Source organism: Macrobrachium rosenbergii, chromosome 39 (assembly GCF_040412425.1).
Source record: "Macrobrachium rosenbergii isolate ZJJX-2024 chromosome 39, ASM4041242v1, whole genome shotgun sequence".
Classification (NCBI taxonomy): Eukaryota; Metazoa; Arthropoda; class Malacostraca; order Decapoda; family Palaemonidae; genus Macrobrachium; species Macrobrachium rosenbergii.
In genome coordinates this window covers 1,609,129-1,753,307 of record NC_089779.1, presented here as the reverse complement: position 1 = coordinate 1,753,307, position 144,179 = coordinate 1,609,129, and the positions used below count along the sequence as shown (strand labels likewise).

The 144,179-nt window shown below is 39.5% G+C and overlaps 8 protein-coding genes across 27 annotated transcripts in view; 4 read left to right on the top strand and 4 right to left on the bottom strand.

Moving 5' to 3' along the window:
• The window catches only part of LOC136825633 (uncharacterized), a 14,370-nt gene extending 4,544 nt beyond the window's left edge, over window positions 1–9,826 (bottom strand). The window contains exons 1-5 of the mRNA XM_067082251.1: window positions 8,690–9,826; window positions 8,223–8,428; window positions 7,093–7,268; window positions 5,937–6,053; window positions 4,903–5,065 (exon numbers count right to left, since the gene is read on the bottom strand). Of these exons, the coding sequence (XP_066938352.1) occupies window positions 4,903–5,065; window positions 5,937–6,053; window positions 7,093–7,268; window positions 8,223–8,428; window positions 8,690–9,032 (1,005 nt within the window). The 5' untranslated portion in view covers window positions 9,033–9,826. The remainder of the gene's footprint in view (window positions 1–4,902; window positions 5,066–5,936; window positions 6,054–7,092; window positions 7,269–8,222; window positions 8,429–8,689) is intronic.
• A 6,288-nt stretch (window positions 9,827–16,114) lies between these two features.
• Window positions 16,115–37,348, bottom strand: LOC136825632 (uncharacterized). 7 transcript variants are annotated; one of them, XM_067082244.1, is made up of 13 exons: window positions 36,959–37,211; window positions 32,610–32,783; window positions 32,067–32,378; window positions 31,604–31,836; window positions 30,679–30,877; window positions 28,698–28,808; window positions 28,021–28,233; window positions 26,329–26,455; window positions 23,506–23,586; window positions 22,336–22,554; window positions 21,796–21,887; window positions 16,802–17,049; window positions 16,115–16,419 (listed from the first exon to the last, which is right to left on the bottom strand). In XM_067082244.1, the coding sequence occupies exons 1-13, from the start codon at window positions 37,043–37,045 to the stop codon at window positions 16,413–16,415; spliced, it is 2,103 nt and encodes a 700-aa protein (XP_066938345.1). In that variant the 5' UTR covers window positions 37,046–37,211; the 3' UTR covers window positions 16,115–16,412. The 7 variants fall into 7 exon arrangements, with proteins under 7 accessions (XP_066938345.1, XP_066938348.1, XP_066938346.1 ...); XM_067082245.1 differs by having other exon boundaries at window positions 16,227–16,419; window positions 16,802–17,025; window positions 36,959–37,188; XM_067082243.1 differs by having other exon boundaries at window positions 16,237–16,419; window positions 16,843–17,106; window positions 36,959–37,188.
• A 6,395-nt stretch (window positions 37,349–43,743) lies between these two features.
• Window positions 43,744–56,675, top strand: LOC136825634 (uncharacterized). Its single transcript, XM_067082252.1, has 10 exons — window positions 43,744–44,086; window positions 44,398–44,571; window positions 44,887–45,198; window positions 45,439–45,839; window positions 46,216–46,357; window positions 46,749–46,961; window positions 49,181–49,307; window positions 49,743–49,961; window positions 52,522–52,613; window positions 54,778–56,675. Exons 1-10 carry the CDS (start codon window positions 43,880–43,882, stop codon window positions 54,973–54,975), a joined length of 2,085 nt encoding a protein of 694 aa, XP_066938353.1. The 5' UTR covers window positions 43,744–43,879; the 3' UTR covers window positions 54,976–56,675.
• Window positions 56,676–61,796: 5,121 nt separating this feature from the next.
• LOC136825592 (uncharacterized) lies at window positions 61,797–65,603 on the bottom strand. The gene is made up of 5 exons (XM_067082176.1): window positions 64,687–65,603; window positions 63,679–63,999; window positions 63,351–63,416; window positions 62,485–62,627; window positions 61,797–61,812 (listed from the first exon to the last, which is right to left on the bottom strand). Exons 1-5 carry the CDS (start codon window positions 65,491–65,493, stop codon window positions 61,797–61,799), a joined length of 1,353 nt encoding a protein of 450 aa, XP_066938277.1. The 5' UTR covers window positions 65,494–65,603.
• A 1,244-nt stretch (window positions 65,604–66,847) lies between these two features.
• LOC136825631 (uncharacterized) lies at window positions 66,848–86,127 on the top strand. The gene is made up of 12 exons (XM_067082242.1): window positions 66,848–67,480; window positions 70,750–70,923; window positions 71,143–71,454; window positions 72,124–72,356; window positions 72,691–72,858; window positions 75,358–75,499; window positions 77,812–78,024; window positions 79,972–80,095; window positions 80,921–81,139; window positions 81,779–81,870; window positions 83,693–83,815; window positions 85,418–86,127. Exons 1-12 carry the CDS (start codon window positions 67,307–67,309, stop codon window positions 85,493–85,495), a joined length of 2,052 nt encoding a protein of 683 aa, XP_066938343.1. The 5' UTR covers window positions 66,848–67,306; the 3' UTR covers window positions 85,496–86,127.
• A 5,196-nt stretch (window positions 86,128–91,323) lies between these two features.
• Window positions 91,324–126,450, top strand: LOC136825630 (leukocyte receptor cluster member 8 homolog). The gene is made up of 11 exons (XM_067082241.1): window positions 91,324–91,496; window positions 93,282–93,517; window positions 96,246–97,562; window positions 97,734–97,851; window positions 101,401–101,588; window positions 101,730–101,945; window positions 102,178–102,631; window positions 102,866–103,033; window positions 106,580–106,745; window positions 108,428–108,635; window positions 123,891–126,450. Exons 3-11 carry the CDS (start codon window positions 97,129–97,131, stop codon window positions 124,057–124,059), a joined length of 2,121 nt encoding a protein of 706 aa, XP_066938342.1. The 5' UTR covers window positions 91,324–91,496; window positions 93,282–93,517; window positions 96,246–97,128; the 3' UTR covers window positions 124,060–126,450.
• LOC136825591 (osteocalcin 2-like) lies at window positions 96,207–96,902 on the top strand. Its single transcript, XM_067082175.1, has one exon. The coding sequence runs from the start codon at window positions 96,207–96,209 to the stop codon at window positions 96,900–96,902; it is 696 nt and encodes a 231-aa protein (XP_066938276.1).
• Window positions 126,451–135,133: 8,683 nt separating the features above from the next.
• The window catches only part of LOC136825629 (uncharacterized), a 690,903-nt gene continuing 681,857 nt past the window's right edge, over window positions 135,134–144,179 (bottom strand). For all 14 annotated transcript variants that reach the window (XM_067082226.1, XM_067082225.1, XM_067082227.1 and 11 more), the window contains 3 exons: window positions 141,520–141,646; window positions 139,866–140,354; window positions 135,134–138,569 (listed from right to left, as the gene is read on the bottom strand). In XM_067082226.1, the coding sequence (XP_066938327.1) occupies window positions 135,525–138,569; window positions 139,866–140,354; window positions 141,520–141,646 (3,661 nt within the window). In that variant the 3' untranslated portion in view covers window positions 135,134–135,524. The remainder of the gene's footprint in view (window positions 138,570–139,865; window positions 140,355–141,519; window positions 141,647–144,179) is intronic.

The following is a 144,179-nucleotide window of genomic DNA, read 5'->3' as shown; positions in this document are numbered from 1 at the left end:
GAGAAGTAGAAATATAGATTTTTTCCCCGTGGAAAATGAGAAGTTTAGGCTACTTGTCACCGTTGCAAGCGGAAAGCTTGCAGTATGTATAACCGAGCCATTCTCTCGGTTCTAGTTGACGCAGGAATTATCCTCATTACTATTATTCGAAGTTTCCAGTGGCGTCATTTCAGATTTTTTCTTGGGGGGAGGAGAGCCAAAGTTTTAGAGCTTGTGGTATGGTTGGAGTGGCGAGTGAAGCGAGCCCTATCAGATGGGGGGTAGGGGGCGCTGTAAGCTCCCGAGAAATTTTTGGAGATTTGTGATCATTCTGGAACATTTTGAAGCCATATAAGAGCTGTATTGAGTTAATTAAGCAGCAAATAGGAGTGCCACAACCACCCAAAGATTATTATTATTATTATTATTATTATTATTATTATTATTATTATTATTATTATTATTATTATTATTATTATTAATTTCAAAGGCTAAGAGGAGAAACCAAATCTTGGAGGGGGCCATCAGTGTCTTGAGGGGCCAAGTGCCCCCACCCTCGCCACCCCCAAATGACGCCCCTGATTTAAGTTTCAAAGAATTATCTTCATCACTATTATTCAAAGTTTCAAAGAATTACCTTCATTGCTGTTATTCAAAGTTTCAAAGAATTACCTTCGTTACTGTTATTCAAAGTTTCAAAGAATTACCTTCGTTACTGTTATTCAAAGTTTCAAAGAATTACCTTCGTTACTGTTATTCAAAGTTTCAAAGAATTACCTTCGTTACTGTTATTCAAAGTTTCAAAGAATTACCTTCATTGCTGTTATTCAAAGTTTCAAAGAATTACCTTCGTTACTGTTATTCAAAGTTTCAAAGAATTACCTTCCTTACTGTTATTCAAAGTTTCAAAGAATTACCTTCCTTACTGTTATTCAAAGTTTCAAAGAAATACCTTCGTTACTGTTATTCAAAGTTTCAAAGAATTACCTTCGTTACTGTTATTCAAAGTTTCAAAGAAATACCTTCGTTACTGTTATTCAAAGTTTCAAAGAATTACCTTCGTTACTGTTATTCAGAGTTTCAAAGAATTACCTTCGTTACTGTTATTCAAAATCTGTGCTCATTTCAGGACCCGAACAAACGAAACAATGTCAAAAGTGCTGCGCAGTGTCCCACGACAAATCCTCAGGTGTCAGAGTATAAAAAAAAAAGGGAAAATGAGAACCTTCGGTGGATCGCAGATGAAAACGACCAAATTAACCAAGGTTAACAGTCAGCAAAAGAAAATGAAAACTCACGCATTTTAAAGCGGATGAGGAATGAGCCAAAAGAACGACTGCGAATAAACATTTCTCTGGAAATGTCACGTTCATTTTCTACTGATCGTTTCGTGCTGTGGACACTTACGGCGTGTTTATTCGGAGAAGCCTGAGACGAGTGACAGAGGTCAAAAGTCGTTCGGCTGGATGTTGAAAGGACTAAAAAAAAAAATGTGAATGAATTAGAATTCCCATCATTATCACTGAAATTGTTTATGGCGCCGTCATCTAAAAAGAGAGCCGTTTTCAGTATCCGAAAAAAAAAAATATTTATCTTCTTATCGTGGTGACCATGAGATAAGAGAAAAGCGTCTAGTGTTGCATAAACTGCTAATGATTTACCACTTCTCGATAGACGACGATGAATAAAAAAGGCCTCGATAAAAAATGTTGGTCGAATGCATAAAAGGTAGGTTTCGACTGGCGCGATAAAGCCGCCAGCGATACGAGAAAGTTTGGGGAACTGAACCTTGCGGCCACAGGATTTTTTTTCAGAATGCTTGAGATAATTTAGGGAGGTGCCTGAGAAGAGTTATTGTTCCATGAACTGCTTGTTTATCTGAAATCGTTAGCTTTATCGGTTGGCATTATCTCTAGACAGCAGCGTAAAGTGAGAGGTTGAAGTTACTTGTTCAGTAAATAGGATTTCGATAAGATCACGTAATTCAGTGCCTGCTTCGCCAAGTGCCGGGGGTGGGGGGGGTGCTTGGATGGAGCCTGAGTCGTCATTCGCCCCAAAGCTTTCTTGCGGGAGTGACAACCGCGCTCTATCCCACATTGTCGTTTAAAACTGAATAAAACCTATTCACGATGACACATACATACTTAATTCCAGTCATGACTGACACACACACACACATCGAAGGTTGTTTTCGTATCTGAGGTTTATCAAACAAAGGATTTTTTTTTTTCCAAGTTTTATCACGGTCTGAATGGCCACTAGTAGCAAGTGATTTTTATCTCCCTATCAGGTTTATAACAAGTAGGTCACCTTTGTACTAATTAGTCCGTGTGCGTTGGCGCGTTTTCGCTGAGGAAGCGAATCTGTCGCTGGCATTCCGAGAACAGTTTTGTAACCTTCATTTGTCTGTTTGCATCCCTTTTTTATATGATAGAAAATAGAGATCGAAATTGAATCTTCACACAAAGATCGTTGATTAAACCAGTTTGACTCTTGAGATAAGTGTTTTTGCTCAGTGAATCCCTGGCATTTTTCTGTCAGGGGAAAAAATATGCGATAGTGTTCTTTCACTCACAAACGAGACAACGTTCAGTATTTTCAAATCACAGCCATAATACTTACCCTGAGAGTCATATTTTTCAAGCAGTTGAACATTGTGTAACGAGTGTTTCAACTTCTAGTTTATCTGTGCTTGAAAAAGGGAAAAGTAGACAGACATTGAATGCTTTAAACCTTGATAATAACTTAAGGAAATCAGAACTGATGAGTCGGCCTGCCCGGCCAAGATCAGATCGACTGGCAGTCGGTGAATCTAACCCAAAGGCCAGGTTCAAATCCTGGCCGGGGCAGAAGCACTTATCAGTTATAATTCCCCTTGGGTGCAAGTTATTCTTAGTGTATATTGAATTCGAGATTCAGTGATATTTTTGGTTTTATGCATATGAGTATAATAAAGTCACTAGCGTATATATATATATATATGTATAAATTTCTAACTCACCACAGGACCGAACCCCGGTCTTTCGAATGGGAGTCCAGGTCATTAGCATTTCGGACACAAAGGTAACAAAAGGAATTGGAACCTGAGTACTAAGCACCTGAGGTTTTTCCAGGGCAGGCGACTGAGGCCTAACGTACCAGCGAATTTTACCAAACTCCCCGACGCACCAGCGCTCGAATTGCTAATATTTCATTCGACTTGACCCTTTCGCTGTGAGATATGACGGGAATGAACACACGGGAACGTGTTTCACAGAAATAAATTCGCTGGTATGTTAGGCCTGAGTCGCCTGCTCAGGAAAAACCTCAGGTGCGTAGTACTTAGGTTCCAACTGCTTTTATGACCTTTGTGTCCGAATTGCTAATGTCCTGGACTCCCACTCGAAAGACCGGGGTTGGGTCCGGTGGTGTCAGAAATTTATTTCTGTGAAGCATGTTTCCATGTGTACAGAACTTTTATGATTACTTTTTATGATTACCCTAGTTGTAAGGGATTGCCAGGTCATCGCGTAAAAGGGTATATTCTTTTGCAAATGTATTTCTGTTCTCGCTCTTGGACTTGAAACCATCGGTAAATTTTGCAATGCATTCATAGGAAGCAGTACGGTTACCTTTCTCTCTCTCTCTCTCTCTCTCTCTCTCTCTCTCTCTCTCTCTCCGAGTCGCGTATCATATTATCAGTAGTTGTGGAGGCTACAGGTGATAACGGGGCACCCGTGAAGTAACTAACATCTTGTCGAAAAATTTGGTAAGAGCGCGTCCGATAAGAGGCGAAGGTATCCGTGTATGTGCCTGTCAACCACTTCAGGTGCCACCTCTCTGTCGCCATCCTTCAGATAGACTGACGACACTGGGTCATTTTCGTCACATACTTGATGTTTTTTTAAAAAAAATTTCGTCATGAAATCTCGGTTTGATATCAGAATTCCCGTCTTTAGAAATTTTTTTCACTTAATGACAAGTTAGACATTTTTTGGATGGTTTTGCGTTCGTTTGTACAGTACTTCACGAACGAACGACCTAAGCCTGAGAAAGCCCACCTGTTGTTGTTCCTTTGTCACATACTTGATTGGGCTTAGCACTGATGAGGGCTGTGTTCCCATCCATTCATTTCATTTATTTGTTTATCCGTTTGATTATTTATTTCTTTTCTTTTTTTGTCGGAAGACTAAAATATCTCGAAATTTAAACTGTGAAGACATTTGTTGGCTCCTCTAGTGCATTTTGGTCCCCCTGATTTATGAATGCTTTTGCATTTTTATCTTTATTTTCATATTAGTAATGAAGGAGTTCGTAAGGTAACCTTTTGACAGGCTGAAGACAAACATCAGTCATAGTGAGAGAAAAGGCCTCCGTTTGAACACTATTCTTCTTCGTATAACGTGCTTTTATCCCATTTTTCATATGGGGTAAGCACGATGCCTTCTTTCGAAGGACTTTGATTTGGCGTTGGGGTAGGCCGTAGCCTCGATCGGCTGCCCTGCCTGACACCGCTTAGACCCCGGTAGCACATGTGTATGTATCGTGCCAAATCTCCAGCTCCCTTTCTCCCAGCAGCGAGGAGACGTGAGCGGTTTAGGCCGACAGTTCGAGACGTGTAAGGTGTCTGTTATGTTTTTAGAAGGTGTTGGAGTGGCTTTGTTTGTGTGTATGTTTATAGTCTGTAACACCCATTTGCTTTCAGCAAACCTATCCGTTGATTACATACATAATCCCGGGTGTCTACACGGATAGCAAAGTGTCCGCCGTCTGACCGGCCGGCTGCGGATTTGAACCCGCGACGCAGACCTCTTATGAAGTCCGAGTCAGCTGCTCTACCGACCGAGCCATCGAGGCTCCCTCCGTTTGAATACTGTAATAGATTATGTAAAGCTAAACACTAAAGGCCATAATTGGCACTAAGATTAATCATCCAGAACTCACCTGTCCTTTGGTCAGCCGGGTTTTATTGTTGGTAAGTTTTAACCTGTCAAAGGCAATCGAAGGAGCTGCCATCCATTGAGCCCCCGTGGATGGAGAATCTGGATGAATGTAAGGTGGATGATCACCCAGTGGCTCACCGGTCCCTGCTACCATCCAGCGGGAGCTGTAATGGGGAAAAGGATTTCAAAAGGATTTCGAAAGGATTTCAAAAGGATTTCGAAAGGGAATTTGAAATGGGGTCCTGTTGACTGAACACTGATTTCAGACAGATTTCAGGTGCCTTTGAATCTTCACAAAATTCATCGACCAAATGAAAAGTGTTCTTGAATCTTAGGACCTAAAAAATATAGGTTTTATTAGACATGCAGTAAAAATATGAGGTAAAGAATTCGACCAGCAATTCAAGTTATGAATGATATGCCGTTCTCTTAGCATAAAATGATACCTTGAAAGTGACAGGTGATAATATTTTACTTTATTCAATGGTGAGGACCTTATATACATTACAATTATGTGTATATATACATACTGTTTATATATAAATCTTGACCGGTTTCATCTTTCTACTCAAGACATCCCTGTCCACATACATGCGTACATACATGCATACATACATATACATACATATATGTATATATATATACACATATACACACACACACGTACATTCACTTTCCCCACATACAAAAATATGTATATGCAGACCTGAGTAAACGACCACAAAGGAAAATTAAGTGCTGAAATATTATTATCGCTTCAGTTTTACTGTAGCAATCCAGAACTTGCTCTTCGTTTGCCTACATTCATGTGCTGTCCGTACGGGAAACCTTCGGAAAGGTTGTAAGAAAATATCATTCACAGCTAAATTGAATTATGCGAGTGTTGGTTCAGCCTCAGAAAATCTGAAGCCTTAATACTTTGGGAGGCAGTTGTTAATTATGTGAGTGTTGGTACAGCCTCAGAAAATCTGAAGCCCTCATACTTTGGGAGGGATTTTGTGAAGACACTACACAATCCGAAAACAAGTCACTAACCTCGGATAAACGTAACGATATCTGCGAGTGTCGACGGCTATCATGTCGAGGTAAACCATGTAAGTTTTGTGAGGGTGGAGATCACGCAACCCCACTTTTACCACTGGAAACATCCTCCTGGAAGGGAAAGCAAAGAAGAATAATTTGAGACTTCATTAATGGACGACGACGAGCTGTTAGAAGGCCCGAGTTTTTTCAAAGACTGAAGAAGTAGACCAAGTTGTAAAGAGTGTAAGTTTGCAGTGACCGAAGTGATGTGATGGAAGGACTTGATTTCGAGGTGACGTCAGAGGGAGAGAAGGAAATGGATTCTGGAGTGCTGGAGTAAATATTTAGTAGTGCGTGAAGGTTTCTAGAGTACGAAGAACCGTAAGGACTGAAATTTTTTAAGAGAAAATAAATAGTGGAAAATGTGATACGGGGAAATAAGTGAGATTGAGCAAAGGAGAGAAAATATATGAAGACTAGATGACCGACTGTGAGGACTGAGGGTTCATTAGAAATACCTGTAAAGAATCATAAACAAAGTTTGTAGATGAGATGGAAGTTTTGATGAAATAGCGGGAACACAGGAGCTTAGTTTAATATTTAGATCAAAGATAAAATTGTCCTCAAATTTTTTCTTATCTTCTTTCACTATTCACAATTTACTCCTCAGAGTGGTATTCACTAATGTTTATTACAAATTGGCCATACGAAAGACTCCACAATCTTTGTTTCATTTTACTCATTAAGGTTAGTCGTGTTTACAAACCCCCACCACCACCACCACCACCACCACCACCACCACCACCACCACCACCACCACCACCACCACACACCCTAACGAGAGACCCGAATCTAATATAAGGGAAACATTCTTTGGGCCCTTTTCATAACAGATGTACGTGACCGTGTTGACCTAAGCAATGACTTATACACTTAGTGGTCAGTCGACTGTGGTGGGTCACAGAACAAAAATTGGTATGGAACTCGCAACACTCATCTAAAAACAGACTTCTTCAGAACTGGAAGGTTAACGCTTGCTGGAGCCACCCCTCCATAGTTAAAAAAAAAGGCGTCATATAATATAAATAATTATATATATATATATATATATAAATTATGATACAAAAATACGTCCTACTATATATTTTTAATAGCTTCATTCACTTACCTTCCGTTTTTCGTTATTATCATTTCGGTTCCGAGATCGTTGAACTTTGACCAGAGGTCAGTTTGCAGGAGTTGGATTGTGATACTGGAGCAACTCAGACCCAGACTGACCTCGTTGTTGACTGAATGGTCGCCGCCGCCCCTATCCACATTCACGGGTGGAGCTTGAGAAAGCCCCTAAAGAAATTGCATGGAAAACATAAATTTATTAAACACTTGGGCAGTCACTTGTCCGCATGAAATATTCGCAACACCTGTTATTTCCCAAAGGGACATATAAGGTAATTAGCTTTGCTTGAATAGCTTACAGGAGAGAGAGAGAGAGAGAGAGAGAGAGAGAGAGAGAGAGAGAGAGAGAGAGAGAGAGAGAGAGAGAGAGAACTGAAAACTGAATATTTCACCGACATGGCAATCGAATGCTGTCCTGAAAATTGCCAACGCTAAAACAATGAAACGTGTACTTAGAAAGAACTCTCCCGACGTACCAAAGGGTGTGTATATAAAATTCCATGGATGTCTTGTGATAACTTCTATGTTGGTCAGGCTGGTAAGATATGCACAGGCGAACAGCGAAATTTGTTTACATGTCAGTGGGACAAAACTGAGATCGTATTCTAAAATATCATTACTTTCTTCATGAAAGAAGGTCAAGGCATGTATAAACTTGACCTTGTAATTTCAAGAGAAATTTGTAAAATGTTTAAATTTTAAGGAAGGCAGTAGGTATGCACGGAAAAAGGATTATTATACTTGCAAACACCTTGACTCCTGTCAGGTGTGAATTCGTAGTCTCAAACGTTTGTGTATATTCGTCCGTACAGTCTCTATTAACTGTATCAGTTCTTCGTCAATGGCTTGGAAAAAGAGCTGAAACCGGTCAGGATCTAAACCCAATCTCTCATTTTTTCACATGTGGTGATGTGTGATAAACGAATATAAATATATACTGTATATATATATATATATATATATATATATATATATATATATATATATATATATATATATTATATGTATATATACATATATTTTGTGGATGTGTATGTATATATACATACATACATACATACGTACATGACAGTCTTCATATTTCCGCTCTGAATTGAACTCCATTGACGGACGACTACTAACCTGCCAATCGTTATTCGCAGAAGTAGTCGTTGGAATACCCCGTGCATAATAAGGAGGTGACAGCGACAGGGCATCACAATCCCCGGAGGAACAGGAAGGGAGATCCCTCGGACTCGGAGCTCCCATGGGCGAGTACGGAGGCGAAGTGATGGCCGGGTGGTTCATAGCCAAGGGGTGCGAAGGTGAACTGCAAACGTCTAAGGGATCTGCCGAACACATGAAATAATGTAATGCTATTATGTTCCTTTTGTTAATAAAATTGCTATGCCTCTCTCTCTCTCTCTCTCTCTCTCTCTCTCTCTCTCTCTCTCTCTCTCTGTCTAACACACACTCACAAAAACGCTTTCAGCTGACGTAATAGTTAACATTTCGCTCGACTGCTCCTAATGTTATCTAACTAGACTGGAATTGCCAGTGTAAAACGATGGCAGTTTCCCATTGCTTGGGCTTATTTCAGACGTACTAACCGGCACAGTTTTCAACATCCAGCAGCTCCTCCTCTCCATCGAGTGCGTCTTTAGCATCGTCGCCAGCGTAGGTCTCGTGGCGGCCAAACGAGCAGGGTCTCAACGGCGACAGCACGGGGTTTCTGTCGTGTACCAGCGGAGGTTCGACGTCCAGGGTCGGTTCCGTAGTCCCTCGATTGTTGTCCTGGAATGCGTTCCCGCCATGATTGTGTTTTACCCTGCCTTGCTTCTTCCGTTTGTTTTTGGCCGAGCGAGCAGTTGACTGCGGAGATTCTCTAGCTCTGTCGGTGGCCGGGTTGAGGAGAGCCTTCACGCTGAAGGCGGCCGCGCGTGAGCTTAGCATCCGAGGTTTTGTCTTTTGGGCTCTGGTGGAATCTGTTGATATCTCAGGATATCACGGTCTCGGGGGTTATCTACCCTTTAACGGACTAATGCGGCGTTATGGTACAATATTCATTCAGGTACTCTTATATGTTGTCAGGAGAAGAATGTTCTTCCTCACATTGTCGTTTCTTGCAGAAGAATTTGGTCTGTTAGAAAATCGGACTGTACACTGTATTCACTAGGAATATCGAGGAATAATAAGCATGAACTTTACTTTTGCGGTATACGGTTTCCTTTCAAATCAGCACGCAGTCTAGCACAGAGGTGATCGAGTAGCTAGGATATAACACTGGAAATCTCAAGTCTGGGATATTTCCACGAGACAGTTGTATCCTGCTCCGTGTTTCCTGCTGGCCTGGTCTCGAAGCGAGAGCAGATGATACTCTGTATAATCTTTAAAGACTACTATCGCTATTTTAGCAGAGGATGTACACCGCCAGATAACAGTTGTCACTAACCTCCCAAGCCTTTCTTAGGCTTATCGTGACCTGGGCACCCTTATTGAGAGCTCCGACGACGAGGATGCTTGTCGGTGATGGAAGCCCCAAAAACTGTCAGCTTTCTAGATTATCCTAACTGCAAGGACAAACATTTCAAGTCCGGCCCGATAGACGGGACGTGATCCCCTCTGATGATTGCTTCGAAGGACAAACGCACGCGCGCGAGTCGGGTGATGGTTACTTCCTCTCGCGTTCGCGAATGAAATTCGATGCCCCGTACCTATCCAGCCGTCAGCATTCCGAACACATAACAACTCTTGTCTGACTTATCTGTCAGGAGTCCTCTCAGAGATAATTGTTGTATATTTGTGAAGTAGCGTGAATGATAACGTGGCCCTTGAGATTTCGAGAACTTTTTTTCTCCTCTTTGATAGCTCTGGCGATTGGGTGGGTTACGTGCAGATCACGCTGCCACTTCGTGGGAGCTTTCATTATTCGTAGTAATGGGAATAGGAACTCTGTGCAGAGCTCCCTCTTTGCCTTTCGCAAGATTGGTGAGTCTGCGGAAAGTCTCTTGTGACATGAAATATGAAAAATATTGAAAGAAATATTACTAAGCTGTGGAGTAGAAAAGAAGAAATCTTTTTGTCTTTATTACTAGAAGTTCTGAGATCAAAATTCTGTAGAGTAAGGCAAACACTGTGGCAAGTATTGGAACAACTGGCTTTGCCACAAAAAAACTAGCTTTTGTTATATATCTGTTAAAAAGGGTTGAAAATTAAATAGAAAATAATGGAAATTATTTAACATTTTTCCCCTTAATATTTTGAAATTGATACGAACATGGGAATCTATTTATGGACTGGCCGTGTATCTTACTCTCTTTGATTATAAATTTGCAAGAAGATTACACAGTTGATTGATGCAGTCCATAATATTCATATCCTCATTTGAAAGTTATTTACTTGCACGATTGAATTCATTAAGGGTTTCTTTTATGGTGAAACTGTGTTTCATCTGAAACAAACTGCCCAAAACACAGGACTTATTCGTTACAGTTATTCCACGTCAGATTAATATCAGTTCCTGAGAATGTGCGAGTGACTTATAACTAAAAACACAAATTTCACGTTTAGATCATTAGTCACCACAACCGTCAAACTTTTTTTAACTTGTTAAATTTTCAGTGGACGATATAAATCCGTTAATATCCTTCATTCGTTCGCAAAATGAGTCGTAGTGACAACCGTCGTAAACCTTGGTTGGAATTTTCCATGACAAGAAAAGATGACTTAAAGGTCTCTACCAAGAACGATTCGAGACTCCTGTGCTGTCTCTGGCATTATGTTACCCCAGAAGGATGGCATATACCCAATGTTCAAAGTTATCAATATAACTAACATACATAGTAAGTACAGATAAAAAAAATTATACAATTACCGTTAGTTATGAAGATGGTGCACTCGAACGGCATAACTAAAAAAAAAAAATTAAGGTTTAAAATAGGCCAGCATCGTAACCTCTGTGACAATAGCACGCGGCATAATAACTCACACCCCCAACTCCCAAAAAAAAAAAAAAAGTTAGAATGAGTGGATTAGCTTCTAACACAAATTCAATAACATTGTTCTAATCTTCATAAGGACCATCAAGCCTGTTGTGGTACTACGCTTCAGATTACGGCAACTAACGATTAATTTGTTACAATGCCGTTGACTCGACAACTTCCCACCAACGTGTCCCATCGAATGCCTCGCTACAATTTTGTATCCAACAAGACACACACACATACCAATTCCAGTTTCTTATACCAATTCCAGTTTCTTATACCAATTCCAGTTTCTGTGGAGGCATGGGACAGGCGTCTCCAGCCTAGCTGCAACAGCATATTACACTAATAAATGTTCATTTATCCATGCCCTTGATTTGCAGATTTGATCACCAATTCCAAAGTGATGTCACTGGAATTCATTAGAGTTTTCTGACTAGAAAAGTGGGGAATAAAAATAAGGCCAGGCCCCTTGAGCGTGACCAAGGGTCGAAGCTAAAGTTCAGAGAAAAAAGATTCGAACAGCGGACAAGGGTTCTTCATGCGCAACCACTAGATGGCCGCATACACAAACAAACAAATAAATAGTTAGATTCCTTCATATTAGAAAATAAAGGCATAACCAGGGCGTATAGGCAGTTTCTTTGAGAGAGATGGATGGATAGAGAAAACCTTGTCAAAACGGCGAGTGTACCAGTTATTTTGTCAATAACAGTAAGGAAAAGAAACCCAAAATTGTTACATTGACGGTGTGTCATATTTCTAGTTTAAAAAGAGGGCCGAAAGTACCATGTAGTATGGGAGTATTTGTAAGATAGAAAAGGAATAGTGCAATTTATTAGAAAGTGGTCTACTTGTTAGCAAGAGTAAGAGTTATATCTAAATTTCATATTTTTTTATTGGTTTGGAGTTTATCAGTAGATGATTATGGACTAGATGACGCCCCAAGCTTTGAGGTATCCGGTGCCTTGAGAAGGGACTGAAATAGCAAGATAGAAAATGCCTCATTATAGTTTCCTAATAATAACAGTTCGAGATATGGGGTTGTGAGGCATCTTGCGTTGATAGGATAAGGCCCCAGCAATGAATTGAGAGCTAGTGCTGTGGGACACCAGCAAGGAATCTGACGCTAATGTCTGAAGTTCTGGTCATAGGATCCAGTAAGCATCTGAAGCAACGGACCCAGCAACACAACGGAAGCAAGGCAAATAGGAATTTAGGGTGATGTGTAAAGCCAGGTGTTAGGGGACCCCATCAAGGCAACTGAGGCTAAGTGTAAAGCCAGGTTTAGGGACCCCCATCAAGGCAACTGAGGCTAAGTGTAAAGCCAGGTTTAGTGACCCCCATCAAGGCAACTGAGGCTAAGTGTAAAGCCAGGTTTAGTGACCCCCATCAAGGCAACTGAGGCTAAGTGTAAAGCCAAGTGTTAGGGACCCCCATCAAGGCAACTGAGGCTAAGTGTAAAGCCAGGTGTTAGGGACCCCCATCATGGCAACTGAGGCTAAGTGTAAAGCCAGGTGTTAGGTAGGGACCCCCATCAAGGCAACTGAGGCTAAGTGTAAAGCCAGGTGTTAGGGGCCCCCATCAAGGCAACTGAGGCTAAGTGTAAAGCCAGGTGTTAGGGGCCCCCATCAAGGCAACTGAGGCTAAGTGTAAAGCCAGGTGTTAGGGACCCCCATCAAGGCAACTGAGGCTAAGTGTAAAGCCAGGTGTTAGGGACCCCCATCAAGGCAACTGAGGCTAAGTGTAAAGCCAGGTTTAGGGACCCCCATCAAGGCAACTGAGGCTAAAGTTACATCCCCCGTAAGGCATCTGACTTCAGTAATCAGCCCTTTGTCTGTATAAGGCAGCAATTACTCTGACCTTCGAGAAATATGATAAAACAAGGTAGTACTCATAAAACCAGTTTTGACACTATCTGGAACCTGCCTAAAAAGGGTGAATGAAGAACAAGAAATAATTAGTATTTATTTGCTAACTTGTTACAGTTGAAAGTAATTATGTACAGTGAAGTAACTTGATTTTCTACATAATGGTCACTGCGATGTAAGTGGCAAGGTTGGTGGGAATTTCTGTCAGTGCACACAAACAAATACTCCTAAATAATTCTTGGGTCGTTCAGCAGTATTCACAAAGAAAGTCAAAGCAGTTGTACTTTCAACAGGTGTTTTACAGAGCATGCTATATTCCAGTGCCACTGTGACAGTTTCACGAATCGTATGGCGAATCCTACAGAAAGTGGATGACATTCAGCTGGTGGATGACAACCTCTCCTAAAAAGATTTCGTGATAGAATGGCAGTCTTGATTGTAAGGGAACCTTTTACAGAAACTCAATATCTGCAGCAATCAGTTTTATTTTCCTGTTCGCGTGAACACTGCTGAACGAGGCTTCTCCGACTGTTTATGCTCATAAATCGTGCTAGTGCAGAACATATAGAATTGTTCGTCCGTTCGTTTGCGGTTTCTGGGCTTCGTGCGGGACTTATTCAAAACTAAATGGGACGAGATTCTGAGATAACTCCTTCATGATGTCACTCATTTACAAAGACAGTGATAACGATATTTATCAAAGGATGGGAAATTATGTTTCCTTCTCGACTTTCTTCGTAAGCAAAGAACTGGCGTAAAATTATCAGTTAGAAAGTAGTTTCCAGGTTCTCCTCATAATAACATTCGGGAAGAATGTTGCAATGTTGCATAAATGTGTATATAATATGTTAAATTTTAAACGTGGCTGTGAATAAACTTATTCATTCTGAACCAGGAATGTCATTCTGCAATTTTATGATGTCTAAATAAGACATTTACCATTCTAAAAGTGTGTAGTCCAAGGACTCATTAAAGGAACAGTGGATTTATGATGCAGTCAGTTATTTGCAGATAGTTTAGAAATGCAGAATGACATTTTATAAAGCAGTCAGAGACCATTTGATTCTTCAATAGAAAACTGGTTTTTAGCATGGTTACTGGGACATCCAGGTGCCTCAAGTAATTAAATAAACAGGAAACATCAGTACATATATATCAAAAGGCTCATTCTCATTTTAGTCTGTAATTTCTTCACGATACAAAACCATTTATTACTTCTTTGATTTTAATTGAGAGAGAGAGAGAGAGAGAGAGAGAGAGAGAGAGAGAGAGAGAGAGAGAGAGAGAGAGAGAGAGAGAGAGAGAGAGAGCAGGAACAAGATAAATGAGTAACTTATAAAAAAAATCCAATGCATATGAAAAGGAATCAGATAAAACGATGTATTATAAAAATACCAAGATTTCGTTCTTCACTCTGACAAGAAGATATTCACCGAAAGAGGTATTCCGAGCGAAATCCCTTCTCGATGTTTTTATTGCATTTACACAAATGATAATGCATGTACACGCAGCAGATATCTGTGTCAAGATAAAAAGACAATTTCCCACAAGACTAGAAAGGAATTATATCATGATAACTTCTCAGCGTGACATCTTGATTTAAAAGGCCAGACGAGTTTGACACTGGCACCAAGTCTGAGTGGCCCTATCTTGCGTTTAAGCACAAAGGTCTGACTGGTGCCAGAAGGTCCTGTCACTCACCCATCATAAAACTTGACAGAAGTGACAGGTGGGAGCTCTCTACAACGTTTTACCATGATATAGTACTTGTCACTGATAAAGTGGGATGAAATTTATGAGATAAGGGAACACAAAGCAAGAGCCAGATATGAAAGAGGTAGCTATTTTCGTAGGACCTGCGGTCAGAGGTGAAGAATAAATTAACCCAAGGAGGGGGGATATATCATATATAACGGGGGAAGCTAAGTACGTTAAGAGAGTTCAACTTCGTTAAGTCTTCAAGGGACTGAATGTAGCCAGTCTCCGCTGTAACCCCAACTTCATCAAGTCAAGACTAAAAAAAAGTAAATGCATAAATGATTAATCAGCTTGTATCGTGTCCAATTGCATTTTCGTTGAAAATTTAGAATTTCGCCATCTGCAGGTTGGGGTTCTTCACGTCGCATTTATTGTGAAGTAAAATTGGTTATCGTTAGTATAATGCTTAGGCTTTTTGTTTGTGAAACATGATTATCTAATTTAATTCTTGGTGCGAATATACAGTACATTTCAGAGGAACATAGTGGGTTACCAAGGGAGAAAAATGCACCTTTCTGCTCTCTCGTAAGTTACAGTCGCCTTCGTTATGATCGAAGAAGCTACATAACCTCCTTTCAGTCCATAACATTTTTAAAAACAAGTTGTTACTACTGACAGAGAATTTGTTCCTACAGAGGAGTGCCCCATTTTTCTTTCTTTTTCCTTCTCTAGATTAATCATTTTACAGTTGTTAAGAATCCATACCACTTGAATGATTCTATGCACTGAATTCCCAGTTAGTTAAGTAGTCAATTAAAATGTGCTGATCATGATAGACTAGAATGCCACAGTGCGCATGTGCTAAGTTAATCTAACCACAGCAGGAGGCATAATTCAAATTCAGCTAAGTGAAGAGCTTACTTCTACTGCCCTCCCTAACAGAACTACGGCACAGGAAGGATAACCTCGAATATTCTTTCTAGTGATGAAAAACCTGTTTGTAACTTATGTACAGAGATGCCATCAGCTATATTACAAGTTGCTCCAGTGGTGAAGAGCCATTGCACACATTAACGCTGCTCCACCGATGAATTCTCGAAATTTAACAAGCGTGGATATCTGAAGCTATTTTAAAGGTACAGACATTTCAGTACTCCAAATGTATGGAAACTGAGACTTTGGGCAGCTTTGGGTACATCAAAAGTAAGGGTATTTTGTACACACGGTTGATGACGAAATGCTGTATAAAGTGAAGTCTACGATTACGTGCTTGTTATGCAAGATATCTATTCATGTATGTATATATATATGTATATTTATATAGATTTGAGAACTAAAAGACATTTTCAACTATACCAAACAAGTAGAGAGGATTCCAAGTTGCTTGTAAACAAAATCAGTCAGATGTTGTCCACAGAACAGAAATTGCTCTATACCTTCTACTCAAGAAACACTTTTGTTCTTCCTTCAATTAGAAAACTAATTTATTTTTTTTTATGCCTTTTCGTAGCAGACAGAGACTTTCCTTCACTCTGTAACCTGAGGTCAAAACTTCCTGCTCGGATATCTACGAAACAGTTTTCTCCTTGCACTAATTTTTTTTTTTTTGTTATTTTCCGGTATTCCAAAGACATACTTTTCGTGTAAACATTCTGAAAACTTCTTCTTCACACAGAAAAAAATAATAATTTTCAAGTGGAATGCGCTTCAGCGGCGGTATTTCATTGCCTCCTTTGTGGTGTGAGCTGCTTATTGTGGATTCTTGAGGGGTTTCAGTCCTCCTAACTCCTGCATGGAAGAAAAAATGGGAAAATGAAATTTTTTCTTGACGTGGTAAAGTGGAGTGAGTGGTCGGGCGGGGAAGGGGTGAGGCGAGGGGGTAGGAATGCTGCTAGTTCCGATGATGGGCGGCCTCCTTCCTAGATCACGTGAGACTTTCTTTTTCGTACCGTTTTAATCGGAAGGGGCAATAAAAGGGCTTCTTTAACTGGTATCAATTGAAAAAAAATCTATGTGTCCTTATTTCCCTGGGTAACATTTAGGTACCTGAATCCTGCATCTCTGGCCTTTACTTTTCCTTTCAAGAAACTACTCTGTAAGACAAAGCGAATACCCCTTTTATTTGTTTGTTTGTTTTGAATTAGGACCTTTCCCGAACAAAGAACCTTACTTGGGCAGGTGTTCCTTGATGGAGTCAATCGCCCTGCGTACCGTGGACTTCTCCTTGTTCTCCCTCTCCTTCTCCTTCTGCGCCTTCCTCTGCTTGCGCCGGGCGTCCGTGTGGGGGTTCTCCGCCATGACGTCGATCTCCTCCTCCTTGTCGGACTCGACCCTGCGCTCGGGCATCTTGCCGTGCTTCCCGATGAGCCAGTAGGTCTCCATTGATCCCTTACCCTGCGACGATACTCTCTGGCTCAGCTGTGAGGAGGAGAGAGTACAGTGGCCGTGTCCGACGATCGAGGATAGATCGGTCCACTGGAAGTCGATTTTAGGGTCATTCGGGCAAACAACAAGGCTATAGAGAAGGTTCTATTGCATTTCATTTGAGGCTAAACGGTTCTTTTCTTTGGAGCTACTTCAGAACTTGATCATTTTTACTTTTAAGATACTAACTCTGTATTGCATTTTTAAGTATAGATATTCTTCAATGGCCCTAAATCCATCTGGTTGCCTGATCAATCCGAGATTTAAACAGGTACACGACAAAGTACTCTCTCGGTTTTATGCGGTGCAGTCATTCTGAAGCTACTGTGAAGGTATCGTCTGATGGGAGCAATCAAAGATATTCAGTTGCAGTGACTGTTGTCATATAGAAGTAAAATAAATAAATTACTGTTTGAATGGTGATGGTGCGTGCGAGAATAGGCTTGGGATGATGTACTACCACAGCGTAGAGGAGGCAGAAATGTAACAGGTCCAGGTATCCAGTACACAGAATTTCTTGTGCGAAGATGCTCCTGAAGCCCCCAAAAGGCTAAGGCCTCTTTTGCTATCAAATATCAAATCATTCTGACCCATTTCTCACTCGTTTCATATTCTTACTCCCTTGCAACTAAGCTACGACATACCTGTTACTCATGTGAGCTACCGAGTTGATTTTGTCGAACCTGAGCTTGGTTAAGTTTAATCACTGTTGTGTGGATAAGGTCAGCTAAATCTCAATCTTCCAGTGTTCACAAATATATTATACGTTTGGCAACTTTGTGACGCAGCTGGAAGAACTGGCATGAAGCTGGAATTCATCTGTATGATTAGGGTAAGTTTTGGCAAGTTCAGACTAATTTGTGGAATTGTACGGTTGGTCGTATGATTAGGGTAAGTTTTGGCAAGTTCAGACTAATTTGTGGAATTGTATGGTTGGTCGTATGATTAGGGTAAGTTTTGGCAAGTTCAGACTAATTTGTGGAATTGTACGGTTGGTCGTATGTAACGAGTTGTAAGTTAACTGACTACAGAATAATGTACATAATTAAAGAAAAAATTCTTCACAACAGGGAAAGCCATCTTGCTGTCCTATTCATGCATCTTAAGTCACCTTAACTGAAACACTTTTTCAAAGATTGAAAAAAAAATGTTAAATATTTATTGGGCGTTTGCCGAGACAATTTTCCTCCCTCTTACCAAAAGATTTTAAGCTATCTTTGTCTTTGACTCTACTTAGGACAGGAGGAATGTGGATTGTGATTGCTATGGAGTCATGCAACGACCCTCAGTTCCAAATAACACTCTGAGTTTTTCCAAGACTGACGCTTCACCCTTCTGCTGCATCACTCGCAATGGTTAGCTTCCCTTGCCTAATAGAGGTATTTCTGACATTACCAGGTTAGCCATACTGCTACCACTTTACCTGTTTTGCCTATGATACATCAGACGACTGTAAATAAATGCTTCAAGATGCTGTCAGGCATTCATTGTATGCCAGTTCTCGCCTCTTATACAGCTTGTTATTCTGCTCTTCTCACATTTTGTTGTATTTTACTTATCTTTCTATTACACTGCATTTTGTAAATAATTGCCGATTCATGTGTACAACTTAATTTTTGTCCTACTCCAATAAATCACTTTTGTCAGTCTTTGAATAAATAAGATATAGAATAATGTGGTACAGTAAAGTAGGATTTCAGAGCAGCCAGCAATGCAGTGTTGGCGGCAGCAGGATATCTAATTTTAATTAGTGGAGCAGTAAATGGAACACCTGGAACTAGAGCACCAACAAAGGGAGGTAGAAAAAGTTAAGTATATCTTAGTTTAACCAGACCACTGAGCTGATTAACAGCTCTCCTAGGGCTGGCCCAAGATTAGACGTATTTTACGTCGCTAAGAACCAATTGGTTACCTAGTGGGGTACCATTATTTGAGCAAGTGGAGAAAGAGAGAGAAGAGTTAAAATGAACGGAGGAAGAGAAATAAAAACAGAACATGAGCGGATGAAGGAAGAAAGAAAGGCACTGTGTCGATGAAAGGATTTTCACAAAGGGAACAGAAGAAGGTGCTGACTCTGCAGAAGTTTTGGACATACTGAGAGGTACAACCTGCAGTCCCATATCAGCGAACGAATAAATGAAATCCCCCTTTATCTAGTGATGGGTAACCAGTGAAGATCTTGTGATGAAAACATGTTTTGATGGAACTTAGCTAGTGGGAGAGGTGTTATGGTATTAATGCATCTTCTGGAAGAGTTGTCACGATATTGCTTAACTAGTACAATTAGAAAATTTCATTCTGCGCGGTACTCTACATACTTCCTAGAATGATGGCGCTCTCTTTTTCTTCTCGAAGTAGCTAGCTTCCTTTGCTATACAGAGCTACATTCGGAGTTCCTCATTCAACAGGGCTGCTGCCGCTTCACCTGTTTTGAGCGTCGATAGGCTCGAACAGTTTCAATACATACAGCAAGACGACAACGTCAGTCGTTTGTCGATAACAGTCTTTGGCTTCAACTTGGTATTATGTAAGTTGGTCACTCTGTACTGATGTTATTTTATTGTGGCTTACCCTCCTTGCTTTTGGTAAATAATTGCTAGTTCGTCTCCAAAACTTGAATTTTTGTACTTCTGCTTCCTAAGTGATTGTTGTAATGGTAAATAACAATATCGTTAGAAAATCATGGATGAGGTAATGATCCATAGTAACAACACAAAGCAGATGCCACTCTAGATGCAGAAGAAGCAACAAATTGTTTCGGCATGAAATATCAGTAGTAGATGACCCATGATGCTAAAAGCTTTTAACTGACCACGACAGAAGATTTGTCCAGTCGAGCACAGAGAAGACAGAACTTATAAATGGCCCCTTGTTAACATCACGTCTTTATTTTATAGAAGTTGATGTGGTTTTTCTCATTGTGTCATAGGGTTCTTCATTAGGTATTCTGAATTCAAAGTCATATTAGTTTCAGCTAGTTGCTTTCGAAGTTGTTAGATTAAGATAGCCATGTGTTGGCACGGACTCTTGTTTGCAGAGCAGCCAGTAGCTATTTCTGCTAGAGTTCACACCCGTCTATAGAATCTATTACTTTCTTAATTTTTTAGTACCATCCACTTCATTAATTTTAAAAAATTACTCTCTCTGAACTTAATCATGAAGGCTACCTTTTATGCTTTCCATTACAAGTACATAAAGTTATTGCAATCTCTGATTTTCAGCTTATTTTCTAAGAAAATAACTAGCGCAATGGTACTGAATTTGATATCTATCCAAATGCAATGAAAACGTTAAAAAAAAAACTGGATATCATCTACTTTCTTATACTCTTTTTCGGAATTACTGTTACGTCATGTCCGACGCTGCTGTGTTTGTCAGTGGCAACTTATTCAAGAAAAACGTTGCATTTCTGCCTCTCTGTATGCTTGGAGATCATTGAGGGGATCTAGCTATTACTGAAATGCTATGGTGCTGCTTTATATATTATTACATGGTCATGCTTAAGCTAGGATCAATGTCGTCTACTCTTTAAGTGCTTTTCATCATTCGTCATATTTTTGCTCATGAGAGACAGACAAATAGATGCAGAAAGTTGAAGAGACCATAAACGGTAGTATGAGATTTAGAGTGATAATGATATGTAGGGGAGAGAGAGAGAGAGAGAGAGAGAGAGAGAGAGAGAGAGAGAGAGAGAGAGAGAGAGAGAGAGAGAGAGAGAGAGAGAAAGAAAATACGATTTTACACGCATGAAAGTCGTGTATAAGAAGGAGAAAGATTATAAACGATTATTTAATCAAGTTGAGTAATGAACATATGTGTAGGATAAATAGATAGATCGATCTATAGTAAGATAGATAGATAAATATAGATAAAATATTAGGCAAGTAGGAGAGAGATCAATAGTTAGAAACATACATGCACCAATGAAATTTTAGACAGGGAGACAGAGAGAGAGAGATTGTGTCCAGATGAGAATGAAATGTGTTAAATGACGTCACTTGAGTGTCAGATGAAACACTACCCTAAGTGCTGTTCATTTGTCTGTTATCAGTTAATGAAATTCATACTTGCAGAAGCCTTGAAAAGTATTTCTCAAGAGAAGATTTTATGAAGAATTTATTTCATCATAATGAGGAAAAAATAACATTGTTACTAGAAGTACTCAAGTTAAAAGGCGGCAGAAATAGTTATTTTGGACTTGATAAACTATGGTAATGAGTTTATGTCAACAATGGGTTCATATGAACAATTGGTTGGATGGTCTATTTCTGAAAAAAAAACATGAATAATTTTCCTTACAAAACAAGAAAATTTGTTAGTAAGATGAGAGGAACTGGAGGGAAAACTTTTCTATATTTAAATATTTCTGCATTGGAAAACTGCTGCTTAGATATTCAATGCCTCCATTTTATATCTCACCAACATATAATCTCTTAATGATTATCCTCAGTAATTACGAAAAAAGGGAAATCATGAGCAGAGCTAATGCTTAGAATTCAGTTTCCAAAATGTTATGACCAGTCACTAAGCGTCAAATCTTTCCCACAGGATTTGTAGTCATTTTTGTCAACCTAACCCAGTTTTCATACAATGCAGAAAACAGTTGCGTAACATTCTAATATCTCCAAAGCCGTCTTTGCTTGTCAGTTCTGCTTAGGCTGCTGATATTTTCCCTTTTCTCTTTCATTGAAAAGTCTTGTGAAAATCAATGAAAATAACAAACAAGGAACCTTAGTTCACCTTGATTTCCATCTCTCCCCTCAGCTTCATGATGAAACCGCCGACTTTGTCCAGTGCTTCCTTGGTGGATGCCGTGATGTGTATCTTGAATGCTGTTTTGAATAGAAAGCACACAGGCAAGTCACACACCGCTCGTTTGTTTTAGAACTGCTTCAAAAGTAATCACACTCTAGCTATTTCAGTTTAGAGTAAATTCACTACTCGTACTCAGCAGAGTATCTGCTGCATGGACGAGTATCAAGTGTGGTGTATGTCAGGTTCTCAGAAAATGTCAGGATTAGATATATTCACGTTGCAGTGAGAGCTTTTGAAACTAAATTCAGAAAGAAAATCAAAACCAGGTGCTGAGCTACAGGAATCAAAATGAAAGAACGCATGAACCGATCAGCTTCAAGTGTTGCTGTAATTTTGGACATCCCAGATTATTCCGAATTCCTCTCCCTGCAATTAAACACCATCATTGCGCAGACTCAGCAAAAAGTTAAATGCACTACTCCTTATTGAGAATAAAACACAGATAATACGTATGCTGATACTCACGAAGGCCCGTAGACTCCATCTTGGAAGCAATGTTGACTGACTCGCCAAAAAGGGTGTAGCGTGGCATCTTGGAGCCCACTACCCCAGCCACCACAGGACCAGTGTGGATGCCAATGCGAATCTGGAGTCTTTCTCCGGGCATATGTGGCACCACAAAGTTCTCCGTGGCATGGAGTAAGTCAAGGGCCATTGATGCAATCTCGGCCGCATGCTCTTTTCCTGGTGAATAGGTAAAGTGAAAAAGAGAAAAGTGATGAAAGAGATAACATCTATTGGATACATACCGGGAGACTGAGGCCTTTAGGCTGATGAGGAATTTTGAGGTGTACTCTAAGCTAAAAGGAAAATGAAGGCGAGACGAATACGCATGCTTACATGAATATAGAGCAGAAACCCGCAGAAAAGTACAGACTAAAGGATATAAAAGTCACAGTCTTATTTGCACAAATAATGATAAAATCTTCTAAAAGCACACATAAAATTACTCTTGTAAAGAACTAATGATCTTCCACAGCAATGAAATGAAAAATTCAACAGAAAATTTTATAGGCGTAATGAATATACCGTAAGACTGCACATACAGGAAATAGATGGAAGCACATCGTGTTAATGAGAAAGAGAAGGGGCTCGGAGGTGTGACCTTTCTAGACTGGTTCAGCTACGTGAGGCTAACAATGCTGTCCTAAAAGTAGGCTAGAGCAAAAGGCAGAGTTCAGCTAAGAAGACAGTGATGCTGCTGACGACAATGCGTTGTCTTGACCATCACCAACATGTAAATTGTTTCTCTACACAAAAGCCAAAAAGTCATTGAAATGATTGAGCGAGCGATCAAGATGCCAAGCGCATTGTCATCGCAATATATAGAAAGATAAGGAAAAGGATAATGCTAATACCAGCAGGACAAGTACTGATAGACTACTACTGTACTTCTGAGTCCTTGACCTGCGTGAGATTTTGGCTCAGCTGCCCTGTTCAGGGAACTGGAAGTCCCCATGTAGTAAACTGACAAAATTCTCTGGTTTCTGACATAGTGAGGTGCAGTGATTCCATAGCTACACAAAATCTTTCAGAACCTTAAAGTATTTGAGGAGTTGTAATAAAATCTGCTTTAACCAAAATTCAACGAAGTTAGGACTCTGACACAGTGGCCACTAAATTGTTAAGTTTTACCTAAACCCGTATGACTCATTATTTTGTAGACAGGGGGCGTGTAAACTAGGCGGTCCAGGTTCGTAGATCTCTTGATTTGATCTAAACAGAGAGAAAGAAACACTCAAGGTAGAGATCTTTCTGGAGCCATTCCACCCATAATTGAAACAGTTCATGATTGTTAGAACTTTTTTGTTTAGCCTAGTAGCTATGATCTTACATCTAGTAGCAGGAAATAGCACATACAAGAGAACGCCAAAAAATATTGTTGATAATGTTAAAACAGTTATTAACTATATCATTAACACTTACAATTGTTAGCTCCTAAACTGAGTCTTCCCTGCGCTTTTAAATGAAATGTGTTAAATGAATTCATACTCTGCTCTCAGCATAGGTTATGTCTAATATTACTTCACAACACTGCAAAGTTTAGGTAAAACCGTCGCTCAATCATTCCAAATTTTTATTGTAAACAGGACTGTCAAAGCTAAAGCTGATGATGATGATGATGACTGAATGACCAGGTAGTTGATGGAAGATGTTTTCAGCAGAAAGAACTGTATTAGTATGAGAATCTGACTATTTCACCACCTCTTTTCAATGAGAGTAAAGCAAGAATCACTGGACCATTCATAAAGAGTGGTATTTTCAGTGTTTAGGACTTCAAACACCAGATGGTTAAATCTATCAGGTTGTCACTGAAAGTTGCCACAGTACTGTCTTCTTAAATACCACTCTCTATGCTGAAATCATTTTACCTTTATGCCAGTTCATCAGTATTATAAAAGAATTCAAAGGAATGATGATAATTGAAAGTTCTGTAATCATGCATTAAAAAGACTGGTGTCTCAAAATCTTAAATCTTAACCTTATAAAAACAGGTTGATGCTCTGCACTTGATATCACAGAGTTGCTAGCTATTAGTGACAGCTAGCATGATCTAGGAATTCTATAATGTAATTTTGGGGATTTCAGAGGAGTCATACTCATTATATTTAGTTTTTAGATACATTTTACCTAGTTGTCTGATGAAAATGTTGCAGTGTTATACAGGGGCAAATCCTTTAAGACTTGTACAGTCTCCGCACAAAGAGAAGGTATGTCTACAAATATTTCTGCATGAAAATTTTGTAATAAAGAATAACAGTCTGAAATGCTTATCGCCAAACACGAGAAAGCAATATCTCACACTGTAAGGTAGCAGAAAGAAAAGTTTTTTAGTGAGTTTCTTAAAAGAAAAAAAAACAGTAATTGGTTATTAATGTTCGGACGGGGCAACTCAACTTGTGGCTATTCATCTTTGATTTTACAGGAAACAGTTTTTCAGGTTCTTAATGTAATAAATATATGTTGGTTAATGGTTAGATAATCTGTTGATATGCCATGTCCTCTTACTTCATCTTTGTGTCTCTGTATAAGAATGATCCATCTCCTCTCCGTACAGTTACTTTACCACAACCTTAGCAAATCTCTCAGACTGGAGTCTTATTTGGCCCAGGTCATAAACATCCTTAGGTATAGTCAGAACCTGCTGCTACACTGAGCTGCTTGTTGCTCCCAAAATCCAGATCATGTTGGGATGTAATAAGTGAGGGTCCTATTTGGCATCGGAATGTGATATTACTCTAGTAGACACGTATAGACATGTTTTGGTGTAGCAGGGTGATATCATCTATAGTAAGGGAATGCTGTACTACATGATTGAAATGTAGTAGTACTACCAGTCGCAATCAAGGTTAGATACGGTACAAAAAAGTTAAGCATATCTTAGTTTAACCAGACCACTGAGCTGATTAACAGCTCTCCTAGGGCTGGCCCGAAGGGTTAGACTTATTTTACGTGGCTAAGAACCAACTGGTTACCTAGCAACGGGACCTACAGCCTATTGTGGAATCCGAGAAATGAATTTCTATCACCAGAAATAAATTCCTCTAATTCTTCATCGGCCGGCCGGAGAGTCGAACTCGGGCCTAGCAGAGTGCTAGTCGAGAACTCTACCAACTCGTCCGACGAGGAATTTAGAAACTGTACAATCCCGCTACCTGATATACATACTACAGCTCTAATACATATCCATTATTTGTTATGGTAAGTTTATACAGATGTTCTGTAGGCTACATTCATGTTCCTGAAAGACAGGACCCAAAAGATTTCTTGTGATATTCCTCTGAGTCGTGCTGCAACACTAGTTCCCTACTGTTAGTTTCAACTGAAATTAGGTTTTTGAGAAGTTAAATAGTTTGGTGAAATGCTGTAGGTATGAATGAGGCTAATTGAAAAATACTCAGAGTAGCATGAGTTTTAAAATGGAGAAACCAGTCCACAGTTATGTAGCTGTACAAATCTATTAGAAAAAGCTGTAGAGTTGTATTTTAAATATGAAAGAAACGGGTACATTAACTGTGAATTTGTTTCTCCAGTGAATTTAATGTTTGAATAAAGTAAATCATTGGTGGTGTTTTTTGCTGATATGCCAACATGTTCGTCTGAGTTGAGTGAATTACCAGACCGTAAAATAACAATATCCTGCACGAGAGCTTTCAAATATGGGAAAGGTTTGGGGTTTAGGTGTATTGTTCAGTCATCAAACATTTTGTTAATGTGTCTATACAAGTAAATTGATTCTATGTTGATACGCATTTTTTAAAAAAGAAATGTAGATCATTCTGACCAGTAAGTAACAATTTCAAGAATTTAGTCACCTTTATTTTTTTTCCAGCAAAGAGCATTATTTATTTGCAACGTGTCTCCGAACAGTAGGACGCTTAGATGTACCCACAATCTTTTTTCCATCCTATTCTACTCAGTTTTTTAGTGGAAGCAAAATTAAAATTTTATTCTTACCTTCTCCTCGCTGAGGTAAACCAGAGGCAACCATATATGCATCTCCAATGGTCTCAATCTTGTATACTTCATACAGTTCAATACGCGAATCAAACATCTTGTACAAAGCATTCAGTAGGGAAATCACCTGTGAGTGAGCAAATATCAGAAACATTAGTTCTAAAGTTTCCCGACAACGACCAGAGTTTTGAAGTTGCCGAATCTATTTAAAAGTTTCAGAAATGACAAGGAATAAGTGGCAATTTCCCCGTCCAAATATCTCCCGTTTTACGTGAAAGTAATATCATAAGTTGTGATTGTGAGCCAGAATTTATAGAAATAAGGGATTCAGCATTTTTTTTAGACACAAGTCTTTTTTTCGCATTTGGACAAGTAATGATGTGTGGGAGATCGGGATACAGATTCTGCTGGGTAAATTTGCCATTTCCAGAGAGGTTAGTCATTGTGGCGCAGGCGAAAGGATGAAACGATTTATATTATTGGTCTCTTCACTTTATTTGGGCAGTCTGACTTTTGGTTTAAAGGTCTGCCTGCAGATGTAAGCCCAAAAACTGCAGTATTGAACTAAAACATCATCTGGAAAAATATGAAAATAAATTGTCTGGGGAAATTGTAATCCTTTTCATTCATGTTAGTTTAATTTTGTATTATATTTATATGTTTAGGCAAGTTTCTGTATGATAGTGTAAAAGGTTTAAACAATCTGTTGTCCCTTTAAATATCATTTCTATTCCCTCAAGAAGATGGTAACAGCCATATATTTTTCGCCTTTAAAAATAAAAATCTTGCAATTCGGTGTTTAGCAGGATCAATCTTCATTTTTGATGTAACTTAACATCAGAGTATTCAATACAGGTAAGCATTCATTAGGCATTTTTCTCTCTCAAGCTCAGAAACTTTACTTTGTGTTTGAGAAAACAGTGAACAATTTGCCTGGCAGTCTTGCTGCTACTGTGAAAGTGTACAGTGTACAGTGTGATGCAAGCTTAACAGACGTTTGTAAAGTCTGGCCTGGGCTACATTTTCTTTTCTCTTCTTTGGCTCCATAAGGAAAACTTATATAATTTATGTCCTTATTCCAAAAGAATATGTTATGACGTGGACTTGATGCAAATTATGGTCAAATCATTGATTAAGATTATAATAACTTAACTCGTCACTAATGCCTGACTTTCTGAATCGTCACATAACAGTGCAATTACATGGTTCTGGGTAGTAGTTACCGCTAATCGGATCGCTGGCAAAAGCCATTGCAGGGTAGAAAGTAGGAAACACTTTTATTTTCTCCTTCTAGGAAGGTGTTAATGGAGAAGCCAAAATTATATATTCCCTCTCTTTAATGGGGATCTTTCTGTCACAGAAAGAATTACAAGCTCAGCTGAGCACACAGTCTGGTACCATTAACTTCGTGCTCTTTCAGTCTCTTATATATTCCCTTTCTTTAATGGGGATCTTTCTGTCACAGAAAGAATTACAAGCTCAGCTGAGCACACAGTCTGGTACCATTGACTTTGTCCTCTCTCAGTCTCGGTTAATCGAGGTTTTACCCAATTCCTGTAGACCCAAGTGTTCCCCACCAAAATCTACTCCCCGGGAGCATGTTTAACAGCACCACATATCCCTCACTCCAGACATCCATTAACCAACCTCTCTGAAGCAGGCCATTGCCTCGTCAGAGCAGTACAGCGTTACCTGCATGGGTGTGCTCTCAGAAGCCAGCTCGGTGAACCCTACTATGTCCGAAAAGTAGATCGTCACTGATTCGTAGGTCTCCGCCGACACTTGCTTTCTCTGCTTCAGTTGTTGGGCGACAGTCGGCGGCAGCATCTGGTAGAGGAGTTTGTCTGACCGTTTCTTCTCATACCTTAACTCGTAAGTCTTGTACTGTAGCGTCTCTGTGAAAGCCTGTTCAATTAAGGAGAGAACAACATTCATACCAGTGCAGTGATGTCGTGTACAGTGTATCTTGCTGGGAATAGAGGGATTCTTTGTTTAAACCAGGGAATTGGAGGATCCTGTTCTGTCAATTTTTATTCTATTCGATGTGAAGGGTTTTTGCAGAAGTGATCAACAGGAGGTCGAGGCACGGAAGCAATTTTCTCCCATAAAACATTTACTTTGCTTGAAGAAAAAATCTTTTTCTTAGATAAATTAGGACCAAAACTCGAATTTCGCAAAGACCCTTACATTTCTGTTGAAATAGTAAAGGTATTCTTGAGTTGAAAAATTTAAGATATCGGTACGCATAGTCACCATCTAAAAGAACTGTTCAGGTATGAAATTTCTAGCATAATGGCAACGTTTATCATATAATTTTATTCTGTTATGTAGAAAAGTATAAAAAGGATTATATTTTGGATTTTTCTTACTTGTAAAGTCCTTGTGACCATCCTGACGAGGACGATAATTACAGGTGAAATGAGAAGGACGACTGCTAAAATGGCTATCCCAACGACCACGTGACTGTTCGATGACGTCACCTGGAAATGGATTACAAATGAAAATAGATTTACCAATTGGAGGCCTGATGATCCAGAATCGGTGTCACTGACCGGTAGAGTAGATTTTTATTTGATCCTAACTGAAGCGACGGTTAGTTCACTGAGCGACAGATGTATTATATTATAATACATCTGTCAGTATTGTAATTTGTAATATAAATTACAATACTGACGGAAGCTCAAGTCATTTCTAAAGATTTTTCCACCTGCAACATGGCGTAACAGTTTTACGCGTTTGCCTAACTAGTTCCACTAGTTTCAATCGAACGCGTCCCTGCCATATAATAGACTAATTAGTTATCTATTGATTTATTGCTTCTTTATGATTCATTCAGAGAATAAATTAGGAGCTGGTTGCTTTCTCATTATATGCAAGAATTGTTATTATTGCGTTATGAATGGAAACGAAAAAATTATGACGGTGATGGGAATGCTTATTAATGATTATTTATATATTTATATATACTATATATATATGTATATATGAAATTTTTTATCACACCGTGATTTATATACAATCATGAAGCTACAAATGTCGCTTAATATCAAATTCACGCTACCTCGGGAGTATCCCGTTAGGGAATTATCACCGAAGGGGAATTTATGTGACAAATGGATTGGTACTGCCGGTCGCGATCCCACGACGCAGAACTTATCCAGCAACTCCAGTCGACGTTCTACCACTGAGCTATCATGATTGTATGTATAATATATATATTATATATATATATATATATATATATATATATATATATATATATATATATATATATATATATATATATATACACACACTGTACAGTATATATATATATAATGTGTGTGTGTGTGATAGCTACAGTGATGTCATAGTTTATTGATTTCCTTCCCCTCCCAAGTAGTGTTTAATGTTACAGGATTTAAATACATGTGAGAAATACCTACCCAGCCCCCACCCAGGGCGGACGAACAAGAAAGATCCGCTCAGATTTTATTATTATAGAAGATTATTGAAAAGTTCCAAAGGAAAGGGAGAAAGGAATCATTGTCTCATCGCACAAAGGGTAGGCTGGCAGAGGCGGCTAAAAAATTATAGATGTATAACATAGCTTAGCATAACATGAAAGATGTAGGGCAGGATTTTCATCGCGAAAGTAATACGGATGACGGAACGATTAACAAGGGAGACTAGTGTTGACTGCACATCACCAAATACAGGTGGAAGAGAATTGATTTGAATTGCCTGTTGAGTGTGTCCATGAAATATTGAGAAACATGGACAGAACATATGGTAAGAGTATTTAACGTCTGGCAAACGGTAAATAATGTCAGTAGGGACCTTATCTCGCTGGCTAGAACAGAACAAAAGATGAAACTGTTTTCCTCTTGACAAGCAGAGAAGAACATTAATAAATGTGCTAAGTGTCTCCGAAAATGCAAGTATCAAGCTGTGGATAAAATACATTATTAATTACCAGTTGTTGTATTTGGTATTTTGAGGCTTCTGGGCAAATGTTAACATTTTGTATGTACTTCATAAATTGTTATTTGGTGATGTTTTCTTCATGAAAAAAATCAGGTTATGCAGCTCTGTACAAAAGAATGATGGTAAATATTATCAGATAGTGTCTGATATAATTTAGACATTATGTTTACTTGGATCCAAATTGCCCTTGACAAATCCAATCAAATGTTTTTCCATTGGTATGCTTTATTCTTACAGCCGCCAAATCATAAATAAGACCATGTGTTGCCCCCTGTCACATGTAATCCCATATCTCTTCTACTTCTTCCCTATGCACGAAAGTCGTCAGTGGCGACGTTTACTCCTGACGAATTCAAACACAATATGCCCTCTGGTGATAATTACCTCTGACAGTATAGTCTGCTCAATCCTGAACCTGATTTCATACTGAATCTTCTGAAGTGCATCCAAGTAGCCCAGCATGGCGTAGAAGTACTCTGTAGCCTTGTCAAAATCTGGCTCAATCTTTACCCTGTTGATAATCTCCTGGCGTCTCCGGGTGATGTTGGAGTACCATGAGTAGGTCTGCTGGAGCTGAAGGTACCTGGAAAGAATTTTTATAATTAGTGCAGCCTATCTTCAAGGCACAACTGTCACAGAAGACGTTTCTTCGTGCTGTCCGTTCGTTCACTCTAGACTCAGCTGCCCTTGTGCCAGCGTGGGCTCTTGCCCAGTGCTACCCCTTAAAGTAGGACAGAAGTCCTGCGTTGCAGTTCAACTGAACTGTTACTGCAGGAAGTGTGGAGGCGTGTGATTAAGGTCTATATACCAGCATTCTTGTTGGAATCTTTCAAGTGTTTTTTTCAATGCATTTTCAACAAATAAAAATTACTTTTCAACAAGGTCTAATACGATGAAATGGGGAAGGAGAAAAGTGGAGAATGTCCGTGATTTAAGAACATGGTTGGAAACAAAAAGCGTCTGAACTGCAACTTGAAGTTTGTTTCTACTTTGCTAGCCGGTATTTTAACTTTGAAATATCTGAAGTGTGAAGTGTCTTGGTAAAAGAATGACAAATATTCCTCCATTTCAAGTACCTTACAGCATTGTGTGGTTTTCTTTTACCTAGACCCAACAACACTTCAACAGAATAGTTCTAAAAACAAACCATCTTAAAGCTGGTACATTCAGTTGTGTCTTTTTTTCAACAGACTCTCACAAGCTGCATGTTAAAAGGTCTTAGCTGATAAAAAGGTCCGTTTCAACAATCAGCCAGGCAACTTAACTTACAAACACTGCGTTTCTCACAGTCTCATTAAAGTATACTCACCTGTCTTTGATCCAGTAAGCAAAGCTCTTGCTAGCATTCAAGAAATCTTGCCCCAGTGCGTCGTTGGTGACAAAGTTCAGGTAGGAGGTGTGGTCCAGATCTCCTCTCCCGAAATATTCTTCTCCGAACACCATCGAGATGCCCAAGTGTTCGATGGCCCGGATGAGGTTTTTGTACGCCAGAAGAGGTCGCCACACACCGGAACTGTCTTTCTCTTTGATCTCTCTCGTTAACTAATGTCAGAGGTACAAAAGGTTAGTAAAGTGGTGCGGAAGTAACATTCAAAAACTATTTGGTACGAAAAAATTCAGTTTTAGAATCAAAGATTTGGGCAATCTGCTTCAAACTACTGTGTAATTGACCTCATTATCGATAGCCTTACTGTAGTTTCTGTGGACATGAAAAAAGTCGATGTTTTCTGTCAGTCTGGAAGGAAAAATTGTCCGTACTGTCTGCCGCGTACCTGATCTAAGAAGATGTAATTCGCCCTGTTGTAGAACTGGATTCCGGCATCGATGGAGGGAGTGTCGAACTTCGTGATTTTGTCGCGGAAGTCGTCGAGACGAATTCGGAAGAGGATCTTGTTCTTGAAGAGGGGATCCTCGATGCGGAACTTGGGCCACTTCAGATTATCGATGAGGGAGTTGGTGTAGGCGAAGTGCTCCGAAAGATTCCGCCGGAAGACCGACCCGTTGGTGAAGAGGTAGAAGGCTATTTCCGCCCTCTCGGACTGCAGAGCCTCCGTCACGTTGCCTAAACCCGTGCTGATTTGGACCTGCCGGACGCCTAATCGTTTTAGGTGGGGTGCATTTATAAACGGCCGTTTCATTTTTTGGTTTCCTCACTGAATTTCACGGATATTTTTACTTTCAATGATTATATTTTGCAGCATTAGTGACTCCCTATACTTCCTCTAGTAACAATCTCTCTCTCTCTCTCTCTCTCTCTCTCTCTCTCTCTCTCTCTCTCTCTCTCTCTCTCTCTCTCTCTCTCTCTCTCTCATTACCTGATCAATGGTCTCTTGCATTTCGTACTGATACTGAAGGACATTGACCATGTTGAGCCCATTTTGTATGATGAGGGCCATGATGGGCACGAAGGGCAGCAACAGCATCTGTGCCAAGTGGATCTGTTTGCCCCTGCCTGTTGTGGGGTCCAGCCCACAGCATCCTGTCTTGACCTGAGGAAGAGACGTTGGAGAAGAGGTGAAAGTGATGGATTATAAACCGCTGGGTCCTGAAAACATTCGTTCATATTCTTTGCCTCAAGTGTGGCACCTTGGCACCTTGGCACCTAGGAGAGGCAATAGCAAGGAGTGGCGCTCTCCTTGCCGAGCGCGTGACCTCTGGCGGCTACGTCGGGACATCTTGTCCAAGCGAGCGGTGCTCTACTGTAGAGACGAAACGCGAGAAAGCACATTGTCTTCGTTTGATTATAATTAGAATATATATGTATTAAAGATGAATTAACCATTACCTTACCTTACATTTTGAAATATTATGGGTATGAAGACAGAAAGAGCTAATTAAGTTAGAATATATATGTATTAAAGATGAATTAACCATTACCTTACCTTACATTTTGAAATATTATGGTTATGACGACAGAAGGAGCTAATAAGTTCATTTCTTTCTATTCTAAGCCTTTGGAACGATACTTAAATCGCGTTATTAATAATAATTAACATAAGAAAAACGTTTTTCTTATTTGAGTCAAATTGTTCTTGAAAGAAGGACAAAATAATAAAAATATCTGCCGAATCAGCCACCGGCCTGACGTTTACTTGGCCAAGATTTTTTCTCTTTATTATTACCATTCTTCAAAGCTATATTTTTCCTTGGCCTCAGGATTCGATAACTTTTACCATAGAAAAATTATTTTCATATATAATCGAGGTTAAGTTTACTTAGAACAGGCATATAGTTGTTGCCTAGGATACCAAACTTCATTTTCTTGCTATCGTTTGATGAAAACATAAATTGAACCAGGATTTGTTACACCTGAGAGTTACTGCCAATTTTACTCTGAATTAAATAATAGGACTACCTTTCCACGATTGATATAGGTCGTCCTGAAATGCTCTCATCAACTGTGACGTTTTGGAATTTCGTTGAGAAATCACTTTGGATAAAATCTGTTATTAAACAACTCTAACGCTGTTCCCGCAGGTCTCAAACTGAAAAGCTGATGGCATAGACCAGTGGTCCTCAACCTTTTCAGGCCCACGCACCCTTTCACCATATATCAGAGTGTTATCCCCATCTCTCCCTTTCCAAAATTGTCTGCTTCAAAAGGTGCACTCCAGATAATATGTAACAAAATACCAACACCAAACACACAAGGTAGCTGAGAGAAAGTCCAGCCTGACCGCTCAGTAGTGGTCCTAGAGCCAGTTTGAGCCTGCCAGTCTGTGGTCACAATTCTCCCCTGGTTGAGAATGGCATAGACGGTATCCTGCAGACCTCCTACTGGAGAGAATTCTTAATGACTGTAAAAATACATCAGGTGCCCTTATGCATCATAGAAACATGTTTAAAAGGCGAGACTTTTTGACGCAATCAGTAATCCATAGGCCTAGAGTATTACTACGCGTTTTTGATAATGAGCAAGATATGTTTTACTTTATATCATGTGGAATAGATAAGATTAACGTTGTTCTGATTTCAGAATTGAAATTGCCACTGCACTTACTTGCCACAATGATAGCCTATGCTGAAAATATACTGCATGTTGACATGTTAACTGCTAATCAGACATAAAATGACTGAATAAAATTCAGTATCCTTTGCTGACCTGTGAAATGTTATTCCACATTTTCTAGAAGAATTCCTGTGCCCATTTCAGCAAGTATAAGCTGTACAATGTACCATTATGAGGATAATGAACGAAAAAGTCGCAGGGCCCACTACTCCATTTCCTCGATTCCCGGGTAATCATAAGGCTACCCGTCTGCAAAGCGGCGACGCTACTGAGAACTGCTCAGTACTGTTAGACCTATTTCATCTCCATTTATTATCAACCCTTCATGCCACGTTACGCACTCGCATGCATTTCCACAGTCATGACTCTCTTTGTGGCAATGAAGGTAGCTTTCCAGCGAATATCATGTGTTATTGCTGCATTTTAGTGAATTCTTGAATTTTTCTTTATTCACTGGGTAGAATTTTTCTTGAGTTAAACACATATCACCTGTCGTTCCACCATGCCACCCTCATCCAGAAATGGCGACTATTGCCCGAGCTAAAAACTTAGAATCGATATAGCATAAGAAAAGAGAAAGCACCATTAGTTTCTCTTTGATACGTGCCAGTCACCTGCCCAAGGTGTCAGCGCCTGAAAGGAAGCAGTGGCCTATATTTGGTATAGTCGATTTTGCATGCTCGCTTGTGGAAGGTACTGGCATATTTTCGAGGCGAGATTATTATAAAAGCCAAATATGGAATTACACAAAATATGAGCAAATGCGAAGCCCCTTAGTCATTTAATACCATTTTTTTTTCTAGGACTAAGGAAACTGCGATTCAGCTACTTTTGTCCGAAGATTTCTTGTTTCAGGGTCTGAGCGCGAAGTTCATTTCACTTAGTTTTCACTGAATTTAGTATGAAATTTATTTTCTTCTAAGACAGGATAATTTAAAAGACTGCCAAGTTGTCGCAGTATCTCTAATCAGTGGGGAAAATGGACAGTTTGACTAAGTCGATCAATTATCTAGGAATCTGTTCGATAACAGGACGAGAAAGCTAGGCTGAGGCAATAAGGCAAGTGAGAATGGCGAAGTGACCGAAAATGTCTCAAGCTGAGACAGTAAATGATAATTAGCATATTATCTTCTTCTTTGGCAGCAGAATGTATCTATATACAATATATGTACACACACACACACACACATACACATATATATATATATATATATATATATATATATATATATATATATATATATATATATATATATATATATACTTATGCAGCTAGGCTGGTATATATAAATATATATATAACTATATCTGTCTATCTATATATATATATATACATATACATATGTAATATGTATGTATATATAGATAGAAGTAAATATAAGCTAAAGGTTCGTTTCACAACTGTCGATGTTCAGAAATTTGTTTATAACGAGCCATTTACAAGAGTATGGAGTTGGCAAAGAATTTTTTCCTCACTAAAATGTTAGGTGGCGTTTTATCCTGCTCTGGAGGGAATTGGTAATGAATCGGTGACTGTTTTTGATGTTACTATAACCTCTCAGTTCTTAAGAAGCACCCGAGGTTTGACTGTCATTGACTCCATACTCAGTGTGAGCTTTCAAGCTCAGAGCTTGTTGGGAATTTCCCTCTCAGAGGTTGTTGGGAATTCCCGCTCAGAGTTTGTTGGAATTTGCCTGATTGCGTCTTCGCTGGCCGCGATAATTGCTCTCTAGAAGACAGCTATAGAATTGTCCCTGCTGTTCATTTATCCACCGTATCTATATTATATAATGTTAGATTTCAGCGCCCGCTTTTTCGCCGTAGAGGGGATGACTCCGGAAGTTGTTTCGTTCCGGTACTCAGCAAGTGTTTTGGGAGGAAGGTGCTGGCCCCAGGTCCTTCTTCCTCATTGTTGCAACTCACCAATTTGGTGTAGCTACCAGGTGCATGATATGTATGTATATATACACATATACATATGTGTATATATATATATATATATATATATATATATATATATATATATATATATATTATCTATCACATGCACTTTATACATTTGATGTCTCTTATGATTTCTTAATGAAATGTCAGATTTCAAAATTTAATCTAGTAATTATCATATTGCTACTAAGGGAAAATTTCGCCTAGAGAAACCAAATTTTGATAAGAACCTGTCTCGCTCTCTGCCTCTTATTGCCAGAGCGTATGGGATGCCTATGGGACACTTTCATTTCGAATAATGAGCTCCATTTCATTTTTAGAATATCTTTTGCGTAATTTGGTAAAAGCAGTTGTTTGAGAGAAGTAAATATGATTCATCGTCAGGTTCAGGAATGACAGCTTTAGTGACATTGTAGTTTGCAGTACGAGGCTCCGAATGATAACTAATGGCATTTTGTTCACATTCAGCATTTGAATCTTCTCGAAACACCATTCCTGGTGGCCACTTGTCAGAGGTGAATAAACTCGATCAGATACCATTAACGTTTCTTCTACGTTCATTCCGGAGAACAACTTTGCAACAGTAATCTTTGATAATAGATAACTGCCTCTTAACTTCATTAAACTTCCAGCTAAAACAACACGCTGGCGACACACACCGCAAGCGGATGAAGTGCACCTAATTAGTACAACGGAAAAGCCAGTTCTCACCTCCACCAATTTATTCTCATCCTCGGAATCGAGAGAGAGGACCGAGGATCGCCTCTCCGAATCGCCCTTCTGCGTGCCTCCGCCCATCTTCCTCAGAGCTTCCTTAGCGTCGTGGCCTATTTTGGGACACCGCTCCTTCGTCAGGCCGCCAGCATCCCCAGCATCCTTCCAAGGGCGGGAAGAGTCGGGCAGGGAGACCGTAGTAAGAGGTAAGGCGCAACGGAGGGAAGCCGATCCAAAGCCTCTGGAAGGGGAAGCGGCAATAACCTCCCTGCACGGACCCGCGCACCCCTGACGTCACTCCCTCCGGTGGCCAATCACGGTCCGGCTTTTGACCCGGTTGATCTGGATGCCAGCCGCTCTCGGGACGGAGGTGCGATTGATATTGGTAATTATAAGGCTTTGGGCTCGATTATAAGCCGTTTTCTCGGATTTCAGCTGCAGTGGAGCTTTCGAAGTTTATGTACAATCAGTCGACGTCGAAGTTGTCACTTCACCTCGTCTAGATTTGAGATGAACGTTTGCCGGAATACTTGTATAAAACTAACTTTTGTAAATTGTCATTTCCTTTAGCCTTTCTTTGAGTTAAGTAGAGTAAAACACATATAGATATCTGTTGTGGGTGTCTACGCAAACCTGATGCATTGTTCGACATCCTTACTTATGGTTCCTTGTGACAGATGTCCTTCGGGTCTTATGTTTATTCTCTACCGAAAATTCTTACTCTTCATCCGATTGACTCTTTTTATTTTCAGATTTTCTCGGGAACGTTTTTGCATTCAAAACCAATAAGATAAAAAGTTCAACGACTTATAAACAGCGCTAGCAGAAAGTTAAGAAAACTGTGAACAGATTTCTTCAACCAAGAGCCTAAACACCAAACTAGTTAAGTTTCAGTTGAGTTGAAAAGTGGAAATAAACTTTTATTGGTGGGCAAAAATAATAGTATTATTCGTATATTTGACAAGAATATTTGATTAGGCGTCCGCCGTAGGTTTGATCGTGTAAGCAGAGGTGAAGTAATGCTCACGGAATGACTGTAAATACTTAGCCATACACACACACACACACACACACACACATATATATATATATATATATATATATATATATATATATATATATATACATATACATATATATATATATATATATATATATATATATATGTGTGTGCATCTAAATCTAAAAACATATACATGTATATATATACACATTTATATATACCTATATATATATATATATATATATATATATATATATATATATATATATATATATATATATATATGTGTGTGTGTGTGTGTGTGTGTGTGTGTGTGTTTATATTATATACATAAATTTGTATATATATTTGGTGGAGTGGCTCCAGGCATTTTACTATCGATTCAAAACATTGTATATATAGGATAAGATTTCTGAAGGTTTCTCTTCCCGTAACCCGGTCCCCTACAGAGAGTTCCGGGCGATGAAAGTTCACCCAGCCCCGAACTGGATGAAAGTTCACCCAGCCCCGAACTGGCAAAACCCAGGTCTCGGTAGCCTCAGACCCACACGCTGGAAAATCTGTCTTGCACCCTAAAGTCTTACTTCCTTCAGCAAGGACACGTGTGACTGATTGTATATTGAGTAGATGTTACATAGTGTAAGAAGTGTATCACATCGTTTTGCAGATTACATAGGGGAAAGTTTGATACCCAATAGCATGTTGGTCGCAATTCTTTTACAAACTAAGCTCAAAATGGAAATGCGAAGGAACATTCCTTCGTATGCAGGAGCTATACTGCTTCAGACTGTACTAACAGGGTTGTAATTAATGTCCTAAACCTGAAACTGTCATTTTATATTGTCCTTTATCTGTCAGATGTCCAGAAGATGACCCACCGACAACTGTAGAGATTTTTTTATGCTTTTAGAGTTAAGGGCTCCCTGGTTAATAACTCTCGCGCGGACCAGGCTATTAGGTTAATGCACTACAGTTTTAACAACAAGATAAATTCGACAAAGCGTAAAATAGAAATATACACTCCTAAAGACAGTGAGTAAAGAAGCGAGAGGAATTTCGGAGGCTGGACATGTCTTCAGATGAACATGAAGGACAGTGCCCACTGGCCGTCCCGGGCCGGATGGCGTTGTCATGGTGTCGGAGATTGGCCCGATATGTCAATAGTGAGGGTTAATCTCCCGGTCCTTCTATAGCAGGTTAAGGGTTATTGAGCTTCCGGTTAATGGCCAAATAGATATGCATTCTTTCTATGGAGAGACCAGTCGGGGCTTCTTCGATTAGGATTCAGGTTTGGGTTTTTTAGGTCACGCTCAGTCGAAGGGGTCAGCGGCCCAGCTGCCTGTAGGGCCCACTTGGTGAAGGGAAGTTTGCTCTTGCGAAGTCGAGCTGTGGTGGAACATTTGGTGGTTTCATTTCGTGTTCCAGACTTTGATGTTACAGGAAACTCTCTCTCTCTCTCTCTCTCTCTCTCTCTCTCTCTCTCTCTCTCTCTCTCTCTCTCTCTCTCTCTCTCTCTCTCTCATATGTATGTGTGTATACGTTCATTTTCCCACCGGAGGGGCTGTCTTCAGAAGGAGCCGTCCTTCCGAATTTCAGCAAGTCTTTTGGGATGAAATGTCCCACGCCGTGCCCACAGCTTCTGACATCTCTTGCTGGTCATCCACCCGTTCTTTCATTCCACTGACCTTTCGACCAGCAGTAGCTCGCAACAAATATTAGAAAAAGGGCTAAAATAAACAAAAAGGGGTTTCAAGGACACACCATAATAAATTCTAATATTGTCCAAAGTACGGCTGAACGCACAACACCATGGGAGATGGTATTCAATTGCTTGGAGTGAAAACAGCTCAGTGCTATATTACATGTTATGTCCATACCGTGTCTTGAAGCTTTATTTCTGTGACACTTCCCTTATCGTTTATCTTTTCAAGAGATGAGATAACGAGCTACGATGAGGAGGGTGCGTGAAAATAAAAATCTCGAGACACAAACGGTAGAATATTTCATACGAGATAAAACTTAAACTAAAGTTGTGGAATCTTTTAGACGAAGAAACATAAAGTCATAGAGCTATATAAATTACCGGATATTAAGGATAAGAAAGAGAGGATTTTTTTTTACTCCTATGTAATCAGTTGCCTTTAATCGCCTCTTGAGAGCAGTGTGTACAATACATTCACTATGGCGAGTAACATAATATTATTTTTATTTTTTTTTTGCGACACTGATCACTATCAATGAAGCGATTTTTCATTTTATCGAGTACGAAAACATCTTTGCTTATCTTTTGCATTCAAACCCTTTCTTAAAGTTTTGTTTAATAAATAACAGCTGGAGCGTTAAGGCATCATGCAGATTACAGGGAATCATTTGGATGAAGTCATTCAAGCAAAAAAATTCTGCACTGATTCAAGAGAATGTCCAAGGGAGATATTGTGTGATTCGTTTTGAATTTTTACCTTAGAAGTAAAATTCAATAGGAAATATACAAGGAACTACATGAACACAGGTGTAGTAATTCCATCACTCTCCGAGGCTGCTCCTTGAAATTGACCTACTATCCGTTTCAGGGACCGCGAGCCATCGTTTTTCTCAAATATCTTTCAAACTAATTATTTGATCGAAATGGTACTTTGACACAGTGTACAAGACACCTCCCGCTAATTTTTGGTAATATAGTGAATTGTCAAATAGTTTTAATTCAGGCGTTTACTCTTGACTTGCATGGTGTTGCCAAGTATCGCCAAACTACGCATTCGAACGTCCTTTATCCCCCTCCTCATCCCTCCCTCTCCCTTCCCCTCCTCATCCCTCCCTCACACCACTTTCCTGGCCTCCCCATCATCCCCCCCCCCCTTTTACTGTCTATGGGTGATAGCGGACGTTCGACTGCGTAGATTAGTCCTGCTGACTCATGCGACTTTGCCTTTGAAAGTCAAGAGTAAACGCCTTAACTAACACCTTTTGACAATGCATCACATTTCCAAAAATTAGCGTGAGGCGTCTCTTACTATGTGCCAAAGTACCATTTCGATCAAATAATTAGTTTGAAAGATATTTAAGAAAAACAATGACTCGCGGTCCCTGAAATGGATAGTAGACTCTAGCCTCCTGTGTCCATGATGAACCTTGGAAACAATAGAGCCTTTGTAACTCCATTTTAGAGTTAACAATATTCTTCTGTGCATCTCGAGGCAATAGCTAGAAGTCAAGGCATGTTCGAACTGAATATTAATCTGTATATGACTCATCTAATTCTAAGATTGTCAGCAGCTAGCCCTGAACTTATCAAATCTGGCTTTTCACCTTTATGTTGCTGAAAATTTTCTAGTGACACTAGTTAGCCTCTACTAATCTCGCTTCAGTCCTTCATCTCTTTTATCGATACAAATTCGGTTAACCTTTAAAAGATCAAAAATAGATTCAACAGTACGTGGTGTTACTTTGAGCTCCAAGTTTTAATTTTCAGTGGCATTTGATGGCTGTAAGAAACCTTCAACAGCCAGTGAAAAGGACATAGCTGTGGACGCGTAAAGTGGGGAGAAAATTTCAATCTCTCTCCGGGCACTAGCTTCAGTATCCTCACTCTACAGCATGATTGTAGCTGCCATGATTTATCTTGCTGCTAAAATGAGTTCTTCCACGTAAAGAGGGGATTGGAGAACCCGTAGCAGCCCCTAGGCTATAGATCTGCCCAGGCGCGTGCGCCAAAGAAAACCCAAGAAGCCCTTTTTAAGTGCGTCTGCTTGCTACACGTTGAGAGCCCTACAATAAGTTCTGTTAAAAATCATTCACTGTTCTCTTAGTTATGACTGGCCCTTGGCATTGGCTCGTCCAGTGTGGGCGCGTGAAACCAAGACACTAATGATAATGATGACAATAACAATGTCGGAATCCCAGAAAAACAGAATAGTGGGCCACGACGATCGAAAGAGATTTTTAAACACAGCGTTTAAAACAAGGAAAAATACTTCTTGTTAATGTACAGTTTTGGGATATTCTTAATCATTCACCTCACGTGTACGGCTTGTACTCGTATATGGATGAGAAGTGGATGTTTTTTCTTTTTAACGCAGTTGACACATGCGCTGCTGATGATATTATTTTGATTGGATTTGATCCATTCTGATGGTATTAATATTCTCTACTTGAGCCATTTACATGCCACTGGAATGTTGTAGCTGAGAAAGTATTAAGAAATATTTTTAGTTTATTTACAGTTGTGGTGTATATCAAATGACAGTATCCTGGTTCCTGTTACCTCTACAACTTATATAGAGCTGAGAAATGAATCGATGTAGTTAGAGGCTTTTAACACAATTGACATGTTTGTTCATGGTATTTTGATCCAACTTAATGTCATCAACTTATGAAGTGATTGAAACTATAGGTTGGAATTTTGAAGAGATTTTGGAGGGTCATAATTCTCTTGTGTTATTGATGATATGCACTATTTTGATATACTTGAATGACAAGGGTATTATACTCTAGTTGACAATTAAACCTTGATAATAGAAATGAGGCTAGTGTTGAATATAAGGCTGTGAGGAAATTTACGTTACAGTATTTGATGCATTTGATACATTTGCCTAAAGTAAGAGTTGAAAATTAATTGAAAATTGAGCTCTATCATTTCAAATACAGGTTTACTGATTATTAATACTATTGTTAACATGGATATACTGTATGCATTCGAGAATAGTACGTTCTACTAATTACAGAATTGGTACATTAGTTTTGTGTAGTTTTCTTTGGCCCCCCCAAAAAAATCTTGGCCCCTCCTGGGCGCCCCCCACTGTAGCGGGCTCGGGTCCACGAGAGGCAGACAACCTAGGAAGCTTGTAAATATAATGATAATAATAATATTTTAATACATCGGCTTTCTTTGGGATTTTGGGAACGTTTTTAAACCTTCCAAAAAAAATACTCGAGAAGGTGTTTTTGATTGGTTTAAAAGATGCGAAAAAATTAGCAATTAATGATAGAAGAGCTTTGAAAATTTTAAAAAATACTGTATGTCCTTAACCATTTTTATAACGTTTCATTTTCGTCGAGAATTCTTCTGCGTGTCGCTTCATATTGTTTTGCGTACGCCTTCAGGTTCCACGGAGTGATCAGAAGAAAACAAGCATATGTGGCAGGTCGTCCGAAATCATTTTATTTCCGATAAGGGACCCTGATGCCGTGATCAATGCCCATTAGCAACGAACATCAATGAGGGCCGATGTGCCGATGTGTCGCCCTGCGCGAGCCTCTCAATCCAAAGGTCGCGCATGCGTACTGAGTCGGTCTGCAGCACCTTCGGAGGCTGTTGTCCTCCGCCGCTCGCTCTGGACGCCACTGAGACATCCTTGTCCGAGTGCCACCATCCGGCCTCTGCCTCTGCACCACCCCCCTCCTGTAGGACCCTCCGACGACGACGCCTTCGAGGGAGTCCGTCAACTTTTTTTGAAAACATTCGCCGCTGACCAAGGGACAGAGGAATGTCTGTCTTGTCGAAGGGAGTATTGCCGACTTAGTTTTTTTTTTTTTATTGTTTATTTTCTCGTAGAACGAGCGCAGAAGCCCGCTCGATGTAGGCTCAAGAAGTGTCGGTTCCCGTCGCGTGTGAAGGACGCCCAGCGAGGAAAACTCGAGAGCAAAACGAGTCTCTCTCATGCGAGGAGTCTCGCGTCACAACTGACCCTCCTGCGTGAGCCTTCGCCCGGTTGGCAGACGCCGTTTCCATCGGGTTAGTGGAAGGGCACGAAAGGCAAGGCTGCCCTTCCATTCTTTCATTTTTCCATTGAAAAATTTCCTTATTATTTTTTCATCGCTGCTTTTTCACACATCCATCGAGTCTCGACGAGTCCCCCACACTGGCCAATACCAAATATCCCTGGTATATTACACCATTTAGCTTCTATGAGCTAAGTATGAAGAGCGTTGGTGAGAGAAAAGTGGCGCCCGAAAATGCAGCGGAAGTTGCTGCAGGAGGAGGAGGTGGTGGTGGAGGAGGAGGAGGAGGAGGCGGAGGAGGAGGGGGAGGCATGAAGAAGGAGAAGGATCTAGATTTACCCCCCATGCCTAAAAGGCCCTCCCTGGTTTCCATCGACAGTGAAGATGAAAATAAAATGGTTGAGGTAAGTTCAGAATTATTCCAATTTCTTCATTTACATGGTTGGAACTAAAAGTCATTATATGATTACGTTATTTAATTGCTTATCATCCGTATGCGGTCGACACGTAAAAATGATAAATTCTTTACCTTCTTGGAAAATTGTCCTCCAGCTCAGCAATCTGTCGATAAAAATATCTGCAAGGTTTTTAATTAGCCTTACTCGCTGGCAACAAAAATTGCTTTAACAAATCAGACCCTTCCAAAGAAAAGCAGCTGTCTAGATTTTATAAATAAAAATAAAAAATAAATAAATAAACTTCGCCTCTATTTCAGGTCAAGACGGGCATTTGTGGTCTGGATCCCACCACGGGCAAAGGGAAGCAGATTCATCTCATCCAGATGCTGCTGTTGCCCTTCGTGCCCATCATGGCCCTCATCATACAGAACTCCATCAACATGGTCAGCATCCTCGAGTACCAGCATGGCATGCAAGAAACCATTGATCAGGTGAGTGTGCAAAAGAAACCGTTGATCAGGTGAGTATGCAAGACGAGTCGTTGGTTTACCATTTTCCCAGAACTGGCGCCGCAGTTAGGAAGACAAGTAGTTTTACATGAAAAGTTACCTTCGAGAGATGTTAAATTGACAAGGAATGCAAAGCACAAGCTATTTGAAAAGTGTATCTTTTGCAATGCTTCACTTATATTATATTCAAGAACGCCATTACAGTAAGTGATAAATTTGCAGTGCTTGAAAGAGTACAGATTATAAAAAACTTACTCCACTGAATTTCCTAGCCAGACCTACATTTGCGTGTTTCAGGTACAAATTAGCACGGGCCTTGGCAACGTGACGGAGGCACTGCAGTCTGAGAGGGCCGAAATAGCGTTTTACCTCTTCACCAACGGCTCTGTCATCCGAAGGAACCTCTCCGAACATTTTGCTTACACGAACTCCCTCATCAACGACCTCAAGTGGCCAAAGTTCAGGATAGACGATGAGCTCTTCCAGAACAAGATCCTCTTCAGGATCCGCCTGGACGATTTCAGGGAAAAGATCACCAACTTTGACACGCCGAGCATCGAGGCGGGAATTGCATTCTACAACAGAGCTAACTATATTTTCTTAGATCAGGTAACAACTGCGAGTTTATTACAGCTGTTGCCTTGTTAGTTTTGTCTATTTGCTGATAATTCATAAGAAATTAAAAAAAAATGTCTCTTAGGTTAATGATCAGTTCATGTTCTCAGTAAGGGTAACAGGATCATGTATGACGAGAGTTATAACTGGAGTCTGTTCATTTTAATAAGAACTAAAATGGGTGACATTTCTGACTGCCTGTACGGTAACTGACCCGTAGTCATCTCCTTTCAGCTGACAAGGGAAATTAAAGAGAAAGACGCCTCGGGGGTTTGGCGACCATTGCTGGCCTACAAGAACATGATCCGCGCCATTGAGCACTTGGGGATCTCGATGGTTTTCGGCGAGCAATATTTCGGTCGCGGGAACCTTGACCAGAGCTCTTACATAGCGTTCATTACCAACGACGCCCTGGGGCAGGACTTCCTCAACGCGTCACAAAACTTCGCCTACTGGATTGGTACGAGGTACAAGGCGCTGCAGAAGGACTACCCCTGGTACTCCAACATCACCAGAAGGCGTCTGGAAATTCTCGGTCGAGAGAAGATCAAGCCAGACTTCGAAAAAGCCACAGAATATTTTTACGCGATGCTGGGTTACTTGGACGCTCTGCAAAAAGTTCAGTATGAAATTAGGTAAGTTTGAACTGTTGTTCCTGGATACTGAAACTACGGCTGCTCAGAAAATACTGAACGAATAAGAGATTCAGATATCAGGTCCATTCAGAATGAAGATAAATCTTTCAAAATATATATCTGGGAAATTAGCATGTCAGTTGTTTGCTCTTTTTTTTTCTCTAATTTGGGTCATTTTGATGTTCTTAGACTCCGATCTCGAGGGTATGAACCCGAGAGTGTGTGTGTGTGTGTGAGAGAGAGAGAGAGAGAAGAGAGAGAGAGAGAGAGAGAGAGCAATATTTATATTTGTTGGCCTAATCAGAGAGCTCCCATAGCATGACGTCAAGCAATTCATCTCCCAGTCTTAGCTGTCCAACTGCTCCTCCGCCTTCAGGACGACCATTGAGCACACCATCATGAGGGAAGTCAAGGCCTCCAACAGCCACGTCGTCATCGGCATCGCGCTCCTGGCCGTCGTCCTCATCATCTCCCCCGTCATCATCATACTCGTCAGGATGATCACAAGGACCCTGCAGGTAGGTTCCCTCCAGGTAAGGTCACACGAAGACAAGGTGGCCTCATGTTCATTGATCAAACCCTTTCCAGTGTTGAGCTCGGCGGAGCCAAAAAAAAAAAAAAAAAAAAAGGCATCTCTCTCAAGGACGATCAGATTTCAGTCTAAGCAAAGAGTAACGAGACCAAAGGTACTCAATGAGCGTTTGCAGAAGAAGAAACATCTGGCTATCCTTGTTCACTCGTATCCTCACTTGCCCCAACAATTATCTCTGTTCTGTTCTGTTTCTTTCCTAAGTGTTCCTCATAATCACCCCACTCAATCCTTCTTCCATTTCAGGCGTTCTAAAATGAGAGCCTTTTGTTTCGCTGGGGCGCGTTCTCATCTTTCCCCTCTCTCTCACTTTCTCCCAGGCCTTCTCGGAGACCTTGCTCCACAAAACCCACGAGCTGAAGTTCGAGAAGAGGAGGTCGGACAAGCTTCTGTACCAGATGCTCCCCACCAGCGTGGCCCAGCAGCTGCGGATCCACAAGGCAGTGCCCGCCGAAACCTACTCCTCCATCACCATCTACTTCAGCGACATCGTCGGCTTCTCAGAGATGGTTTACGAGAGCACGCCCATGCAGGTGACATTGTAGCTAGAGGGGGGGGAAAAGTAATTGCAAGTGCTAAGGTTTTAGACTTTCATCAGCCCCTTCCATTAGGAAACTCTCTTCGGTAATTCTTTAGATCAGGAACCGCAAATTATTTTAGAAAGCAAAATGAATGAAATTTCACGTAATGGTGAAAATATAAAGATTAACTTTTCAAAACTGTAAAGCAGTTTGAACGTAATTTATTAAGTTAATTTAAGAGATCATAGAAGTTCCTGAGATTTTTTCCTACAAAATATTTATAAAAAAATACCTAAGGCAGCAACTGATATAGTAAGACCTCAACCCGTAACTTCGAAAGATACGATAAACACTCAGAATATAGATACATAAACATACGATAACAATGTTGAAGAGTAGAGAGATATACAAGTAAAAGGTAAATGTATTCGCATTTCTATATGGATGTATTACTTTAATCTGACAGCCCTCTGTAGACTGAAAGGACTGTAGGTAAAATAATGACAATAAGCCATATTTTGACTCAGTCTTCTTTGATCATGACTGATTTTCAGCACATAGGATGTATATATATATATATATATATATATATATATATATATATATATATATATATATATATATATATATATATATATATATATATACACAGTATATATGTGTGTGTGTGTGATGAAAATACTCTAACACACTCACTTTGTTTTCACAAAGATAAATTTCTGACTCACATCGAACCCAGGTCCTCAAATGAAAGAGAGAGAGAGAGAGAGAGAGAGAGAGAGAGAGAGAGAGAGAGAGAGAGAGAGAGAAAGAGAGAAGCTAGAAAACGTATTAAATGCGGTACTTGTATACTATACTTTTTCCTCTAAAGTGCTTTTATGGGAATTACTTTAAATTTAGATATATATATAATTATATATATATACATACATATATATGTGTGTATATATATACTGTATATATACATAAATACATATATATATGTATATATATATATATATATATATATATATATATATATATATATATATATATATATATATATATATATATATATATAGTATATAGCAAAAAAATATTCAGTCTGAATGGCTCAAGGAAATTATGTTATTTAACCAGAAATAAATTCGGAAATTTTGAATTACTGATTTTTAAACAATAAGTCATAATTTAAGAGATACAACATGGATAATAAAACCACATTATATAGCATATGAAAGTTATTGCTTCAGAAAACAAAAATGTAATCAAATCCGTCTTTCCTGGTTCTCGCTAGGCTAACACTCGACGTATATTCAGATAAATTCCGAAATATTACTCTTTCCATAATTATTTCTATTTCCTTTATCCGAGCTTTTCAGAATCTTAAGCATAACCGTTACACACACATACACACACGCGCGCGCGCGCGCATTCAAACTCCCCTTAACCCCTCCCCATCCGAAGTCAAAGACGATTCGTTACCTTTGGCTTTTAAGCTAAAGTGATCATGGATTGTAAAATAACCGTCGCTTTTGCCATTTTTTTAACATAATTTTTGCGAGGTAAGAATCGACTTTTACATTCAAAACTACTAATTGTTTTATTGCTACAAAGTGTAATAAAACCAAAAAAATTTAAATACCGAAAAAGAACGGAATAAAAAGATAGATATTGCAGATTACAAAGGATGACTGAACTTCTGTTAAATGTGACCTCTTACATTAGCGGAGCATAGTCATTTCAGGACACTAATTTTGCTGTAATACTATATATTAATTTTGCCTCATTTGCTGAGATACTGCTCGTTGGTATACGACCACATTTCCAGAGGTTCCACAAAAGTTAACACGAAATTTGAGCTCTCATAAAGGAAATGGTGAAAATAATCGCAGAATCAGAAAGAAAGAGAGAGAGAACTCTTCTGGCATTCTCAAAGTCGACATTTCGGTCAACCACTTTACGTACCCCAAGTATTATATTATCAGCCATAGTTTGATTATAAATTTAAAACTACGAACATTGTATGACCTCTGGTACAGAAAAAGTCAATTGCAGATAAAAGAGAGAGAGAGAGAGAGAGAGAGAGAGAGAGAGACTTATTTCTGTACGTAGTTGTGTCAGCTTGTAAAAATTTTACCCGAGAAATCTGACTAAAACTACTCAGGCATCGTAGGAGCGCTGGTCAGTGATGCCAGATCCAGCGCGCGAATGCACCATGTCCTAAGAACTGCTAGACGTATCTCCCGCAGGTCATCTCCCTGATGAACGTGTTGTACAAGATGTTCGACTCCCGCATCGACTGTTACGACGTGTACAAGATCGAGACGATAGGCGACGCTTACATGGTGGCTTCTGGGCTTCACATGAGGGAGGAAGGTAATCGCTTGAATTACTGATTATCAATCAATGATCGTTAATTATTCTGAGACACGAGGCCGGTCATTTCCTGAATTCTTCCGGAATTGATTTAAATGTGAAAGGAAGGTGATTGTTTGAATGACTGATTATTAAGAGTTATTAATCGTAATTAGCTTCAGATTTTATCTTGGTGTTTTTGCAAATTTAGTCTTCATTTGGCCCGGAATAACTGGAAGTCTTTCTGATTTCAAAGTAGGCGGAGGATAATTGCTTGAAATATTTGATTACCAGTCATTACTATCCATCACACATCTTGAGAAACAAGTTTTTTAATGATTAATGTTTGAAATAACAAAGCCATCGGGGTACCACAACGAGAACTCTTACCCCAAAACGAAATGAGAAGTGAAACGCGATAAACAATGACGGGTCTTGTTTCCTGACACACCGCAGGCAAGGACCACTCCGCCGAAATAGCTGCCATGGCCATAGATCTCCTCCATGGCATGGAGAGCTTCGTCATCCCCCACATGCCCGGCGAGAGGCTGAAGATCCGAATTGGCATCCACACGGGGCCGGCTGTCGCCGGGGTTATTGGCACCAAAATGCCGAGGTATTGCCTCTTCGGGGATACGGTGAACTTGGCCGCTAAGATCGAATCTACGGGACTTCGTAAGTAGTGGATGATCTCTCTCTCTCTCTCTCTCTCTCTCTCTCTCTCTCTCTCTCTCTCTCTCTCTCTCTCTCTCAAAATGTCTTATAATTTTGATTTTCTCGCACTAATAATGATAATAATAATAATAATCTACGGGACTTCGTAAGTAGTGGATAATTCTCTCTCTCTCTCTCTCTCTCTCTCTCTCTCTCTCTCTCTCTCTCTCTCAAAATCTCTTATAATTTTTATTTTCTCGCACTAATAATAATAATAATAATAATAATAATTATTATTATTATTATTATTATTATTATTATTATTATTATTATTATTATTATTATTATTATTATTATTCCGAGCGAAGGTTCAACCCTAACTAGAAAAGCAGAGTGCTACTTGCCAGTGTCTCAGTACGGAAAGCAACCCAGATTCAGGAAATTAAATTATGAAGTAATGAATAGATAATGAAAGATCAACAAATAAGATGAATAGCAAATTAAAATCAATAACGTAAATAAACTAAAAAAAAAAAAAGCATTTGCACAAAGATCGAGCTTCTCAGGTTCTAACGATTCAACGACGGGAAGTTCATTCCACTATTGAACCTCACCGAAGAAAAGTCAAGATGGTCAGAATTAACTGCAAACCCGATACTGTAGACGGTACAGTCTGAGAAGGTCTGAATGCAAATGAGTATTGAAAATATAACATACATATCTTGTACATCATACACAGTGGTTTAACGGAACGACAGTTAGAAATTATTATCAAGAGATCTTGGATAAGAGATTAAATAGAACTCAAGTTTTTGTCCAGCAATTTAAGATGAAAGTAACAATATTAACAATGTGGAAGACTGAAAAAATTAAAACATTTCCTTGGGACAGAAAGGTCTCCAAAAAATCTTGAAAGACTCTCAGTATACCGATTTTTGTGCGAATGAACATGTTTCTTAAAAGTGAACTGCAGTCAGTAATGACACCTAGAATTGTATACGAGGTGCATGTAAGTTTTGTGAAGGTCTAACTTCATTCCCAGCAATTGGCACCATGCACTGATTTGAGCTCAATGTCTATCAAGTTTTAGTAAACACAGGTCTATACCCAGGAGATGGAATCGATGCAAAAGAGCAATATCATCTGCATGAGCAATATGCTTGTTTCAACGCCAAACCCCTTATCATACATTTGTAATATAAAAGTAAAGGGTAAAGAACATTACCTTGGGGAACGCCAGAGATTACAGGAAAGTCAGTAGAGTGCCCATCAACAACTAACTCTTCACAATCTGTTGATTGGAAATTGAATGCGACCAAAAGCAGTGCGAAAGTCAAAACTAATCATGAGGACCTCATGGCCTTACAAACTACATCGGAGAGTATGCCAACAGACGTTCATAAAATTCGGATTTTATGAGAGATGCAGAAATTGGGAGTCATCAGCAGGGCTAGAGCTACCCCAGCCACATTTACCCAATAGCGTAGAATTGCCAGTTCTCCAGAGAGTGCAAAAATAGAGAAAAATCTTTTCTTGCTGACTCACGGAAAATAACAGACCACTTATTGTAGGATCTGTCAAGTGCTCTGATTTTCCTTGAAGCAGTTTTATCGCTTTTATTCCTAGTATGCTGTCCTTGAATTTATTTGGAGGTCAGTGTAAGTGAAATCTAAAATGATAATAACAAAAACGTTTATATTACTCATCATTTTTAAGGGAATGCTGTCTGCAGGGGTTATTACGCGAAAATGCAAAGCGAGGTCTGTCATTATTTGTTGGTCAATCGTGAAAACAAATAAACTGAAACTTGAATAATGGACTTGGAGAAATCGCAACAAGCCTACGGTAGTATTCGGCCTATTTTCATGCACCGCTTGCTCAGAGCATATTTCCTGCTCTCCAACAGCCTTGATGGCTTGCGACGAAACTAATCGTTGACTTTTTCCGTCACTCTCGTCATCTTCCAAGATGTTTACCGTCCATAAATAGCGACTGGCTGCTTTAGACCTCTTGCTTTGGGCCTGGCCACAGCGAATATAACCTACGAGGACAGGCACAGACGTTTTATTCCCAAACCCCATCACCCTGGTTCGCTAGTTCTCGTAACGTCAGTTTACAACGCTCAAGTCTCGGAGAACCCAGTCGATCAACACGAGTCTGATTGTCCTGTCAAGGTCTCCAAAAACCTCTTGCGAAACTAAAAATTTGTCAGGACTCAAAGACATTAATTTTGGTAAAGTAGTGTTGCAAGTTTAAAGATAATGCCGCATTACATTCTGACCGGTTCAGTCGGAAATATTCCTTAATAATGATCGGCATCAGTGTAGACTACCGGAAGTAAGCAAGGGGGGGTGATCCTTCTTAAACTTACCGAAATCTTGACAAAAATACCTGTAGAAAGGCGACATAAAAATACTTTCATTGAATTTCGTTTGAGGAAAGCGGCCGTCATAGCCAGAGAATTATTCGCTTAAAATGAATAAACGAACTCGTGAGGAAGCCGAATTAGTAATTCGAAATAGACAGAAATGACTCCTTAAAATCCTCCTTTTAGAACGTTTTTGTCTTCTCTCTTCCCCAGCTTTCAAGATCCATATCTCGCAAGACACCAAGGACTGCCTCGACAGAGTCGGCGGATTCATCGTGAAGCTCCGAGGGGAACTCGAGATCAAGGTGAGGGTATAGGAAGAACTCAGGTCAGGTCCTGCGCTTTTCTCTTCTTGGAATGTTGACAGGTCTTGTTTTAACTCGTGTGTATGTGTGGGTGGGTGTGTGTGCGTCGCATGTTGACAGGTCTTACTTTAACACGTGTGTATGTGTGGGTGGGTGGGGGTGTGTGTGACGGAAGTGGGAGGTGGTTCTTAGGGAGCCTGATTTGCCTTAATTATTCTCTTTTATGTAATTTTAGGTAAGTTTTTAATCTATTAATGTTCCCTTTTACGTTTTTCCTTAATTATTTCTCTTTTTTATATTTTTAAGTAAGTTTTTAATCTTTTAACTTTCCATTTTACGTTTTTCGCTTCATTTGGAAATCTTATTTTGTTGAAGCCAATTTGTCATTACATTTTTCAATGGGAGACGCTTGCATCATTTGAGTATGTGCTCTGAATAATTGATTATAATGATCGTGACCTTTTTCTCTGTAACCATCAACGCTGGGGTTTATACGTTGGTTCTTTATTGTGCGTACACTAAGTGGCTTAATGAACATCGTCATTAACATTATCCTTGAACGTTAAGCATAACCGAGCAAACTCAGCCGTAGCTAAGTTAGAATAGGCATAGCTAGATAATATATTTGTTCAAATCTATTATTTAATTGTCCCAAGGACGGTCATAATCGACCAGTATGGGTTTCCAGTGGAGGATTATAAACGTAAGAATAATCACCATTTTATGAACTGACGCCCCTTTGATGTATCCAAGAAGCTTTATATTGTTCAGTGCAATCACATCCAGAGTTAGTCAGATTTTTAAAATTCTTCAGTGCAATCACATCCAGAGTTAGTCAGATTTTTAAAATTCTTCAGTGCAGTCACATCCAGAGTTAGTCAGATTTTTAAAATGTGAAAAGTTAAATAACAGATTGCTAATTCAGCATTTGCTATGATTTTCATTTTATTTTATTAATTGTAAACTTCATCCATTATTCATAAAGTACACGGTTCCACAAGCTACCATATCATTTCTTGGCAAATGGTGTATATGCTGCAAATTATAAGGAGGCAAAAAATTATCTGATAGGTTGCACATTTCTAAAGACCCCTGATGTTTACCTAAGAAGTACAACACTCCTACAAAGAAAGAGAAGAGAGAGAGAGAGAGAGAGAGAGAGAGAGAGAGAGAGAGAGAGAGAGAGAGAGAGAGAGAGAGGGGGGGATTCTGTTTCTTTTTTATTATAAAAAAAATGTGAGATTCAAAGGCCAAAGGTTAGAGGATTGTGAATTACTTACAGTGTCGGTCAATCTTCGCATGAAGGCACAGGGGACCTGTTTTCGCTTATTGACTCTTAGCAGTCTCTACTAACATTTCATAAAAGTGAGCGTAACTCAAATTCGTCAGTGAAAATAAAACTTTAAATGAAACGTTAGAGGGTTCTTTCGAAAATAGCTTCAGCTTTTACCTAGAAAAGTTCCCGAGGTCTTAAACGGAAGGAAATATTTAAGGTCCTTTGTAGCGCCATTTGCATTTGCCGTTCGTGATAAACGAGATAGGGAATACATGGCAACTGTTCACAAATCTAAAATCTCTCTCTCTCTCTCTCTCTCTCTCTCTCTCTCTCTCTCTCTCTCTCTCTCTCTCTCTCTCGTGATGTAGGGTGTTAATACTTTTATCCGGACTCGGGCCATCTTTCGCAGTCTGTGAGCTATGCTCATTAAACATTCAGTTTATTTAGTCCCCGTCTAATTTTTTTTATTAAGACTTGGTGAGAAATTGTATGAATTTTGTGACGTTTATTTAATGGATTTATTGAAAGACACTAATTCTTACAGAACACCAAAGAACACTGACATAAATACTAGATTGGTTCTCTGGAGTACAGATTCACCTTATTTTATTTCTGTCCTTGAGGAAACCCCAGAATTTAGATTCAAAAACCTTTACCATCACGCCCTAGTGTCTCAGTTTAAAAAAAAGAACTCCTCCCTTTTAGATGAGGTTTGAAAAAAAGGGAGATCTAGTCATTTCTAGAAGAATATGTTAAAGCATCAGAGGAAAGCGGTCAACTTAAATTGATTTCACGCAACGGTTTATGACTCCCGACAAGAAACTGACCACGTCCGTGGAATGAATGTTCACGAAGTCCCGTTTTGTTGACGCTGGTTCGCTTCTGCAGGGCCGTGGCGTTATGGACACCTACTGGCTCACAGGTAAGCATGGCGTGTTACCTGACAGACGCCGGTACTCCGTCAGGGAAGAAGATATGGAATTCATGGCGGACAAGCCGCGCAGCGACATCGCCAGGGACCTGGGCTCCCAGCAGGCTTCCTTCTACAGGAGGGTCATCAACTTCTGCAAGGAGTTCTTGGACTAAGTTGTCAGGTGCAGAGAAGTCGATCGGTGATGATCCAAATCTTGGAAAGAAGCGTTCAGGTTTAAACGTATTTTTAAGAATTTCTCGCCGTAGGTTTCCTAATGTAAGTTTCGGAGAGAGCAAATTGAATCAGATGAAAGTATCTGAACAACATTGACACTGGACAGACGTTTGTTGAGTGCTGACTTGGAAGACAGTTGTCACTGCAAATCCGCGCGAAACATGAAACACTGCTTTACAATAATGTGATTCTTAACGTAACGCTGCACTGGTGTGATACGAAATAACATGCGCAGAGTTCTTTCAGTGTTAATGTCGTACACATTATTGATTTTTTAAAAGCCTGCACCAAACAGGATTCCGTACCGGTTCCAGCGGGAGTAGATAGACTCTGAGATCTCACATTGACAGACAACGAGACCAGAGACAGAGTGCAAATCAGACGGGAGGAAATAGAGAAGTAATCTGCTTTCACAAAAAACGACTCAGTCTCCTTGAGTGTCACAAGGACCATTTGATTTTCTGCCACACTGCAACAACTCCCACTTGCTTATTTTCAGGGTTGGTTCCAATAATCAAGTTTAGGTCAGTCATGAGGAAATTGCGATTCTCATTCATCTCCGTAAGTCGCAACTTTTCTGTAATTCACGTTTCACTAAACACGTGCGCTCGCGTTTCCACTTATCGAAAGTCCAAGTCGGTTCCATACCATCGAAGTGCGTTGGGTTTTGTTTTCTGGAGAAAGAGGCCTATTAGGTGAAGGAAAATAACCTGCATTCTTTTGTCTGTATTGTTTGTAACAACGCGGAGAGAACAGTGTCCAAGAAAACAGTTCCTCCTCTTCTGAAAGGGTAAATAATGTAACGAAAGAATTGCAGAGCAACGCCTTAAAAGGGAGAGAGATAATGAGACGGTATCGTGTTGATAGAAAACCTTAGACTTTACACCAAACAATGCCCTTAATAACGTTTAAGTCACTTCTTGAGATGTAATGATTTTAGTCAGAGGATAAAGTAGGTAGTTGCATCAATAACGCCTTCATATTTGTATACGTAGAGCTTAGATTAATTATGCTGAATTAGATGTAGAATGCTCTTTGATACTGATTGCATTTTTCACTTATGTTTACGTCTTGATGTCTTGAGACGCCACGTATACCAGCAATGGCCTGTAATGAAACGTTTCGTTTTAGCAAAATAACTTCCAATAGTAGGTTGTATTTGCGCAGAATAAAACCATTATGAATGAAGTAATGTGTGGGATGGGGGACAGTGGGCTAAAAATGACTAAACCTCTAATAACACGTCATAAAAATCTGCATACACACAAATACGCTCACCCTTAAGAACTTAGAATATTTTCAGAGAAGTGAGTAACTCCTCTCTGCCTGTGCTTATTTCCCGATTCCACTCTGTACTTACCTGTTCATTATGGTTTCTTTGGAACCCTTGTTAAGAAAAATAACCTGTTTTAAAAGGATTATTTCCAGGCACTGATCTTATTTTCATTTTTACAAAGGTATTTACACTGCGTTATAAAGTTCAGATGTAAGTTCTCAGAATGAATTAGTGATGATTGTATACGGAGCTCTTCTTACAATGTAATATAGGCTTCTTATCAAAATTGGCGCTATTCCAGGTAACTGACATTGCCAAAAGTCTCCTGGGTCCTGGTACTAGCAAAAAAAAAAAAAAAAAAAATTAGGAATCCAGCTTTTACTGAGCATTCTCTAATCCCAGAGTAGCAAACTGAAACTTTACGTAGCGCGTTTCTTTAAGGTGTTGTCAGAGTTAATTACTGAAAGCAATAGGTCTAGGGAAAGGCGCATGTTTCACAGTGTTTCGTTCTCAGTAAGCTCAGATTTTAGGGAATGCTCGTCTACCGATAAAAGCAGATGATGTTCTTCAAAGAAAAATATAATATAGTATCTTTAAAACACAGATTTTCCCAGGAAATAATAAGATAAAAGACAAAGCAAGGAAGTTTTGCGTATTTTTTGAGTAGGTCTACAAGATCTTGAAACTTGGGGACACCATCTTCTTCAGGTAACATTAATCTTCGTTGTGATAAATCAGGCATTTCCAAGAGGAATATATGTTTCTTTTATTCGTCAAAGTGCCATTTTGGGCGCTAAAAAATATTCTTCAGAGAAGTGCTTGCCCTTCACGTAGGATTCTGTCCAGCTTCTCTGGGCTAAAACTGAATGAGAAGGAGAAAACCCCACAAAAATTGCTCCTGAGAAAGAAGAAGAAGATTCTGTACGGATGAATGACAGCTAAATGGGCAAGGAAAGCTTAGTAACTGTGCATTGCAAGGAAAGGCAGAACGAGTACAATACCAAAAGCTTGATTGGTAAGCCTAGTGGCTGTCAAAGGCCAACAGCAAATAGGCAAAAAAAAAAAAAAAAGCTTTGGTCAGCATTTTGTGAAATATCATCTCATTCACAGATTGTTTAGCGTGTGAGTATTACTGATTGTGAAATCAGATAAGTAGTTGGGTATTAAAACAATGAACAAATTTTCATTGAACAACCAAGTTAAACTAGAGATTTGTGATAAGCTTCGTGTGACATGAGGTTGAAATGACGAACACCATTTGCATTGTATTCTCAAGTGAAAATCAAAATCTTTAGGTTTGTCACTCATCCAGCACTGAATTTTACACATAAGTGTACTGCAAGATATTTTTCTTTTGGTGAATCTTACAGCTTCTGTTTGATGTAGAGAATTTGCATTGCTCTTAGGTTGAAGCATTGTAATTAGCCACTAGAGATAGTTATAACGAAAATGTTAACAATAAAGGTAAATCACTCTGTGTCTGCGAATTTGTCAAACCTCACACAGCGTCATGACGGGTTGTACACACAGCATCGAGCTGTTTCAGCTAACAAGGGGTGGCTCAGAAGAAAACTATGACAGTGGTAACTACCAAATTCCTATTTTAACTGCAGAACCGTGAATGACCCTTCACTAGGCGTTCCTCTGCATCCCGAGCCATTGGCATTCATAGAGCAGCAATGCTCAGCTTGTACCACTTCCTTCCATCGCAATAACAATCTTTGTTAAGTGAACTGGCCTGACACTGTGGATGCTGGTGGCCTCAAAACAGGTTGGCTCACCTTCCACTTATTTGTGGGACATTTGCTTCCTAAGGGGTTCACATACTCTCCCCTCCCCAGGCGTTCCTCTCCCATGAGATACAGTACTTTATTTTCCCAAGATGCTGGCACATCCCAGGGCAACAGTGTCCAGGGAGTAGTTTTTCCTGCCACCGTTGTAGAATTCTGTTCAGCATATTACGTCCCGCTGTCCAGTAGTTAACCTGGCCTCACCATTAAGAGATCTGAGATCGATCCTAGGAGGGCTAAGGACCAAAAAGGGCTTCAGCCAGGCCGAAGTCTGGATTGGAATTAGCAGTCTCTTTCTAAAGGACTTACTGAAATACATATACATACATATATATATATATATATGTGTGTATGTATGTATATAATAATATGTATATATATATATATATATATATATATATATATATATATATATATATATATATATATATATATATTATTATATATATACAGTATATTACCCAACTCGGGCGAACTCAGGGCACAAATTTTCATCTCGATGGTTCGAATTGGAATGTACAGTTTATGCCAAAGGCCAAGCTCTGGGGCGTATGAGGTCACTCAGCGCTGGAAATAATGGCGAAACAGTTATTAGGAAAGGGTGGAAAGTAAGATGGAAGAAAGAGGATATGAACGGAGATAGAGTAAAAGGAACGGAAGGGGTTGCAGCTGGGGGCCGAAGGAACGCTATGGAGAACCTCTAGTAACGCCTGCCGTGCAACGCGTGAGGTACACTGACGCCACTACCTGCCACCCCCCCCCCCCTGCAACTACGGGGGTTCTCCTCAGTGGTAAAGGCAGGAATATGCGGGCGTACATAATTAGTCCTTTATTCCAACATTTCGTGATATACGTCATCACAACATCAGGGAAATTCTACAATAAATGAAATACAATGATTTGATATAATAGAATTACAGGTGCTCTCATGATAATGAAAGAAAGAAATACTTTAGAAAATAAGTAAAAAATGCGCTGAAGTTTCTTCGGCGCAATCGAGTTTTCTGTACAGCCGCTACAGCCTATAATCAAGGCCACCGAAAATAGATCTATCTTTCGGTGGTCGCGGTATAACGCTGTATGAGCCGCGACCCATGAAGCTTTAACCACGGCCGGTGGTGGCCTGTCCTATATCGTTGCTAGAAGCACGATTATGGCTAACTTTAACCTGAAATAAAATAAAAACTACTGATGCTAGAGGGCTGCAATTTGGTACGTTTGATGATTGGAGGGTAGATGATCAACACAAGCTCTTCGTTGGGTGAGTCGGTAGAGCTGCGGACTGTCGCTCGATGGGCCGGAGTTCGATTCCCCGACCGGCCAATGAAGAGTTAGAGGAATTTATTTCTGGTGAAAGAAATTCATTTCTCGCTATAATGTGGTTCTGATTCCACAATAAGTGTAGGTCCATTGCTAAGTAACCACTGGTTCTTAGCCACGTAAAATAAGTCTAATCCTTCGGGCAGCCCTAGAGAGCTGTTAAACAGCTCAGTGGTCTAGTAAAAAACTAAGGTATACTTTTTAAAGATGATCAACACGCCAATTTGTAGCCCTCTAGCCTCAGTAGTTTTAAGACCTGAGGGAGGACAGACAAAGCTGGCACAATAGTGTTCTTTTAGAGAAAACTAAAAATGGCGAAATTCACGCATCCGTTACTCATATTCAAATCCGAACACATGAGGAACACAACACAAAATTCGTAACATAAAAGAACCACTGAGAGCTAGACATTACCTAAGGGGAGAGAGATCAAAAAGACAGGTCAGGAATACGTAAACAACTTTATTTATCACAAAGGCTCTCTTATACAATTGGTCTACCATCTAGTTTTCCCACATTAGTAGTAACTTATTTGCCACTGTCAGAACAAAGTTGGGCATACATGTCAACATTATATATACATATAGATATAAATATATATATATATATATATATATATATATATATATACTGTATATATATATCAGCCGTTCGTCAATGGCTTGAAAATAAAGTCGAAACCAGTCAGGACCTACACCCTGTCTCTTATTTTTCACCTGTGGTAATGTGTGATAAATGAATCACATACAAAAGTTATAATAATCATATATATATATATATATATATATATATATATATATATATATATATATATTGTCACCATTACAGTCTTCTGCCAAGTAAAGTCTGATAAATTAATTAAAATTTCGAAAGATGCATCTAAAATTTGCACTAAACATGGCCCAACTTCCCACTTGCTCACCACACTTCAAATCTCACCCCTGATATCCTGTCCGCTAAACGGGTGATACCACCAGATCCTACACGCACGAGTTGAGACAGAGCCAGTTAGCCAGAACCCGAAACACGGTAGCTGATGACTGGAGAGGAAGCAAACTGCAATAAGCTCCGCCCACAGACAAGTTGTTGACCATGAGCCAAACCAGGCCGACATTGGCTGTGCCCAGTTGTGTGATACCTGTGCAAAGATGAATTGTGTTAACACCAACCCAATGGCCAGTCAGCCTGTCTCCAACACCTTCGAGCAGCGGGCTGCTTGTTGTCTCACACAAGGAACCACAGGAGTCAGTCGTACCTGCTGGCCACTCCATTCATCTCTGGCACCAATGGAGGTCGGGTGCCAACTTTCATCTTTTAGCCGTCACGAAGCCTAGCCCATGAGGCCATATCTTGGAACTAAACATGACGTCCAGCCCGTTGGAGTTTCACCTGCTCTTAACTGCTCTTATTACCAAATCAGGTAGGTGTCTGTTTGGAAGTCCCTCATTTTCCCACGAAAACCTATCCTACCGTAAACCGATTCCTTATCCCTATCATCCATCCATCGACCCTCTCAACATCCTATTCATTCCCTTATCCAATCTGCCATATTGGTCAATGTGAGATCACAGTTTTTTCATCTTGATTTATCACAAACACCCTTTCAGTCTAGGCTCAAGTATCCCATCCATTAGCTTAGGGCTAGTGTACATGCTAAAATTTATCATTGATTCTCGCGTCTTTCTCTTACAGGAAGGTGCTAAAATAGGTGCTGTTCCACTTCCCCAAGATGCTCCAATTTCCCTTATTCGTCCTGTGATTTGTTATCTTCTGAAGTGAAAACCCCTGTGGTTAAAGTAATCACATTATCCATAGCTTACTCTTAGTATTGTTAAACAAGATTGGTTAAAGCCATCCTTTACCATTTTCTAATTTTTTCTTGCTGTTGTTAAATAAAGTAGTTTTAATGTAACACTTCCTTGTTACTAGTGACCTTAAACCCATTCTCTTTTCTTTGGATTACTAAATATATTCATATACAAAAAGGGACCAGATATGTTGATCAAACGGTCCCAATTCGTAACAATATATATATATATATATATAATATATATGTATATGTATATGTATATGTATATGTGTGTGAGAGAGATTGTACTCTCAAGAACTGCTGGCACTGACCATGTCCGTGAGGGACAGCTTCATACTGCTTAGATGCCTTAACACAAATCCTGCTGAATTCAGCTCATGAAACTACAACCGTCACTTGATAAGCTTCGGATTAAACATCATCAGATGTACAGAAAGACTGAGCAACCTACAGGGAAACTGTTCTATCGCCTGTTCTACGATTGGGTAGTTGGAGACTCGGTAGTTTCTAGGTCGCCTGCAGACTCCGAACTCCCGAACTGAAGGGCGATGACCAAATATGTGATCAAGGCATTCGCCACCTGGGAAAGAAATGACAATTGAATACAAATGATGCATAAATAATAATATTAGATAGTAAATGAATGAACAGGTGAATAAACAGGCATTCGCTATCGGAAACAGATCATTCACAAGAATCTAAAACTAGGTAACTTAATGTAATAAGTGAAGGAATAGCAAACAGATATATAAAAAAGTGAAAGTTGATTGCCAAATCGGTAATAAAGAGTTAGGATACAAGGGTAGCCATTTTAAAAGGCAAAAATATCAAGACATCAATGTATTGCTTGTATTGATCTTTGTGGAAAGCCTTCGCAACCAGCTCGTCACGGATATCGATTCAGGGGCTTTTAACATCTTTACCCGAGGTCTTGCAGATGAGGAATGTCAGCGGAGATTGTAAACAAAGGGATAACGAAATTAAAAGAAGCATTTACTTGGTAGTCGTTGCATTGAGGAAATGAGTAACATGGATAAAATCAACTTATACAAGGGAATAAACAAAAGCTTGTGTAAAACGTAAGAGCTGAGTGACGACCAAGTAATGGTTAAGTGATGAGGAGTAAAAATTACGTACACGGAACATCCATATGGTCGACTGCAAGGAAGTGAAGTATAAAGCAATGGGCAACAGAATAAATTCTTGAATCTGACTTGACTTTTATGGATGCTTCCCCATGCATAATTGTCACCTTGAATCATCGGGCAGAAGCGAAATAATCAACGACGTTCGCACACTAACCGGTAGGATGATCCCTCTGTTCAGGGTGAAAAGGTGACAGATGTGGAATTCGGGGCTGTTCAGTAACGCTCTCTCGACGTCATTCAAACCGGCCTGGAACAGGTCATTTATGTCACAATGAAAAAATAGTTTTCACGGTCATTTTATACAGTGTGTGGCGTCAGTATTGCCAATGTCTCCTTCAGATAAATTCACAGATTACGGGAACATTTAGATTCATAAAATGACTCGAGGATTCTCCGAGGACATCGCGATTTTGAATCAGACTTCTAGTCAATTCTCCAAAAGTTGTAGCCATGGCCAGTGAGCTTGAAAGTTTCATTTTGTTTCCTCGGTGACCAAACGGAAAGTCCGATTTGGAGACTAATATGCTAATATGAAACGTATAGGAGATAAGGATGGCTTAGGCACGATAATGAAGCCATCAGACTCGATGGTTATAGCAATGAATTACTATACAGTCAGATGCTTGAAAATCTCCAAAATATCTGAGAGACTTTTTTTGGCATTTTAACATTACAATTTCATTCCTTTCTTGGCCTGTAAACAAAACTTTCTGGTGAGGTAGTTCTCATCAGCTGGTTAGTTAGCATCGTCCGTTTCAACTATGATGTCCTCTTAACATTCGGACATTGTTTACACTGAAGAGGTTCTTGATATTTTGCTCATCCTGAATTTGATCTCTAAAGCTATTACCTTCTGTCAGTGGAACAAGGTAGTCAAAAAAAGGGCCTGATTGCGTCAAGTCTCATTCATGAATGGAAATTGAGAAAAGTCCTCTTTAATAAAAACAATGAACTCTCATGTAGCACTTACTTCCTGTGAGCTCGTGAGGTTAGACGCATTAAGCAAGCGACGAACTTGTCGAAGACAGGATTCACGCTGAAATAAGTTGAAATATAAATGAGAGGAAAAGGGAACCTGACTCTGCTGAATGCTAAGAAAAGGTTGTGCTTCAGGTTTGCTGAGTATAGTCAAGAAGACTCTGACCCACGTCAGAAAGTCTGCATTAACAGGAAAGTAGAATAAGGAACGCGAACTTACAGCACATGGTGCAGTTTAAAAATCGCTTCATTAATGCCCAAAATTTTTTCTAGACAGATACTCTAGTAGCCACATGACGTTTGAACGGATATCGTCTTACCTTCCACCACAAAGAATCTGTGATGCAGGAGATGTTGATAACGGACAGGATCTTGAGCGTAATGTAGGCCACATAGTAGGTATTCATGTTGACGATTGCTTGGTACAACATCGTAGTGACGTTAAGGAAGGAGCTGAAAAAGATTAACGCTACCAAGGGCCCCATGTAGTCCATCACCTTCAGGAGAATTTCGTCCAGAACCATGAGGCGACGAGAGACTCCCCTGCAGTAATCTCGGTCGGTCGTGTACACGTTGGACCCTTCTTGTCCTGTGACCGCTGTCTGAATCACTGACGGCTTCCCGTGATGACTTCTGGAACCCTGTTTAAAAAAAAAATATTGTAAGACCAAAGAGTCAAAGAAGAAATAGATAACTTTCAAACCAATGCCTTGATGTAGGAATAACTATACTCTAGGTTCCATTATGCTGGTGATAATGACTGTTCAAATGCAGCTAGAAGAATGGTCAGACTTAAAAGAAGATTCGTCATTGGCATTTTCTTTGAAGAGAAGAAGTGCAACTACGGAGAAGGTTGAATGCGGTTCCCAGTCTACTGTTTATAGACCTATAAACGACAGGTTTTAAGAGAAAGGTGCACATTCCAAATAATTGAATTAATAGAGGTCAAGCCGCGATAATGGATTCTTGTTGATTTGCTTGTTGTTTGGGATTTTTCGTATGTGATGTTTTATTGAAATGGTAAAAGTAGACTTTTGAAGAAGTTTCTTGAGAATCCATCTATTTTTTACACATTAAGGTTTCCCTATCCATATATGTATAGAATTATTACAGTGCAGTCGTGGATTTATTCTGATCATTTAAAATGTATCATGAGAGTCCTTGCATTCCCACATAATCAGTCAATGCACTGAAAAATGTTATAGTGTAGACTAACTGGAAGAATATTTAGAGTAAAATTGGTATTGACAACACTGAGCTTCACATCCTGACCGTCTTGGGAATGCGGTTTTCTGAAAACCTTACAGAAATAACTGCCGAATACTCACAGGGAATATACAGGTGTGTGGCACCGTAGGACTTCCGTTTGGTATCCCCTGACTTATGGTTAAAACGTGACACTCACTGCCCTCCTCCATTTGAGATGCATCTTCCCGTCTGAACTTTTCGCAGAGCGAATCGACAACTTCCAAGGCCTCAAGACTCAAGACTTTTACCAGCGAGTATAGTAAAAGACTTACGGTCATCACTATTGCCTCGTTGATGAAGTCGCACATACTGGACGTCACGTAATAGGCGATTCTCCTCCTCTCTAAGCAAAGCCTTATCGCCGTGTAGTTGATGAATCCCAGCGCGATAACACTTCCCGTTATGTACATGATCTGAGGTTTGTCCTTTCCCGTTAGAATCCTTCTGATGAGGAGGACTCGATTCTCGGTCATCGTGTTGACAGCGTCGGCCAGACAGAAGCTCCGAAGAACGAAACAGGGAAAAAACAACAACATGGTTCCGTAGGTCCCGTAGCTGAGTATGTATCCCGTAACTTCTGCGGTAAGTCCCTCGTTGTCGCTCTTGGGTGCGTGCAGGATACTCGACAGAGAGAATGTCGAAAGTATCACCAGAAGGATGAAAGACCAAACGGTAGTCACTATCGATCTGGTGACTTGGGAAAAGTATCTCTTAGTCTTCCAGCAATAAGGAAATCCACCCAATATTTTCACTAGGAAAAAAAGCACTTTGATGAGTGACCTGTTCTTCCATACCGTTTCCCAGGACATTTTGTTTCGAGCCCCATCGAATTTTCTGCAGGGAGGTGAAATGGATTCCTTTATCTTCCTCAATGCTACTGACAACATTGGTTCTCTATTCCACGGGTGATATGAAGGAATTCACATTCAGTCATTTCTTTTCATCAGATATGAAAAGAGAAAGACTATAAAATTCCCGCTCACTTATAACTGGAACTAGTAACCTCCCGTCCCCAGACACTACTATACTTGAGCCTTTGAAGGAATGAGAGACAAAACCAGGGATAGTGTAAAAGACTGGAGTAGACGCCCTTGAGACAGGTGGTAGCAATTACGTGGTTATTGCCTGAAGAAAGAGTGGCAGGCAATTGACATCAGTAAACACGTTAGCAGATGACTTGACATCGTTATCGCGCCTGGTTGTTCATTTAGCGTGGGAAAGACTACGAGCGGGTGCCATATTCCAGCGCCCAGGGCACACACGATTTCTTTGCGACTGGAAAGAATGACGTTAGAAAAACATTGCTTACGATAAGCGGAGAGCCTGGTTCCTCTTCCTTTCGTTGTGTGACGAGATGGGTAGGAGAATGCAAATTTATGAGAGTTGAGATGAGATTATCCTGTCATTCCAATAAGTATTCTCCTCGGTAATGCCTCACAAGTAATATTGCTTACACGAATATTTTTATTTCTATTTTCACATAAGATCAATTGTTCTGGTATTAGATATGGAGTATATAATGCAAAGGGTGGGAATAAAGAATGACTAGGTGTGGAACATTTCCATCTAAATACAAAATTCTGCAACAACAAAAGTACAGAAATGCTAGACTTAAATGTCCGGAGAAGTTTCACAATGTTAATTTGAAAAGTGATACGGCATACTAAAGAGAACAATATCATAAGCTTCGAGTTGCAATACATTTCAGTGAAAATAAATTGCAACACTGTCACGAATTGATATTAAGGTTTTTCTCGAACTAAAAATACAAAAGTAGCAATGATATAGACTCTCTCTCTCTATCTCTCTCTCTCTCCCCCTCACGCCCCCTCTCCCCCGCCCCTTCTCTCTTTGGCATCACGGCCTGGGGTAGCGGCGGGTCAAAGGCATTATGATAATGAAGCGTTATTGGTAATTAGTGTTACTTTTCGTCCTTTAGATTAACGACCTTTAAGGCGGAGCGGAGACCCGCCCTCTTGCATACTGGAGGTCGCCGTCGTCCCGGAGACTACCAAAGGAGCCATTCCCCCTCATCAGGTATCGATTTCTCGAGCCTAATATCGGAATCGACCCGGAACCCTGAAAGCCCCTGGGACAAAGCGGTACATATTTTCGGCATGTGATCAAAGGGGGGGAGGGGATTTGCCGGAGCTGGGAGGAGGGTCACAGTGGACGGTCGTCCGAGGAAGTCGGGAAGGGGGGGGGAAGGACGAGGATGCGTTGATGTGATTGCGCAAAAATAGGACTCTTCTCTTTGGAAACGCACTGATACCATCCCTGCCCTGCCTGGCTCTCTGCCTCTGCGCCCATGCCGCGTGTCTCCTGCCGCGTCCTTCCCCTTCCGTCGACTCCTTCGAATTTCGCCTAATCGGCGCGACCTCGAGAGAGGGGGAAATCGAATCCGCGGCGGAGCGAAGGCCCCACTGAGTTCTGTCATAATATTACTATGGTGTACGGACCTCGAGGGCAAAGGAAGAGCGTGAGGTACCTGGCGCTGGAGGCCGTCCCCTAGAGGTGGCGTTTTCGTCTTCATGGAGGTGACAGAGGCCAACAGGTGACACCAACAGAGAGAGAAAAAGGGAAAGGAGAAAGAGAGAGAGAACAAAGGCAAAAAAGAAAACTCTGAGGCAGCGATTCACTCGTCATTCATTCAAGTGCAGGGGAGTCCGAGGCTCCGAGGCTCCGAGGGACTCGTTAAGGATGGGCGAAGCGAAGAAGAACAGGGTCAGCCCCGAGACTTCTAACAAGGGCAGCGCCGCAGGAGGGGCGGCTGGTGGGGAACGCCGAGAGACGTCGCCAGATCATCCTCCGCCGACCCTGCGGAGGTCGTCTCTCATCAGCTTCGAGGGTGACGATGAAAACAGCAGGGTCGAGGTGAGTACAGAGTTCGCCTGCAGGCTGACCCTCGTAATCAAGGTATTTAGCTCGCGTGTGCGTCTCTGTCTCGCCTGAATTAGTAACTACCTTCAAATTATTTATTCAAGAAAAAAAATTTGCAACAGAAAGTTTTAGCTGTCAGTTCAACAATGAAGCTTTCTTCAAAGTTTGGCCTAATTGCATTACTTAAAAAGCTTTAATTTCCTGTCAAGCATCCCCTGATTTTCAAAATGAACTGCATTACAATGATATAATTAATTATTACACACACACACATATATATATATATATATATATATATATATATATATATATATATATATATATATTTTATATATATATATATATATGTTTTATATATATGTATATATATGTGTGTGATGTGCAATTCCATACGTATGTATTATATATACTGTATATACATATATGTACATATATATAATGCATGTATATATATAATATATAATATATATATATATAATTAATCCATGACAACTCGGCCTCACTATGACCCATTGCAGCTTGCACTAGACCGCTCGGCATTGTTGCGAGTCTTTATAATTAATACTCTTACCCCAGTCTTGTTCTCACACCGAAAACGGGAAATTTTAAGCCAAGAATATTCTTGGGAAATTTGAACTGTCGACCTCTGTCATCGGAGTCAACTGCTCTACTGTCATATCCATTGGATGAAATATACTGTAGACATACATATATGCATATACATATATGTATATAAATTCATATATATATATGTACATATATATATATATATATATATATATATATATATATATATATATATATATATATATATATATATATATATATATGCTAGTGTGTGCATAATATAATACTTGCATTGATTTCAAAATAGGAGTATGTACAACCCAAGTGCAGTTGTGTTTACTTGAATATTTTAACTGGTTGCGTAACATGAACGTCATTACTTAAACATTTCTACACATTTTGTATAATAGAAAAGGGATGGTGGTATTTGATATCGTAGTTTCCAGAAGCAAGACTTCGCTCCTAGGTGAAGGAGAGTAACTTGTCATGAAATGAAAATATATTATCTAATGATGGAAAAACCAGTGTATAATATGCTAAGAAAAAAAAATCCAGTTCCAACGAACGCTAAATTTGCGTGGAGCAAATATCCAGAGGTGGCAGCAACTTCGTCGGACAATGTTTGTGACGAGAACGGACTTCCACATTTATGCGTTGGAAGGCGTCTATAAGACGAGGACAGAGCCTCTGAAATGCCCCACTCATTTATTTCCTGTGTTTTCACTTCCACGAATCTCCTCTCATTCCCAGCATCCTGCGTCTAAGTTCTCATCCATACACAGTAGTTTCAGGTCTCCCGAGTCTTCTGGTCCCCGCAGGAGCCCCGCTGACGCTACCGAGTACCAGTCAAGACCTCTGGCGTGGGGAGACTGTCGTGCCTAAGCCGTCTCCATTTACTTTTCGTAATTATCTTTTTCTCGCTCTATCCTGACTCCTGATAGTCTTCCTAAAGCTTTATTCTCAAATCGACTCAATCTTTCTTATGCAGTTTCTTTGTAATACTTCCGTTCTTGTTCGTACATCAATAGAGATCGTTATATGCAATTAAGTTCTCTTACTGCCACACGCAATTTCAGTCTTTTTAAAAGATTCCCGAATCCTGTTATGTCTGCCCATTGTTCGATCTGCCTTTTCTTTAGTTTCTCACTAAATTCCAACTCCAGAACCTGTAGTTGATGCCGTTGATCCTGAATGTTTAAAAGACCCAACCTCATTAATACTTTCTCTGATGTTATTTCCTCCCTTTGCGCACGCTCTGCCCTCGTTACTTTTGTTTTTCTTAGATTTATTCTGAGTTCCATCTTTCTAGATATATGATGCATTGTATTAACCAAGTTGGGTAAAGTTTGCGGTGCTTCGTAGGTTAAGGCAACACCACTTGCATGTCGTAAGTGTCAAATTTCTTTAATTACTTCAGTCTAAACCTTCTCTTCTACCTCCAACCCTTTTCTCTTTAATTATCAAATCCTTGAGAGGGGCGAACATCAAAGGTGACATAACAAGACGCCATCAACATTAAGCAAGACCTTCCATAGTATTATCTGCGGAATCGTTAAACGCCTTCTCGTCATTAACAAGAGCCATCACAAGGGGCTTGAAACTCATGCTCTGCTGCACAGAGTTTCCTAACGCATCATTTGATCTGCGCACCGCCTGCCTTTTCCAAAACCAGATTGTTCATCTCTGAGCATTTGATCAAGGTCAGGGAAATAAATCGAGGCACAGACGGTGGTGTTTTAAGATAACAGTATGCATGACAGGAGACTGGAGTCTTTCGGCTTTGACTAAAATCTCCAATACAAAATGAGAGTAGAAAAATGGAAGACGCGAGATATGTAGCAAGCTGTCCCTACCACTGGAAAAAAACTGTCAAGGAAACAAATCGCTGAAAGACAACGAACTGGGAATCTATCACTTGATATTATTTCAACTTTGATGCCTGTCTTGTGTATGAAATGAGGCTGCTCAAGTGAGTTTCCCGCAAATAAAATAAAAGAAACCAAGAAAGCGTTAACCTGACTGGTGAACAGGTGCTGGTAATACTGCAATAACAAGAAATCGCAAGAGCACTTTGACGAAGCCTTGTTTGAGTGTCATTCCGGTACGTTTTTGAATTAGGGTGAGCTTGTATTCGTCAATGTCTGTGTCTCTTGTAAAAAGACATTCTCCTTTGGAGATGTCAATTAATGACTAGAACACACTCGCATCGTTTGTGTGTGTATATATATATATATATATATATATATATATATATATATATATATACATATATATATATATATATATATATATATATATATACATATATACATATATATATATATATATATATATATATATATATATAAGTATGTGTGTATGTGAGTGTATGCTTGTATGATTTATTTTTATGGTAAGAATACATATGGATGGCATTTCATTATTTAAGTGGCTGGCAGAACACCGGCTCACTTCAATGGAAGGCATTTCTGTAAAACAGAAATTCCCTAGATTTTAGTCACCCTTGGAGTGTAAACGATTTAATCAAAGCGGCAAAAACTTCCGACAGTCACATTTGAGTCTCTTTCACTTATTCCCAAATTCAGGAGAACTTGAATTGCCTTTTCAAAATTTCGAGAAACTGACCTTTCAGGCAAAACCAGGGATTCTGTTAGCGTCTTGAATTAAGAGAGGCCCCGTTCTCTCCCCGCCCGCAGGTCAAAACGGGATGCTGCGGTCTGGACCCGACGACAGGAAGAGGGAAACAGATTCATCTGGCTCAAATCCTGTTGCTCCCTTTCATCCCCATCATGGCTCTCATCATTCAGAACTCCATCAACATGGTCACCGTTTTAGAATACCAGTACGACATGCAGGAAACCATAGATCAGGTATGCTGTGCTTTCGTCCCTCGTAGTGAAGTCAGATGGAAAGCATTTCTTCCATTATATGACCAGATGCTCATTCACGTATCGTAGTTATGTTTTAAAATGGAATGGTGTTTGTGTCATTCATTGCTACAGTGGTAGGCTCAAAAGCCACAACAACAGTTCCACTCATTCTCTCTCTCTCTCTCTCTCTCTCTCTCTCTCTCTCTCTCTCTCTCTCAGGTGCAAATCAGCACGGGCTTGGGCAACGTGACGGAGGCTCTGCAGTCCGAAAGAGCCGAGATCGGCTTCTACCTCTTCACCAACGGCTCCGTCATCAGGGGCAACCTAACGGAGCACTTCGCCTACACCAACAAACTCTTGGACGAGCTAACGTGGCCCGTGTTCAGGACGGAGCACAAACTCTTCAACAACAAAATCTTGTTCCGAATTCGTCTAGATGACTTCCGAGACAAGATTACCAAATTTGACACACCCTCCGTCGAGGCCGGCATCGCCTTCTACAACAGAGCAAATTACATATTTCTCGATCAGGTAATTTAGGTCTCTATAGCATCATCTATCTACATATATATATATATATATATATATATATATATATATATATATATATATATATATATGTAGATAGATAGATAGATAGTTAGATATGTTTGTATATGTATATTTATATATACAGTATAAGATATACACACACACACATATATATATATATATATATATATATATATATATATATATATATATATATGTGTGTGTGTGTGTGTGTGTGTGTGTGTTCTTCAGAGAGGTTCCGTAGTATGGTTTCTGTAGTTATCAGTACATATTTATACAATACATGTACATGTATACCGCACTGTGTAAGTATGTATGGATGAAATAAGCGAAATGGGTTTTCGTAAACCCTCTTAGTAATTATATCGCAGTTCTGTCCTAAAATATATTTTGAAAAAACTGCTCATTAAAATGATGTTTCATTTTAATTTTCTAAGGTGTTTGGAAATGAAAATAACAAATGATCAAACCATTTCAATCGTATTCTCCGAGTAGACTGACGTAATTTACGCGTAGAGTAAGTTTTGATGCATGATCTGGTAATTATCTGGTTTCTGACGCCTAACGTTTTGTTAAATATTAAGCATGATCAATCTTCTTCGTCACCTGCCGTCTGCTAATACGCCTACTGCGCCTCTTTCTCGCCAGCTAACGAGTGAGATCAACGAGAAGGACGCGGCTGGTGTATGGCGACCCCTTCTGGCCTACAAGAACATGATTCGCGCCATTGAGCACTTGGGCATTTCGATGGTCTTTGGACTCCAGTACTTCGGTCGAGGTGCCCTCAACCAGAAGAGTTACAACGCCTTTGTGACCAATGACGCCCTGGGCTACGACTTCCTCAACACTAGTCAGAACTTCGAGTTCTGGATTACTGACAGGTGAGAGGGACGTTCCAGTTGTATTGGGAATCGCTCGCATCCACTAAGGTTATGGATTATCCACCAGCATTAGCTTTCCATATACTAATATTATCGCGATTGAGGCGTTTCTGGCGTGGGCTGGTGCCACGACACTGCAATTCAGAGTTTTTATCTAGCAGATGGGGTATTGCTTAAATGCTTAATTTTTTTATGTAGGCTTGTTTTCCGGTAAACTCGACAACTGTTCTTCTTCCCCATGAAGTTAAGTATATCCCTCTTACCCATGACCACAGTGAAAATTATAAAAATACGAAGGTATTCTAAATGCATTTCTCATTTCGGTCCTCGAAAGGTACAAGCGACTTCAAGAGTCCTACGCCTGGTACGCCAACATCACAAGAAGGCGGCTGGAAGTCCTCGGCCGCGCAAAGATTTCTCCCGATTTCGACAAGGCCACCGAATACTTTTATGCAATGCTTGGATACCTGGATGCCTTGCAAAAGATCCAGTATGAAATTCGGTAAGTTAGAATGATTTACGGATTGCTTTTGTAAACTCATTACAGATAGCAGCAATAAGTACGATAAAATCCTGTGTAAAAGATGACCAAAAGTTTTCAGTTTCAGTAGAAAAAAAAATCTTGTATCAGTCATCATAGAATACTTTAAGTCGAGTAAATTGTTATATCTGTTACTAAAAGCCTATATTAATTTTTTTAACTACAGTGACTAAGATAGCCATGTAAGAGATATCTATTCATTGCATTATTATTTTCTGCTCATTCATTCATGTTTTCATCTTTCATCCGTTTCAAAGTAGACCAATATCGACTATTTATCTAGAAGCATGATTTAAGTGTACTTTTTACGTGTTATTTTAGTGACCATTTAACGAGTGCACAATCTCTTTCTAATATCTAATGTAGAGTAGGTGTAGAATCGTCCAACACTGATACTGTAATGCAAATGTCGGTTTCAATAAAGATGCTTACGTGAATAACAGGCTTTTTTCCAGTAGGTGAAATGCGTTCTACTTAAAATACCGACAACCTTTTTCCTAATTTTTCACTAGAGTGCCATTTTTGTGTTACTTACAGAGAGCAAAGGTGCTAAACCTAAATGTATGCTGAATACAAGCACGAATGTAGTTCTTTGTTTGAGATGAACATTTTCTGATTTGCATAGTACCCATAGCTTAATGTACCTCATATATTGCTGTGTAGACTACCGATTACTAAATTGCCATTTCACTTAACTGAAATGGCAGTTTCGTATGGCTACAGCTCAGTATTGCATTCCATTTGTCTGTAACTTACGATCCTGTGATTACCCTCCTTTCCATCCTTGGCAAGTTTAATGTTTTACAAATTCTGTTTCTCAATTCATTTGGTTTCACAGACACACTCCAAATATTCTATCTGAAGTAACAAAAATATCTTACCTTAGGATTTTTGTCTGTGCCGGGCTATCCTTCTAGACCCATGTGCATATGATAGTATGGCCACTCTTGTTCTCCTTTGCTTAATAATACAGCTCTGAAACTGAATTTTACATTACATAATAACCTTACAGGATTAACTTGCTTACCATCTTATGAAGCACAATACTTAGCAATCTGGAAAAGAAGCTTTGAGCCAACCCTAAAGACATCAAGAATTTGCATCCAATTCCTAGAATTAACCTCCGAATCATAGCTCCGATAAGGGCTTGTGTCATGGATGATAAATCACCTGTGGTTAAATTTTACAGCACTAATCCCAACTTGAACCAAATGTTGCAAATAGACAATACAAATCATCAAATGAACATATCGTAAATTCGACACTATGCCAGATACTTGCAAATATCTTACGGAATTGGAAATTTCCAGAGACTGCAGAACATCTTACAATTAAGGCTACACAGTTGATCCTCAAAAAAGAATACTTTTATGAATCTGACAGCAACACAATAATATTGGTCTCAGAACTATGTTACAGAGATTCACTCCAGTTTTGTTTGACTACACTGAACCTTACAACCCATTCATGTTGGTAAATCTGTCGATTAACACGACTGCTGAGGCTGAAAGTAGAACCTCACAGGAAAACCACAGACAGGTGTCCTTAACCCCCAGTCATACTGGGCTTATGACCAGCTTTCGACCACCTGCAACCTCCAAAACCACCGACCAGTGGGGGACCATCGAATATTTTTTTAGGTTGACGACCAATTGTACAGCCAACAGCCAACCAGTTGGCAACCTGTGAGCAACTGATGGGCGCTAGGTCGCCCACCATTGTATGACTAGTCTGCCACTATTCTGTTTTTGGTTTGCCTGGTCAGAGATGTCAGACGACTAAGCACCCACCGGTTGAATACTAGGTGCCCACTAGTCGCATTATGTTGGAGACCATCACCACCATCCCAGTTGTTGGTGGTCTTTGACAGCCGTTGATGGTCTCCACCAATTGGCAAGTTGTGGCCCACCAGTCACCATGTCAGCAACCGCCACCGACCTGATTCAACCCGTCAGCCATCAGTCACAAAGTGATTGGCCACAGGTGGCTGACCAGTAGGTGATCACCCACCGCTCGCCAACTGGTAGCAGACCAGTCACCAACTGGTGGTAGACGTCTTCCAAACCACCAGCAACCTCCTTATGACCAAATCGGTCGCCAATAGGAATTCGGTGCTGCATCCAATTCCTCTTTGCGACCAAATCGGTCGTAAGGAGGTCCGAAACCTTTAACAGTTTGTCATGCGATCAACAGAACCTTCTAACGACCTTTTCCGACCTGTGGTCGTGGATGGTCAGGAGCTGGTCGTAAGCCCAGTGTGACCGGGGCTTCAGTTGACTAACCAAGATGGAGTACAGCCCTTGAACAACAAAGATCTGCTATTGCTCATCACGACAGTCCTTTCAGACCAACTTGAAGCAGACCCACACGACTCAATATTGCACTGAATTTTACAGTTATACTTGACACGAATCCAACATCGCAAACTGAACCTCACAATCCACATGACTTTACCTCCAGTCACGTCATCGAGCGAACACTCTTCAACGAGATGAACGCTTCGAACAGTCACGTGGTTATCGGCATAGCCTTGCTGTGTGTGGTTCTCATCATTTCTCCCGTTATCATTCTTCTCGTCCGGATGATGACACGAACCTTACAGGTATGATCAGAACGTCTTTCTTCATCAGTGTGTTCTCCTTGTATTAACTGTAAGGATCTGCCCGCACATTATTTGTAAGGATCCTTTCTTCACCTTGAGAGAAAGTAGGCACAAGTCTCATTCGATAATCTATCACTCAGAGAGCTTCGGTTTTGTGATTAGTTTTTTAGTATATTCAGGATAGACATGCTGATACGTAGACAGATATCTGTATGCATGCTTCTTTACACAGTGTATGATTCAGTAAACATACATATAATCATATATAAATACAGTACATGAATGTGAATCCACAGATATGTAGTGCATGATGTAATGTAAGCATTTATAAGAGTAGGAGTTATTTTTTATTGCATTTCGGTACGGTTACCTGTATGAAATGGGTACCACATTACAATATAAGATATTTTATATTGGACATGCAACGAGCCGCCAGGAACATCAGCTTAAATAAGGGGTGTAAAATGAATCTTGAATTTTCAGGCAATGCAGAAGACGGTTGAGCTGGGAGCTGGTTTGGGCCAAAAAATGAACCGGTCTAAACGATACTTGAATTGTATACATTAATGACGATTTATCTGCTCGTCTTCGGCGTCATATTTAGCTTAGTGCTTAGATGGAGTTTGATTCGCAATACTCTTAGTGGCTGGTGAAAGGAATAGACTTTATGTGATCACTGAGTTGAATTTTGAAAAGCCATTTGCTTAGCTTTCAAAACAGAACGAAATCGTATGAAATAGTCTGACTTTAATGTTGTTTAGGGGCTCATCCAGCGAGAGGAATGACATGACTTACAAAAATAAGGATAATCTCTGCTTGACTAAATCTTTCCCATAACCTTGAGGAAAACAGTACAGAAAAATAAGTGGTGAATTTGCAAATGACCTTGGCAGATCTGGGATATTCTTTGATCTCGGATAAAATAATAAGTCGCGACGAAGGTTTAAATACGATATTTACAGATGTCTCTTCTTGAACCAGCCTGAAGATTTCCCGAGACAATCAAGTTAACATTCACTTCTTTTCTAATTCCAGTTTCTTCCTTTCATTCGGCTGGATGGTCCTAGGTGGAATGCTAACGTAAATCAAAGCCAGGTCTAACCAGGGATGTCCATAGACGTACAATTTGTTAGCTGATACTCCTATAATAGTCATTCAAATGAAAACTTTGAGGAGATCGCGCTTGCAAGAGCATTTCGGGACTTTTTATAACTCGGATACGAGAGGAAACTTTGTTACCTTTGAGATTCTTTTGCTTTAACCCAGGGTTTGGATATCATCGATTTAGTCAAATCTGAGAAGTCTTCCTCGTTTATTACGCCTTATGGAAAATATACAAATTCTTAGACAACGGTGGCGGATCGAAGACAGCCTCTTTATTTATATAATGTTATTTATTTAGATGAACGGTCTCCGTGCTAATGTTTATAATGAGAGACATTATTAGTTTTCAAAACAGTTAAGAAACCCAGTTGACTCTTTAGACTGAGTTCAACGTCGTAGAAAACAAAGTTTGTTACTGGTCCGAAAAAACCAAGTCGATAGTTTTCTAATCATAATATCATTTTTGATAAGTATGTTGATAAAAATAGTTGAAATACTCGAAAGAACGAACATGAGTGAGGAGGCTAATTCAGCAATGAAAATGTCAAAAGGCTGATTCTCACTTTTCCTCATTTGCCTTTTTATAAAAACGATTATGGCACATGTGCATTTACTGTCGTCATATTTTGTGCTGAAATGTATCTATCTGGAAGTGGGGACAAAACGATTCTCCAGTTAAGTTCTGTGGTTTGGTGTAAGGCTAAGCAAAATGCTTCCTTAACTTGGGCTATAAAACGTTTAAATGGCTAATTTTTTCTTTCAGTCCAGTCATTTCGACCTTCAGCAGCCACTAAATCTCTGTACTTGCCTAAATCTTTGCATGTGATATTGTTTGTTTCCTTGTATTTTCTTTTGGAACAAAAAATATTGTTGGGGCAAGTGAGTCTTTCTTTATTGTTCAAAATAGTTATTTTTTTGCATTTTTTACACTTTTATTGTGAACTTTGGAAGTGTCTGGTTGTCTGTGGCTAGTTATGTAGCCACACATTTAGAACATATACCTCAGTAATTTTATGCTCTTTGATATTTCACTCTTGGTGTTAGTTTAGTGGTGACACAATCACTCGGCTACGGCGTAACGAGCCTGGCTGATCACAGACACATACAAGATTATTAGACTGATGACAGGGCAACGAAACGAGCAGTTTACCTCTCTGCCTTTCAAGGTCTTGGAATATCAACCAGTGACTAATCGTCCCTTCCTACAGGCATTTTCAGACACACTCATCCACAAGACTCACGAGCTGGCCTACGAACAGAAGCGGTCGGACACGCTTCTCTACCAGATGCTCCCGCCCTCCGTCGCCCAACAGCTGAAGCAGCACCGGCAAGTCTCCGCCGAAACTTACGAGTCCGTTACGATATACTTTTCAGATATCGTTGGCTTCACGGAGCTGTCTTCGGAAAGCACGCCCATGCAGGTCAGGGGGTTGCAGGAGGGTGACAAATACAAGCACACACACATATGCATATGCTTACATGCCCCGCACACAGTATGGTATGGAAAGATGACTAATTAGGCCTTGAGGTAAATTGGGAAAACGGTCAGTGTCATTTTTCTCAGGGGTACCTCTGCATATACCCGTCACGTGTTCTGGAGGTTTCATACAATACAACAATATAAAACACTTGAAAATTACAGTTTTTTTTATATGTCAGGCATAATTCTAATGCGTTCAGTAAATATCACATGCATACCGGAGGTTGCATAATTTATTCCACGCGATATCCTCTCACAAATGCTATTCCTGTTGAGATGTACAAATGTCCGTTGGTGTTAAATTACAATTATTCGTCGTAAGCCCAAAATTTTATGTTTCTGTGACTGTTTAGAGAAACCTAGAGCTAAGAATTTACGGCAAATATGGTTAAAAATTTTCCCTAGTACGTATTAGGCCTACTGTATTAAAATCTGATATCCTTCTCCAAATGCACGAAGCTATGGAAAGCAAAATCCAATTTTCTGACCCGAAACTCTCTCCAAAAACTTCTCGATTTAATTAGGCTTAGACATGTGCGCAGCTTAAAATGTCAATTGACTATCTTTATTCTAGAAATCTAAATCGTCGTCACAGCTTAGCTTCAAGGAATTTAGCAAAATTTTGTTTAGCATTTTGTTCCTCACCAGTCTGACACTCGGTGTCAAAAACTAATTCGTTAGGATTAAGAACACTCAGGACTGGTTTGATATTTGGTTGTGTGCGTGACCACAATCAAACGAAGTGTTTCCAGTGGTGGGACAATTAATGAGGATTCTGTTAACTGCCGTTCCTGACTCCAAAAGAGTATTCTACGTCTGTCACAAGAAAACCTGATTGACAATCGCCTCCATTTAATTAAATTGAGATGGTTAATATTTGTCATGTTGGAGTGAATATCAAACTGGCATGCATTAATGAAGTTAATTGTATGAATTGGACCGTGTTAGTGGGAGGAAGGCTGTTTCTAGCTCTGATCGTGATAGAAATGAACTCTTCTAGGAAAGTAACTTAGTCAGAAATGAAAAGTGTGCTGAGTAGGGTAAAATACTGTGTCATATCCATTGTTACATTTTTCTGGGAGAGTGGACGAAGAAAGGTTATTAGTATGACAGCAGTCAGTGTGAGTGGATAACGACACACAGCACTAGCTCTGCTGTGTACTCCGGCCTCGAATTTGCCCAGCACTAATGAAAGTAGGTAGAGAACAGAGATATATTACCAAATAATTCGCTCGAGCTATATATATATATATATATATATATATATATATATATATATATATATATATATATATATATATATGTGTGTGTGTGTGTGTGTGTGTGTGTGTGTGTGTGTGTGAGAGAGAGAGAGAGACATGTGCTATATGTAGGGTATAATATGGCCACGAGGAAAGTGGAATAACGGGAGCGCAAGATCTTTTTGCCTGTTAAGGCATTTACAGGCAAACTGGTGTTTCACTCATCACCTCTTGGGCATATACTATACTGTAGATTTTTATGTTGTGTATATCCTGTCTCAGTAACGTGATATATATATATATATATATATATATATATATATATATATATATATATATATATATATACATTTATCACCAAAAGGTAAGAAAGTGATGATCATACGAACAAAAACATACACTGTATGAGTTTGTGTGTATGCATGAGGAAATTTTCCAAAAAAAAAAAAACAAGGCAATAATCTTTAGCAGTTCAGTAATGACTTTCAGGTAACTGTGAAAGCACTTGTCTACAGTTTGCTAACTGTGCCATAATAACTGGAAGTGGAAAAAAAAAAAAAAACTAAGATGTTGTGCGTAGACAGGCGCAGTCCTCTTTCCTTGTCCATTACCAAATAAATCTCAAAACCAGAGAGGCTTCACCGCAGGTCATTTCTCTCCTGAACGCCCTCTACAAGATGTTCGACTCCCGCATCGAACTCTACGACGTCTACAAGATTGAGACCATTGGCGAAGTGTACATGGTAGCTAGCGGTGTCCCGCAGAGGATAGGTAAGTTGAGGGAAGCTTTCTAAAACACACACACACACATATATATATATATGTATATGTATATATATATAGTATTACCCTTAGTGTATTAACCAACATGCGTTCGAATTTTACCCTGGGAAAGATATTTCTTATATTAATCTTCGCAGGATTTCAAGGCTTTCAGTCGAAAGTTTGTCCGGTATTAGAAAATACGAAAGATATATTGATCTAGTCCCTATAAATAAATAAATGAGTATATATATATATATATATATATATATATATATATATAAAGTGGAAGATTATATATATATATATATATATATATATATATATATATATATATATATATATAAATTATATATATATATATATGTGTGTGTGTGTGTATGCGTACGTATAAACAATACAGATGGGAACAAGAAACACTTATCAGGAAAAAGACACCTTAAAAATAATGCTGTCGAACATATCAGTATAAACTGGTGTTTGTTACCTGAGGTAACTTTAGTGCTATTGCATTATCGCCAATAGGCCGAGCAGCTTATCTTGAAATGCTTTCGATTGTAGGAAATGTAACACTCGTCGGAAGGACTTTGAACTCGAATGTGAGGCTGTTTTTGCCCTGTCTCCTGTTATTTTCCTTTTTCTTGATGACACTCTAAGAAAACTTTGCCTTGTACCCACTCTAGACCGTTTCTCAAAGTCAGAATATTCCTCAAATGGCGTCATTATGCTTCACCGTAAAGTAAACAAAAATATTTTTAAGCAACACAGCGTTACTCTTCTTCTTCTTCTTCTTCTTCAGTTCTTTGCTAAGTCGTCACTTTTATCCTCGTCCAGGCAAAGAGCACGCGGCGGAAATCGCCTCGATGGCGCTGGACCTTCTCCACGGGACGGAAAACTTCATCATCCCTCACATGCCCGGAGAGAAGATTCAGATCCGGATGGGAGTCCACTCCGGCCCGGTGGTGGCCGGGGTGGTGGGCACGAAGATGCCGAGGTACTGCCTCTTTGGAGATTCCGTCAACACTGCCTCCAGGATGGAATCCACGGGCTTGCGTGAGTAGATGGAATACCTCCTCCTTCTAGTTCGGCTTCATTCCGCTCTGCCCTCTTTGTCATTACCGTCGACGCCATCTTCGTAACAAGAACTCCTGAACCTCAGTAGGCTTGCAATTTCATTGATAGACCATCTCCCGGTGATCATTTGTGACAGTGTTATGATTTAATAATGAAGCTATCATTTCTGAGTCCAGTCCCGTGTCAGCCAGTGAAATTCCATTACAGCACGAATTTCTAGGTATAATAATGCTAGAAAATGGTCATTTTTAGACATCTTCAGACCATCTCCCGGTGATCATTTGTGGCAGTGTTATGATTTAATAATGAAGCTATCATTTTTAGACATCTTTTCATCTCTCGGATTCAGGTTTTTTAAACTTATTCTCAACCGAACCCCTATAAAGCTTTTGGATGTTTCAGCCTACTGCATTTTAACTTATTCTTCGTCGAACGGGAGGGCCAAATCAAATTCAAAGTTGTGAATGGGCGCTTGATGCATCACCACGCGTGCTCACTCCTTTCTGTGTATTTCCAAATGACAGTTTATTATTGATGTAAATCAGCTGACAGGAAGCCCCCCCCTTCATGATTCTGAATCTCTTATTTGTGCTCAGCTGCTTTCCTAATTTGTTGCAGCTTTCAAGGTCCACATTTCTTCGGACACGAAGTTAGAACTCGACCGGGTTGGAGGCTTTATTGTCAAGTTGCGAGGAGAGTTAGAGATCAAGGTAAGCACTCAATGATTGTGTAACAAATCTCACCAGCGTCAGTGACATGACAAAGCATATTAATATTAGACGTTGTATTATTTCATTTGATTTCAGTCTTATCAAAGCCTTTATTTCTCACTAAGATGAACTTAGAATTAATATTTGTTGCCGTAGAGCAATAGAGATTTAAATCTTTGAACCGATTTTATTCCTGCCGATAATTATTACCCCTTAAAAGCTGTTTTCATTCGCGTCTCCATCGCTCTAATACATGAAATGACTTTAGAACTGGCAGTGTTTAAAAACTGCCTTGGTCCTAAACTGCCAAGTTTCCCCAGTGTCATGTTTAAAAAATCCCGGACAACGCACAGTACATGATATGCTCATGTGGGCTGAAGAATGTCTACAGTCTCAGTTACGTTTCAAAACGCTGAAACCCCAAACCTCTGTGAAGTGTTAAATTTCATTGCGAACAACTGTTACTCACAGTCTGTATGATCAAGGTTAGAATCTAACTAATGGCCTGTCCACACTAGCGGGCATGCCCGTCGGGCACTTGCAGCTCTTTATGTTTTCTCTCGCTTCTGAAGCAGTGTTGCCAGACAATCGCATCGCTCTGGCTCCATACTCAGTCGGCCAGTATAGTGGAACGGGTTATGGGAACAGTGTTTGCCCGTTGGGCAGTGCCTGCCAGTGTGGACGGGGCTTAACTCAGATGTCTAGATTAGGAAGGTAACCACTTTCTCTCCAGTGGAAATTCGTGGTTTAAGTAATAATTGTCGAAATGTGAGAGCTGTTCAAAACTCAGTTTCACAGTAAGACCGTTATCTATAACTACATCAGATAAATGACATAAATATTAACCTAGAATAAAACTGCAGCGTATTTAGGACAATATTTTACTAGGTTCGACGTAATACATTTTGTTTCGCCAGCTCCCAGATATCTCAAATGAAGCACCAGCATCCTTGGGTTATTTTTCTTTTATCGAAATATTCCAAATTAGACCAAGGATCCAAATATCCGAAATATTTATTTATTCTATTTGTTGTTTTTATGGTAGCGTCAGAGTATGGCATACGGCGGGTGTAGAGTTGCTCAACTTGCTGCAGTCACGCTAAAAAATGCACAATACTCTTCCCTTTCACCTTTCTTATTTGCCCAACTTGGTTTCTTGTGAATGTTACTGTGTGTCGAATACGATCTTAATTTAGTCCTGTTCTGTCCACCGCACTTCTGTCATTCCCAGGAGATCCGGTAAGAATCGTTGTCCTTTTTCTTTTAGAAGTCACGGAATAAGGGTGCGCCATGAACTTGTTTTCCTACGAAATCATTTGGCATATAAAGTTTCTTATTTCCTCATTTCCGGGGTACGGAATTCCTTTGGTTTCTTCGAAATTCCAAGCAGGAATGTCATTGTTATTGTGCTGAATACTAAAGTACTGGAATTCTCTAAGCAGTGCAAAACTAAAAGCGTTTATCTTCAATCAAAAAATCTAAGAATGCTTGGGTCGATGACTACTGCTTTGCATTTCTCTGAAGCCGTCAAATATAGGGGAACTGGTTTTCCTTTCTTGGGAAGCTACAAAATAAACCCGGGCAAGATCGCGTTAGTGGCAGGAGAGGGACCACTCGAAAGAGTGTGCTGGTCAAATCTTGATATACTGTCAGAAGACGTCAGGACAGCTACAAACTGGTGCTGGTTTATAAAAGAGAAAGTCATTTTCCGTGTATTATCAACGGCTGTAACAAGCACGTAAGCCATTAGTATAGTGGCCTTATTGTAGGAATATCCCAAAGAAATTGTATAAATATTTGAGTAAAAGTTTTGTTGCTTCAGGGGAAAGGCCTTATGGAGACGTATTGGCTGATAGGGAAACACGGCGTTCTGGGCGACCGTCAGCACCTTCAGGAGAAGCCTGAAGAAATGGATGTCATGTCTGTTAATCCTCACAGTGAAAAGGTAAGAGAGAGAGAGAGAGAGAGAGAGAGAGAGAGAGAGAGAGAGCTGAAAGTCAAGCGTACAGCTCTGGAGTAGACGTATCCTTGAATGGCCCGTGTATGTCTCGTTTATCCAGAACTTCTTATTTTCCCTGTGAACGTGAAAAAAAAAACTTTTTTCGATACCACTACAGAATCATTCAACCGAAAAGACATCCTCTCCATCATCATTCAGTACCTTAAACGAAACCTAAAGAAGAAGTCTGAATAGAAATCCCTCCAGCAAATTCCCAAAAGTGTCTAATCTCTTTCTGCAACTTGAGCTGAATCTCAGAGTTCTAGGTTAACCGTAATTGGTTGCTACGCTGACAGATTAGGACTTCACATGAAATACCTTGACGGAGCGCTAGTTCCACATCAGATCTGATCTGTGAACTAAGTGCGCGACTGCTGAAATGATTTTTAAGCCAAGGTTTTGGTTTTTCAGTTGCTTCAGATTCGACAGATAGGTAATTGTGTGAACTCCAGTTAATTAGATATGCTTTATTACAAATTTCCTGCTATTTAACAACCCAATCTTCATTGAGTTAGTGGTAAAGAACATATCTTCAAGAAGTGCTGAAGCTAATTACGACGAATCTTTTCATTACGATTTTAAATTCGCGCATTGTAATGACCAGAAGGAGATGCGTTGCATTCCTTTGCTCAAGGAGCTATTGTAGCCCTGCCGTACTAAATATCCTACAATTTATGACGCAAGAATGTGCTGACATGCAAGCCTTGTCGTTTTTTTACTTTGGAACCAGAGTTCCAATAATATACAGCGAAAAACATTTTTTTTTTTAAGAGATATGGTTATTGTGGAAAAGAGTAACATGAATTTATTATTATGTGCTTCCGGTAACCAAGAACTTCACTGTTTTTCTTAGGAATCAAATTGTGCTGTATTTTGTTTTTGATAAAAAGAGAAAGATTTAATAAATTACTTTCTTATATATTTCCTTGTATCAGGTCGTAATTTTTCTCTTTTCATCCAAAGCAGGATAATTTGATTACTAAGAAAAGCAGAGAAGTTAATGGTTACCGGAAGCACATATATTCAAGACCGCAGGCATATCATGAAAGTTAATTTGACCTGAGTATTGACCTGACCACGGTGACGTCAACAATTGACAAACAACGACAAGAGAGAGTCTCGCATCTTAAAGTAGCTGCATTAAGTCTTTATAAAAAAAAAGACATGGCTTTGTATACCGAGACATTCTTGTGTCATAAATTGCAGTGATCTGTTAACTTTTACTTTACTAATCCGTTGCGAATTATAACTTTATTCTTCAGTGAAATTTAAGGATGAAGCAGCAGTGCTTTTCCCCGGCACTGTTGTCATAAACATAACTCTCCCAAGAACATGTTATTGTATCTAAGAAAAATAAATCAATTATATCCTCTCTCTTGGCTTAAGTCTGCCAATTTCTCCTTGTTTACGGGTTTTCATTCTTCTTCTTTTACCAGTGTTGTTTAGCCTCTTAGTATTTTAAATGTACAAGCACCACAGTGCATTAACAGTGATTAATATCATATATTACAGCATAAGTAAACAGACTGAAAACCTGTCTTCCTACAGGCTCGTCTGGCCCAACAAAGTGCCTTCAGCTTCAGTGGTCCATCGAATCTATTTGCCAAGCTCAAGTCACTTCTATAGAAGCTCGGATCCTCTGCCTCTGAGCCTCTGTACAAGACCAGCCCTTTCATCCTTCAGCTTCTCTATAACAGACCGGAATTTTACCTCTCGACTGCTACACGAGCTGTTAATCAGCTCAGTGGTCTGGTTAAACTAGGGTATACTGAACTTTTCTACACGAGCTCTTACCCTTTACCTCTCAACTTCTTGAGAAAACCCGGATCCTTTGTTTCTCAACCTTTTCAGTACTGGAACTGGAGACGAGGACAAGTGTGACGCCTCTCTTTTTACCTCCTGTGGTTCATAACTGATCAGCAGCATTTCCATGACTTTTGTTTTACAGGAGAAAATGCATAAACCAGGTTGGTTTAGGAAGAAACAGTCACTGTAATTATGTCGAGTAAAGAGCAAGGAATGCAAGGATTAGGCCTATAGGTTAGGATGAGGAGAAACTAGACCGAGAATACCCAGGATGAATCATGAACTGTAATGATGGTGAATCTTTCTTACAATAAGTAAAGCACATGAATATCTCCTGAATAATATATTGTATTTATAGGAAGAGAAGGTTTATTGTGATCAATAGCTATGTACAGTAGTCCTACCCTTTTCTAGAAATAATAAAGTTGTGTAGTGTTAGGCACTATCCCCTACTGATGTTTTGATTCATACCATTTCTTATGCTATAGGTCTTACTGGCTGGCGTTTTGTATGAATAATCCTAACTCACTCATCAGTATGTGTAATATAGTATACCATGACAGACTAAATACGTGGTGTAGCATCACAGTAATCACAGCATTCTGCAGAAACTGAAACTGTAAATGTCGGGAAAGATAATGAAGATAATGCTGCCAATTAAGATAAAATTGCATCAAGATAATGTCTCCACAATCGATCCAAGGCGATTTTATATGTGAAACAGCATTAGGTTACAGTTAATTAATCGCGAACACGGGCTTGTTTGAACCGATTTGCTGAATCGATTATTCTGATTTGAAATACTTGATCTGCCCAATTTAGATATTCATCAGTTAGTACTCCGAAATTCCTCAGTCTTCACAATTTGCACCTCCTTACTACATGTTTTTACTGTTTTGAAATCAAATCCTTTTTGAACGATTTTGCCCTCTTGCTATGCAACCTGTTTTTTCCCTCCTGCCCCTTCGATATATTTCAGTTCATCCAACTCTGTATCCTTCATAATGTTTCTTGTTTGGGTCATGAAATCTTCAGTGTCACCTGTAACCAGGTGTCATTTGCAAACTATTTACCCTGCAAGTTTTCATCATCCACGATAATTGAGTAGTGTATTTACCAAACAATGTCTGTCCCAGGACACCGCCTTGTAGGTCTCCTCTCCGATGCCTTTACACAATTTTCCACTTGAACGTGAAAAGTTCCACTGATGGGCGCCTCTTAAATTATTCCAGTGCATTATATTCAAAACCTATCTATTATAAATCTTTTATCATAAACTCATGTGCTGTTGTATCAAACGTTGCATTCAAATCTGTACGAATAGGAAATTCATCACTACAGTCAAGAAAGAAGCAGAATAAATCCAGCAATATTAATGAACCTACAAGTACAGGACCACATATCAGGAGGGAGTATCGACAGAAAAGATGGAGAACTTTATTCCCCACACCCAGCTACCGGTAAGGACCAGGAAGAAGGAGTTATTTTAAAAAGAGGAATTGCTATTTGTGACCCCCTACAAAAGTCTCCAGAGTCCTCAGCCACCCTAATCGAATGTTCTCACTGATTATGAGAAACGGAACTACTGCCGCGCAGAGAGAAGGAAATAAGCAAATGCATTTTTTTTTTATTATTTTACGCGTTTGGTATGGCATTGCGAATCCTTAAAACCCAATCAAATCAGAGACATGAAAGTGTTTAAAGTATTTCAAAGTCTAAGGTGCCACCTTATTGTGCAGAGACACAACTGAAGGCCTTAAGAGGAACAAATTTTACTGGTGGCCGAATTCTTCCACAATTGGCCAAGATTCAACAGTGTCGTGGTGGCTGAGGCTGTCTCAGTTTGCGCACAAAATGTTTACATCTGATTATGTATCAACCTGTATATTTAGATGTAAAGCACTTATAACAATGAAGATAACAACGCAAGGACGATAGGAAATTAACTTTCCAATGGTGCTAAAGAACAACAAAAGGCAGCAAGAAAGGTCTGAGAGCAGTAGAGACCAGACGAATGAAATTACTGACGAGTGGAACATGTTCACTCTCCCAGGTTTCTTCCACAATGACTCTCACGTTTCTGATAGTGTACCATGAGAGAGAGAGAGAGAGAGAGAATGCTCGTTCACTAACTTGCCCTGTCAGCCATAAGAATTTTGTCAAGCATGGGGTACTCACCGACAATTACGATACGATAGTTATCGTGGTAGCTCTCACCCCAAATGACATTATGTTTAGCATAAGTAAACAAACAAATAAATTATGTAATATTTGAATAGACAAGCTAATGTACTCCGGGATAACGTTGGGAGAATGGTAACTGATTAACACAAGGAAGAACAAAAACAATAGATGGTTAATTGTCGTAGGGTGATAAAGAAAGAGATTATCCAGGATAATTATCCCGGATAATGTAGAAAGAATCGTAAAAAGTAAAGAAAAATGAACAAAAACAAGATTCGACAATAAAGAAAGAGATTATCCAGGATAATTATCCCGGATAATGTAGAAAGAATCGTAAAAAGTAAAGAAAAATGAACAAAAACAAGATTCGACAATAAAGAAAGTTATCATCTAGGATAATCTTGTAACAAACTGAAACAACATACTTAGCATTATGAAGTATATCATTTTCCAAAAGTTTATAAACCTGAATTTTTAACTCTTTTCCTATATTTATCAACAATATTATAAAGGTTGTTCATAAATATAGACAAAGATTAAAATTAAAATTTGTACACGTTCGGAAAGTTGTAGTCACCCTTTCCAAAGTTCTTAACGGTAAGTATGTTGTTTCATTTTGTGACCAGATTATCCCGGATGGTCAATTTCTTTATTAGCCTTCGACAATTAACCAATACACACACATATATATATATCATATATATATATATTTATATATATATATATATATATATATATATATTAGTTGCAATTTGAAAGCTGGGGCCTTGCTAGATTAAAGGGGTATACTAGGATGATACTCAACTTACCTCAATTACCACAAAAATCTGGACTCGGGCCTTGAGGACAGCTAAAATTATACACAACAAAATACGGCTGAAGGCCTACTTCAAGAGGGGAGTGATTAGATAAACTCTGGGGTTTAACTTAATTCATTATATTTCCAAAAGAAAACACACCAGAAGAATGGTAGCGTAATTCTGGTATAATCAGGCAAAAGCAAATGACGGGGAATTTCCCGGGGGGGGGGGAGTACAATGGGTTCCCGCTTCAAAGGGAATTGAAAATGAGAAGGTGGGGGCCACTACGTACACATCCACAGCTGAATACTACTAAGCTGCAATCGAAACACTTACGGTTACTCAGCCGAAACTAGCACTGTGGTGGCGGTATAAAGACTTAAAATACATTTACGAACGACAGAAAACAACGCTGGTGGAATAAAAAAAAAAATTATTGGAAGTTTGAAGTGAACAGTTGTAAAGCACGCCTACATAGGCCTACATTAACGGGCATGCTTTGCAGCTCTTCACTTCACGCTTCTAATATATTTTTTTTTCGACCAACGTTTGTTTTCTGTCGTTCGTAAATGCAATTTAAGTCACCTGCGAGTTTCCTTCCTCCACGGGTGCTCGGAATGGTACGAGACGTGGTTATAACAAATGTCTTTATGCCGCCAGGAACTCGGCCTCAACTACCAAATGTTACTGATATACTTGAATAAACAATCAAATTATGTAATTTCCATTTCCGAAATAAGGTAATTACCCTAAACTATTTAGAAAAGTATGCTTCCTAAATAAGGTATTTGTTTGTTTTGTGTGTCGTAGAAACCGGAGCTCAATTTACCGGGAGTGAAATTACCAGGGTCAAAAAGACCAGCAATATACATACCGACCACTTATATATATATATATATATATATATATATATATATATATATATATATATATATATATATATATATATAATTCCCTTCCTAAATATTGTAAGACGCTATCTTCATTATCCTCTGATACACTTGGATGAAAAAGAGGCCAGGCTAATCAAAGGTGAAATTGTTTCAAGAGAATTGTAACAATGAAGACTGAAAATAATATTATGCCTACTGCTCACCGCGCTGAAGGAAGAACATCGTTAATTAGGGATATAGTGTGGGCATGAATTACAAGCACACGTCACTCAAGACAACTATATAGTCCAAGCAACAGGGAAGAGTCTAAAATGAAGGCTAATGCACTTGTTTTCCAAATAAACTTGGAAGATGACGAATGTTATACTGTATTCAGTAAAATTTAGATTGACTCCAGAAATAAACTGAGATAGCAAATACGTGGAAGGTTTCTAAATACGTAGAGGTTCTAATTTTGATTATTAAGTAACTGCGTTAATTAAAAAAAAAAAAGTCTTTCCCTGCCATAGCTCACTTGTTTATTGTGCTCGGCCACGGTGATGCCACATGGTCAAATTTAGGCACCGAGTTCATTGATTGATACTAATGTCTGGGGAATTCTACTATTAACAGACAGCTGTTTACATTTGCTTGAACCCCGCATTTGAAGTCTGTATTTGAAACTCTGCATATATATATATATATATATATATATATATATATATATATATATATATATATATATATATATATATATATATATATATATTAAAAATCACGTCAGAAGGTGAGTGACAACTGGACTTTGAACAAGTACTTTCGTGGTTTATTCTACACTTTCAAATTCGTGGAAGGTTTCCAAATACGTAGAGGTTCTAATTTTCATTATTAAATAACTGCGTTAATTAAAAAAAGTCCCCAGTGAATTTACGTATATAATCATGTTGTTCCCTGTCATAACTCACTTGTTTATTTTGCTCGGCCGTACAGTGATGCCAGATAGTGGAGTACCCTGACAGTCTGTCAAATTTAGGCACCGAGTTCATTGACTGACGCTAATGTCTGGGGAGTTCTACTATTTACAGACATTAATTTGTTTCCTACATTTGCCTGAACCCCTCATTTGAAGTCTGTATTTGAAACCTACATGCATATATATATATATATATATATATATATATATATATATATATATATATATATATATATATATATATACATATACATATACACATATGTAGGCCTATGTGTATTTATTACATATATATAATGTTTATGCGTATATATATATATAATAAAATCCCACGTCAGAAGGTGAGTGAAAACCAAGACTTTGAACAAGTACTTTCGTAGTTTATCCTACTTTGAGGTTCAATTGTGAACTCGAAAATGTAAACTACGAAAGTACTTGTTCAAAGTCCCGGTCTGCACTCACCCTCTGACGTGGATTTTATAATATTCTCAAGCACGCGTCCCTTCGTGCTGCATTGATTATATATATAATATATGTATATAACGGCATGTGTTAAAAAAAAGTAAAACTTGAACACAGTTTCCATAAACGTCTCTTAGAATTAAATTCCACTCATTCAACCATTCACAGTTTTGTTTTAAATGTTATGGATAAATACCTTCTAATATAATAAATACTTTGAATTTCCAGAAGAATTCACATCGCAGCCCTGGAAAATACCTCCCAGAAAACAACAGAAACAAACCAATTAAACTTGTCAAGATTTTTGTTGCAATTCAACGCGGAGAGTCGTCTGCAAATTGCTCCTGGAGAGAGTTCGAGCCGTTCTCGGCATCTGGCAACACTGCACGTCATGTAAGCAAGTGAGTCGCGGTCGCCATTTTCCCAAACCGTCCGCCGTCGAAGTTACTCTATTTAGCTAATTTACACCGCCATTTACAAGTCGATTTACACAAGGAGTGTCAAGCGGTGCGGGAGATTATCCACCTGAGGTAAATATGAGCAATAGGACGATTTATTGCTTTGCGTTTTGTTAATATCGGCCGAAATAGTTCGGGGTCCTGGCAATTTGTTTACACCACCTGGTGTTGGTGGGGGCCGCCGTGCCCCGAACACTCTTTTCCTTTGTTTATATCTGTAGTCAAATTACTATTAAATTATGCTATGAAATCAATGTATGGGAGATTATCGCCGTTGGCTGGTTATATGTTCGTGTAAAGGCGAAGTTGGTTAAGCCGTGAATGGGCCAAACCCGTCGGAGTATTCCGACGGTGTTCGGTAGGGGAAGGCCCTCGGGGCACTGAGTTTAGACACACGTACCCCAAGGGTAGGGAGACAGGGTGAGACGTTGGTGTCTCCCCGAAATTTGACCCTGCTGATCTGTAGCTTAGTTTATCAGGTATTCAGTGGTGAGGGGGTGGGGGCAGGTGGGTGGGGCGAAGCCCCCCGTAGCCCAGTCGCCCCTGGGTTACGTGGCATTTTATATTGGCGACTTATCAAATTTTACCGTTAGGCCTAGGCTAGGCTATTTGTGGGGTCCATGGGTCCAAGGCCTCCCCCGCCCCCAGCCAGGTCAGGGCGCAGCGCCCTAAGTCAGGCTAGAAAGGGAAGATCTGTTTAGGTCAGGCTCCTTAACCATTTACATCACCTCAGGACGTACCCTTATAAGGAAACCTGATTTTTAGGGCGGCCCACCAAGCCAGACCATAAGATTAAGCCGTGGGAAAAAAATATGGTTTGTGGTAGATCTAAGCCGGCTGTCCGCGGTGAGCTTAGGCTATGGCAGTTGACGGTTTTGCGTACAACTCTACCTGCTGAACAAAAATTTAAAGTAATTACCTCTTGCCAGAACGTACGAGCTTGCCAGAAATCTTTAAAGATGCAGATAAGCGGAAATGGTAATGTTTTGTTTCACGTTTACGAACGCTTCGAATAGTGTGCAGCGGAGCTAGACTGTGGCAATTGATGTTTTTCCATGTTATTTTACTTGCTTTACAAGAGCGGATCCCTTCGGTCATAAGGTAGCAACGCGCACCTACTTTACAATGGGGCCTTTTGACAGTGGTGCTCCCCTTAAGAGCACCAACTTAGAATTGATTTGACATTCTTTGTACATATGGCACCAGTGCATAACTGCCAGGCCTTTTCCGGGTTCCACTTGAGTGCGCAAAAGGTATCGTCCCCCTGACTCCAGTGGTCACTGTTTTATGAAAATTAGTGTGTTGGGTACATGTCTAAAATTGATTTATTTTCAGCTTATGAATACGAAGGAAGCAATTTTCCACTCTTAAGAAAATTAAACAATATTATTTAATTTTGATACTCCCCCTTATTTTTACTTAACAGTACAGGCAGTCCCCGGTTAATGGCGGCCGTGGTTAATGACGATCCGGTTTTATGGCGCTTGTCTAGCAACGAAAATCGGCAGTTATCGGCGCCGAAAATTGCCAATTTCCGCTTATCGGCGCCGATAATTTAGTATTGGCGCCAATACATACCTAATAGAGGTGCCGATAACTGAAAAGCAGCACTTTTCGGTGCCGATAAGCCCGAAAATCACCACTTTTCGGTGCCGATAAGCCCGAAAATCGCCAGAAATCACCGGTTTTCGGTTAGTGGCGATTTTCGGTTATCATCACACCCCCAGAACCGAACCCCCTCCAATAACCGAGGACTACCTGTACAGGATACTGACAAGCTGTAGTGGTTTTTTTCAGTATAGCTAAATTGTGTAATGTCACTGATCCGTTTCACTGATATATTTCTTCTTTTCGCAGGTTATTTAGTTATTGCAATGAGTAGTGCATCGCACGGAACCAGCACTTGGGCAAGTGTTGCTGCTCAGGCTCCGTCAGGTGCCACAGCAGCAGCTTCTGCTCAACCACAGTGGTTCCCTCCTCCCGGCGCTTATCCAGGCTACGGGGCTCCGTATGGTACACCAGGTGCGTCGGCTCCTCAGGGGTGGCCAGCATATGCTCCCGGGGCCACGGCGTATCCAGGTTACACAGGCTATGTAAGTTGTTTGGCGAGGAAATTTGTTCATCTAGGCTAATCGTGGTAGTGTTATCGGCTCTTGTAAATCTTCATTGGTTAAGAGTAAATGCTTTATATTATCTGTAAGTAACAAGTGTAGCAGAGAGGTTAAGAGTAAATGCTTTCAGCTTGAACGTGAACGATACTTGCACCATGTCCCAACTTTTTCCTAGTGTAATTTGCAGAAGGGGGCTGCTGAACCTGTTGCAAAAGTATACTGTATGCCATGCTCGTTTTAGTGTTGGCTGAACGAGATCAGATCTGGTTGACCTAAGACAGGGCCTATCTTTCTTGTAAAATCGTAGAGTTGTCAGATACAGTAAACCCTCAGTACCTAACTGAACAAAGATCTTATATCCCTACTTCTTAGGTTTCTTTGGATTGTAATTTCTCATAACTGAGTTTCCCATGAAAGGGACAATTTGTTCATCAGTTAAAAATTTCATGTAAGTAACTTACCAAGTAATTGCATAGATATGAGCTTCCTACATATGGCAGCCTAAAAATTCAAATTTCGCGGTAACGCCAGCATTTGTTTTGGTGTAGGCACATGCCCTGCCCACTATCGGGGACTGTGAGGAACAACCAGGCTGAGAGCTTCATTTCATTTTCTGCCGGCTCCTGAGTAAGATCGGTGGTTCATTGTGGCCACTTCACCAAGTTTCATTGTAGCGCACAAATCTTAGTCGGTTAGCCTTGGTTAAATTATATAACTGAATTTAGGATGTCTGACTCTAGCTCCTCAAGTGTTAGGTGTTCCATTGAAGGTTGCAAGACTAGGTTAGCATGTTTAGAATGTAAAGATTGGGACGATAAACGTGGAAAGTCTTTAGGTCTCATCAAGACAAAATGGATAAAGACAGGAGAGGAAGGCGACTGTTAGGCCCGGAAACAAAGCCAGCTTAGAACCTGTAAAAGCAGCAGACCTTGTAGAAGATAATTCTGTCTCTTCTCCGAAGATTCCTGTTTCGTCACCTATCCGTAGCCCTTCCACTCCTGTTCTGTGTACTCCTGTTTAGGTTCCCATGCTCCCGATCGTGACACCATTGCCAGTCTGGAATAAGAGTTCAACAAAAAGTTAGAGTTTTTAGCCAACACAGAGATGGGGTTGGGTTCTTCTTTTAGATCCTGTATGGAAAGAGGCAATGTACAAAATGTTAGTGCAGTGTAAAGTGTTGAGGAGGTGGCTGCCTGTCCCACTGGTGCTCCTAGACGAAGGTTCCTGTCCTGCAGCGGGGAGAAGACATACCGGAGGTCCAAGGGAGGTGTCTCGTTCAGTGTTCGTCGTCTGTTGTCGGTTTTGGAAGGCTCTTTGCTGGACACGAGGTGTCAGTGGTGTAGACCTTCCACCTCTCGACATTTGAAGAGCCTCTCCTTTGCGGCAGACAGCTCCCCTCCTCCTGTCAAGAAATACAAGGAGGCTAGTGTAAGTCCTCAGTCCTCCTGCAGTTTCGTGGTGCCTCCTCCTACATCTTCTGCTTGTCCGACTCCATTGGCCTGGAACAGTCTGGAGTCCATCTCTTATTTGGATCGCCAGTTCTTGACTGCGAAACGTCTGGAAGAATCTATTAGTCGACCTTCTTCAAGACCCTGTCTTGCCCCTGAAGAACCTTTGTCTCCTGAATGTGCTAGGATGGCTCCTGTAAAGCAGTCTCGTTCGACCAAGCGCTTGGCACCAACCTCGGGGTGTCAGATGACACCGCTCGCTGACTCGACTCTGGTTATGCCTCATTCACTAGCGCATTCTTCGACCCAAGAAGATTCTTCTCTTGCTCCTCTTAAATGGTATTTGAACTGGTTTATGGTAGCAACCGTTATTTATATTAGAAATTAACTTTTTATAAAACCCATTCATCATAGGCTCCCATTCATGATCTGTTAGATAGTGGTTAACACTTTTTAATGTGTGCCATGAAATACCTCAAGATGTAATAGGGTTGGTTGAGGATGCACATTGGAATTGTTGTATCTGGGACGTTTTGTTTTATCACATGGATTCATCCTGCTTAGTAAAAGTCTCTTTTATGACAAGTTGGTTTCTACAACTACTTGTTTCACAGTTTAAAACAGTTTTGATCGTCATGTGTTTGAATGGGTGTATGCAGTGTATTTTGGCTTTCATTTTGAGGTTTCCTTTGGTAGCACCTTGATAAAATAATGATTTACTGATATTTAAAGTTCTTATTATGGTAAGCATATTTTTATTGTGGCACGCCTCATGTGTTATTAGCTTCTGTTTTGAGTAGGAATTTTTGCTTTCAGTTACATTGTCATCTTTCCTTTCGGTCAGTTTCACCTGTGATAAGTCTAGACCGGGCTGTGAACTGACATTGACTTGGAGGATTTTTTGTGTGGGATGTTGAGTTGGGAGTTTATAGCATTGAATTTCATTTTATTGATGTACATTAGAATATGAAGTTGCAGATTTTTATGGGGTTTTAATAGGTGTCAAGAGAATAGTGAGTAGTAAGGCTATTGTATGTATTTTATGCTACATAATATTTAAAAAATTATTAGCCCAAGTGAAAGGCCTGTTGCCTTTTGAAGGGCTGTATTTAATAGTCGGATGTTGAAGTATAAATGTGCGCATATTTTTAAGGAATTTGCATGTGGAAATGTGTGTGTTTTTATACCAGATGATTTAGAATGTTTGAATGTTATGTGCTGTCATGACAAAAATAATTACCGAATTCTTTTTCAATCAACAGCCCGCTGCATGGCCTTATCCTGGCATGGGGACGCCCCCGCCTCCTCCACCTCCACCCGCTGAAGAAGGTTCAGAGAGCAAAGAAAAAAGTAAGAGTGATGAGAAAGGGAGTAAATCCTCCTCAGAAAAGAAGTCCTCGTCCTCAGAAAAGAAGAGTAAGGATAAGAGTTCGAAGAAATCCAGCTCTTCCGAGAAAAAAGAATCGAGCTCTTCAAAGAAGGAGTCAAGTTCTTCCAAGAAGGAATCGAGCAGTCAAAAGAAATCTTCAGAGGAGCAGAGTCAAACTGCTGAAAGTGCAGCTGCTGCGGCTCAGGCGTATCCTACCCCTGATTACACAGCTGCTGATTACGCTGCATATTACTCCCAGTATCATTATCCTGTTTATGGTGGTTGGTATGGCCCAAGTGGTCCTCCACCCATGCCAAATGTGGCTGCGTACAATCACACTGCCACTTCTGAAACTACAGATGCTAACAACTCAAGTTCGTCGTCTGGATCCCCAGTTAAGTTTAGTCCTCAAAACAAGAAAACTGCTGGATATAGTACATTACAAGGTCAGACCCCTCAACAGACCCCAGACCTAGCTCTCCCACCACCTGATTTTAGCCAGCCCCCTCCTAACTTCAGTCAACCCCTAACTTTAGTCAGCCACCCCTAACTTTAATCAACCACCGCCTGGTCAGTATCAGCAGTCTCCTGGGAGTCATCACCACCATTCAACCAACCAAAGATCCAAACAAGCATCTGGTCAGCACCGTCAGTCACCACCACCGCATTATCAACAGCAGCCTCGCAATCAGTATGAAGATGATGGTTCAAACAGGGGCAGCAAACAAAAGTACAATAGTAACAGCAACAGTTCTAGCAAAGGAAAAGGGAATACCATGTCTGGCAATCCTTGGTCTAATCATCGTTACGGTCAAGGCTTTGAAGGGAAGGAAAATTACGATGGTACACCATATAAGAATGACAGTTCGAGTTACAAAAGTTCTGGAGGTTCCTCCTACAAAAGCTCTGATAGTCCCTATAAGAATGCTGAAAGCCCCTATTATAAAAGTAATGAAAGTTCATACAAGGGTGGGCAGTATAAGGGGTCTGAGAGCGGATCATCCTACAAAGGTAGTCAACACAAGGGTTATGACAACTCCTCCTCGTACAAAAGATCTGACGGTTCATCGTCGTACAAAGGTAGAACTTCGGACAGGGCAGAACGCACAGACAGTCAAGGAGCTAAAAAGCAAGATTCCAAGGGATCCAAGCCATCCAAGGAAAGGGGAGCTCCCGATGCAGCTGGAGGTGATTGGCCTGAATCACTCAAGTAGGTGTCATTGTTGCTCTAGATCTTGAGAATTGGCATTTAATTGTGTTTGCAGTGTCAGGCGTCTTTGCCTGAATGATATTGTTAAACCTGAGATGTAGTGAACTGGCAAAAATTCCCTGCCGTAAGTACAGCTTTTATTTATCCCATGCATTATTCCTTTCTTTTCAGATCTTATGTTGGTCGCTGCTTTGCTCGTTGTGTAACAGAGTTAGACAAGGATCAAGTTGAGATTTGTTTAAAAGGAAAGTTAACCCAAGCAGCAAACAATGGCACTTTGTGGACCAAGGTATGCTTACATATTTTATTAGTAGTACTTGTACTTCTATTTGACTTACTAACAGTGTATGTAAAAAACTTGCAAGCTACATATAATTTTTGTAGTCATGATGGTTTTGTGCAAAGGAAAAATTAGTTTCATACAGTATAGGTAACTTAACAAGTAATTACACTGCTATTGTTTCCACTTGTGTGGCAGCTCAAAAATTCAAAAGTCGCGCCAGCGCTTCTATTGTTTTTGTGTTGGCGACAGCCCCTCCCACTATCGAGGAACGATAGGGAACAACCCAGCGAAAGAGCTCAATTTACTTCTGCCGGCTCTCGAGTTAACATCAGTGGTTTGCAACAGCTGTTTTGAATTCTTTCATCGGTCTTTGGGTTGTATCTCACAATCTAGAAGTATTCTTACTTTTGCGTAGCATCTATTACTAGCATTAGCTTAGGGTTTTATAATCAGCTTAGTAGTGACTTAATTGTGAATTCATTATGTCTGATTCCAGTTCCTTTAGTGTGAGGCACTGTCGGTAGGGGTGTAACACTAGACTGACCAAATCTGCTTACGACCCCCACACGATTTTTTCTAGTTGTAGGAGACGTTCACGTTCAAAAGAGAATGGTGAATGTAAAGACTGGTGTGAAAAGCAATGGAAGGTTTGCAGTCCCATCTTGATGAATTCGATAGGGATAGGAAGCGGAAGGCAGCAGTTAGAGCAGCAAGTAGGACACGTAACATTGATTCTACTCCTAACACTAGTGCTGAAACGGCAGAATTAGGGGCTTCCGCCAAAGTGCTTATGGAGAAGGTTTTTAGTGAGAAATCGAAAAGTGAAAGTGTAGTACCAGTGGATGAGGTGGCTGCCCATCCCACTGGCTCTCATAGACGAAGGTCACTGTCACACACCCCAGAACCTGCAAGAAGACATACCTTTGGTCCCGGTGAGGTTTGCCTATGGGTAGTCGCCCCCTCATTCGGGCCTGCGACTCAGGCTACAACTTCAGACAGCCATTGGAAAGGCGTCTTGGTAAATGTGCATGAGTTGTCCTCCGACTCTGACAGTTCTTGCCCCAAGAAGAGGTACTGATGGTGCTTTCCACGGGAATTGCGCACTTGGCCCCGCAGTCTTCAATCCTCCTGCAGCACCTGGCCTAGCCCATGGTATTATTCTCATGAACTCTTGACCTCTCGTCAGTATTTGACGCCCCGGCTCCAGAGCTCCAAGAAGCTCTCCTCTTTCAAGTGCCACTCACCTTCTGGGCGCCCAGTGTCTTCATCCAAGCACTCAGCACCAGCGGTCTCTTCCGAGTGCCCATTGTTTCCCTCATTCTCGGCACCAGCTGACAAACGCCTGACTTCCATTCTTCCTTTAAGCTCTTCTGCAGCAGAGACTACAGAAGCTTCCTTGGAGCCCATTAAGCGGCAATTGGCAGATATGGTTTTTTTGCAAAAGGCTCCAGCATTATCTAAATGTCCTCAAGACCCTCAGTTGTCTCCAGTTTCTTCAGATGAAGAGTAAGTGGATCAAGAACCTTCTTCATTGTCTTATGCAGCTCTTTTGAGGTTTTTCTTGGCCAGTTATTTATGCATAGCACGTGTTTTTGCTATAAAGTATATTTATACCCTGTACCCTATAAACTAAAACGCTTCAGTGCAGGTGACAGTATTGTCTGGTTGTTTTTTATATTGGTACTGTGCCCAGGGCAAGGGCACCTTTTGATGCTTTGCCAGCCATCGGAATACTCCGCTGCAAAGCTCCCACTTAAGTAGAGGCGCTCCACAGCTATACCGCCATGCCAGTTAAGAGAGCTACTGTAGGAGAATACTGCCACTGAAATAAAATCACAACCCGCCCCCTGAGAGTGGTGGGTGTTCCAGGTACACTGTGCCCCGGCTCCCCAAAACCCGGCACCTTATTTCAAGGTGAAGAAATAGTACGAGAAAATGCTGTGCTTCCTCCCATGATACCATGCCAGTTACTAATGGTGGTCGCAAAGTACTGCCAAATTTTAACACTGTTTTAACTGTCATTAAAAATAGTGAGAAGAAAAGATCGATTACACTTCAAGTATGTTGATTGCAAAATGGAAGTGAAGGACATATTGTTCCTGCAAGCTAATGAGGTAGAAGTTGCTCTAACATCTTTAGCTTTCTTATAGTAGGCAAAATGCTCTCCTGAATCTAATCTGAGAGAGGTCTCAGAAATAAAATCCATTTAGGATGAAGGGTAATGTGCTCTTAGTCAGAGATCAAAATGGGTCCTTGCCAGAACACTGTAGGTTATGGATGGCCCCCCCCCTTTTCTGGCCATGCTGAGGTAATACCTGAAAACTTCAACTGGACAAAGGGCTCTATTCTTCCTCAGAGCCAAAGATGTCCTTTAAGTACTTAAAAGAGAAAGAACGGATCCAGGTCTAGGGTAGGTCCTTGTTCTTGGTTAAAATCCAAGGGTGAACGAACAAACCATGTCTCCTTGTGAAAAAGACCTACTCTAGAATGATGGCTTGAAGCCAAGGTCACCAGAAAGTAATTACAGAGTCAGAGCCCACCCTCCTCCCCTCTGATGGACATACGGCACAAACAGAATGAGGTTGTCTGCTAAGTCGTTCCTGTTGTTCCCGTTAGTGGACGGGACTAGTTATCTACACTAAACAAAGTGCTACCATGAATTTTGAGTTTAAGCTGCTGTGCGAGTTGGAAACTATAGCAATGTAATTACTTGGTAAGTATATATAAAACTTTTATTGTAAAAATAGCATTTTTACATGAATGTGTTGTCAGTAGATTAGCTCAGCCGTGATGCTGTGCAGTGAATTATGCTAGACATAGAGGTTCACATTGATGTGAGGTGGTCTCTTTATGAGACAGACAAACACATGCCAAATGTTTATGTGAGCGTTAAAAAGGTGCTGTGTGGCTTCTTGGGTCGGTTACCCTGGAATAAAGGAAGCCACATTTACAAGGTTAGACAGGCATATATATGTCCCATTTGTTCCAGCATATGCTGTGTCCAGTGCAGTACTTACGGCTTATTCCATTAGCTAAAGTACATTTTTATTTTCAGGACTTGAATGCATCCAAGTAAAGAACTCTAATAAAAGTTCTTTAGAGTGTCAGTGTATAATAATATTGCATCATTATACAGTTTGTTGTATTCATATACAAGCGCACAAGAAAAGCATACTGTATTCTAAACCAGAAATCCTGGTATAATATTAATGTCAAGTTGTGTTTGCGCGCACAACTGCACTCATTTGAACATACAAAATTTAAGTGAAGCAGAATTCTTACTAAATTTAAGTGAAGCAGAATTCTTACTTTACTTACACTGAAGGTTAGACAGTTACATAAGTGGTTGTGCATTTACTTGTACTTATTTTGTGTGTATTAGTAGTAGTCCTCCACTTCATAACTGCAGTTGATTATTTCTGCCATACGTTTGTTGTTCAGTACTGTTTAGAATATTTTGTGTGTGTGTGTGTGTGTAGGCAAATTTAGTATCTACCTGTTAATTGTCTTCAATTGAGGTGTTATGTTGTGGTCATGTAATTTTCTCTTTTCTAGAACTGGGATGATGAGCCTCTGCCAAATGTTTTCAGTCAGTCTGATACCTCAGGATCCCAAAATAAGAGTAACTGGAATTCAACAAATGACACCAGTTTCACCCTTAGTGCCACTCCAATGAAACATGACAAGAAGGGGCTGAATAAAAAACCAGAAGTACCATCTTATGGACAGAATCGTGTTGTAAGGTAATTCCATTGAACTTTCATATTATCCTTTTCTTGATCAGTGTAAATATCCTTTCAAAAGAATATCCTACATTTGCCATTTAAAAACATTTCTCATTGCCATCCAGTAATGTCATGTATTCTTAACTTTTCTCCAAAAAGGGGTTATAGTAGATCAGAAATAGAATCCCCTCCACGTTCCCGGTCTCGGTCACCGCCGTATCGGCGTGGAAAGCGCGACAGCAGGCGAGAACAGTCGTCGTCGGAGGAAATGGATGAATCTGCCGATGGCTTTATAAAGTTGGACACCAAAAAGAGAAGTCGAAGTCCTGTATCCATGAAAGACAAAGGATTTGCAAAGAAGATTAAAAAACCTAAGTAAGTTTTAAAAAAAAAATTCTAATTGTATACTTATGCGCAATAATTATTTTTAGCAAATGGTATCCATATGCTTTTTTGTGTTATTTGGGTTAGCATTTATTTTTATACCATTGGACACTGATTTTTGGTCCAAATGTTAATGTTTAAGAATTTCAGCAAACACTTTGAAATTTGAACTGTTATGTTATATAAAATTCATTTACTACATTGCCAGTCCTTGATCTTTCAGGGCTGATCCCGACTGCCACTTTTACTCGGAACATGGCCTCATGCACCTTGATGCTGATCTACGCACCACTGAGCGTTTAGAGAAACGGGCAGCTCGTTTCAGCGCAGTGGGTGCTCCCAAGAAGCCACAGCCAGCTGAAAGAGGGGGCAAATTTTCTGCTGGAAGAGGCCGTGGCCGAGGGAGGGGTCGAGGAAGAGGCTTGGACTTGCAACAGGATGAGAGTGTCCAACAAAGATCAGAAGGCTTTGGTGGTCCAAAGAATTCTTTTGGTGGCCCCAGGAATTCTTTAGGTGGTGCTAAGAGTGCTTTTGGCACAAAGAAGAAAAAGCAGTTGCATATTGCAGAGGCTGTTAATGCTGCTTTCACTGTTGATGGTGATGATATTGATTGGACATCCATTCATATAGTTGGAACATCAACTGCACTTGAGAAAGAATATCTCCGTCTGACATCGGTATGAAAGTGTTCTCTTCCTTTTAGTGTCTGAAAGGAAATTATCATTATTTTGTAACTTGTTTTTACAGGTGCCCAAGCACCATAGTTACCATAACTTGCATATGTTAGCCTTGTTGATTCTGTACCGTTTGGCATATCGTTGACTTTTAAACAGAATTTCCATTTAACTCTTTTTCATCTTATCTTTTTATATGTTGTTATTCAAAGATTTTCACGTATATTTTGTTTCTAGGCTCCAGATCCAGACACTGTAAGAACTGTAGATACCTTGAAGAAGTCTTTAGAGCACATCAAACGCCAATGGGTCCGAAACCAGGATTATTTCTATGCTTGTAACCAGTTGAAGTCCTTACGACAGGATCTCACAGTTCAAGGGATTAGAGATGCATTTACTGTACAGGTAAGATATGGCAAAGGTCTAAGCAAAGTTAAAGTTGCATAAGATGGTTTTGTTATTTTGGGCAAAGACAATTCTTACTCAGCACATTCAGCTTTACAGTAGGAGTTCTGAATGAAGTAAGCTGACCAAAAACAAATTATGTACTTCTTAGTACTGTATGACACTATTAGAGGTAAAGAAGATTATTGAGAGAATGTGTGCAATGATAACATCAGGTTAGTGTAAGTGTTAATCTAATAATGGTTTGGTTGCCTTTCTTTGAATCCTTTTGGAATGTGTGTGCTTTCCTGTTCTAGTATCAATCAATGTTGTTCATTTTGAAGTCATTAAGCATAAATAGCCTTATGTTTGGACTCTCCAGTTGCACATGTTAAATACTGAAAGACATAGACCGTGCTTGCCCAAACCACTTCCTCAATATCTGCCAAGGTGCAGGTCTATAGTGCAGCTTCATTGCATTCAGAAATACTCCCAGATGCTTGCCCAGGATCTGCTTTTGTTTGATGATTTGTTTGTGCCATTCATTTTGATCCATTCCTTTTTCAGTTATATTCTCAGTGTTTATACTGAAAGCGCATTGATATGAGGTTATAAGGGCTTTTAATTAAGTTTTTCCCTTAGGCCTGTATTGTCCCTTGCCATCCAATGTTACTGCGGGTACAGTTAACGAATATTGTCATCAGTCACTTTCAGTAGCAAATCATCAGGCTAGGCAATATTCAATATTGCTCAGTTTTTCTTTCGTTTGATTCATAGTCACGGGGTTGTCATTCTGGTTTCTTATCTCCCAGATTTTCTGCAGTAACTCTATTCATTTTCAAGGTCTAGTTTAAAGGTTTTGTACTTGGTTTTTACTCTAGTGCTTATGTGTTTTAATATTATTGCAGTTTCTATCGATTCCCCATTCCCTATGTATTATTGCAGTTTCTATTGATTCCCCATTCCCTATGATGTGATTATTCTACTATATTCAGTATGTCATAGTATCATAGTAAGGGTGGTTACATGGGCTTGCATGCAACTCCTTTATATCCTTGCTTGATTAGGACCCACATTATTGTGACCATGTTGTTGGGAATGATAATGACCTCTGCAAGACTTGTCTATTTTGTGTTGGTTTTTGGTCAAGTTCTGACTTTCATCGAATTCCTAGGTGATCCTTGCTGCTCTCTTTTAACCACAGCAGGAAAATCTCTGAGTCCTTTCCACTTGGAAGTACCTTCTGAAGCATTTTCAGTTTGAATGAGAATTGGGAAGTAGGGCTTAGTTTAAGCCAGAAATTACACGAATACTGTTGACTGCTTGATGTCTTGAATGCTGAAGTGTAGGCTGTACTGAAGAGTCTGTGTTACTTCACAGATTTTGTTACTCTCGGAAGGCCAGACCCTCAAAGCTGGCAAGTCACAGTCGCTCCAACTTCAACATTGAAGATTGAGAATCCTGTGTTGACCAGCTCAGTCCTGCATATGGCTTCACTTCCCTTGCTCTCTGACTTATGTTTGTGATTGTCAGTTTGATTGCTGTTTCCAAAAATGCCACATGGAAGTTTACACCATTCCTTCATTATATATTTCATTTAATTTCAGTTAATTTCTTTTAAGTGTTGTTGCTGTTCCTTCAATATTTTTTCAAGCTACATAATGTGCATTCAGTTCTGAGTGCTTTTGCATTTATTGTAGTTGGTTGCCTGCTTAGGGCAGCTGCTGTCAAGGTTACTGGAAGTTTTTCTTAAATTTATTGCATATTAGGATGGGAGGCTTTTGGGGGAATTCACATTCAATTTATAGTTTTACTTTTTGCAAATTTTATATTTCTTGTAAATTTTCAATCAGAAGGAATATTATAAGGATTGTCTGTTCATGCTCTTAAGGGGTATTGCTTCACATTAGCATCTGTTCTCAAGGGGTATTGCTTCACATTAGCTCTGTATTAAGACATTCTGGTCTGAATCTCTCTTCTAAGCCAGGCATAAGAAAGCACTCAGTTCCTCAAATCTAGATTCCTTAATCTCCTATTAAAACACTTGGCTGAGACTTTATGTAATCCTGAAGTATTTAAGTATGCCTCCATTTAAACCCTTGAACTCAGCCATCCTAAAAGATATGATTAAGGCTGTTTTTTATATTTACTGTTCTCCAGGCCTTCTGCTGCACTGTGAGCTTTACTTCCCAAGGAATAGTCCTTTCCTTTTTGCCCTTCTTCAGGGCAAAGAATGAATATTAAGTCTTGGGCTCTTCCGCATTTTTTTGTGTCCAAGTTTGTCTTCCTTGGTGCCAGATGGGTAAGATTCTCCTTATGTCCAGTTAAAGCACAGTCTTCAGGGGCATAGGATGAGGGACCTCAGACACCGTTCTAAACGAGATTGACCTATGTCAAAAAATGCCATGGCTGCTCTTGTTTGAGAAGCTGGTTAAGGAAGCACACACTAATCTAGACCCCTCTTTCTTACCACTCCTGAAGGTAAGTTTTGCGAGGTGAGAGCAGTGGCTGCTACCTTCAGTATCCAGCCTTGAGTGTTGTCAGTGCAGCCCAGTGAAGATGTGACCCCATATTTGCTTTACACTGTGAGATTAAGGGATTCAGTACAAATCGTGCAGAGTACTTTTGCCCCCAGTTACGACGGGAACTCATCCTGAACAATTGGGCTAGCAATACTCTAGCCTTTCCTATTTACTAGGGAAATTTTGGGGGGAGTATGTGGTACCTATTTTGAGGTAGGTAACAGTACTAGCAGATGAACTCTGATCATTAGGTAAGAAGCGTCTTATTCCTGGTGGAGGAGTCAGGTGTCATTGTAGAGTTAGAAATGATACCATTTGGGAAATTAAGTAAATTTTATATGTAGGTGAGGTAACGATGGAGGAGATATTTAGATGGCTTGGAAACCTTCACACGACCCCAGTGAGAGTAATTTGTGATGGTGTCAACTGGACACTGGACATTTGGAAAATCCAGACATACTTGGATGACAACTATGAGAAGGGAGGCAGGAGATAGTTGGAGATTTAAGAAAATAACAAACAGGGAAGATATGGGAAGCAGAATGTCTTGAGGCTGTTAGTGTCACACAGCGTGGGAGGAAGTGATGGTGGCAATGACACTGAAGTGGTCCGGGAGATATATCTTAGTCTCCCTCTCCAGTGCCATCTACAAGAGTAGATTTTATTGCACTTGACTTCATCCTGTTATATGCTACTTATGACATACCAGAATAGCTCTCACTCCCCAGAGACAAGGTATACCCTTTTTTTTTTTAGGCATCCTACACAATTAAAGGCTATTTTATGATGGATGGGTTTGTGATAATGAAATCTTAATTTTTTAATAATCATAATTACATTCACCCTAGTCTCTCATAGCGCCATATACTTTCCCAGTTTCCAAATTTCAGCTTATGTTTTGTTTCCCTGTGTAACACTCTTGTAACATTGCAAAGACACTTTTATGTGTAATGTAGTTAAATTTTCCTAATATGTTTATATGAATTCTTTTTTATTTGAAACAAAGAAAGGATCAGTTGCCATTTAATGACTGCATTTTTGGCAGGTATACGAAACCCATTCACGGATTGCATTAGAGAAGGGCGATCATGAAGAATTCAACCAGTGTCAGAGTCAGCTGAAACAGCTCTACGCAGAGGTTGGCGGGGATAATGCTTTCGAGTTCATCGCTTATAGATTATTATACTACATCTTCACAAAAAATACCCTAGGTAAGTTTCATTATTTTTGAGTTAAGTGGCTCCTCAACTTCGACATTTTGGGGGTCTGGACTCCTGAGAAGTAACAAAGATATACATACAGCCTACTCAATACCCTGCTGTTATTCCTACTATCCACCAATAAGAAGTATAATAAAATTCAAGGAGACTTGGCTTCTGGAGATATGACTTTAACCCCAGGGTTGGGCATAAATGATTGACCCACAATTTTATTACGGAAGGAGCCAGTGCCTATAGTGTGTTCACTATGATAGTCCTCTTGTCCTTTGAGCACTTTCTGGTTCACTACTCTGGATATGCCCATTTAAGGAGGAAATATCATTTAGATATTTAGGATATTTCAGCAATTTTAAATGCTAACATGGGCATAGATGACTTTGCGTGCTACCTGCAAGCGGCCAAGATTTTTAGTGAAGTATAGTTTTTTAAGGCATAAAACTTCATAAACAGTCAAGTAATGTTGATGGATCCTGCTTGGGCCTTTTCCCCCATCATCTAACCCTTTCCCACCTCCTAGGAGTGTTGCTGCTCTCTCACTCTGTCTCTCAAAGGTGTAGATTCTCTAGGGTTCCCATAGTGGCATCTGCCCCCTTCTGATAATAGTGATCCTTGGTTGAAGTCTTTTGAGATGTCATCGTATGAGTATCATTATAAAATTTGGACGGTTTGGTAGAGAAGAGCAAGAAAGCCCAGTCTTCAGAGTCATCTGTGATACTAGTTCCTGCTGATAATGTGTCCATGGAGTCCATAGCTCTTGCATCCCTGGCAGTTTTCATGAAGAGTGGAGAATCCCATGAAGTGCTCCTTTTTGCAGACCTTCCTCCTGAAAAGCCAACTTTGTTAGTGCTTTCTCCTGTGGATTCCAGCCCGTGGACAGCAAGCATAGTATGTTAGAGAAGGAGGAGGTGCAGGTGTTCTTTCTCTTCATCGTCATCATTGTAATGGTCATGTTCTTGTCCAGCACCCATGTTCCAGCGTACACAAGAGGAGGGTTATGTTCCTCGTCTTCTGAGCATTCAAGTTCACATACTAGGAGATACTCTTCACCCCTCCCTCCTTGCAGTAACATCAAGGGAACAGTGTGTGCACTACGATTATCCAGCATTTGAGATTTGGACTTGTTCAGCTTGTCATTGCTCTCCAGAGTGTTCTAACCATAACTGTTCTCACACAAGAGATCTCCAGTCCCTTCCACCTGTTGTGCTTATGGTTCTCCTCTTGTATGGAAGGAGAGCAGAGATGTCATCACTAGGTCTCATGCCTGTCCCCCTTCAATTGTTCCAGTCTCTTTGGATCTCAAGGTTAGTAGAAATAGCAGCTTGAGAAATGTCTTCACTCCAGCAACATCTCCATGACACTGCAGGGCAGCGCCTCCACTCTACCTTTCAAGAAGAGTTCCCTGGCTAACAAGACAACCCTTCCGAAAGCGATTCTACCTACAATAAGTAACAAAATTCGTTAAGCTGAAGTCCATCAAGTTGAGGTGCCACTTAATTAACGTCCATTAAGTTGAGGTGCCACTTAAAATTGTGCTGTAATCCCAGGCATCTTTAACATGTATATATTATTGCTGAATATAGTATAATTGTGAAGCTAGTTACATACTAGATAATTAAGCTTTTAGGTTGCTGTCCTTGAATTCCCATCACCAGAAAGTGTCAATTATTTTACAGACATCACTGCGCTTATGGCGGGGTTGACGTCACATCACAAACAGGACGAGTGTATCGGCTTTGCCCTTAACTTACGCAAAGCATGGTCGCTAAAGAATTACCACAGGTTCTTCCAGTTGTATCGAAATGCACCCAAAATGGCTGGATATCTTGTCGACTGGTTTGCAGAAAGAGAAAGAAAGCAAGCTCTGAGGACAATGCTCAAAGTGTACGTATATCTGTAAGATTTAAGCAGGTTAATAAGAGTTTGGAATGATGTAAGTTTGAATATTTTTACTGTTGTGTTATATACTTTGTTTTTCATTTGAGTGAAAGTCATTTTTAGTGTATTTCACAGAATTTATACCTTTTTTGCTTTAATTTTAATCTTTACATATTGGAAGGTTTTCATATGCAGGTTTAGGATATCATTGGTATAATACTGTGATTATAGCTTAGGAGGTTTTACATATTTAGTAGTAATAATGTGCCTAGGTACCTTTAGTTTTACATTATTTTATGAACATCAGTTATTACATGATTAATAGTTATCAAATTTTCCTTAGCTAATGGGAGTTTAAAGGGAATCCCTCAAAAATGTTAGTAATTTTTGTATAGTTGCCATGATGTGGAAATAGAACTTGCCATATGTGTACAGCGTGTGTGTGTGTGTGTGCATGATAAAAGTTAATCGAGTGGAATGCAAAAGGTAAGGCTGAAAAGTCATGTATCTTGAAGGTAATGTATGGAAATTATTTGTCGAGGCAGTCCCCGGTTATTGGTAGCCTCGGTTACCGGCGATCCGGGTTTACGGCGCTTGTCTAGCAACGACGGTAACCAGATTTTCGTCGCTGATAACCGGTCAGCGGCGATTCTCGGATATCGTCACGCCTGCAGGAACGGAACGCCGTCGATAACTGGGGACTACCTATAATTGGGAATGGTGAATGGTAATTTTAATTGAAAGTTGTATGAAGTAACAGAAACTGGAAGATTGATTTAATGATTGAGGTTGTATTGGTAGTTATTAGAATTTTGTAGAGATAGTCATGGGAAGGAACATGGGAATCATTGTGTGGTTGAATTAAAGTAATGAGTAAATTTGGATGTAGGGTATGATCTGTTTTGCATTGGATAAATTAAATGGTTATTTGGAATGAACCTTACCTACTGTTAAAGTTAGCTGCGTCTGATAGGCAACTCGGCATTCAAACAAAAGATTGAATGGCAGTCCGGATGACTGTCTAGTGCACCTGTTCTCCACCAGGTGTGTTTCGAATGTTTTAGCTCATCAGAATTCTTGCTGTCTTTGTGTATTGGTGCAATTTAGTATTTCATGGCTCTTTGCTACTGTCACGGTACTGTACATTTAATTTATCTAGGATGCCTCCACTGGAATCGAGGCTAAGAACAACAGGTTCTGTAGGAATGGTGACTGTGTTAACAGGACGTTGATTTTTTAGGCGATACACTTTATGCTGACTGCAGGGGTGTGAAGTGTGATCTTGAGAGTAGATGTGAGGAAGTAGGGATTTTTGAAGGACTTTCTGCTCAAGTCCTGTAGTATAGGAAGAGAAGGGAAGCAGATAGATTGCGAAAAGCAGTTAGTTAAGTCAGGTTATCAACCTGTCATTTTTCCCCTACTCCAGGTCCTTCGTCTGTAGTTATCCATACTCAGTCTAGGCTTTTCCTTTTGCTATTTCCTTTGCTAATGCTTTTGTTAGTACTGAGGCTTCCTCTTTAGCTCCGTCTTCCGCTCCCCTTCAGGAAAAGCGTATTAAGAATTTAGAACAGGACGTAAACCTTATTTTGGTCAGTACAAGGTTTGTCTGTAGGGAGCTGGTCCTGGTCCCCCCATAGTGTGCAATTATTTTTGCATTCCCTTGTAAGGGGTACGGCGTTGGTGGCCTTGCCCATCTGTAGCCGGAGCCTAGGACTGCCCTGTGACAGCTGGAAGAGTCTGCTGGCAGGAAACTGTGTTGGTTCTCAGAGCAATGTGATTCTGTGCCCTTCATCTCCTGCCTCTTCGTTTTTCACAATGTTTTGGTAAACGTTGATCTTCGACTTCTCTCCTCATCGGCACCTAGTATGAGGCTGTTAGCACCGGTAGGGCTAATTATATAGGTATAGACAGATTTATCAAAAATAATGTCTCTATTGAGTTTTACTTATCCAGATGTTATGTCGACTCAGTCGATTGGTTGACCAATCTCTTCATCTTTTGTTCATTCTTTATATGCGTTTTCTTTGGCTATCTGCAAATCTCTTACTTCTGCCTTGTTTAATGTTTCTCTTTCCAAATCTACCATGGTTACAGTATCTTCTGTTGTGTCCAAGCTGGATATTATTCTAGTTGCTTAGCGCCTTGAGCAGTGGATGTATTTTTTTAAGTTTGGCCTGATTCAGACTCATAGGCCTTCTTGCTCTATCTTCTGTAAGGAAAGTATTGGGGAAATTTCAAGTTCAAGCATTGCTCAATGACTCCTGTAGAGCCCTAGTAGCCTTAGAGCAAATGATTTTCAAACTTTTTAGCTCCCTTGGTAGGTTTCTCTCTTATTCTTCCATTAAGGGGAAATCGACTCAAACTACAGAATTCCTTACACTTCCACTAATTTCTGCATCTCACTAAACCACTTGGAGATGCTCGACTGTCTCCTCCCAATATGGGGATTTTCAAAGGTATTATGGGTTCTATCCTTAAGTGGAAAACAGCCGTGGCCTTCTGTCAGAAGCAGCAGTTTGTGTATTGCTCGGGGTGCCTTTCTAGAGGAATTTTCAACACCTGTAACATTGTAGACATGAAAGTTTCTCGGCTTTATTAGATATAGTAAAGGGTTTTTTGCTGTTTACTATCAAGGTTATTGTTCCATACTTTCCTCAGTATTGCATCATGTGCTTTTAGATTTGGCTGATCAGCACCTTAAGGTGTTGAGATCAGTTGAGATTGAAGTCCCTTTACCTCAGTATCAGTCTCTCTCTAGAATTTAGACGCAGGTGTAAATTTTATTCTTTTGAGCCTCTGGAATGAGTTCCATTGAATTATTTACTATGAAACTTCCTTTTATTTAGCTTTATCAGCAGTTAAAAGAGTAAATTTATTGCAAGCACTCTCCTTATGGCTGTTGTCAAGGGAATGCTATTTAAGCTTTTTGCCTTAGAGCCAAGAATGATGTTAAGGCTTGGTTTCTCCAGAGAACTGTAAGAATTCCAATTTAACCTCTTAGGTTGGGAAGAAGAGGAAACGCTTCTCTGTCCTGTTTGGGCAATTAAAATTTACTTAGATAGGTTAAACATGGAAATGGCTATTATCCTTGTTTTGTGATTTTAAAAACCTAGAAGTTAGATAGGTTAAACCTGGAAGTGGCAATTGTCCTCTTGTTTTGTGATTTTAGAAACCTAGAATATCATTGTCAAAGGTTAAACCTGGAGGAGGCAAAGATAACCTTTTGTTTTGTGGTTTTTAGAAAACCTAGATGTCTTTGTGAAAGGTTAAGCCTGGAAGAGGCAAATTAACCTTTTGTGCTGTGGTTTTAGAAAACATAGCTGTCTTTGTCAGTGGTAAGCCTGGAGGAAGCAAAGTTAACTTTTCTTTTTATGATTTAGAAAACCTAGAATGTCTTGAATCAAGGTTAAGCCTGGAAGAGGCAAAGTTAAACTTTTGTTTTGTGCTTTTAGAAACCTAGAATGTCTTTGTCAAAGAAAGGATTCCGGATCAGGTAGGAAGGTTTTAGGTTTTATGCAAGAATCCTTTAGTTTGATTGGCTGAGCAGATTTTGTCCAGCTGCACTACCCACCATCCTCTTCCCAGTGTGGGAATCAACTAACTTTAACATTAGGTAAGATTCGTCCCAAGTAATATAAATTTTCATAATGAAATGTATTATTTGGATATTTACCTACTGTTAAAGTAGACCCCACCAGCCCCCACAACCTAGTGGGCTGTCAAGGAGAATTCTGACAAGAGCTAAAACATGCACAACACACCTTTTTGGAGAAGAATTGTACTAGACAGTCATCCAGGCAGGCACTTGATCTATTGTTTGAATGCATACTCCCTTATCGGTGCGGAAATATAAGCCAGTTTGAACAGTGGGTAAGTATCCAAATAATAAATATTATTTTGACAATTTATATTATTTGGGTGATGAAATCAACGTATGAATGTGGAATGGAGGATGTTATATTTAGTCACTTGCTAAGAATTTTTTCACAAGGAACTGTTTTATAAAACTGTGAATTTATTAATGACCTGATGCTTTTATTCCCAATAGCATAGTAGTTGATGCCATCCAATAAGATCTCCTGGCTGCTGCTGATTTAACATTTTTCTATCTTTTGGCACAAAGTGTAGGCAAGCACTGTGGGCCATTTTTTTTTTTTTTCCTGCAGGCAGTCAAGACCCAGCATAAAGCTTTGACTTTTTCTTCTTGTCCGGGGTTGGAATGGTTTCGCTCATTGGTCTTGGCTGGAATTTGGTTCGGTTGCATTGACTTCACTCTGAGAGTTATTTCATCAACATTAATCATGAGAAATCTATTTCTGTCATGCTGAACCTTTAATAAATGTATCGGTAATATTATTAACATTTTGTCCAAGCTCTGAAAATGCGTAAATATAGCATTGTAGGTAAACCTTGATGAAACTCATAGTCTCTTTCATGACTTCAATGTCGTGGGTGGTTATTCTAATTATTCACTCTATACCAAATTAAAGAAAATAATTGTCTAACAGTTATAGCACTTGTTAGAAGCAAACAGAAATTACACAATTAGGTAGTCACATTCCGTAAGGCTAGTGTGATGAGTGTTCTTTTGAACCCTTAAGAGTCCCTGTTGTCTTACCTTTTTGACAGCTGCTGATAAGTGTTTGAATTCATAGTACTGTGAAGTCAGGAATTGGATGGGAACATGTACATTTCATGATATCTAAGATTCTTCCCTTGCCTTTTTATGGGTAATGTAAATTGTATGTTATGCCATGTCGATCTGCAGGCTCTGGTTGTGATATCCAGATTTTAAGGTCAGAGGAAGCTTGTAATAAGCCTTTTTGTCAAGCTGCAATCATATTTCAGTGTAGGCAGTCCTCTTTGGTTGGAAAAGTATTTGTGTCAACGAAGATAGTGTTGTCTGAAAATTCTGTGGGATATTTACAGCCCCTTTTAAGAAGGTTTCTGGTTGAATAATTTTCCCTTGATTTTCTTTGGATTAGTTTTATTTGTGTAATTTTTGAGATCTTCCTAATGCTTGCAGTATTCCTCCATATTGTGTTTGTCATGCAGCGGGGCAATTATACAATTTTCCTTAGAATTTGGAGTGTTAATTTTTGGGGACTGAAGTATGGTCATTTTGTTGACTAGTTTTTGTTGAAATGTGTTGTTTTATATAAATATGAAGAGGTATATAGTAATAGGAGTTACTTTATCCTTTTTAGAGTTTCGCCATTTACAGGTCAATTTGCAAGGCAGTTTCTAGTGGCTGTTTCATTGTCCCTCTTAATGCATCAACTGGTTACTGCTATTTTTATCATTCATTGCCTTGTGCTTATACTCAATTATTTGCAGATATAACATTTTTTTTTTTTATACACATCTTTAACCTCTCGCATTGAGAACCATAACGTGTTGTCACACACAACAGTTCAGTCACAGAACTTTTTGATGCATGTTAATGAAAAATGTGGAAAGTTTATAAACATTCGACTAGTCCTTTCTTTTGTATATTCAGTCCCTGGAGATAGAGAAATGTCTTTGGAAGATTTATCTTCTATGAAGGTGACATACAGAGGCACATTTCATTTGTGGTCAACGTTATCATTTTTTTTAGTTTTTAGCAACAGGTCTTCACTGTTGTACTGTAATTTACCGTTTTTGGCTAGTTTTAACTATACAAGTGGGCTAAAATTCTTCGACTTCTAGACGGGTTTAGTTATTAGCACCTTTACTAGGTCGTATTTCACTAAAGATCCTGGTGGTTAAGTCATCACCCAATTTTAATGTTCTCTGTACAATTTAGAGATCTTGAAATGTTCATATCCGATATTGTGTGGAGTCCCTAGTTACTCTTAATGCTCTAAAATAGACAACAATTTTCTCAGGAGTAAACAAATTATCTTGAAATAAGGCAATAGCTAATTGTTTATGATTGTAAGAAAACAAGAACAAAAGTTCCTTAACAAGGAAAGAAAACGGGAGTTTATGAAAGACATAATGTCTGTTGTTATCTGTAAGTGACATTTTGCAACAAAAAAAAAAAATATAAAGTTAGTTTGAAGGTAATATCATTCCCAACGTTAGATTCATTGACACCAAACAACATGAGATAGCACCTTAGAATATGGTTTGAGTTCCTTAAATGCTGTCAGATCAGGTTAGTACTCCCAAGACTTTTAGAGTACTATGGCCGTCTTTAACTATTTTCTTGTTCATGCACATATTTATTATTCTTGCTTCAGTTACTGCATATTAGGTGTAGTTTGAGATTTTGTTAATGTACATTTTGAGAACTGTATACACAATATCTTGTTTTTTTTATTATCGGTTTAGTGTTATTGAAGGTAGGAAAACCAATTTTTCTATACTTATTACACTTAACTGGAAGCAAGTTTTTATCAAGTTGGAATATCAGAAAGCCGGTAATTCTTGCAACATTGTTCTGGCAGAATATTCTCCCTTGAAATACAGTATTTTTGTTGTGTTAGTTTCTCTGAAATGGGTTTTCGTGGTTAGCTTTTCACCATCACTAAATTGTAGAAGAATAGCTTAGTTTTGTCACCAAGAAGGAATTTGGCAACAAATATTTTTTACTATTAATCTTCTGTTGAAGTAACCCAGTACTTCTGTGTTTATTCAGTATGGTTGCTTTTCCTTGCTGAGATTTCCTATTCAGCACCTTATCTGCTCACACATTACTATTATAATCATGAGAAGTATGGGTAAGTTTTACATTTTTAAGCTAAAGAAGCATTCAGGAAATCAAATGTCACCATTTTCTTTTTCTCCTTTAAACTGCTATTAATTAACCAGTTTGGCTACAAGCTTCTCTTGCAAGGCTATTAACTATATCTTTAAGTAGTCATGGCCCGGGCTACAGCTCTTGAATACCTGTGTGTTTAATCAGAAGTCAGTGGAGAGATGGAAATTTTATCCAGAGTTTGTTGTTGGTACAGTGTGAATGGACCTACATGTAAAATGAGAATTTCTTGTAGTGACCAGGTATATTATGTCATTCCTGGTTGTGGAAGTGTCTCAGATGGTCAGATTAATTCCTATTTTTTGTGTGTATCCTTCTTTTAACTTCCTCTGTTCCTGTCTTTTGTGACATATTTTACTTCAGGTTTCTTTGTTATATCATGAATGTTGCTTGGTTGAATGTGGTAAACACTGTGTAACCTGGGCACAGCTTCTTGGAAACTTGATGGTGGTAACTTTTAAGAAAGTTTAAGCTTTGTAGCACACTCGGGTGTGAAATACAGCAAACATTCCACAAGCATTTGAGTATGCTCCGACCCTTTCTTTGCAAATGTGTGGTAGCTGTGAATTGTTTTACCAAGTCTAGGTATCTTAGGTATTAGGCCATTTGGTGTATCGACATCATTCACATTTTCTTGTTAAATGAGGGTTACCAAGTTTCCCTTGTTAATCTTTATACTAAGCAGGCTTGCATTGTTGTCATTCACGGCAGTACACTGCTATTGTAGACTAGGTGAAAGCTCAGAAAAGGCCCTCAATAACCTTGAGATTTTCAATCAGGTACTTTAGAGTGGTTGTCATGTTAATGAACTTCAGTTTAACAGTACTGTACTGTACACCATACCAGAACAGTATTGTACAGTACATCTGTCCAGAACACTCTTCATCATCGTATGTCTTAGTGTACTGAGTATGCAGTTTTGATAGTTGACCTCCCTATGTACATCATCTCATGAGTTTTATTTATTACTTTTTTTTTTGTCTGAATGAATTCAAACCTGACCAGTGAAAGGTTGACTGTTTTGATACCTGGCATAGAATTGCTCCCTTGTGAGAAAAATGCTGTCATCTAATGAACCACGTTATCCAGCCGTATTCATTGAAATTGTGAAGTTGAGTCAAGAAATTTTTAAGTTCTTCAGTCACTGGATAATCAATGCTCAGAGATGGCCTGTTTTCTCACCATAGAATACACAGTTTCCACAAATCTGCAGAACTGTTTACCGTAGCCCTCTAGGTAATGTTAGATATTTCTAACTTTTAGACATTTTCAAAATATTTGTCATCAATTTCAAAGCAAAACCAAAGATTTTAATTTTATTGAGCACAATGGTTTTGTGCTGGTCAAAAACCAAAATGTACATTGCAGGCTTCAGTTGTTGACAATTATTTGGAGCCAGATTCAGGAAAAGCAGCACCCTTATTAGCATTGCAGTTAAACTTCAGATTTCCATAATTCCCTTGGGCACTTGCCTCTACCTCAGTGTTCCCTTGTTTCGAGAAGCCAAGAAGTTGGAATGCTCCAGCCCCATCATCTACGGAATGAAAATAATGCAGGTTTTGCACAACATTTCACTAGAAACCCTCATTATCATACTACAGCATCTGAACTTCAACCACCTTATTGCCAAGAAACCACTAGATGATCAGACTCTTGGCAGAGGAAGTATTAGATCGGCCCTCAAGAGTAATAAAATAGCTTCAGGATGGAGAGAGAGAAACCGCTTGGGTAACTTGTCCACCCAAATGTTGAACGAAGAGCTGTTGTCAAGTTGCTGACAAAGGTAAGCGAGGATTGGGAGCTGTGTACGTTAAGCCAACATCTAGAGAGCCGGCACCGTATCATTCTAAGGAGGTAAGCAGAACGGTACGTGAAGTTGCAGCTGCTGTACACTGGTGGTGTATCTGCTGCTCTCATGATCATATCACAACTGATGAGGGTATTTACAGCAGCATGATGTGTTCATTGTTAAGTGTTCACATGGCTGTTCTCCCAGCATAATGATTTTTGGTTTACAGAACTCTGACTTGGTGGGATTATAACTAAAGCACCAAAAAGTAATTTTATTTGGAATCATGCCTTCATTTAAACCACCTGTGAGTATTAGGAATGTCATTTAGCATGATGTATGAAGATACACCACAGGGATTGCCATCGACTCAAGTTTGGTAAAGTAAATGAAATTTCACTGGTTTCAAACCAAAGGAGCATATAGGTACTAACCACTGGATATCACATATACAGTACAGTAGTCCATGACTCTTTGATTGTACCTAGAAAGTATTTAAAAACTTTCACTACATCTAGAGCTTATACGTTTGTAGGAAAGAACATTTGTGGCTATGTAAAATGTGAGAAGGATCATATCTGGCAGATTTGAAAGCTTAGAATAAAAGCTACCTTTGCCATTTATGAGCATAGCACTTCCCTAGCCACATGGCTGCTACTGTTGCATTTTCTTTCATTTTTCCTTTGACAATCTGCTATTGTTCACACATCTTCACAAGCCTTCAGCAAAAAGTGCAAGTATTTTAATACTCTTAAATACCTGACTGTGACATTGAGACTGGTTAAGTCGATGACTGCTTGACTCTGACTGCTTTCTCAAAATTTGGGTTGTCATCGTTGTACTTTTTCCAAACTTAAGTGGCTGGCTGGATTTGACTGAAACTACAATATTGTTTTGCTGTCTCGTGCTTGCCCTTGCCACTGGTTTCAGGGAAATTGGTGAGAAACCAATTTTGCAGTCACTGTAGGCTCTCAGAAATTCTCTTTTGATCCTTCTGCATGTCAGACAAATTACATTTGACATGCAGTGGTTTCTGGAATTTCTTTTAGCCAACTTTTGAAAACATTTACCCACAATTTTACTTTTCAGCCCTTGATGCAGTTATTGAACATAATTTGAGATTATAAAGTTAATGTCTCCTTGTACTTTTAGTTTTGGAAACTGATGCTACCATTGTTAAAATTGCTGGATAACTCGTATCTCATAAATGTAGTTAATAATTGAATGTTATGGGTTTAGTCTTTCGTTTTATATAAAGTGTGTACTTGTTTTTCCATCGTTGTAGCAGCTTACTTGGGAAAATTGAGGAAACAGTAAAACAACTTGTTCGTCAAAAGGCAGTGCTCAGAATGTACATCAGTGTCATTAAAGATACAATTTCATTTGAAAGCCCCCAGAACAGCAACAGAATAATGCAAGGTGAATCCACAGAAAAGTCAGCAGTGAAAACTACAACTCAAGAGAAAAGTAATATAAATTGATGTGACAGCAGTCTTCCTGTTTTACAAATGGAGGCTTGGTGTATTTTCTTAAATTACTGGTGACATTTCTGTTTAGAACTGGACTGCATATGTGTGTATTCCTCATATGTTAACAGGTTGCTGGTTATTTTGAAAGCCCAGCTATAATGTGGACCGTGAATAAGCTAATGATATCTTCATTTATTCAAGGAACCAGTGTTTGTCGTAACTGACATTTCGGTGACCAAAAATGAAGCCCTTCATGTTTTTATTGAAGAAAGTGCATTGTGTTGTTAGAACGTTCAGTTTGATTTGTCAAGAGTATTCTTGGTAATTGAAGTTTGATCTGTGAAAGAAAAGGGGAAGGACGGATGCCGTCAAACTTTCCCACATGCAGTGTTTCTTGTTGAAAACAAAGTGGACCTACATATCAGGATTCTTCAACGCATTTATAGTGCTTTTATTTTTTAACTGATATTCGAGCGTTCTGTAGTATTAGAATAAACAGATAATGCTATTATACAGTAATTTGGCAGGCGATAGGTGTGTAGATAGATTGGTTTGACAGCAGTTGCATTTTTATGAAGAAAATTTCACGTACCAATAATAGTGACTGTGGCAGACTTTTTTCATGTTACTGTCATTTGTGATTTCTCAGTAAGATTTTACTTGAGGACATTGGTAAATGTTAAAAGAGTAATCCAGGCTTGAAATGTTTGGACTAGTGCCTGCCTGTGTGCTAGACTTCTTAAAGGTAAAGTTGAAGTAATTATTTAGGGATTCATGTATTCAGTTGGAATGTAAATTGTGCTTTTGATAACTACAGCACTTGGTATACAAAGCAAAACCTACTTAACACCACTAAAGTTCTTGGTGCTGAACCAGATAGAAACAGTTACCAGCACTGTGTATTAGAATTGTTGGGAATTAGTAGACATTTGTTTTTCATTTTCATAATTCTAAGGTTTCTTTGTAATGTTTATGAATAATTGTGATTTAAAGAAAGGGAACTTACTGGTGATATTGTAGAAGACACTTGAATGAAACAGTTCAGTAGTAACATTCCAAGTGGCTTTTCGTTACTGCCTGATGTAATTTTTTAGTACCTGCATTAACATTAAAAGTTGCAGTGGACAGTTTAAAAAAAAGGTTTTTTGGTTTACAATGCTCCCTGTTAGCATGCATGGGAGTGCTCTCTCTCTCTCTCTCTCTCTCTCTCTCTCTCTCTCTCTCTCTCTCTCTCTCTCTCTCTCTCTCTCTCTCTCTCTCTCTCTCTCTCTCTCTCTCTCTCTCACAGGTGCTTCCCCAGTTGTGATGGGGTTACCATCCGATAAACATATTGTAAGGCAAAAATATCACATTCAAAGTACATTGGGACCCACAAGACCAACCTACCTTGAACATACGTACAACACTTACATTAGCCAACAGTTAGCCAAAATCATCGATGCAAAGTCTGTTTTATAACAAGATGTTGAAAATCTCATGTGATATATTGAATAATTCACCAAGTTTAAAACTGAATGGTTTTATGGGTACTTACCATTAACGTCACAGATGAAAGCACACTGGGCTTAAAGAGTTTTTGAAGAATTAAAATATAAAATTATAAAACCTTTTAAAGCATTGCATGTGCCATTTGACTTGATGTAAACTGCTGCATTTATGTAGGATTATCGGGACGTGCTTCAGGGGTTTCAAAAAGCCTGTATTGCCTAGCATAGATCATCAGTAGAGTAAGCATCTTGTTCTGCATTTGGTCTATCATCCATGCAGCAAGTCATTTCTTCATCTCAGTAATTAGCCAATCTCTTATATTGTATTTAATGGATTTTACCAGTGCACACCATCACTAATTCACGTCTTATCCGTCAAGGTGGTTGATATCTTTGATTGTTCTCTGTAAATGTAATGCCCATAATGGGTATGCCACCTTCATGCATGGTGAATATCGTGGTTTTTTGTACAATAATAAAGGCCTTTCTCCTCATCTCACCAGTAACTGAAGATGCAGGGGAGTATTGTACAACATATTTGCAAAGCAAAAATTGAAATTCATAATTCATTAATATGGTTTCTGTTCGAAAATGTACTACTGTATTGCTATTGCTATTCGGAAGTCAGAAAGGAGCACCTGTACTCTTGTTAAAAATTCTCTCTCTCTCTCTCTCTCTCTCTCTCTCTCTCTCTCTCTCTCTCTCTCTCTCTCTCTCTCTCTCTCTCTCTCTCAAGTATCAGGATGCAAGTTTAGGCTAGCGTTGTGTGTAGAATATACATATGTATGTATAAATATAAATATACACGCATATATATCTATATGTCTATCTATCTATCTTGAATTAACAAATAACATTGGCTTTTCATGTCATTTATTAGACCATAGAATTCAAAATATGGAACAGAAAAGAGGTGATGATCTTCGACAAGCAAGGGGGAGGGGAGATGTTAGAAGTTAGGTATACCTTAGTTTAACCAGACCACTGAGCTGATTAACAGCCCACCTAGGGCTGGCCCGAAGTATTAGATTTGTTTTACGTGGCTAAGAACCAATTGGTTACCTAGCAACGGGACCTACAGCTTATTGTGGAATCCGAACCACATTATAATGAGAAATAAATTTCTCTAATTCTTCATTGGCCGGTCGGAGATTCGACTGCGGGCCCAGCAGAGTGCTAGCCAAGAACGATACCAACCCATCCAATGAGGAACCCCTCTTGGATAAAAATGGCATCTCTTTTTAGAGTAAAGTATTTTAATTCAGTGGTCTTGTTTAAACTACTTGACAAATAATAAATAGGAAACAAAAGGTTTAGTGATTCAGGTGACAGTTGTGGGAGCAACAGAAAAAAACATTTAGTACCAGCGATGTTTATTGTAAGCAGTAATCTCTTTCCTGTACAAGTGCTGACACTTTCTTTGTAGGGAGTGTTCATCCTGCTGCATTTGGAAACCATAATCTTGCAATGGTTAAGCTTAATGAGGTAGTTAAAGAAAGAAAATTTAAAATAGAGAAAATTTTTTAATGTGAATTTCTCGAGATTGTCTAGTCAACAAAAACTGAGTGACATTTTATGCCACTGAAAATGAATAATGTTGACTTTTCTTAAGCGCTGTAGGTTGCTGAATGATAAAATGGAAGGCTGACCAAAAAGTTTATCCCATATTTATTTGTGGTGTAACTTCCCTTAGAATATTATGTCAGGTTGTGCATTTTATTACAACAGTAATTTTTCAAGTGGACCGCTGGGTTGTCATACAGACTTGATGGCTGCCTATGATATGAACATAAGGTAATAAAGCACTAGTGAATTTTTATGTAGCGTTAAGTTGAATATGAAGTCCTGTTGATTTCTGTTCCCTTAGCTGCAGCTTATAAAGGTAGTAATTTTGTATATGCAGTTTAACCTTGGTAACTATATGTACAACTGTTTACAATATCACTTGGCAACTATGTGTACAACAGTCCGTACCTGAATATTACAGGAACAACGATTTAAAACTAATCATGATTCTGAACAGAATTATATGTACAGTATATTGAGTACTGCAGCAGTGCTTACGTAAATGTCCCAAAATTGACATGCAAGGTTCGGAATCTGGCTTCCTTAAGTCTTTATGGTATTTATGTGTTTTATTCTGTATTATTTTCTCCTCCTCTTAGGTTAAACTTTTCCCTATAATGAGGAAATTAGGATTTATATTTTAATAGTTTCTTTTGGTAGGCATGGCTAGATCTCTTTAAGTCACCTATGTACACTCTTTGGAAATGTAATTTCTTTAAGGGTATTAGTTTTTTTATTTTGTACACATGAAGGTTCGTTTTTTTAAAAATCAGACTTTGAATATCTATGCAAGTCACCTACACTTTGGAGCAGTGTTTATCTAATTGAGCTGTCAGAATGGTTGATTGTTACAATTTACTGTGAAATGATTTTATGGCTGTCAAATGTAGCAGGTGTAAATCTAACCATTTCTGTATGTTGACCTGCCCTCAGAAACTCCTAAGTTATTTTAATAGGTTTTAGTGTAATTTTGTCAGTATACTGAAGGGTTAAAAGCTGTAAATACTTAATTCTTGGTATGTTGTAAAATGGTAGCATTGGCACGTCCAAAACTAAAAGATGTTAGGTAATGAGCATATCTGAATCTAGGTTAAGGTGGTTTGAAATGGACATTTAATTATGAATAATTGAATTTTATTTCTTCTCTTGTACATTTTTCTTTCCTGTTTCCCTTCGTCCTTGTAGTATTTTTCCTTTATTAACTTTAATTTGAAACACGTCATTGACTAGTTTAGCAGCATTTTGTAGATGTATGTATTTTGTAAATTTTTTTTTTTTACTGAAGCAAGTCATTGAATAATATAGTAAAGTTTAGTAGATACTTTTTTTTTTTACTCAATTTCTGGTGTTCAAACTTCATTGATTATTACAGGAACATAATTTGGTCAGAAACTAGAGCAACTTGTTTGCATATTGACAGCATGGTGACTTTGAGGTCACAACAACTTTTTTCTTTATTTTGCTCACTTCTCTTACTACATACTAATCTCTCAATAGAATTTCTTAAGGCTAGAAAAAGTAAATGTTTAAAGTTAAGATAAAGTAAGAACTTGGCTGCCATTTCATTACTGACTTCACAGTCAAATTGGACTATTTAGTGGACGGAAAAATTCACAAGTTATGATCAGACAAGATGGTGTGGAATTTAATGAAATGAAATTGTATAGCTTGGACCTTTCAGTTCAAGAAGTACGTTTATGAAATCAGCGAGTTGATGCCTGTATTCAAGAGGAAAAAATTCATGGGGTAATGAAGTGCTTTAATTTCCTTGAAATGGTTTTTAATTTGATATTGCTATCTCTGTTGTTTTCACAGCAAAGATGGCATGTTTGATGTTTTCACGTTTGAGCAGCATACTGAATCCAATGAACCAAAATGCAAAATTCTCTACTTCCTTAACTAGATATTAAATCACGTAACAATATATGCCTGTGTCCCATTGAATATTTTGCTTATTTTTCAATGACTTGCAGAAGTGTCATTTCAGTCAATTTTTGTGTCAGATCTTTATTTTTGAGTAATGACTTCAAGGTACCAATAATGACGTGAAAATTGTAAGATTTGACAACTGTTTTATTGAAGTGTTGTATAATTTCAGAGTCGTGTTTGCAGTTAGAGAAGACCACTTTTCTAATCTGCAAAAAGCTAATTAAGAAGCCGAGCATCACTTCTAGTTCCTAATTATTTCTTCTTGTTTCTCTTTAGCTATCGGCCGGGTAGTATCGATGTCAGTTTTGTTAGGTCGGAGTTGGCTTTGGGAGCAGATGAAGATTGGTTAAAGTTTGAAGGCGGCTTGGGTTTGACATATACAGATGCTTCAAAAACCAAGATTGACTGTAAAACTTCTGTTGTTGATGTTCCTACACCAGAGTAACTTATTTGGAAGAGTTATGGACATCAAGAGTGATGGGCATTGTTTGCTTCTCATAAATTTCTGAAGCTTCAGGCCTAGTCTACCAGATCTACGATATTGGAGAACGTGGGTTAGTGTGGTCTTTCGGATGAAAGGAAGATACATTGTCCTCTTGCTTATTCTGTCACAATGTGATTGTGGACTTGAAAATAGCCTGTTACAGGTGTTCAGTGGGACCTTGTTCTTTCCAGTTGCTGTTTTTAAAATGTCCATCAGGTTAGGTAGGCACTGGTGCCTCATGATAGACTTCTTAAGTTAGAACCGTATATATATTTATAGTGTACATTTTTCTCCTTAAGTGGTTTGGACTTTATTGGAGAGGTTATGATTTTAGTATCATACATTTTTGAAAATTATTTTTGTGCAAAAGTTGAGTCGTTCTGATGTTTCAAGCATTGAAATGGACACTGTGCAGTGACTTTTGGACCGTGGTTCAGATAGTTTATGAACTGTCTTCAGGAAATCTAAATGGACTTTACCTTGATCACTGAATTCTGTTGGATACAATGTCACTCAGTAAGCCTCAAGTGATATACATAATGATTTTCATCTTAATCTTTGCACAAACTTCTACATTCTTCTTCATCATTTGTGTGTATGAATGTGGAGTGAGTATGTGCTTCCAGAGTTATGGAGTTTTTTAGTAGCATATTTTCAAGTGATACAACATAACTAATTTGATATCTAGATCTACCAAAGAAAATCATCATCTTTGGACTGCCATGACAGAAGAAAACGAAATTCTCAGGGCTACCAAAGAGGATAATCACTCCTTTGGGGAGATGTTTATTATCTCAGGTAACTCAAGGATTGTATAGTTGAGGATCTACACGACGACTCTGGATCATCAGTAAGTTACAGGGTCTTCACGACGTCTCCGGATCTTCACGACACCATGAATTGCAGTTGGTGGTTGATTGTGGTATGCTGTTCTTCACCGTACCTTGTAGCATCTATACTTTTTGTAAGCACTTACTAAAATGGGTGTTTGGAATTTTACATTTCATATGACATAAACCTCATCGTTTTCATAAAGCTCACTGCCACCTCCATTATCACAGATTTTTATTTCATGTCACGCATTCCAAGTCTATTGAAGCATATCAGTGAGAAGTTTAGATGGGAATCATTATTATTGAACTTGAGGCAAGGTGGTGATATTCCAACAGGTCGATTTAGTGGGGTTACCCCTACAACAGAAAACGTAGTTCATCAGTAAGGTAGTGGATAATTGAATTGAGGGCAATTCATCCTTTAAACATCAGGCTTTGTCTAACAAGGAAGGTGGGTTGTCAGTTAGCCATGGATAATCCTGGCGTTCGCTTGCACAACAATGAAATTAAAAGTTTCCGATCCATTTTGTTTTCAAAGTGATTGTTTGGTGTTTTGTAGATCATTGGATTAATGCTTTCTAAAGTCTAATCACATCTGAAGGGAAGAAGTTCAGCCCAAGGAATTTTTTCTGTCCATATGCCACCAGTTTTTCATTGGGTAAGTGTTGTGCCTCTTAGGATTTCGTAAATTCCTATACATCAGAATTGATGGAGCATTCACAAGTATTTTAGCAGACAACCACTGTAGTTCCTGTGTACTCTACTACAATCAACAAGTTTCCGGTCTTCATAGTCAAGATGGTTCCAGGACTCTGCGTCACCCATGCCAGGTCTTACAGTGGTACTTCCCCAAACTGATGGATCCTGCAAGCAGATGTTTTATGATAAGAGCCACCACAAGCTGATTTCCAGTTTTCCAGCAGTTACTTCATTTCTGTTATGCCATTCCAGTTGCACAGTATTTAGTGCTCGTATTGTGATGAAACTTCCGTATGCTGTATCTGCTGTGAGTTTTAAGATGACAGTGCTTCAGAGTATGATATCATTTTTGACAAAGTTGCATTTGAGAGACTTAATTCATGAAAACAGAAAGTGTTTGTGGAATCAGCTAAACGTCCTTATTACATAAAGACATTTACCAAATTTCCCTTCAAGATATTTTCAAGGACTTTTAGTTAACTGCCAAGGGTCATTAAAAGAAAATTGCATCCTTAAAAGTTCTGTATGTGACAATTGTGGATAGATTTTGAACTAGAAATATGAAATCAGCACTTGGAAGGCTGTGTTTTAACAAGACAGGAAGCCTTCTATAATTTTAGAAAACAAATCTTTTGTAAATGGCTTTTCTTTCTGAGAACTTCATAGCTTATTACAAAAGTATTTTTTGATAAATGGGCTTCAAATTAGAGTGTTTGTTACTTTCCACCAATGTTTATGTGGTGTTTCAAAGAGGGACGGAATCATCATAAATTATATGACTTGTACATAAATTTCCTTCCTAATAAATTAATAAAAAATATTAAGGTTTTTAATTTCCCAGTAAACTGTTAAGTATATTTTGTATGTAATTTAGTTTGATAATGTACAGTAAACCCCCATATTCGCTGGGAATGCGTACCACCCCCGCGAATAGCTAAAACCAGCGAGTACTTAGAACCCTTCCAAAAACACTTAGAACTGCCTATTTTGATAGTTCAGACACGCACAAAACAAACTAAAAATGGTTACACAGATATTATCCTACTTACTTTGTGCCATAACGTACGGTAATTGTTTATTACCGTATGATGGTTGAAATACAGGTAAACGGCTGTTGTTATCCGATTCGGTTATAAGCAAAACAAAGAGTTTCTTGGTCGGTTGTTTACGGCTGTACACATTTATGTAAGTGTATAATGTTACTAACAATACTCTTATCATTCTCTTACTTTTTTTAACTAGAAGACGGGATAAAGAGATGGAAGAAAAGTTGTCTATTGTAATTTGGTCTCTCTCACTGCCTGATTACGCTGCTTCCTGCGCCCGCTCGAAATTTTAAAATATTTTATAAATAATATTGTCGTATTGGTATAATTGCCTACCCCATTGCAAAATCGAATTATTGTAACTCGAGCATTACCCGAGTATTTTAATAGTTTTATCACAAAAAGTGCGTTTAGTCATGAAGATGAGATGAAAATACAATATATAGTGAATATTCCTCGGTGAAAAATACCACGAATCGGTGAATTTTCCTCAAATAATGGGTAGATACGTTCCAAAGAGAAATCCGTGAATACGTGAGTCTGCGAATCCTGAGAACGCGAATACGCGGGGTTTACTGTAGTCATAGAATATCTGTAGGTAGAACCTCACATTGTTAGGCCACAGGTAATTAATATCTGAAAACTTGCACAAACTGCAGTAGGAGCAGGGATGCAATAATAATAATGCACTATTTTTTATAGCGTAGTCGCTGTTTCGTCCTCAAGGAGTCACCCCCCACGTTGTGTCAGCACTCCGTGGTGACTGGACTAATATCAAAGAAATATTTTTCTAGCCTGGTCGTGTAGCCGGGTATTGTGTCGTAATGAAAACACTATGACACGTAATTGAGTATACGACCAGGGCAGGCAAAAGACCAGCTCCATTACCCTCTGCTAGCGCCAGTGATACGCACAACTCTTCAGTGCTCCTTGCTGTTTTCAGGAGAGTAGAAACCAGCAAGTATTATGGAAACATCCAAATGTGAAAGTGAAGTGCTTATTTTTAAGCTTGAGTTTTAAAAATTGTTAGTTTTAACTGTGGAACAAATGTTTTTTTGTCTACGGAATCCCAAAAACCGAACTTTGTTTTCGGAGCACGTGGTTGGTGTTTTCAGAGTACATGGACGGTGCCTTCTCATGATCTCTGTTATTTGCGAAAGCTCCAAAAATTTGATAGCGCTGGCACACCAATGGGGGCCGACTACTTGTGGACTCAACAGAAACTACCAAAAATAGGTTTTTCTTACATCAAAACCTGTTTATTTTTCCACTTATCAGTAAAGTTTTGGACAAATTAGAAATTAGGATGACGATGGGCATTTTTGCCAGTGGCAAAGACACCCTGCATTGTTTGGTAACGTGAGGTATACTATTTAGTCTTATATAAGTAACTTACCCAGCAATTACTTAGCTAAGGGTTTCTACTAGAACGGCCGCTTAAATTTTGAAATTCGCGGTAGCGATTCTTTTGTTTTGTGTAGGTGACAAGAGCCCGCCCACTTTTGGGGTGAGATAGAGGAACGACTAAGTTAATAGATCGATTTGTTTCTGCCGCTTGTACCGTCCACACACCGTGTTGACTAAGCAGCTTGGTTTCGACAATTGTTGTTTCTTCCCATCCGGTGAAGTATTCTTTGTATGGTAGCCTTTCAGCATTGTTTTTTCCTGATTTGACTTTGTTACTGATTGTGACTTTTAGCTCTTCTAGTTTCCAGTATTGCAGCAAAGGCTGCAATACCCGGTTGACGAAAATAACGTATGACTCTCGTACCCTGTGCACAAATTGCAGAGGGCAAGTTTGTACCATTGATTTGACATGTGACAAATGCGGAGATTGGGACGAATGTAAATGGAAGACCTTGATTACTCATTTAGATAAATTATAGATCGCAAGAGGAAGGCAGCCACTAAAGCCGGCGAGAAATTAGCTAGTCAGATGACTCCTAAATCCAATGATGTAGATATTCTTACTGCATCTCCTCCCATTGTTCCTGTTTTCCCTTAAAAAAAAAACAAAAGCTACTGAGGCTAGAGGGCTGCAATTTGGTATGTTTGATGATTATGATTGGAGGATGGATGATCAACAGTCTCAGTAGTTTTCTTTTACGGAAAACCAAAAGAAGACAAGAAAAAATGACTAATGACCATAACTACTCTGTCGTTCCCACAGGGACACAAACCTATGATTCGTAAATGGAGTTTCTTGCGCAAGGTATGCTTCGGCTGTAACAGACTAGCTACTCGGTTACAACCTAGTCTGTCGGATAGGCCTCTGTGCCAGGTGACTGAGCTGGCCTACCTTGTCCATTGTGTCCTATGCCACGTTCGTGTTTGATTGTCACTGAGTGTACTCCTAATTAGTTTTGAACTTGCTAGTATGCATGCCACGTGATAGTGATTGGATTTGTACCTTGCTAGATCATTGCCCCCCAGGTTTCATTTGGTTTCTGTTTGGCCCAGTATGGTGAAGTTTAGTTTAATTTTTGAAAGGCAAAGAGCTTTGCATGATTCTTCGTGGTGGGGTTGGGGTCACTTGTGTGTTCCCTCTGTTTTGAGAGATGGCTACTGCAGAAGTAAAGCCAGAAGTGAGGTGATGTGTGGGCAAGAGCAAACCATGTAGCGAGTTCCTGTCTCCAACATTAGTGGAACCCCTTTCTGTCTACCATACAGCCAAGAGAAATTACAATAATTTCTCGAAGAGGAGACTTGAAGGAATTACTTAGCCTCATCTGTGGTGAACCAAATTGACATCATCTATCTTTGAGTCGGGCTCGTCCTTCCATCCCACCACAACTAACAGGTGACGGTTGATTTTGAAGCTAAGCAATGAGCAGATGTCCCTTTCCCTGATACTTGTGATTCTGAACTTATTACAAAATTTACAAAATTTGCATTTTGCTCTAGGGATGTTAAGAAAATTCTGAATGATCTTAATAGCTGGGGTGGAGAAGATCCTGTTGGTTTTTTGGTTTTTTTTTTGAAGTTTCTAATGTGTTGTCCCCCAAGATTACTAGATTCTATAGATTTTTATGTTGACATTGTATCTTTGCAGATGAGCGCAAGCTTAGTAATACAGGGCCTGTTCCAAAGAGTGCCATGTATGCAGACTGCAGTAACTACAGGCTGATCTCCATTCTCCCTGTGCTCTCCAAAGTTGCTGAAAAACGTATATAAGTATGTGGAAAAAAAGGATATAGGAAGCAGTCAGGTATCTGCGATGCTCTTTTAGACTTGACATGCCATTTACAAGGGAGCCTTGATAAGGGTTTTGAGTGCAGATAAATTCAAATTGATTTTAGTGCTGCTTTCAACTTAGTAAATCACAAGGCACCATTATAAACTTCAGAATCTTGGATTGGGTGGATATGTTTTAGGATTACTTCAAGACTTCCTTACAGGTAGGCCCTTACAGGTAGGCAGCAGCAAGTTGCTGTGGACAGGATCTTTAATGAACCAAGACCTATTGTGTCTGGAGTTCCACAGGCAGTGTTCTTGGTCCACTGTTATTTTTAGCATATACAAGAGATATGACTGTTGGCCTGGAAAAGAAGATTGTTCCGTATGTCGATGATGCGACATGTGAGGGTGTAACAGTCTCCACTTATGGGAAATGAAGTTGCCAGCAGCTTTAATCAGGACATGGACCGGATCAGGGAAGGGTGTAGTTGGTGGGGTGTGAGGCTGAACTCCTGTAAAACAAAAACACCTGATTAGCAGACCTCACACAGGTTTCCCATTCCGTCCTCCCCTTCATGTGGATGGAACTTTGCTGAATGAGTGTGAAGCTTTTAACTATTCTAGGGGTAACTTTTGAGAAACATCTAATGAAAGTTTCATCAAATGCCGCAAAAAAGTTAGGTATTGTTCGTAAGGCCTCATATTTATAACAGTGATAAAATTAATGCAATATGTTAGGTCATTTGTACTTCCTTTACTAGAATACTGTTCTCTGATGTGGATGTCTGCTTATGCCCGAGATTTATCTCGTTTATAGTAGCAGTTATGACTTGGACCATTGACGGATGGTCTCTTGTTTGCCACTTTTTCATCAGTTGTATCTTAATAGAAATCTTTCATACATGAGAGCAACCAGATTTGCTGAACAGCATCACCAATATGTAGTTGTGCCTCGCTGTCAAACTTTTCAGTTCCAGAGGTCGTTTATTCCTCACACCGTTGGACTGTGGAACAGCCTCCCTTCAGAGGATGTCGTACAATTGGAACTTCAGAGGTACCAGCGAAGATGCAATGCATTACTACCTTAATACTATTCTCTTTGCCTTTTAATACATTTTTATCTATCAATTTATTAATTTTTTTTCTTTTTTAATAAGTGAGTTCTCCACTTTCTGTATTTCCCTTTACTTCCTCTTACATCTTCCTGATGAACACCTTATTCTTTGGAAGCTTGAATTTCAAGTCGGTGGCCTCTGAGGGCAGGAAAGGATTGTATGGGATATGGACAGGGACATACCAAGTTGGACACAAGGTTGGAGGGGATCCATTCCTCAGGTGGGAGTGCGTGAGGTCTGAATGATTACCAATTTGTAGGAAGAGCTGTTTCCCATTGTTTCTTCTTGTGACATGGGTTTAACCATGGTAGTATGGTAGGTTTAACTTTGCAGAGCTTGTTAGTTGAGATACTGGACCAGAAAGACTGCCAGCGATTTAGTAAGTAGTTACGGAAGAATGGGAAGTAATCTGATTATGGGATGGTTTATTCCGGATTGAAATGTGAAAGAAACAATCTTGAATTTCACTGACTACAGGATGGATACAATCAATAGATTGGATGATGGATAAAGACTTAGCAGAGTCTGTGAAAACAACAAGAATGATGAGGGGGTAATTTAGAAGTTTTAGTGCAAACAAAATGACATTTAGTTATGCTGTAAGTATGCTTTCCACTGGTGGTAATAGTAGTTGGAAATGTTTGCTAGGGAAGAGGACAGCAACCCCAATACCTTTAGGGTACTTGGAGCCATCTGTGTAAATCGGGATGCAAGTATCATGCGTCAAAATGTGTTCTAGGAAACGAGAACTTAGAATAGGAAGCGGGAGTATTAAGTTTTGATAAATTGTGAAGTATAGACGGACAGACTGAGGGAGTGGGGATTATCCAAGGTGGGAAAGTGTAGATGCAGAAACGGAGGATTTCCATTTGTGGTGATGAAGAATGAGTGAGAAAGGTTTTCATACGGATAGAAAAAGGGTGGGGTCGGTTGGGATCGTTAGTGAATTTGCGAGGGGTTCAGGTATAGTTAGCTTCAGGTTAGAGACTTGGTGGAATCTGGCATAGTATCTAAGAGAGAGGTCACATCGATGGGTGAGTGAGGTTAGTCCCGATTCAGGATAGAGGCTTTCCATTGGTGATGAATGAAAGGCAGGCCCCAAGGGCCAATCTTAGTCCTAAGTGGTGCACAGGGTTTAGAAGACTAAGAAGAGAAGGGGAAGATGAAGAGTATACATGGCATCCATAATCCAGACAAAATAGAATGAGGACTACTTGTAGATGCAGAAGTGTTTTATGGTCAGCACCCTAGGTAATGTGGGATAAAATTTGAAAGAGGCAAAGATGGAGAGCAGTTTTTTTTAGTTGATAGGATGTGTTCCTTCCAGGTAAGGCGGGAATCAAAAATTAAACCAGGGAATTTACCACTAGTACAGTACTGTATGGGTGAATTGTAAAGCAAAAGTGGCATCAGAGATACTGTTTGGGAGCGAGAGAAAAGAACAGAAAAAGTCTTATTGGTGGAAAAGAGGAATCCATGTCTAGTAGCCCATGAAGAAGCAGCTAGAATGGCAGACTGCATAAGTGAGTGGAGCTTAGGGATTGAGGAATCGGCAGGATAAGATGCGAGATCATCGACACAAAAGGGAAGACCTAACTCCTGCTGGATGGGATGCTATAATACCATCAATGGCTATAAGAATTAGGGTAGTGCTAAGAACACAGCCTTGGGGAACTCCTTTATATTGAGTGAAGGGTAAAGAAATGGAAGAGTTTATGCGTACAAGGAAGGTTCAGTTGCTAAGAAAAGTTTGGATGAAAATACCCATATTACCTTTTATATCAAACTGAAGTAGTTGGTATCGTATGCTTTTTCTAAGTAAAAGAAAACTGCAAGGACTGATTGTTTAGAAGTAAAAGCTGTTTGGATGCAAGATTCTGTGTGCAAGAGGGTTTGCTGTGCTCTGCCTCGTCTCTAGCCAAATTGAGATGAAGAAAGTTGTTTTAATTCTAAATGCCACATTAGGAGAAAATTTATCATTCTTTCTAGTAATTTACACAAGCACCTGCTTAGAGAAATAGGTCGATAGTCTTGGGGTGCATTTCCTGCTTTGTTTGGTTTTGAAAAGGGGACGATGCGGGTTTTGTGCCACTGCTAGAGAAATTTACCTTTTGTCCATATTCCATTCAATAATGATAGAAAAAAAGTTATGGAATTTGACGGTGTTGGAGCATTTGGTTGTGGATATTGTCAGGGCCTTCACATGTGGTTCTGAAAAGATGTGAGTGCTGAGGTGAGTTCTGCGATGGAAAATGGAATATTGTGTGATTCAATGACAGGTGACATAGTAAAAGAGGATAGGGATGAGGAGATTTCTAGGGGAGTAGTTGGGCTCATGGTCTCTGAACTAGCAAAGTCAGAAAATCCCAAAAAATCAGAGGACTGATTGTGAGCAGTCAGTTCCCAACCCCTTAGAATTTGTTTGATTTTTGCCAGAAGTTGTAGGGAGGTTTGAAGTGTTCGCCATATAACAAATGTAAATCTCATCCAGGATGAAGTCGCTTTCACCAAGGAGGCCCAGCTAGGGGAGGAGCAGTGCTGTTACTCACGGTGGTAACTGCCCTGGGATCCTCATATGTAATTGTAATAGTCACAATGCCCTCTTTAACTTCTCGACTTCTTCACTTTTTTGGATGAGATTTCTACAGAGTTGTGAGTATTAAACTGTGGTCTTGGTTCATAATTGTTCAGAACAATAATTTGTGGTCATAACACATTACTAGACTTTAGGAATGAAATGAGCTGCTTTGGTTTAATACAATATTTTACTAACTGGTGGCATTCCTGTATACTATTTTCTTTTTTTCATTTAAAAAGCCCATGGTTCATCTTAAGTCATATAGCCATTGGACAACGATACTGTATTTCTCTTTTAGACAAAATGATGGAATTAATGCATTACTCTGTGTACTTTGTTTCCAACATGTGAAAAGTAACTTCAGTATCATGAGATTCTTATTTTGGCTCCATTTTATTGTGGGTTCTGTTCATAATTAACATGCCTTCTCTGTGTTGATATATGGAAGCAGAAATTTCCAAAGAAATACAAGTTGTGTTTTCTCTTGTAGACCATTATATTTTGCATGAAAATTGATGCTTCTAGGGGATAATACAGTAAAGCCCCCATATTCGCGGATTTCTCCGTAGAACGTATCTACACATTATTCGTGGAAAATTCGCCCGTTTGTGGTATTTTTCACTGAGAAATATTCACTAATTACTGTATTTTCATGACTAAATGCACTTTTTGTGATAAAACTATTAAAATACTCAGGTATAAGTATTTTTAGAGGATTTTTATTGTGTTTAAACTCTCAAAATAGGCAGTTCTAAGTGTTTTTAGAGGGGTTTTAAGTATTTGCAGATTTTAGCTATTCGCGTGTACCGCATCCCCGGCAAATACGGGAGATTTACTGTATTGGAGTTGTATACAGCCATATTTTCATTTCCTTCCTCAAATGATTTCTCAGCAGTGGGTTATTATTAAGACACTGAATTACTCTTTTGTTCTGGTTTACATTTCCTTACATCAGTGATGTTAGCCTGAAACAAACAGTTATATGTAATACTGTCGTAGTCAGTGATTAGCAAGCCATCCAAATATGTAAATACTTGTACCCTATATTTCATAAATCATAAGATAAGATATCCCCAAAATAAAGATGGAGCACAGGTATACAACTAATGGAGATATTACAGGTTGCTGAGACAATGTTAGGCAATCTCTAGTTAATGTAGTTTCCTCATTTTGAACACTTTCTTAATTTTAGAATTTTATTAATAGCCATTTGTAATTTTGGGGCCATATTGTGGTCACCACAGGATTTGCATGTCAATTATGTAACCTACTGGAGAATTCGGTCATCTGGATGTTAATTTTGCATGTGATGATGGCTTACTTCATTCAGACTTTGAAAAAAGTTTAAATTTTTTTTTCTTATATAGTTTCTTAGGAACGTAAGTGATGCTGTTAGCAACTGTATATATTCACTTAGTTTCATAAGTATACATATTCTTTTGTGTATAGTATGGGATTAAAGAAATCACAATGTTATGTTATAAATTACTCAATATTGTGGACTTATCTGGCATTATGTCCACAATGTTATCTGGCGTTAAGTTATACCATATCTCAGTGTGAAAAGCGGGTGATGAAATACGTAGATAAATCTCCGGTTTTATTAACAATATATAAACAATAATAGTATAGTTAGTTAAATGTTCTTTACAAAAGTTTGGTGGAGAGGAGATGTGACAGAAATGGCAACTTCCAGATGACTACAGTGACAATACCTATCCTTAAAGTTGCATTGCTACCACACATTTAAATGTTTCAAGGTCCTTATTTGTATGACTTAGAGTGTAACTCTGTACAAAATTTACATAATATATTACATATACTGTACAAAAAAAGCCTGTGATCTTGAGCATTTAGTATTTTAGAGAGATAATCTAACAGAGTTGGCTTGTGTTAGTTGTGGCGGTGTAGGCAGCACGGCGCAGCCAGTCATTATTGTAAGCGCGGTGGGCAGAATGAGGCAGAGGTGCTCATAACACTAAACATATGATTCTTCACCATAGTTAGAATGCGGTCTTGACTTTCTTGAAGAAAACGAGTCGCCCGCTCCCAAGTGATAAGATGTTATGGGAGCACGGTGTGAAGGTGGAGGGCGGTAGGGAGGTGGGTGCACTTTGGCGCCATTTAAAGAATCGCCAAATATTGCACGAAGTTGTGATACTGACCAACTAATTTCTTGGCGAAGTTCTGGATCAAGTTGACGGAGGTCACGGAGAGCAGTGGGTGCACCAGGATAGTCCTGGAGGGGCGATGCATATTCCCAATCATCGTCGTCATTGTCATCATCTGACTCTGGATGCTGTGGCGGAACGTTTTCACGAGTGGGGACACTTTTGCTTCTTTGAGAAGCTGAAGAGTCTCTTCTCCTTGCTCTACTCCGATGCTTGTCAGTGCGAGATGACTGATCAGAAACAGACACGGATGTCACGTGGGGTTCCATGCCCCATGATCCTGATGTTTGGATTCCTTCATCTTTCACTTCATCGTCAAGATCATAATCATCAGTTTGTGTCTCTATGCTTTTCTTTTCCACTCTAGGAGGCGACACTGCTCTACTTGTTGTCTGTCTTACACGAGATTCAGGCACTGGTAAATAAACCGATTCAATTTCTATTACAGTTCGCTCCTTAGGAGGAAGTAAAGGTGGGGAATCATCTGTACATATAATGGTTTTGTGATAAGGGGGGTCACAACTGTACGAAGCAGGAATAGAAGACACTGATCGAGATTTACGATTGTGAGTTTCTACGTGCACAGGAGGCAGATGTTTTAGACGATTTAATCCTTCACTTAACCTACGGCTGCCCCTCTGCTTTGGGGGCAAGGGAGGTGGCTCAGACTTGGGAGGCAAAGGCGGGGGCTTCTCATATTCATCACTAACATCAGCATGTGCTGGGGAGGCACGTACTAAATCACCAGGGTATGTATTTTCTTCTTGATATATTCTAAGTGATTCTTCATACAACTGTTTAGCTCTGGCAGATTTCACTTTTTCTTCTCTAATAGCATGTTCTGGGAATTGACAGTCTTTACCAGCAGGGGAACTTTGTGCTTGATGGCACTGATGAGGGCCACTTTTGTACATTAAGGATTTTCTATTAAGTGCTTCTTCATATGACGGGGGATTTGAACCTATGGTAGAAGTGCTGCCTGCTGACACTACTGTACACATGCTGCCAGTTCTTTCACTTTTAAATGAAGAATTACATGAATTATGAGATTCACCAGAATCAGACGGAGCCTGTTCTGTACCGTAGACTACATCCCAGGTATTCAAACCCCCACCACCACATTCCTTACCCCGTGAATTGGATCGAGAGACATGAGGAGTTGAATCATCATCACTCAAAGTGGAAGAATCATATGATCGATCTGCTTCATCATGAATTTGTGGTGTAGAGCGTGACCTCTGCCATGAAACCGCATCGTGAGATGATGACCTGGAAACCGCAGGTGTGTTGTCAGGAGAGCGGCCAGCTCGTTCATCACGAGATGGCTCAGTTAAGTAATGTGCAGACTTTGATCTGCGTATGGGAGACTCACGACCAGCAAGGCTCGTTGTGCAATCATCTTGCTCCTCAGGGGGTGGAGGAGGAGCTCTACCTTTTCCATGCTGTGCTGGTCTCTTGTTAGCAACACCAGCAGGACCAAGAGACACTCCATAATCTAGGCCATTATACTTATTTAAAAGAGATTCCTCGGACGTTGATCGAACCAGGCCTCCTTCGCCGCTGCTTGAACGTGAAACTTTGCGCAGATTAGAACGGCGTCTCATCCAATCATGTCTCTGGAAATTGGAATTTACAATGAAAGGTGGGGGATTTATCATGTTTCCTGCTGCACCAACTGGGATACTGTAAATTGCCTCCTCATCTTGACTCTTCCTATAAACATCACCAAGCCTGTCTTGGCGACTTTGGTACACACGAGCGTATTCTTTCCCATGACCGTGAGAGTTATATGGATATCCAGAATTAGAATAGGTAACTTGAATTCTTGCATGGTCGCGACTTGGAGCCGCATAATAGCCCTCTGGATCATCATACTCTACAGGCATCTTTTCAGGGCGACGATACACAGCTGCATAGATTGCATGTGGATTGTGTGGTGCAGTATAATGCTGAATTCTATCGCCAGATCTTTCCGATTGTCCACCACTACTATAGTTACTAACACTTTTGTCAGCCCCAGAATGTCCAGAACTTGTAGATTCACTTTCTTCCTCATCAGGTGTATAAAGTTGTGAATCACTCATAGTTAATCCAGAGTCACGACTTAAATTTGTTAAGGACATTTTATCTTTTCTTGGCAGAGGAGACAATTCACCTTCTAATAATTCTCGTTCAAGGGAGTCTATACTGCTGTCGTCTCTCCTCATTCCGCTTGAACTGTGTAAACTATGACCGCTATGAAGACTATGCAGGCTATCAGACTCCTCTGCTCCACTGTCTTGTCGTAAAGGATCTCGTTCTGGTGGTTCTCCTAACAGATGAAGTATATCTTCACCAAAGATATCTCTACAGTGTTCAATAAGAAACTCCACAACAGCCGGTACTTGTTTGGAGTCTTCTGGGCTCAATGCTAAAACTGGAGATGATGGCCACAAAATAGATGGTCCTACACATACAGCTAGATTAGATGCAGACATCATATTTTCAGATGCACGACGGACAATATGGTGCAAAACACAAAGGAAATGTTGCAGAAGTTTAAGATGTGCTCGAGGAAGTCTAGAACACAATAAGAGTGTTTGTGAAATGCGCTCTCTAAATCCTGCTATATGGGTTAACTCAAGCCACTCTTCATATAAATCAGACACAAGCAAGCAGTCTGGCATTGAACGAAGAAACTCTTTCAAAAGTGCTGCCACAACAGTGATTTGTACATTGTCGAGATCGACAGTTCCCTCTACATCTCCGCTATCCAATTTTTCTCTAAGTTCTCTCACCAACCGAGCATTTGCTGATTTTCTGAAGATTCCAACTGTGAAGGGTCCCTTGAGGAACAGTTGAGTCAGCATGTCCTGTAAGAAAACAAGGTAGATGTATAATTTATAATTAACATCAAATATACACATACACCAACAATACTGAATAAATTTGTTTTTCGTAATAGTATTTAAATGTATTAACCTCAAAACAGTGCAATACCACAGAATAAATTCAATTTACAATTGCTAATTGCAGTACATCTAAGTTTCTGAAAAGACTAATTATGCTTTAACAAGACATTAAAAATAGTGTTGTCCAGTTATTTTGCGAGCTGATCGCTATATTTATCCAAGTGAAATTAAACTTACTTGCTCACCATTAAAATAATTTCAATTTAAACACACAACTGAATACAACTGAAAAGTCTTTTTATAATACTAACATCACACATTAAATAATTTTCCTCTGACCAAAAGCAAAGAACCAGAGTAAATAAGCTAAAGGAAATACCAGTAATTGCCCCATGACGTTTAATATAGGCTACTTTAACAATCGAATTAAATAACATTCAACATTCATAGGAGCAGCTTTTTTGTTGGCAATGTATCTAGATCCTAACGACTTCATTGTGGTTGACATTGCTGTTAAAAGTTGATAAGTACAGTCCAAAGAAAAAGCCTAAGTGCTTGGTCACAATTAAAAACCCTTTCAATGCACATACACCAGTACTTGAATGAGCCTAACAGATGCTCAGGATTATTACAAAATATACCTAAATTTCCCAAGGCCAAAATTTATTAAAAGAGAAATTGAGGAAGGGGGGAGTTGAGAGGGCTGTCATAGTAGATGGGGAGCTTTTCACGAGAGAGAAAAACTTTTAGTAGATGGGGAGGTTTTTAAGAGATGAGGAAGGGGGGGGGGCGGTGGAGAAGCTGCTGTAGTAGACGGTAAAGCTTTAGAGAGTGAGAGAGATATAGCCACGATCAAAAGCATGGAATACGGATGAATGAAAATTTCCCATTAGCAGGGAAATACGAGCATTGACAAAAGATGATTTTGAAAAGTCATGGCAATATAATGTTAAGATTCATAAGAGTGCATTGGGAATGACATTTACAAACGAGGAATTGACATGAAGATCATAGTGACCAAGGGATGGAAAACATTCCAAGATGGCTTGGACATACTGTATGTTTAGAAAAGACAGGGAACAGTAAGTCTGAAACTGCACAAGTGGAAGCACCTCCAATTATGGATGAAGACCTACCCCTGATGGGAATTCAAGGAGAAAGTGCACACGACAACAGAGAGCCCTGGTTTTTCATCTAACCCCATAAAGAGGAAAAGCTGACACTGTTTATGATGACAAAGAACAACTAATTTCTTACCATGACAGGTTTGGGTAACATCATGTCGGGTTCCACCAACTTCATTAGTGACCGACCGTACAGAACACCTGTACAGTTATTGACGCCCCCGTCTAAGGAGTCTCCCTTGCTGTTCGATCTTTTGAAGACCCTGTGGATGCGGATAGGACTCTTCCTGGCTTTCTTAGAAACCTTCTTCATTCCTTCGGGAGACTCAAAGGATAATTTTCTTGCTTGTCTCAAGATGAACTGGCAGCGGGTTACCAATTCAGTATTGTATAAATTATTGCATTGTTCTGTGTCACAGTCTTGCAGAAGGTCGCGGACACAATTCATCTTGATGGCAAAAGGAAATTCATGACCTATTAGTGGGTATGGAGAATCATCCACACCAGTCTTCACCCACAGTTGGAATTGCGACGAATCGGCATCCCCCATTTCCAAGTGGTCTAAAGTCAAGGAAACACACTCCCGTGCCGTGGTCGTCGACCCAATATTAACAGTTTTGCTCTGAGGAAAGAAAATTTGGAATAAGTTTCTAGGCATTGTTAAATTCTTGTGCTATCTTTGTTGGCAATTTTAATCTTGCTAAAATTTTTATATGCAAGTGCACGTTCAAGAAATTACAACGTACAGATCTGGTGACATATTCAAAAGTTTACTTGCGGCTAAAATAGTTACTCAGTAAAAGAAAAACATTCGGCAGTTAAGAAAATCCATGCCCTTGTAAATAAAATAACCCCAATGTTTGCTAAACCATACCCACACTGATTTATAACCTTTCAAGTACCAGAGGCCGTAAAAGAATCTTAATGTTATATAATACCCTTCAGAACTTTCATGAATAAATATACTCAACAAAAAAAGTTATGAAAAATACTTAATTCATTATCCACGAAACTTAAATTCTAATGAAAGGATTAACCTAATACTGGATCCCTCAAAAACAAATTACCGGTAACTAAATGGACTCTGAAACGTTTTAAATTCAAAGCATTAACTACTTCAATAACCAATTATAAATGACATTGTTTTAATAACTAATTATATATTGAATCAAGCTTTAAAAAAGACTTTTCTAAAAAATTATGTATTATCAATTAGCACATTAAGCAAGAAAATATTTAACGGACAGAATTCTTATCCCCATAAAGCTGGGCTGGGTATAAAGAGTGGCACTGACTTGGGCATGAAAACCATCTCTGTGGTATTAGGATGCCCTTGTATTTTCCGTACCCAGTTATTATCATTATTAAAATGACTAGCATACAGTGTACCGTTAACTTTAGACTTAATAAATCCGTAAATTCTTTAATGTCAATAAATAGTTAAAAATCACCAAACCTTCCCTAGACAACTTTTCCTTTCTGCCGGATCCTGGACACCTTTTTCTACAAGCTAAAATCCTCATTAAAATTAATTGCATTTCCATAGGTATGGGCAAAACTTTAGTGTCATTACAGCAACCACTCAACTTCTTAAAGATTCACGGGGTTCGGAAGAACTGTGACAAGTTGAAGTTCAACATTTTGCAAACCTAACAATCTTCAGTACAAACCAAGTAAAAAATTTTAAAAAAGGGGAATCGTAGTTTGTCGTGCCATCTTAATAAAGCCAATAAAAAAGTGATTATCCAGATATAAAGCATAAGGCCACCTTGATTAAATATACTTACAAAATCAATGCTGTTAACGGGATCATAATATGTAACTTGTATTGTAGTGGTTGGCTGCTCCTTCTCTCTCTCCTCCGTCATCACCTGACTAAGCTTGTTGTACCACAGATCCTTCGTGGCTACACAGCTGTTACGTGGGTAAACATTTGGATTACAATAATGTTTTGGCTGCCTTCTGCGGGGATTTTTACTGGCGGGCTTCACGCCATTTACAATCGACACTGTATTTCTCCTTATTCCTGAATTAATTTCCTCTCTCCGACAGTCAGACACATCTTTATTATAGATTTCTAGAGTAGAATTTGTAATTTGATCGATTAACATGGCGCTGCAGGAGCGTCTAAGCTTGTTCGGGGCGGAAAGCGCCCCATGACACAAGGGAACCCACCGCGGGGCGGGAGGGACATCGTATAGAGGAGGCGGCGGATGGGGGGAGATGTTCTCACGGTAGAGAGGCCAACAGCTACCACCACCACCACCACCACCATCGCCTTGGGTATGCATCACGGGCTGGGGCCAAGAGATTTCCGGCCGCGTCTTCCCTTCTGAAGACGCACTCAGCATTCGTTCACTTCGACATCGCCTCAAAGCGGCCTTTTTGACACTTTTGGTAAGCCTCGTCGAGGCCCTCCGTATCGCCCCTCCACTTTTGGGAACCGCCCTTGCGGCTTCCGAAGGCTTTCTCTGGATACCCGACAACTGAACGGGAGACCGGTCATCGCGTACCTTGTGCAAGGAGAACGCCCTTCGGCGGATTAACGTGGGCGAGTCCGCCCCTTTCAGACATGGCAAGGGCACGCCGCATCCAGTGACCCGTTCACGAGGGCTTTCCCCGAGAAGTTCAAATCCCTCGGTTAAGATCATCTTCAGCGGTAACGACACTTCCGATCACTAAACACTGCCTGGACCTATTTGCCAGATTTTTCATACCTGATAAATTATTTGCATTGCAAATGACCGTATGAAAACGTTAAAACATTCAAACGACACATATTCATCACAACTATGGAAGAACGATTCAACAACATCACAATTTCCCCTGTGAATGAACACTCACTGTCTTGGTAATGTTAAGATAAACCCATGTGGGCACCACGCCACAGACCGGGCAGCAGCACTATCCTCTCGTACCAGAGCCCAGAGCGCAACTGCGAAACGAAAACCGTCCACAGGACCACAGCCCACAGCCCACACTACAATCCCAAACACACTACAGGCCCAGGAGAAACAGACAGCGAGTCTATCACCCTCTGAGACTAAGACCGACTCGCCGCCATTCAAAACTCACCTTTTCAGCCACCTCACCGAAGTCACCCACATGCGGACGTGATGGGGATCAGACGCCCAACCCCCTACACCATTCCCCCAAACTCTACCCCGAGGCTAAACCGAAGCACAAACATTCCACAAAAAAAGTCTACACAAATCTGAAGATGGATTTCTTGAGCTAACAAAATAAAGATAAGAAGGAAAGGCAGTCGCAACGGTAACAAATCTCGTCTTCAATGGACTTCGTAAGGTTGCCTGGCAAATGTGGGAAATGAACAGTCGCGTAAAAAATGAACGACTAAAATGGCCACTTGCGCTTCAGCTGACCATTAAAACTAGCCAGGGGCTACATTTATTATGACTGTTCAAACAGTAACCTCCGCCCGCCTCGAGAAGTTTTCCATTCAAAAGCAGGTGCATTATCCTATTTGGATAAAAAAAATGTAATTGGACGACTTTTCATTGCCATTGCAACTCGCAAAAGTTGCAACGAACTTGGTATTTCAAAGTTAGGAATAAAAAAGTATTTTTGTCATGTCTCGGAAATCACCTAAATACATATAAAGTTCTATCTCTGCTCAACTGAAAATCGTGAATAATTTGTTCCAACAAAGTAAAAAAAATGTAAACCTAACATTCTGTAGCGTACATATACGTTTCCAGTGCACGTAAATGTAATGAAAAGCCCAATATGAAAAATAACGAGCAACAAAGAGTTTGATTTTATTACAGGAACCTAGTGAAATAAGGGCAAATACTCTCGGTAAATACATTCATATATTCGAATGGAACAAACAAATTTGAAGTCTGCAAAAGAAACGCCCTAATAAAAAAAATATGTATCCCGAGAGCGAGCTCCACGAGAAACTGATACCTCACTTAAAACCCCTAGGGCGGATAAATAAAAGTGGAGGCTTATCAAAGCAGAGGCCAAGTGGTCTAGCGGGAAAAGGAAGGTATACGGGAGGACCTGGGTGTTAGGGGGCAACAGTTGAGAGAGGAGGAATAGATGCCGCTGATGGAATTGAGAAGTACAGCGTATTAATTTAGTAAGGGCGGCAGAGAACAAAGTCAGACACCTCAACACTGACTGGAAATTCTGGCTTCCAGATCACGATGATGTCATTCGAATAAATTAATTCAAGGGCAGACCGGTTATGCTCTGAAGATAAAACGGAAATCGCTTTTGAGCAAACAGCAACATGATATATATATATATATATATATATATATATATATATATATAAAATGTGTTTGCATGACAAGGTACATTTTAAAGACTCAGGAGTTACATGGTTGTTACAGTGCTGCTAATAAATATCCTGCCAGAACTGCACTGCAATGAACTGCTGCAAAAACATTTTGTTTGTAGGATGGGGGAATGGAAATAA

What these genes read in the sequence shown, in the direction of transcription:
- LOC136825632 (XM_067082249.1), bottom strand. Translation starts at nt 37,045, where the DNA reads ATGGGCGGAGGCACGCAGAAGGGCGATTCGGAGAGGCGATCCTCGGTC. An exon ending in TGCAAGAGACCATTGATCAG is followed by an intron (nt 32,379 to 32,609) that starts GTAATGAGAGAG and finishes GGCGTCCGGCAG; the next exon opens with GTCCAAATCAGCACGGGTTT. An exon ending in CTGAGAGCACACCCATGCAG is followed by an intron (nt 26,456 to 28,020) that starts GTAACGCTGTAC and finishes GCTCACTCACAG; the next exon opens with GTGATTTCCCTACTGAATGC.
- LOC136825634 (XM_067082252.1), top strand. Translation starts at nt 43,880, where the DNA reads ATGAAGAGCGTTGGTGAGAGAAAAGTGGCGCCCGAAAATGCAGCGGAA. An exon ending in ATGAAAATAAAATGGTTGAG is followed by an intron (nt 44,087 to 44,397) that starts GTAAGTTCAGAA and finishes CCTCTATTTCAG; the next exon opens with GTCAAGACGGGCATTTGTGG. An exon ending in GATCGAATCTACGGGACTTC is followed by an intron (nt 49,962 to 52,521) that starts GTAAGTAGTGGA and finishes TCTCTTCCCCAG; the next exon opens with CTTTCAAGATCCATATCTCG.
- LOC136825592 (XM_067082176.1), bottom strand. Translation starts at nt 65,493, where the DNA reads ATGTTGTCAGTAGCATTGAGGAAGATAAAGGAATCCATTTCACCTCCC. An exon ending in CAGATTCTTTGTGGTGGAAG is followed by an intron (nt 63,417 to 63,678) that starts GTAAGACGATAT and finishes AACTTATTTCAG; the next exon opens with CGTGAATCCTGTCTTCGACA. An exon ending in ACCTCACGAGCTCACAGGAA is followed by an intron (nt 62,628 to 63,350) that starts GTAAGTGCTACA and finishes GACCTGTTCCAG; the next exon opens with GCCGGTTTGAATGACGTCGA.
- LOC136825631 (XM_067082242.1), top strand. Translation starts at nt 67,307, where the DNA reads ATGGGCGAAGCGAAGAAGAACAGGGTCAGCCCCGAGACTTCTAACAAG. An exon ending in ATGAAAACAGCAGGGTCGAG is followed by an intron (nt 67,481 to 70,749) that starts GTGAGTACAGAG and finishes CCCCGCCCGCAG; the next exon opens with GTCAAAACGGGATGCTGCGG. An exon ending in TGCAGGAAACCATAGATCAG is followed by an intron (nt 70,924 to 71,142) that starts GTATGCTGTGCT and finishes TCTCTCTCTCAG; the next exon opens with GTGCAAATCAGCACGGGCTT.
- LOC136825591 (XM_067082175.1), top strand. Translation starts at nt 96,207, where the DNA reads ATGACAAAAATAATTACCGAATTCTTTTTCAATCAACAGCCCGCTGCA.
- LOC136825630 (XM_067082241.1), top strand. Translation starts at nt 97,129, where the DNA reads ATGTCTGGCAATCCTTGGTCTAATCATCGTTACGGTCAAGGCTTTGAA. An exon ending in GGACAGAATCGTGTTGTAAG is followed by an intron (nt 101,589 to 101,729) that starts GTAATTCCATTG and finishes TTCTCCAAAAAG; the next exon opens with GGGTTATAGTAGATCAGAAA. An exon ending in CTTCACAAAAAATACCCTAG is followed by an intron (nt 106,746 to 108,427) that starts GTAAGTTTCATT and finishes ATTATTTTACAG; the next exon opens with ACATCACTGCGCTTATGGCG.